Source organism: Camelina sativa, chromosome 5 (assembly GCF_030686135.1).
Source record: "Camelina sativa cultivar CO46 ecotype springtype chromosome 5, ASM3068613v1".
Lineage (NCBI taxonomy): Eukaryota > Viridiplantae > Streptophyta > Magnoliopsida > Brassicales > Brassicaceae > Camelina > Camelina sativa.
In genome coordinates, this window is record NC_141884.1 from 22,604,646 (window position 1) to 22,720,260 (window position 115,615).

At 36.3% G+C, this 115,615-nt stretch overlaps 11 protein-coding genes, 2 long non-coding RNA genes, 1 other non-coding gene and 5 pseudogenes across 31 annotated transcripts; 6 read left to right on the forward strand and 13 right to left on the reverse strand.

Annotated features, from left to right (window-relative positions):
* Positions 1 to 4,804: 4,804 nt before the first annotated feature.
* LOC104731739 (putative disease resistance protein At1g59620) lies at positions 4,805 to 9,052 on the reverse strand. 5 transcript variants are annotated; one of them, XM_087450583.1, is made up of 5 exons: positions 8,776 to 9,052; positions 8,526 to 8,648; positions 6,594 to 7,488; positions 6,310 to 6,459; positions 4,805 to 6,217 (listed from the first exon to the last, which is right to left on the reverse strand). In XM_087450583.1, the coding sequence occupies exons 3-5, from the start codon at positions 7,474 to 7,476 to the stop codon at positions 5,040 to 5,042; spliced, it is 2,211 nt and encodes a 736-aa protein (XP_087306709.1). In that variant the 5' UTR covers positions 7,477 to 7,488; positions 8,526 to 8,648; positions 8,776 to 9,052; the 3' UTR covers positions 4,805 to 5,039. The 5 variants fall into 5 exon arrangements, with proteins under 5 accessions (XP_087306709.1, XP_087306712.1, XP_087306708.1 ...); XM_087450586.1 differs by having other exon boundaries at positions 8,505 to 8,648; positions 8,776 to 8,890; XM_087450582.1 differs by having other exon boundaries at positions 8,755 to 8,890.
* An 11,522-nt stretch (positions 9,053 to 20,574) lies between these two features.
* Positions 20,575 to 22,098, reverse strand: LOC104789384 (putative disease resistance protein At1g59620 pseudogene; annotated as a pseudogene).
* Positions 22,099 to 24,408: 2,310 nt separating this feature from the next.
* Positions 24,409 to 32,440, reverse strand: LOC104787201 (dynamin-2B). The gene is made up of 22 exons (XM_010512732.3): positions 31,984 to 32,440; positions 31,466 to 31,516; positions 31,229 to 31,349; positions 31,008 to 31,100; positions 30,625 to 30,686; positions 30,355 to 30,472; positions 29,872 to 30,208; positions 29,015 to 29,162; positions 28,691 to 28,792; positions 28,481 to 28,600; positions 28,100 to 28,183; positions 27,889 to 28,016; positions 27,441 to 27,525; positions 27,158 to 27,314; positions 26,747 to 26,823; positions 26,502 to 26,558; positions 26,049 to 26,193; positions 25,819 to 25,958; positions 25,426 to 25,539; positions 25,259 to 25,326; positions 24,993 to 25,165; positions 24,409 to 24,875 (listed from the first exon to the last, which is right to left on the reverse strand). The coding sequence occupies exons 1-22, from the start codon at positions 32,122 to 32,124 to the stop codon at positions 24,637 to 24,639; spliced, it is 2,760 nt and encodes a 919-aa protein (XP_010511034.2). The 5' UTR covers positions 32,125 to 32,440; the 3' UTR covers positions 24,409 to 24,636.
* Positions 32,441 to 36,673: 4,233 nt separating this feature from the next.
* LOC147944200 (uncharacterized) lies at positions 36,674 to 37,952 on the reverse strand. Its single transcript, XM_087512497.1, has 2 exons — positions 36,812 to 37,952; positions 36,674 to 36,738 (listed from the first exon to the last, which is right to left on the reverse strand). The coding sequence occupies exons 1-2, from the start codon at positions 37,950 to 37,952 to the stop codon at positions 36,674 to 36,676; spliced, it is 1,206 nt and encodes a 401-aa protein (XP_087368623.1).
* Positions 37,953 to 38,067: 115 nt separating this feature from the next.
* On the reverse strand, positions 38,068 to 40,713 carry LOC147944201 (uncharacterized). The gene is made up of 2 exons (XM_087512171.1): positions 38,647 to 40,713; positions 38,068 to 38,436 (listed from the first exon to the last, which is right to left on the reverse strand). The coding sequence occupies exons 1-2, from the start codon at positions 40,667 to 40,669 to the stop codon at positions 38,309 to 38,311; spliced, it is 2,151 nt and encodes a 716-aa protein (XP_087368297.1). The 5' UTR covers positions 40,670 to 40,713; the 3' UTR covers positions 38,068 to 38,308.
* A 2,617-nt stretch (positions 40,714 to 43,330) lies between these two features.
* On the forward strand, positions 43,331 to 45,732 carry LOC104787202 (uncharacterized). Of its 2 annotated transcripts, none has more exons than XR_015557389.1 (5): positions 43,331 to 44,019; positions 44,100 to 44,241; positions 44,671 to 44,798; positions 45,212 to 45,364; positions 45,469 to 45,732. XR_015557389.1 is itself a non-coding variant. In XM_010512733.3 (5 exons), the coding sequence occupies exons 1-5, from the start codon at positions 43,506 to 43,508 to the stop codon at positions 45,472 to 45,474; spliced, it is 975 nt and encodes a 324-aa protein (XP_010511035.1). In that variant the 5' UTR covers positions 43,347 to 43,505; the 3' UTR covers positions 45,475 to 45,732. The 2 variants fall into 2 exon arrangements, 1 of the variants encoding a protein (XP_010511035.1); XM_010512733.3 differs by having other exon boundaries at positions 43,347 to 44,019; positions 44,639 to 44,798.
* A 1,754-nt stretch (positions 45,733 to 47,486) lies between these two features.
* LOC104787203 (uncharacterized) lies at positions 47,487 to 48,702 on the reverse strand. The gene has a single exon (XM_010512734.3). The coding sequence runs from the start codon at positions 48,471 to 48,473 to the stop codon at positions 47,817 to 47,819; it is 657 nt and encodes a 218-aa protein (XP_010511036.1). The 5' UTR covers positions 48,474 to 48,702; the 3' UTR covers positions 47,487 to 47,816.
* A 347-nt stretch (positions 48,703 to 49,049) lies between these two features.
* Positions 49,050 to 50,665, forward strand: LOC104787204 (uncharacterized). Its single transcript, XR_767811.3, has 3 exons — positions 49,050 to 49,982; positions 50,090 to 50,221; positions 50,333 to 50,665. It is a non-coding gene; the product is annotated as an uncharacterized LOC104787204 (long non-coding RNA).
* Positions 50,666 to 52,978: 2,313 nt separating this feature from the next.
* LOC104787205 (mitogen-activated protein kinase 2) lies at positions 52,979 to 55,077 on the reverse strand. Its single transcript, XM_010512736.3, has 3 exons — positions 54,854 to 55,077; positions 54,072 to 54,502; positions 52,979 to 53,990 (listed from the first exon to the last, which is right to left on the reverse strand). Exons 2-3 carry the CDS (start codon positions 54,492 to 54,494, stop codon positions 53,283 to 53,285), a joined length of 1,131 nt encoding a protein of 376 aa, XP_010511038.1. The 5' UTR covers positions 54,495 to 54,502; positions 54,854 to 55,077; the 3' UTR covers positions 52,979 to 53,282.
* Positions 55,078 to 55,158: 81 nt separating this feature from the next.
* Positions 55,159 to 55,240, forward strand: TRNAS-AGA (transfer RNA serine (anticodon AGA)). The gene has a single exon. It is a non-coding gene; the product is annotated as a tRNA-Ser (tRNA).
* Positions 55,241 to 55,622: 382 nt separating this feature from the next.
* LOC104787206 (E3 ubiquitin-protein ligase SPL1-like) lies at positions 55,623 to 57,844 on the reverse strand. Of its 2 annotated transcripts, XM_087452767.1 has the most exons (11): positions 57,649 to 57,844; positions 57,517 to 57,560; positions 57,318 to 57,439; positions 57,141 to 57,236; positions 56,900 to 57,040; positions 56,752 to 56,817; positions 56,541 to 56,653; positions 56,321 to 56,458; positions 56,160 to 56,239; positions 55,966 to 56,074; positions 55,623 to 55,865 (listed from the first exon to the last, which is right to left on the reverse strand). In XM_087452767.1, the coding sequence occupies exons 1-11, from the start codon at positions 57,720 to 57,722 to the stop codon at positions 55,763 to 55,765; spliced, it is 1,086 nt and encodes a 361-aa protein (XP_087308893.1). In that variant the 5' UTR covers positions 57,723 to 57,844; the 3' UTR covers positions 55,623 to 55,762. The 2 variants fall into 2 exon arrangements, with proteins under 2 accessions (XP_087308893.1, XP_087308894.1); XM_087452768.1 differs by lacking the exon at positions 56,160 to 56,239 and having other exon boundaries at positions 55,966 to 56,034.
* Positions 57,845 to 61,129: 3,285 nt separating this feature from the next.
* LOC104789387 (E3 ubiquitin-protein ligase SPL1-like) lies at positions 61,130 to 62,902 on the reverse strand (annotated as a pseudogene).
* A 1,040-nt stretch (positions 62,903 to 63,942) lies between these two features.
* On the forward strand, positions 63,943 to 66,149 carry LOC147944202 (uncharacterized; annotated as a pseudogene).
* Positions 66,150 to 66,725: 576 nt separating this feature from the next.
* LOC147944203 (uncharacterized) lies at positions 66,726 to 69,637 on the reverse strand (annotated as a pseudogene).
* Positions 69,638 to 73,716: 4,079 nt separating this feature from the next.
* LOC104787207 (putative plant UBX domain-containing protein 15) lies at positions 73,717 to 74,852 on the forward strand (annotated as a pseudogene).
* Positions 74,853 to 75,036: 184 nt separating this feature from the next.
* On the reverse strand, positions 75,037 to 80,600 carry LOC104787208 (kinesin-like protein KIN-7N). 2 transcript variants are annotated; one of them, XM_010512739.2, is made up of 18 exons: positions 80,289 to 80,600; positions 80,072 to 80,161; positions 79,840 to 79,958; positions 79,631 to 79,744; positions 79,461 to 79,542; positions 79,299 to 79,366; positions 79,171 to 79,230; positions 78,920 to 79,062; positions 78,740 to 78,842; positions 78,556 to 78,636; positions 78,297 to 78,365; positions 78,168 to 78,227; positions 77,920 to 78,072; positions 77,334 to 77,648; positions 76,857 to 76,940; positions 76,473 to 76,631; positions 76,094 to 76,342; positions 75,037 to 75,585 (listed from the first exon to the last, which is right to left on the reverse strand). In XM_010512739.2, the coding sequence occupies exons 1-18, from the start codon at positions 80,437 to 80,439 to the stop codon at positions 75,184 to 75,186; spliced, it is 2,502 nt and encodes an 833-aa protein (XP_010511041.1). In that variant the 5' UTR covers positions 80,440 to 80,600; the 3' UTR covers positions 75,037 to 75,183. The 2 variants fall into 2 exon arrangements, with proteins under 2 accessions (XP_010511041.1, XP_087306714.1); XM_087450588.1 differs by having other exon boundaries at positions 78,926 to 79,062; positions 80,289 to 80,524.
* A 7,182-nt stretch (positions 80,601 to 87,782) lies between these two features.
* LOC104787209 (basic leucine zipper 4-like) lies at positions 87,783 to 88,517 on the reverse strand. The gene has a single exon (XM_019245506.2). The coding sequence runs from the start codon at positions 88,435 to 88,437 to the stop codon at positions 87,991 to 87,993; it is 447 nt and encodes a 148-aa protein (XP_019101051.1). The 5' UTR covers positions 88,438 to 88,517; the 3' UTR covers positions 87,783 to 87,990.
* Positions 88,518 to 91,164: 2,647 nt separating this feature from the next.
* Positions 91,165 to 96,265, reverse strand: LOC104787210 (uncharacterized). 10 transcript variants are annotated; one of them, XM_010512741.3, is made up of 12 exons: positions 95,913 to 96,265; positions 95,451 to 95,640; positions 95,280 to 95,354; positions 94,832 to 94,941; positions 94,470 to 94,530; positions 94,076 to 94,135; positions 93,922 to 93,996; positions 93,306 to 93,440; positions 92,746 to 92,800; positions 92,008 to 92,130; positions 91,478 to 91,704; positions 91,165 to 91,370 (listed from the first exon to the last, which is right to left on the reverse strand). In XM_010512741.3, exons 1-12 carry the CDS (start codon positions 95,942 to 95,944, stop codon positions 91,344 to 91,346), a joined length of 1,170 nt encoding a protein of 389 aa, XP_010511043.2. In that variant the 5' UTR covers positions 95,945 to 96,265; the 3' UTR covers positions 91,165 to 91,343. The 10 variants fall into 10 exon arrangements, with proteins under 10 accessions (XP_010511043.2, XP_010511047.1, XP_087306717.1 ...); XM_010512745.2 differs by having other exon boundaries at positions 91,478 to 91,599; positions 94,832 to 94,938; positions 95,913 to 96,257; XM_087450591.1 differs by having other exon boundaries at positions 91,478 to 91,689; positions 94,832 to 94,938; positions 95,913 to 96,257.
* Positions 96,266 to 98,923: 2,658 nt separating this feature from the next.
* On the forward strand, positions 98,924 to 100,801 carry LOC104787212 (uncharacterized). Of its 2 annotated transcripts, none has more exons than XR_767812.3 (3): positions 98,924 to 99,302; positions 100,025 to 100,139; positions 100,548 to 100,801. It is a non-coding gene; the product is annotated as an uncharacterized LOC104787212 (long non-coding RNA). The 2 variants fall into 2 exon arrangements; XR_015557390.1 differs by having other exon boundaries at positions 98,975 to 99,302; positions 100,393 to 100,801.
* The last annotated feature ends 14,814 nt before the right edge of the window (positions 100,802 to 115,615 follow it).

Consider the following 115,615-nt stretch of genomic DNA (forward strand, 5'->3'; position numbering starts at 1 on the left):
GCTCAAGGTTATTTGGGGTTATCTAAAGGATATTGGTGTTTCATAGTAGAACTAGGATTGGTGTTTATATATATATGTATGTCGAGTTATGACATAATATATAGAACCTTGAGAGAGTTTGAGAGATTGTGTGTTTGAGAGAGTCTTAGGTTTTGAGTTATTTTCCTAAGTCTATTAATAAAGAGAGCTATTCTTTGTTATTTCACACATTCTTCAATTACAAACTTTGTGATTCTATATTTGGTATCAGAGCGAGTTAAGAAGATTTTTAATCTTGTGAAAAAGAAAAGATGTCAGGAGACGGAAGTGCAGAGACTAAGGATAAACAGATTGCGGTCACAGGGGAAAAACCAAAAGAAGGAGGAGCATCGTCTTCAATTTCCTGTCCTATGTTTAACTCGACCAACTATATAGTTTGGGCAATTAAGATGGGGTATGTGCTTAAGGTTAACAAAGTCTGGGAGGTGATCGATTCTGAGTCAGCCGATGGTGCTAAAAACAACCTAGCTATAGCTTTGATCTTACAATCTATACCTGAAGCATTAATTCTACAAGTTGGAGGTTTGGGAACAGCAAAGAAAGTTTGGGATTTGATTCAAACTCGACATGTAGGAGCTGAGAGGGTCAAAGAGGCTCGGTTACAAACCCTTATGGCTGAATTTGACAGACTTAAGATGAAGGAAACAGAGAAGATCGATGACTTTGTAGAAAAACTTTCTGAAAGACTGCTTCCCTCGGAGACTCCATTGAAGAATCAAAATTGGTTAAGAAGTTTCTTAAAAGTCTTCCAAGAAGAAAGTTCATACATATGGTTGCTTCTCTTGAACAAGTATTAGATCTTAATACTGTAAGTTTCGAGGATGTTGTTGGTAGATTAAAAGCTTATGAAGAGCGAATAGCAGAAGAAGAAGATACTGAAGAGAATCAAAGCAAGCTAATGTATACTAATTTCGAGCCACAAAACCGAGATTACAATGGAGACTACAGAGGAAGGGGACGAGGTGGTAGAGGTTTCAGAGGACGAGGACGTGGCCGTAATAGTTGGAGGGATCCTTCTCAGGTAACTTGTTTTCGATGTGACAAAATTGGTCACTTTGCTGCACAATGCCCGGAAAGACTTCTCAAACTTGGTTTAGCAGAAACAAAACAGAGTGAAACCAAAGACACAGAAGAAGCGGATCATCTTATGCTACATGAGGTTGTTTATCTGAATGAGGAACGGTGTATACCAAGCAAGTTTGAAGCAAACACAGCTGGGAGTAGTGTGTGGTATCTCGACAATGGTGCTAGTAACCATATGACTGGAGATCAGAGATATTTTGACACACTTGACAGATCAATTACAGGAAAAGTGAGATTTGGAGATGACTCAAAAATTGATATCAGAGGAAAAGAGACAATAGCTTTTATTGACTCATATGAGAAGCCAAGGACAATGACAGAGGTATATTATATTCCTAACTTGAAGACTAATATTATAAGCTTAGGACAAGCTACAGAGGCTGGTTGTGAAGTAAGGCTAAAAGGAGGATATCTTACAATGAGTGATCAAGAAGGAAACCTACTGGTCCAAACAGAAAGGACCAAGAAACGTTTGTACAAAGTGAATATGGGATTAACTGATAGAGTTTGTCTGAATCTCACGGCTACAATGATTCGAGTAAATGGCATGCTAAAATGGGACATGTTAACCATGTCACTCTGTCACGAATGTTCATCAAAGAGCTTGTGTTAGGAGGACCAAAGAAAAATATTGACAAAGAAATTTGCGGATCTTGTCTACTCGGAAAACAAACAACACAAGTGTTTCCAAGCTCAGCTAACTTTCGAGCAACAAGGAGACTTGAACTTATTCACGGGGACCTCTGCGGTCCCATAACACCTCCTACGACTGCAGGCAACAGATATATACTTGTCCTCATTGATGATTTTTCACGCTATATGTGGACAACTCTACTAAAGGAAAAGAGCGAAGCACTACAGAAGTTTAGAAGGTTCAAGTCTATGGTCGAGATGGAAACAAAGGAAAAGATACTAACATTTAGAACTGACAGAGGAGGAGAATTCGTATCCTTTGAGTTTAATTCTTTCTGTGAAGAAGCTGGAATTTCTCGTCACTTAACAGCTCCGTATACGCCACAGCAGAACGGGGTAGTAGAGCGACGAAACAGAACTCTGATGGAGATGACTAGAAGCTTGCTGAAGCACATGAAACTGCCAAATTACTTATGGGGAGAAGCTGTAAGGCACTCTACCTATTTAATAACCAGAGTGTTGACACGATCACTTAAGGAGCAAACTCCATACGAGTGTTACAGAGGAAGAAAACCAGCTGTTGGACATATTAGGATCTTTGGTTGCATTGCATACGCTAAAACAGAGAAGGCTCATTTGAAGAAATTGGACGATAGAACTCGGGTTCTGGTTCATCTTGGTACAGAACCTGGCTCAAAGGCCTACCGTTTGCTTGATGCAGAAGCAAAACGGATCGTTGTGAGTCGTGATGTTGTATTTGACGAGACAAAAGGCTGGAACTGGGGTGAGTGTAAAGACAGCAACGGAGAAGATGGGAGTTTCGAACTTATATTTGATGGTATGAGTGGTCAAGACCAAGAGCAGAACACAATGAGCATGTCGACTGAGAATTCTTTGAACAAGAATAACTCTACGAGTAAGCAGGCTAATGAAGATGAGCAGCAAAGTGAATCATCAAACAGTGAGACAAGGGAAACAGGAGAATCGTCTACAGTAGTACCTGACGTTGCGGGTAAGAGACAAAGAAATAAGCCAAAATATTTAGATGACTATGTCTGCTACCAAATTGCGATGGAAGAGGGAGAGATGGCAGTGATATCACTGAACAATGAACCGAAGTCGTATAAGGAAGCTAGTGAGACCATAGATTGGAGGCGAGCTTGCGAGGAAGAAATAGAATCCATAGAGAAACTCAATACATGGGATCTTGTGGATTTACCTATAGGAGTAACACCAATTGGACTGAAATGGGTGTTTAAGATCAAAAGAAATTCAGATGGGAGCATCAATAAATATAAGGCTCGACTAGTAGCTAAGGGCTATGTTCAGAAGTATGGTGTTGATTTTGAGGAGGTGTTTGCACCAGTTGCAAGAATAGAGACAATAAGGCTTCTTGTCAGTCTCGCTGCTTCTTATGAATGGGAAGTCCATCATCTTGACGTCAAGACAGCCTTTCTCCATGGTGAACTCAAAGAGACTGTATATGTCAGTCAGCCAGAACGTTTTGTCAAGAATGGTGAGGAAAGAAAAGTCTACAGACTCAATAAAGCATTGTATGGATTAAGACAAGCACCTAGGGCATGGACAACAAATTGAATCAGATCCTTGTTGAGTTTGGCTTAGATAAATGCTCAAAGGAACCTTCGGTGTATAGGAAGAACTCAGGCCAAGATCTTTTAATCGTGGGAGTGTATGTTGACGACTTGTTTATTACGGGAACAAGTCTAGAGCTTATTAAAAGGTTTAAGGAGGAGATGTCTAGCATTTTTGAAATGAGCGATCTAGGCAGATTATCATACTATCTCGGGATCAAGATTGAGCAACATCAAGGAGGTATAACACTTAATCAAAGAAGCTATGCGTTAAAGATATTGGAGGAAGCAGGACTACAGAACTGCAACTCTGTTCATACACCGATGGAAACAGAGTTAACACTATCAAGAGCAGAGAACGAAAGGGAGATCGATGAAACAGTCTATCGAAAGCGAGTTGGATGTCTCAGATATCTACTTCATACTAGACCCGACCTCTCCTTTTGTGTTGGTATTTTGAGCAGATTTATGTCCAGTCCGCGAGAGTCTCATGGTGTGGCTTTAAAACAGTGTTTACATTACTTGAAAGGGACAGTTGGCTTGGGTCTATCTTATGGAAGATCGAGGGTGCCTAAGCTAATTGGTTACAGTGACAGTAGCCATAATGCTGATCCTATTGATAGTAGAAGCACATATGGTCACATCTTTTACTTCGGTGATAGTCCAATCTCGTGGTGTTCAAGGAAGCAAGATGTTGTTGCTATGTCATCGTGCGAAGCAGAATTTATGGCTGGTACAGAAGCTACTAAGCAAGCAATCTGGTTACAAGATTTGTTGGCTGAGATTACTGGGAGTTTGCTTGAAAGGGTTATCATTCGTATTGACAACGAATAAGCTATTGCCTTGACAAGAAACCCAGTTTTTCATGGAAAGAGCAAACATATTCATCGACGGTACCACTTTATAAGAGAATGCGTAGAGAACGGACAAGTAGAAGTGGAACATGTTGCAGGGACTGAACAGAAAGCATACATACTTACAAAGGCTTTGGGAAGAAACAAGTTCAAGAAAATGAGAGAGTTTATGGGAGTTAAAGATTTGACAACTTTGGAGTTCAAGCTTAAGGAGGAGTATGTTGGTTTAAGTTTGAAGTGAACTTAAGATAGAAAAACAGGGGATTCCTAATCGAGATATGATTAGTGAATAAGATAAGTCTCAAGGTTATTTGGTGTTATCTAAAGGATATTGGTGTTTCCTAGTAGAACTAGGATTGGTGTTTATATATATATGTATGTCGAGTTATGACATAACATATAGAACCTTGAGAGAGTTTGAGAGATTGTGTGTTTGAGAGAGTCTTAGGTTTTGAGTTATTTTCCTAAGTATATTCATAAAGAGAGCTATTTTTTGTTATTTCACACATTCTTCAAATACAAACTTTGTCATTCTATAAACTCATGGCCATCTAAAAGGCTTCCTTTGTAACAAGGAGGTCCTCCATCTTTAACCATGAATAGTGGAGTGAATATAATTTATGGTCATTGCAGGAAATAGTCACAAATTCAAAGCAGTTAGCAAAGTTATAAACTTACAAAGTTACATACAGAGATAAAGATTATAGAATTCAAGCCAAACAGAATAAAAGACAAACACAAAGAGAATTGTATACTAGTGCACGAATGACATGTCTCAGCTCTATGAATCAGCAAAGTACTAGAGTTATGATTGTAACCCAGTGAATATAATCATCTTTCAACACCCATCCATCTCTTTATCGTCGATCTTATAATATCCAAAGCATCTCAATTCACTTGGGATAGATGAATCTAGAGTTTCTCTAGTACACCCTTGGCCATCGTTATAAAGCACAAGATGCCGTAGCTTTGTCATTCTTTGAAGATCTTTCGCACTGCTATGCTTTGTTGAGAAATTCACCAACATCTCCATGTTGACTAGATTACCCATTTCCAACTTTGTCTTATCATGCATCGTCCGCGGAAGAGAAAGATATGCCAATCCTCGCATCTCATTCAGGATATTAGGGATGTAGGGCGAACTACGTGTCGTTAGGTTGAAATAGATCATCTGCTTCAGATTCCGCATAGAAGAAGGTAGATGAGTTAACTTTGCATCATATAAACTCAAATATCTCAAGTGGATGAGCTTTCCAATGCTAGAGGGTACTTCCTCTCCAAAATCAACTCTAGAGAGATCTAAAATCCTAATCAATTGTAGCCTCGTAAACCATAAACTTGATCCCGCATGAGAACCAGAAACCTGGTTCCAGATAAACAAGAGAGATCTAAGTTTTGGATTCACCAACTCTGCTTCTGGATCATATGTTTCATCAAGCCAGTGTACCGCCATCCTCCGAGATTTACAAGGAGATTGAGAGTTTGTAGTATCAACCACGTGTACAAAATTCTCTTCTTCAGCTTTACGTAGACAAACTTCTCTCATCATGTCATGCATGTGACATGTTTCGAATCCCAAGTAACTAACATCTCGTTTAACCATGTGTCTCTTGACCAGTTCTTCTACATATCCATCTCCGACCTCTTCAATGGTTGCTCCTTTGTAAACCATTGGTCTTGGTATTCCTTCTGCTGCCCAATAATAGGACAAATCCCAAACCCGTATTGGATGATCTTCTGGGAAATGGGCAAGGTAGAGAAAGCAGTGCTTCAAATAAATAGGCAGCTCTTCAAAGCTCAGATACAAAATATGATAAACAGAGCTGATATTTCTGTCATTGAAGCTAGTCTCTCCAATAATGTTGGATTTAATATTATGAGATATCCTTTTCCACTCACTTAATGTGTGTTGGGAAGCTAACAACCCTCCTAACACCTTAACAGCCAATGGTAATCCTCCACAATGATTTATCATTTGCCTACCCATCTCTTCGAATTCGACATCAACTTTAAACTCTACACAACATCAACATGAATTTGGGCTTTAAAAGCAAGACATGATGCAGAAATTAAAAGAGTCTTTTATATGCATTTCTTTAAAACTTTACCCATTGTTGTCTCTTTCCTAGGAAATGCTATCCTTCGAAAAAGTGTCCAACTTTCATCAGAGGTTAGGTATCCTGGTTTGAAAGTGACACACGTAGGATCTGCATGTATTCCAACGTTCACGTTGCGTGAAGTAAGTAGTACCTTCCATCCTGCATAATACATTTTAACATTTAAGCAAAACGAAATCATATCATTCGGGTATGCCTTGTCATGTTCTAAATTTTGATCTTAATCGAAGCCTTACGTACACATGTAGAATATAAGATGAAGCATAATATGTCACCTTTTTTGGGTGGAAACACAGGCTTTATTCTGTCCCAATCTTCTTCTCTCCACATGTCATCTAGGATGATCAAAGAAGTTCTAGTTTCCAACAATTGAAAGAGCTTTTCTTGGAGGTCTTCTTCATTCATATTTGTCTCTACATGCTTATCATGTTTTGAACTAAGCTGTTGCAAGATCGTTTGCCACACATATGTCCGTGTGAACTGTTGCGAAATACACACCCACGCAACGCCATCAAAATGGTTTTTAACCATTTCATGATTAAAAACTTGTCGAGCAAGTGTAGTTTTACCGATACCGCCCATCCCAGTTATAGAAACTACTTGAATGCTATCTTCCTTCACCAAATTGCCAACCAATTTATTAACATTCTCCTCCAACCCCACAAGCTCGTTTTCGTTATTGCTCGGAAATGTTTTTCGCATCTCCCTTTCTCTTTCTTGTAGAGGATTTGAATACTTGCTGCCATCGAAAATCATCTGTTGCACTCCAAAACTCTGCATATCACGAATCACCTTGGAGATTCTCTTACTTATACCTCCCATATCTAAAGCAATTTTCCTATGGTCCATTCTAATGCAAGAAAGTCCTCTCAAACATTTCTTCTTGATGCTATTTATTTTTACAAGCTCTTCCTTTAGAAGGAATGTTTCGATTATATCCTCTGTATCAAAAACAATTTCTTTGATCTCTTCAACACAATTTCTCACCAATGCACTTGCATGCTTCTTAGCATCTGCATCTTCCAAAAAGGATCTAAGCAAGTTTAGATCCCTTTTGAGTTCGTCGAATTGGTCATTAACTCCCTGAAGTCGTTCAGATTCTCGGACAAGGAGGTCCCAAACCTTCTGAACGCCGAAAGACAAAAGTGACTCAGCCATAATATAAGCGTCCTGCTTAACCATGAAATTAATAGTCAGTAATCACTAGAGAGTCTATAATTCGAATCATCCTTTTAAAATTACTGAATCAATATTATTATTGTGTGGAATCTTAATAAAAATGAAAAAAAAAAAAAAAAAACAAAGCCCATTCTTCCAACAGAACACAAAAGAACAACTATATTTTTACCCGCGGTACACCGCAGGACAATTTCTTTTGTAATTAAAAACAAAAATTTAAGTTGCATTTGTTTTTTACAATTAGAGTTAAAATTGTATAATTATATTTCAATTTTTAATTTTAGGATTTAACCCGCAGTATACTATGATAACTTGTTTTTTTACATAATCATAATTTAATCGAATTAATTAGATATGTACAGTATTTTAATATTGATAGAATGTATAATATTAAATTTTTGAGTATTACTGAATTCTTTTATATAGATTTTATGTTTTTTCCAGGTTTTCTATAATTAACAAAAAAAATTATGTTGGATAAAATATAAAATTATAATTTTTTTTATATAATAACATTGAGATATTTGTTATTCTATTTGCTTTAAGTATATAAAAATAATAATTTTCATTTAGAATTTGCTTTATAAAAAATAATAATATCCATTTAGAATTTTCTTTATAAAAAATTATAATTTTTATTTAGAATTCTATTTTCTTTAAGTTTATAAAAATTATAAAAATTATAATTTTTAATTAATAAATTTGAAATTGACTATGTAGAATATAAGATTGTTTATTTTTTTTTAAAAGAGATCTTTTAATTTTAAAGATATTTTAGGAATATATTGCTAAATATAAAAATTCTGTAAGTATAAACCAAAATTGGTTTAGGAAATAAAAATCAATATAGTTTTTAGGAAAATAATTGATTTTTCGATTTTTATATATTACGAAGATAATCGAAATTGATTTTCATATTTTACTTATTGTTTTTTATGCATTTTTTTAGAAATTAATTATGTAAATAAATTGAAATATATTTTAAAAATGTATATATAGATAATTACCTTTAAGGAAAGTAGTTTTACCTTTTCTTAAGATATGTTATTAGAGTTGACTCCAAGTCAACAGCTACCGACAACCTTTGGCGACAACACTAACCAGCAAGGCAGCAAACTTCCTATTTTATATTTCAGTTAATTTGGTCCAGCCTGGTAAAAAAATAAAAGACAGAAATCACTGTGCATTGTAGAAAAATTGACAGAAACAAGAAAACAAAGTGTTTATCCCTTTGAACAATTATGGTCATTGTATTACTTTAAGACAAGAGGGCCTCACACAAATCACGATGGAGCTGATCTCCAACGGGGTCTGCTTTTTTTAGTGATCTAAACTCCAAATTATAGTTGGATTTTGAGGCGAACTTGGGGAAAATGGATGCTCAATAATTCGTAGGAGAAGCTCCCAGAGATTGATCCTTTATACCCAATTTCGAATCTAGATGCACGATATTATGAAGGAAGGAGGGTATCATGATTATGCTAAGAGTTAACGAAGGAAAGTATTATTCTCATTAATTAGTAAAGGAAAGTATTTGCTCGTCATGTTTTGGATTAAGATTATGCTATTATGAAGGAAGGAGGGTATCAAGATTATGCTAAGCTTCTGCAAAATCGTCTGCCACACATATTTCCTTGTAAACTGTTTGTGATAATTGATATACACACCGCCCATCCCAGTTATAGAGCTCTTCTTTAATCAATTACCACAACAGTTTTTTAATCATGAGATGCAAGAAATCTTCTCATACGCTTCTTAATCCTCTGTGTCGAAAACAATTTCTTTGATCTCGTTCACACAGGTTTTCACACAAGTTTAAATCCCTTTTTAATTCATAGTGTTTCAGCCGTAAGTCTCCTGCGTAACAATGCAAGTGGTAGTTAATAACTTGAATATGATCCATCAGTTCATAATTCGGATCGTATTTTTTTTAAAAAATTACAGAATCAATATTTACTATTATGTGGAATACTTAATACACAGATCTTGGAAGATAGACATAAAGAAAACAATAAAATCTGTTGTAAAATCGGTGTAAGATGAACTTGAATAATGATTGAAACGTGCACATAAGCACTTTCCTTCAAGAGTATTTTGACTCTTCTTTCAAGCCTAGGGTTACAAGAAATCCCTTGTAGGATATGAACATCAAACCTTTCTCTCTTGTTTTAGGCTAAGATACAAAAGAACCAAATAGAGATTTGTGTTTTGTTTTTGCGTTTATCACCAAAATTTTTCTCAAACTTTGTTTATGTGAATCTGATTTTTCTTTCCCGGTTTCTCACTTTTTCTTACTCTGTTTTTATTGTGAGTAATAGAGTTTTATAATGGTCGATGGTTGTGACGAACGTTTGCAACCGTTCGTTGAATAAGTGTGACCATTCACTCAAGAGTTGCGTTGGTTAACAAAGTAATCGTTGATTAATTACACTTAAATCTCCAACATTTCTCCCCCATTTAACTGTACTCCTTGATTCACGACTTTAACAACACATAAACAAACTCATGCATAAATGTAAATATCGAAACAATTGAATTTACATCTTAGTAATATTACACAATTCAAATACCCGAGAATTAGGATGTCCAATGGATTGAATCCTTTCAACTCATTTGGGTACATGAAGATAATACACATACAAATTTCTACACTACTCTAATTGTTTATACTTGACACTATTATAAGCCATGTGTCCCTATCCATTCATGAGCATATTGGAAGCTAAGTCCAAGCTTCTTGATGTGGCTCCACTTCATATTCATATAGGTTGATCTTTTATTCTTGCACCTGCAAATGCAATTTTTCAAAAGATCTATTAAGAATAGAACTTCAACCTAATCCTTTATTGCAGGTTCAAGTACTTACTTTGGGATGATACAACAAGTGCTTCAATCTTTAACTGTAAGCTTTCCACATTGAATTCAGCCTCTAATGTTGTATAAGAGGGGAATTGGGTATCCCACAATTAAAAATGTCGAATGGACTTTAAATCCATCCCTCTAGCCGACTTGATCACCAAGTCTCTAGCTAACCCTCTAGTCAAGTGATCAGCTAGATTCTGCTCAAACCAAACAAACTGTATGGTAATTGCCCCATGAGTGATCAGCTCATGTATCATGCAATGTCTGACACCCATGTGTCGTGACTTACCATTATACACTTGGCTATAAGCTCTAGCCAAAGTGGCTTTACTATCACAATGTTGAAACAAGATATATTTGTGGTATGGATGATGAATGTAAGTGATGGTGAGATATGAAATGAATGGATGGCAGGGTGTTTCAATTCTCCTTATGCAGTTGCAGTATAAGAGGTGTCAATCCAATCTGAGAGTTTGTGAACAATCAAGATGTGTATATGAGCCTAAGTTAAGCCAAGTATGCAAAGGATGTTTGTCACTAACAATCCTACTGATAAAATGTAAAGAGCAGAAAGTAAAGCTACTAGAACTAGATGCTAAAATATAAATGGAACAGAATGATTATGACTAATATGAAGCTAGAACAGAAATAGAAACTATGCTAATGAACTAATGCAAGACAAGTAATGAACAGGACACTAAGAGAATGCAACAGAAATGCAACTAGAGTGAAACAAGAGATAAGACAGGACAACCACAAATCATAAACAAGAGTTCTGGGGATAAACTCGAGCAAGCACTCGATCGAGTGTAGATCAACAAAGCACTACACAAGCGAATGCAAGAAAAACAATAAACAAGGAAGGCCTTGAGGAGGGATTCATGGGCTGGACTAATGAATGAAGTCATCTAACTTGGTCAACAAATCTTAAACAAACTTTGAGCTAATCTCTAGACATATAATTCTAAGACAAGTTTAATCCACTCTCATGGCAAGAAACAATCAAACCTATGCATCTCTAGACTTGTTCTCACATAGTAAAGAATCTACACAAGCAGACATTAAGCAATATGTCTCATACCAAACAAGACCTCTAATCTCTTAGCAAGCCTAATGGTAAGCTCTAGATCTAGCCTTATCTATGCTTCTTAAACATTGGTGTAATGCTAAGATGCTTGAAATCAAACCCTACCCTCTCAGTTGTAGGATCAGCATTAAGGACGTCTAGCCTAGAAGAGATTCTACCACAATCAAGCTTGACCAAAGCAAACAAACCTCAAACACAGCCCAGCCTAACCCATCCTCAAGATCCTAAGCTACTACTCACAAGAACACATGATGAACATCAAAGTCATAAACCCAGAAAATACTGAAACTTGCATCAAATGAAAGATAAAACAAAGATCTATAATATTGGAGAAAGAATCAAACTCGAATTCTCAATATTCTGAAAGTTATGAAACCAACAATATTGAAGAATCTAGTGCTTTCTCTCTTAAAAGAAGTACAAGATCTAATAAAAATAAAAGTGCAAAAGGAATAATTCCCAAAAGGGTAAAAACTAGGTTTTTGACTATTCTAAAAAACTGGACTCTTGGTGGCTGCTGGGTACAAGGTCCTTAAATAGAAAAAGTAGTGGAAGCCCTAAAAATGCTAAAAGACAAAATAGCTAGGCGGCTCGGCCAACTCGACCCGGTGCTCGGTCGAGTGACCGGTCGAGTTGGCTTTTCTCGTGCAGCTTCCACTCGGTCGAGTCCCTCTCTGCACACGGGCGAGTGTCTGGTCAAGTGGGCGGTCGAGTGGGACTCTGGGCCTTGTTTCTTCAGCCTTAACTCTCTTGCTTTCTCCTCTTGATTGCTTCACTTCTCCTCAGCAATGCTTCCATGCTCCTTAAGCTCCAAAATCACCTGATTATGCATGAAAATATGCAAATGCAATGCAACTAAACTCTAATGCATGATTGGTCCTAAAGCTATGCAATAATGGTAAAAATGGATAGCAAAAGATGAAAAAGATGTGAATATACTAATGGAAAACAGGGTAAAATATATGAACATCAACACCTCCAAACTTAGTCTTTGCTTGCCCTCAAGCAAATAATCAAGACATAAGAAGGTAGGTGAGGTTTGAAAGTGGGATCTCAGCTCCTAAAGCTTGCATATAGACCATCTAGAATCAATGTCCAAGTTACTAGTACTATGATGCAAGTTGAATGAGCTGTACTTAAAGATTTTAGACAAGCATATCACAACCTTTACTGATTTGAGCCTTAGATATCCACATGCATTCAAATCAACCATTTCCTTTAACATTCATTAATCAAGAACATGAATCAATTCTATGCAATGCTTAAACTCATTTGGCTTGGAGATAAAGGTTTTGAGACAATGATGGTCTCTTTTTCAAGTGGGGCTTTTCACATTTCAAGGTTCTCTCATAAAAAATTGATTGAGCTTTAGAAGAATGCTAAAGGTAAGAACACTTAGACACATACAAGAACAAAACCTTGTCTACCCAAAGGTACCCAAAGTGTTTATCCTATCAATCTAAACCCAAATGATCCTAGTGCTACCCTTTAACTTCTTCTTTTCTCTTTCACCCTTTTCTCTCTTGGTTTTCAAGTCTTAGGAGAGGTTTCTTATTTGAACTTTCTAGTGGGATGGGGGATTCTTACTTATTTGCTATGGTTCTCTTTTCTTCTTGTTCTTAAGACATACAAGCATTTTGCTAGACTTCTCTTTTCTTTCTTTTCTTTTCTTTAACTAGAACCATCTTTAACAATTTTTACTTCGCATCCTTTCACTAGACCTTGCTTAAACACATTCTCCTCTTAAAGACTCTACCCTTTTTCTTTCTCTTTTTCCTCTTTTCTTTTCATAACAGCCAAGTCCCAAACCCAACAAGTGAACCACCTAGTCCTATCTAGTTTGAAAAATGCAAACTAGAACTACACAAGGCTTTACTCTTGTCAGTTCAAACCTAACACTTTCTACCAAGCTCAATCCCAAAAATAGGCCTCACACACACAAGAAATAACATGGCTTGAAAGAAGGGTTGGTTAAGGGGTAGGGAAACTGATTTTAATGGTTTAATCAGCTACTTGGATCAACAAGAGTGGTAAAAAAGAGAAAGATGATCCAAATATGTATTTGGTATCCATGAGTTTAAAGCAATGCACACATTGATAATTGTAAGTCAATATTAGGTTCTTATAAATAGGAAATGGCATCAAATCACAATATGCTTCAATTTAGACCAAATGCAATGCAGGAATTCAAGGCTTGGTTCAATCTTATGCTTCTAACTACTCAACTAGCATCAAAGTACTATTAACTTGGGTATTGATCCTAGTCTAGTGAATTAAGCAAGCTAACAAGGCAAAACTCATCATAGATCCCTAATGCAAATATTATACAGTCCTACATGAAACATGCTAAACAAGATCCTAATGTGCAATGCAAACTACATGAACACTCTTTTTTTATAAAGATTTTTGCAAAAAAAATTTCAAATTTTTAGGGTTTTTCTATGCCTTAGATGTTATGCAAATACTAACATGATGATGCTAAAAATTTGAAATAAGAACACAAAACACAATGTCAAATGCTATCTCAAACCCTCTCCCAAACTTAAATCACACAGTCCTCTGTGTGAAAGAAATTTGATTGAGGATTTAAGACCAAAAACAAAACACAATATGAAATGCAATGGTATTTACAAGTGAAGGTGATAGTGGTACCTCAAGGGTTGTTGAATATGTCCACATCCTCTTGCATGCTGTCAAATGTGTAGGTGGGGGCTTGTTGGTGACTTTGGGAAGGTGATTGGGGCAGCTCCACGATGGCAATCCACCAGGAATCGGTCGAGTACGTGCTCGAGTGGGGGGGGTCGAGCTGGACTGCGAGTCCATTTTTCCAAGTCCAATTCTCTCCAAACCTATCTACACTCTCATTAAACAGCCTGCCCAACACAAACAGAAAACAAAAATATCAAAACTACAAGGAAAATAAAGCATATGTACAATGATACCTTAGGGACTTCCTCCCTAGTGAGCTTGTTTAAAGTCACTAAGCTTGACTTTGATGCCTTTTCAGGCTTGGTTTAGAGACCAAGGAGGTGATGAAATCCCCCTGGTTCTACTTGATAACCTTGGTTTTGTTCCTTGATCACTACCTCCTTAACATTTGAACTTTGTTTCTTTTTAAACTTGAGTCTTGGTCTTGCCTTCTTCAAAGACCTTTTGTTGAGCTGAACTTGAAGATCCTTCACTAAACCAGCTAACACTTGAACTGAAACCTTTAGCTCTTGGACAGTCTTGGCTTGGGTTAAACCTTTAATACTAGGGTTCTCTCCATCCTCAAAAACTTCACAACTAGCTTTTTCCTCTACCACAAAGTGCTGACCTTCAATAGTAGGGTGATGTGTTGAATTCTTGATGTCAAACTTCATAGTGAAGTCTTTAGCAAGGTGGAGCTTGATGGTTCCCATCTTAACATCAATTACAGCCCCAGCTGTGGCTAAGAATGGTCTCCCAAAGACGAGAGGATCTTCTGGCTCTTGGTCCGTGTTCATGATCACAAAATCAGTTGGTATTCTAGCCTTCCCTATCTTGACTGGAAAATCTTCAATTACTCCAAGCACATCCCTCTTGGATCCATCTGCTAGGCCAATATAGAGATTGCAAGGCTTAAAATGTTCATATCCCAACTTCTCAGCCACTGATTATGGCATTAAGCTCACTGAAGCTCTTAGGTCACATAGACATTTGTCGAAGTGCATGTAGCTGATGGAGCAAGGTAGGTTGAATGAGCCTGGATCCTTAAGCTTTGTTGGGATAATAGCTTTCCCAATCTTTTTTAAATCTTTCATGTCTTGATCATGAGCTTTCTGCTTGGATAATTCAAGAAGCATGTCCTTGAGGAAAGGTTGATTAGCATACTTTTCCAAGGGAGGTCCTCTCTCTTCCTCTTTCTTCTCAATAACAACCTCTTGTAGTATGGCCATCACTTCTCTCTTCTCAATGACAACCTCTTCCTTCAAAGCCATCACTTCCTCTTGTTGCAAAGCCATCTCTTCCCTTTTCTCAATTATCTCTCTGAGTTCTTTCAGCTTTTGTGCCTTGAAACGCCCTGGAAATGGTAGAGGCAGTTTGTAAGCAGGAGAGATGTATCTAGCAGGCTTAACAGCTTCAGTGTCTTCAACTCGATCGGCCACTCGATTTGGCACTCGGTCGAGTGTTGGCTCGAGCACCTGGTCGAGTGCTTTGACGGATTCAGTATGCTGTGCACAATCTTCACGCTGGGCTTCAATAAATAACAAATCCTCCCCACCTTGAACCCCACTGACCTCAGTGACAGCTTCTTCAAAGAGATTAATAGCTTTAGCTGTAAACTCCCTTGGGGTTTGAATAGCTTCTTCAGGAAGTTGGTTTGGCTTAGGAGCTGAAAGAGAAGCAATGGAGCTCTCCATGTACTTGACCTTAGAGTTTAGGTCACTAGAATAGGAATTCAACGTTTGGTTCAGCTCATCAAACTGCTTTGCTACCTCAATCTGCCCAGTTGCTTGCCCAAGTAAAAGTTGCTGCATCATAGCTCTTAAGTCAGGTTCTTGGGCTTGTGAGGTCTGAAACCCTAGAGGGTGACACCATTGAGCCTGGAATCCTGGTTGTTGGTGCATGGGTACATAATGGAACATACTGCTTTGAAACATGTTTACTGACTCGAACTGACACTCGGTCGAGCACTAGCTCGAGTGGGTGGTCGAGTCGACTGGGAAGAGAGGTCTATTTGTATCCGGCTTCTGGCTCGATCAAGTGCTCGATCACGCACTCGGTCGAGTAGTGGTCAAGTTGATGGTCGAGCTGGTACCTGAAACTCAATCACAGACAAGCAGTAGAAGAAACAAGATCAGTAGCGAACAAGGGGATAAAAGAACTTAATCTTAGACTTCTATTGATCCTAATTGTCACAAAACACACTCAAATGGGCAACGGCGCCAAATTGAAACAAGATATATTTGTGGTATGGATGATGTATCTAAGTGATGGTGAAATATGAAATGAATGGATGGCATGGTGTTTCAATTACCCTTATGCAGTTGCAGTATAAGAGGTGTCAATCCAATCTGAAAGTTTGTGAACAATCAAGATGTGTATATGAGCCTAAGTTAAGCCAAGTATGCAAAGGATGTTTGTCACTAACAATCCTACTGATGAAATGTAAAGAGCAGAAAGTAAAGCTACTAGAACTAGATGCTAAAATATAAATGGAACAGAATGATTATGACTAATATGAAGCTAGAACAGAAATAGAAACTATGCTAATGAACTAATGCAAGACAAGTAATGAACATGACACTAAGAGAATGCAACACAAATGCAACTAGAATGAAACAAGAGATAAGACAGGACAACCACAAATCATAAACAAGAGTTCTGGGGATGAACTCGAGCAAGCACTCGATCGAGTGTAGATTGAGTGCAGGGTCAAGCTGGGCAAATCCGTGAAACAGAGCAATGCAAGAAAAACAGAGCAATACACAAGCGAATCAAACAACGATCAAACAGCAGGATTAAGACTTAGAAATCAATAAACAAGGAAGGCCTTGAGGAAGGATTCATGGGCTGGACTAATGAATGAGGTCATCTAACTTGGTCAACAAATCTTAAACAAACTTTGAGCTAATCTCTAGACATATAATTCTAAGACAAGTTTAATCCACTCTCATGGCAAGAAACAATCAAACCTATGCATCTCTAGACTTGTTCTCACATAGTAAAGAATCTACACAAGCAGGCATTAAGCAATATGTCTCATACCAAACAAGACCTCTAATCTCTAAGCAAGCCTAATGGTAAGCTCTAGATCTAGCCTTATCTATACTTCTTAAACATTGGTGTGATGCTAAGATGCTTGAAATCAAACCCTACCCTCTCAGTTATAGGATCAGCATTAAGGACATCTAGCCTAGAAGAGATTCTACCATAATCAAGCTTGACCAAAGCAAACAAACCTCAAACACAGCCCAGCCTAACCCATCCTCAAGATCCTAAGCTACTACTCACAAGAACACATGATGAACATCAAAGTCATAAACCCAGAAAATACTGAAACTTGCATCAAATGAAAGATAAAACAAAGATCTATAATATTGGAGAAAGAATCAAACTCGAATTCTAAATATTCTGAAAGTTATGAAACCAACAATATTGAAGAATCTAGTGCTTTCTCTCTTAAAAGAAGTACAAGATCTAATAAAAATAAAAGTGCAAAAGGAATAATTCCCAAAAGGGTAAAAACTAGGTTTTTGACTATTCTAAAAAGCTGGACTCTTGGTGGCTGCTAGGTACAAGGTCCTTAAATAGAAAAAGTAGTGGAAGCCCTAAAAATGCTAAAAGACAAAATAGATAGGCGGCTCGGCCCAACTCGACCCGGTGCTCGGCCGAGTGACCGGTTGAGTTGGCTTCTCTCGTGCAGCTTCCACTCGGTCGAGTCCCTCTCTGCACACGGGCGAGTGTCTGGTCGAGTGGGCGGTCGAGTGGGACTCTGGGCCTTGTTTCTTCAGCCTTAACTCTCTTGCTTTCTCCTCTTGATTGCTTCACTTCTCCTCAGCAATGCTTCCATGCTCCTTAAGCTCCAAAATCACCTGATTATGCATGAAAAGATGCAAAAGCAATGCAACTAAACTCTAATGCATGATTGGTCCTAACGCTATGCAATAATGGTAAAAATGGATAGTAAAAGATGAAAAAGATGTGAATATACTAAGGGAAAACAGGATAAAATATATGAACATCAAATGTATACAAATTGGTGATACCGGTCTCGGCCACAATGGAATCTTATAGACTAAATTTCTTATCCATTATGCCCCTTTGCTGGCAGCCGCTAATGCTATAAACTCTGATTCCATAGTCGAACTTGTAATACAAGTTTGTTTCCTAGAATCCCAAGAAATGGCACCTCCTCCAAGCAAGAACACCCAACTACTTGTAGAAGAGTGACTTTCTACGTTGGAGTTCCAAATTGCTTTAGAATATCCTTCTAAAACCGAATGAAATCCTACATAGGACAAACCATAACTTATGGTTATGTTAAAGTACTTAAGCACTCGTCTTATAGCTTGCCAATGGTGAGTACTAGGATTACTAGTATATCTAGTCAACTTTCCTACCGGATAAGCTATATCTGGTCTTGTACTTGTCTTAGCATACATTAAGCAGCCAATTAGTTATGAGTATTCGAGTTGTGAAATCGCTTTTCCCGTATTAGGCATAAGCTTTACACTCGCATCTATGGGAGTTCTCACAGGAGAACATTTCTCATAATTGAACCTTTTAAGCACCTTTTCAATGTAATGAGATTGAGATAAACATAGACCTTTGTTCTCACGCTTGATCAAATTCCAAGAATCACATCCGCCTCCTCCATGTCTTTCATGGCAAAATTTGATGACAAAAACATTTTAGCAAGTTCTACTTGTCTTAAGTTTGTACCAAAGATCAACATGTCATCAACATATAGGCAAATGATTACTCCATTACCGGAATCATCAAATTTGCGATATAAGCACTTCTCCGCTTGATCCAACTAATCCATTTGATAAAATAGCCTCATCAAGTCTTTGATGCCACTATTTAGGTGCTTGCTTCAGCCCATACAATGACTTTATTAACTTACACACATTTTGCTCATTCTCGGGCATAACAAACCCTTCAGGTTGCTTCATATAGACTTTTTCTTCCAAAACACTGTTCAAGAATGCTGTTTTAACATCCATTTGGTGGATCACAAGATCATTAATAGCAGCCAAAACAATAAATAATCTCATAGAAGATATTCTAGCAACAGGAGCATAGGTATCAAAATAATTGATACCTTCCTTTTGTCTAAAGCCTTGGATAATCAATCTAGCTTTAAACTTGTCAATTGTTCCATCGACTTTCATCTTTGTTTTAAAGATCCACTTGCAGCCTAAAGGCTTGCAACCAGGTGGGAGATCTGTTAAGATCCATTTATTATTCTCTATGATGGAGTCTATCTCATCGTTTACCGCTTCTTTCCAAAACGCAACGTCTTGAGACTTCATAGCCTCATCAAATGTTCTAGAGTCCTCATCAATATGATAACAATATGAATATTGAAATTCAACCTCATCTCTTGACCCCTCAACTAAATAAAGCTGAAAATCGGGACCAAAAGATTTTTCAATTCTTTCTCGCTTGCTCTTGGGGAGTATATGTGACGCGTTTGAAGGAATGAGTGTGTCAACTCCTTCTATTGTTCCACTTGAACTAGGAACCAGATCCATTATGAGAGTTGACTCCAAGTCAATTCAATACTATCCAACAACCAGCTGTAGTGAAGATGATGTGTGGATCATTTATCCAAAAAGTCTTCTTTAATTTTACTAAAGTTTCTTAAAAATGACATAATTCCAAATTACCAATTTGGTGTTATGATTTTTGTTTTTAATGCTAACTAAGATAGGAAGAGGAGTTTCACCTGATACTCTGTTCTTGATGAGAGTTCGTCCCTTCATCACAAATTAAATTAATTGAACAAACGTAATACGTTAAAATATTTTAGTAATCTTCTCCTCCTTCCAATCTCTCCTCAAATTTTGTCGGAAGTGAGAAGATTATAAGGTTCTTCTAGACAAAACCTGTAAAACAGAGTCTGCTTTGAGGTTTAGTGGAGTATTCACTTTGTGATTCTACTCTCAGATTCTGAGTTGAGATACAAAACTACATAACTTCACCTATACGTTCAATATCCATGGACTGTTTCTGGTCTTTCTTTTTTTTTTTCACTCCGCAATAGACATAACTCTATGGAATGTTATGAGTTTTGGGTATGGATGTTGTAACATTATAAGATAAACACTGGTTTTATATACAAACAACATCAACCCAAAAAAAAAAGCACACACACAGAAAACAGGGCAATAATATTTTTCCTGGGTACATGTAACCAGTAATTGCTCAGAGCATCAATACTCAGATACTTACAAGATTAATCGCAGCCCATCAGGAAGCTTCTGTACTTGTGGACAATATTGAATTCTCAGAGTATGAAGCAGTGGCATGGAGCTCCTTCTACTATCCACTCTTCCCACTCTCGTAGTCCTGCAATTATCGGAAACTCACCGCCTGAACAAACCATTCCCATCCCACAGTAAGATTGAGACCATAAAACAAACCTCCTTCCACTAAAGCAATTTCTCTGGAATCGGCATTGGACCCTCCACCAAACGATGTTCAGGTGGGAAGGGAAGTGGTTTTTTTCATGTAACATGGTGTGAATATAACAGAAGGAACGTGTTGGATTTTGTGATAATCTTCTCCTCCTTCAGACAATCTCTCCTTCCATTCTTGTTCCATTTCTATTTCCTTTAAAGAATATATGAATCGCATCCCATCAGGAAGCGTCTTCAAGTTACGACAAGCAATACGCAGAGAATGAAGAAGGGGCATGGAGCCTTCTTCTACTAACCACTCTTCCCATTCTTTTAGTCCAAATAATACTAGCTTGTGCAGTTGAGGAAACCCACCGCTCGAGCAAACCATTCTCTTCCCACAATAAGAATTAAATGATAAAAAGACGTCATATAAGTGAAGCAGCTTCTCTAGAATTGGCATCGGATCCTCCTCCGAACGACAACCAGTTAGAGTTATGGTTAGTAAGGTGAGACGGGAGATTTAACCTTGGCATATATATGGACGAGTTCAGCTGTTTGAGATTACAGCAATCCAAAACAAACCCTTCTTTATCATTCGAGTAACCACTTACTGTAAGAGATTCCAAGTGTCTAAACTTACTTAAAGATGAAGAGAGAGCTTCCGTTGTACACCCCTTGCTGTCAACAAAGACGGAGAGAGTCTCGAGATTTTTCATTCGGAGAAGATCCCTAACACTGCAATGCTTTATTGAGAAGTTTTGCAACGTCTCCAGGTTGACTAGATTACCCAATTCTACCACTACCTTATCATTAATTTCCTCTGGTAAAAAGAGGTATACGAGTTCTCGCGTATCTTTCATGAAATTGGGAGGCATGTAGATTGAATATTTCTCTTGAACACATAGGTTTAAATAGACCAGCAGCTTTAGGTTCTGAATAGAAGAAGGTAGATGAGTTACATATGCCTGAGATAAACTCAAATATCTCAAGTGGATGAGCTTCCCAATGCTAGAGGGTAACTTCCCTCCTTCAAACTCTGCATGAGAGAGATCTAAAACCCTCATCAACTGTATCCTGGAAAAGAATAAATCTGATGCCATCCACATTACCATTCCACGTAACTGCTTCTTGAGAAACAAGAGTGATCTAAGTTTTGGATTCTCCCCCTCCAGATGATATGTTCCATCATGCCGATGTACAGTGAGTCTACGTGATTTACAAGGAAACTTAGCGTTTGCAGTTATTTTCCTGTCAACAATTTGTAAGAAATTCTCTTCTTCAGCTTTAAGCAGACAAACTTCTCTCATCATGTCATGTAAGTGACATGTTTCAAATCTTGACGTCAACTTGTCCCTTACAGAAATAACCATGTTTCTCTTCACCAATTCTTCTATGTATCCATCTGCAACATTTCGAATACTCGCTCCATCATAATACCTCGGCTTTTGTATTCCTTCTGCAGCCATAAATAGGACAATTTCCTAACAGATATTGTAAAATATTCTGGGAAATGGGCAAGGTAGAGGAAGCATTGCTTCAAATATATAGGCAGCTCTTCAAAGCTCATATACAAAATCTGATAAACCGAACTCATATTTCTGTCATTTTAAGGTCGTCGCTCCAACGATGAGAGATCTAATATTCTCATAAACCCTTTTCCACTCACTTAATGTGTGTTGGGAAGCTAACAAGCCACCTAACACTTTGACAGCCAATGGTAGTCCTCCACAGTGTTTGATCATCTTCTTACCCATCTCTTCTCTTTCTAGATCAACTTCAAATTGAGAAATGGCCGCCTCACGTCGACGGATTCAGACATGTCAGCTCCTCCAAATGATCACAAGTGAGCTTGACGTTTGCAGCGTCAGCCATAATCGAAACACCGATGGCGTTTCGAAAAGTTGTCGGGGCAAATTGAAAAATGGCCGCCTCACGTCGAGCTAAGTACGTCATTAAAAAGGAAGGGAGAGGAAAAGTAAGCCCACACTCGGTAAAATACTTTTCCGAAAGACATATGAACCCTGGAGGGGCGTCCCAGGGACGTTGACCTGGAGTCGGGATCAAGATGTCAAGTTCGACGGTCAACTTCCCGATACGAACCGCTGCAGTGGCAGCATCTTTTTTCAGCGTCGATTTACGCATATGAGAGAAAATATTCGCGGTCGGCAAAGGGACGTCACTCGTGTCAGAAGAAGATGGGTCGTCGGTTAATGGCTCGTCAATCAGAGAAGGGATCCTACAGGGAAGTCCCGATGAGCTGGAAACGGCCGTTTCAGAAAAAAGACGATGCTGGATCTCTTCATACCGAGCGGCGTCAGAACCAGCCGTCGACAAGTCGGAAGAACTCCGAGAACGAGCCATACGACGAGCAGACCTAACAGAACCGTTGGATTCAGAAGAAGTGGCTCGTCGAAGATGACTCTCGGCGGAAGGATCGGAAGACATGGATCGAGAAGGATTTATAACGAAATGTGCGAAAAACGCTAACAAACAAAATAAACGACGAGATAAAAAGAGGGGAGAATACCTGAACGATGAGAAGCACCAGAACTTGACAAAGTGATAATGAGAGAAGAGGGGTGGTATTTATAGGAGAGGAAAGAAGGATCTAGAAACGCACGCGCTCAATGACGATATAACTTCCGGACTTCACGCGCGCCAAAGCGCCGCACACGGTGATTCGACCCCAACCATCGTGACCTGTTGTCTCACGCGCGACCTTTAGTTTTCTCAATCCTTGTCCGAAGATTCATCGTTTCGACAATCAAAGAAGCGACCCTTCATCTTCTCACGAGCGTTCTTCACCTAAAGACTACGAACTAAAGGCGAAGGGGGGGGACTACTGTTGGGGGTAGATTCCCACCCCAAACAAGAGGCCTGGCCCAGAAAAAGCCCATGATAAACCTTCAAAGGAAGGAGGGGTAATACTGTCTTTTAAATAGACGAACCGAGACGATTCCCTATAAATACAGGCGTACGGCCTTCAGAAGAGGGGATCGCGGAAAAAGGCAAGAGAATTCGTGCAACAAGTACAAGAGCCCTAGATCATCCAAGCAAGAGTCAACGGCTTCAGAGTCAACAGCTTAGGAATCGACGAGTTAACAGCTCGTCTATTATTCTCATCTGTTCGTGTAACTCGTTTAAGTCGTGTCGTAACCCGTCTTTTGTGTCTCGGCACCGATTAAATAGAAGAGAACTTCGACCTCCTTTTACCGAACTAAACATACTAATTGTGACCGATTTGGACATCAACATTCTCTACGACGCTCAACGTTCTTCCGATGAAGATCATACTAGGGTTTCAGAGAACACGACCATCACCCATCAGAAGAAGGCGGAGGTTGAAGTGTTGAACCACCACTATCACTTACTCTTATGACCAACACTTGCCAAACGCCAAGCACAGATAAGTTCTATGTTACGAGACCCAACGTTTTATGTGTGGAACCACTTCACTTTGTGGGATGTGATTTCAAGCCATCAATATTATTTAGGGTTAACCAACGGTAATCATATTATTACCATTTTCTTGATGACCAATTGACCACTGTACTGAAGCATTTGTTTTTTTGCAAAGAGTTTTACTTCTTACAGAAGAATACGATTTAATCCTCTTCCACAGTGGAATGATAAACTTGATAATGGTAGTCGATTTCGTTTAGAATATGAAAATAGTTTATTCGTTTAGTCATTTCAATTTGTGGTTGGGTGGGCGATTAAGTGTTTTAATGGATAGACACTCTATGGAGAGCGATACATAAGCTTGTTCTAAATGGAAACATTTTTCACTTTCATTTTCCCAAGATTTTAGATGCTACTAAAACAAAAGTAACATCTTCTTTAATAAAAAAAAGAAAAAAAAAAAGCATATGACCAATATGAAGACCAAACTCATATATGTGTCTCTAACAAATATCTATCTACAAACACACGCCAGTACATCATCATCATATTATCATTCTGTTATTTTTTGCTTTAACTAGTGAAGGAAATAAGAAAAATAGTCCCCGAAACGGGGACCAATCCACAAGGGCAAAAAAAGAATGAACTGTGTTTTATGGTTCCTTCAATAACAATACTGGAAAATCAAACAGGTTTCTAATACCTGTAAGATGATCCAGACTGTGGCGGTGCTGGTGGGAGCCTGTTTGGCGTGGTGCGACGGGAGCTGCCACCAGATCCAGAAGAATCCTCACCGTTCTGTGCTGGATCACTGTAACGACGGCTATGGCCGCCAGATCCATATCTTTTCAATGAGTCAGGTCCACTAGCAGCTGCGTTAAACGCATTCATCCAGTCCTCTCCTGAAGCCCCGCCATTGGTTCTCGGGCTGCTTTCTGCAAAAAAAAAAAAGAACAAATAAAGACGACCACAAAAACGAATCAATTCCATGCATCTTCTGTTACATATTAGCACAATAATGAAATGGTAGATGAGTGTGTGTATATGTATACCCGTGCCACTATTGTCAGACCAGCTTGAAGCAGCAGCTGCTCTGTTATCGTGAATGCTAAGCTGTCTTGTGAGCTTTGAAAGAAGAGAGGACTGCTTCTGGTAACGGTCTCTTCGTCTTTTGACATTCTGATCCTCTTGAATCAATGATTCAATCCTCTCATTACCAATTGCGCTGCAGATCAACGGAAAGGAAAGGAGGGACAAATAAGCACCACACCACAGTATTGAGTATACAGTTATACATTGAGAAAGGATGTGAAGAAACCTGATTGAACTGTAAAGCTGATTCAGCATGTCTTCCTTTGATTTCTCTACTTGACAAAGAACAACAGCCTGTTGTATGTAGCCACGGTTTTATTAATATGATCAAGTATTAAAGAACGAGATGGACATGTAAAATTAAAGATTCACAAGAAAAACTGAATAGTCCACCTTTGGAACATTGGCAGCTAGACTGTTGAGAACAGCTTCAACGTAACCACGTACTTCTTGGGACATCCACCGCAATTCCTCTTCCGGGTCAACCGGTTTCCTAACCATCTTATCCTGAAAAGCGAAAGAAAATCAGACAACAAAAGAAAACAAATTTATCGCCACTCTAAGAAACACACTGTCTTACATGCCCAAACAAAGCTATCTTCAACGTTTAGGTATTACAAAATCTTAACCCATCAAGTACGACACAAAGATATCAGTTTTTATGGCAAACACTTTATCATCAAGCTATAGATTAAGATCAGCTAACACATATTTTACGAAAATTCAATTTCTAAAAGAATGGGGGAAAATCATGGGATAAGCATATAGTTTCCTCGTGTGACTTACAAGTGAGCCTTCTGAAAGACTTTGTCTCATGGAAGCGCCAGCCACTTGGCCTCCTCGGGCCTGGATAACCTTTTGCAGCTTATTAATCCATTCATTCTTATCAACCATGCTCTCAGCCTTGAGAATCAGCGCATTGTGAGCTGCAACATATAAGGGCTTCTGAGGATTTGCTCATATAAAGGAGCATAAAGAGGGTCAAGCCGTTAATTTTTGATTATCGCTTGACATACCTTTAAGTACAGTCTTATATGGAACCCGGCAGGTTATCTTAAATACAAGGCCTGGTCCTTTTGAATCAGGTCCATTTGATTTCTTATCTTTGGAGCTCTTTGATTTTTCTCCTTCATCATCAGAAATTTCTTCGATACTGCATTCCTGAGCAGTTTAACAGAGTTTTATGAGACATTTGAATAGTGTACCTAAATAAAACTGGAAAAGGCTAAATATTATTCATGGAACACGGAGCATCCAAATTTTCTCATCAGAAGTAAATGGTAATAAATCGTTTTGCTGTGTAGACTTCACAATTGAAAGTAATCATCAGCCTGCTCAAAGGACCAGGTGGAAGACTCAAAGGACCAGGTCGAAGAGCAACATAAATATGAAAGCCTATCATCACTCTCTTAATTGCAGTTACATCTTTAACGACCAACAAAAAAGTAAGTTTTTCAAGAGAATGATACCTCCAAAGTTACAGTGCCGCGGAAGTTTCGTTCTTCTTGCTTTTTCGTATAACCAAGCTGGAGAAAGGTAAATGCAATGGTAGATCACATCAATAACAATTATAAAAAGATCTTGAAAAAGAAAACAAAATTGTAAGGGAAAGTATAGTGCTAGCATTACAGTTACAATATAAGTGCACAGAGCTTTCTCTTTTAATATATGGATATGGATGAACTCCTGAAGAATATTTGTGATAAACACTAACCTTTCCAGTTTTTTCATTCAGAACAAACCATCGCCTACCCCATCCATTTGTCTTTGCACTTTTCTTCATTAAGTACCCTGCACCAGAGAGTACAATGTAATGTTGAAGACCTTGAAAGTTGGTTTTTATAACAAACTAACACAACGAAAACCCATCCTACACCATAGTAAAGGCTCAAGTGGCAGACAAGAAAAGGAGATTACAAAATTGGACAAGAAAAGCTTCGTCGATGGTTTGATATCAATAAATAATATAATGAAAAGCTGATCCTACACCAGTTCAATGCTTAAATGACAGAAAGGAAATAGAAAAGAAGAGGAAATCACGCAATTGAACTGTTAGAATATCAGATAATCCTAAAAACAGAAAAAAGCATGCAATTTATGGAAAATGGATAGTAGCAAAAAGAACCTGCTGTTATCTCCCCCTCAGGTCCAGCAGTCTTCAGACCAGACACCTCCGGAGTCTCTTTATCTTTATCTTTATCTTTATCTTGCGGCATTAATTTGTCTCTTAATGATTTTAAGCTACCACCAGTTGATGGGCCATCAGGCTGAGGACTAGTTGCCTAAATTACGAGCAGAAACAAGAATTGTTACATTATGTACTTTTCATAAATCCAGATTGAATCTGAGATAAAAGCACTATCTAGTTTTGCTCGTAAATCCAGATTGAATCTGAGATAAAAGCATACCCTGTTTAAGAGCGACTGCTCTGCATCTTGTCCCTTTTTAGAGGAACGACCTTTTAGCTCATCCTCACGACGTTGCCTTTCCATTCTGATAAAGACAGTAAACCGTACAGAAAAAAAAGCGAAACGAATAGTGAGATATGCATCACAAAAGAACTTGTAACATGTGTATTGTATATATCATGACCTGTGCGACAAATGCTGCAGTTACGGAACTATTTAAAAGGGTCAAATTTGTGACTCTAATGAAAGCATTTTAAAACATAAATGTTCATTTCACAGGCAAACATAAAAAATTAGCTGGACACTCACAAAAGTAGATCCATTTAAATATGTCTAAAACTGTTATACATCAAAAGACAGGGAAATTAAGACAATGATCTTATAATTTTGAGTATGATAACGCCACTCGAAATGACAGCCAGAAGGCAAAGAGGGCAGCTGATGTTACCTTCTTTGTACGAGGCGGATGAAGTGCTGAGGAGGTACAAATGCACGCTCCATATCAACTAGTGCAACTACCATCTTCTTAGCTTCACTCTTGAATCCATCAAGTGCGGCACTTGCTATAGCTACAACCTGGTTAACGGTAAATTAAGAAAAGGAACAGCTATTACGAAAATGAATAATGCTACTGAATGAGCAGTGAAAAACATTATTACCTCTCTCTTAAAAGGAGGATATCTTCCAAGACCAGGTGTGGCATTCGCGGAAGCTGAAACTATGTCAACAAGCACTCGGTGAACCTAATAAAAAGTTCAGACCATATTAGATCAGTAATAAATGAGACAGTAAGGCACCAGGTTGGAATAACTTCAGAATAGAAATGGACCGAGACAATATTTATAATAAGGTTGAGTAGGACTTTAATAAGACTAGATCATGAGAATTTAAATATCATCGTGACATGTGTTGAACAGACAATGTGTGAAAAGCCATAGCCAATGTTTCACTATATACTAAATTTCTGAATTCTAATCCTAAGCAGCTAAAATAAGAGGGAGCCAACAACAGATAAGCTGTAAACACTAACATGGACACACCTCATCAACACATAGTCGTGCTGGGTCTTTAGCCAACTCAAGAACAGTCTTTATTAACGATCTCAACCCTTTTTCTGGAGATATAAGATAAGGTTGATAACCATCTGCCTCTAACACGATCTGAAACATTTAGCAAATCAATCTGTCACAATCCAGTCTAAGACTTTTACTTGTTCATAAAATTGGGGTCAAGAATATTTAAAAACCCACCCTTTTGACATTGTTCAAGTCAAAATGTCTATCCAATGGAAGCTGCTTGATACGGTTGGGGAAATTGCCTTCAAAACTTGCAACAACTTTCCAACCACTTCCCTGAAACAAATTTTTGTTAGAGAACAAAATTCATCGAAGTCCACATGAAAGGCACAACGACAAGGCATGCAATTCAAAAACTTTTCCAGTGAAACATATGACATACATCCAAAATGATATAAGATAATCTTCATAAACTTCTTAACTGTCTACATTAAAACAGCACCACACGTCCCATTACAACTAGAAAATGAAAAGGAAAGTCTGGTGGAAAATACTCACTTCACCACCAGCCAAGTGAAGAAGAAACTTGTCCTCAAACTCTCGACAAAGCTCCAAAGCTATTGCCCTTGTGCCTTCAGCACTGCTAACCAGTTGTTCACCAAGCCTTGCTAATTCGTCCTGCACTATTTGAGACTTACCCTGGAGTCTGTGCATGGAAGAAAGGAATTAGTTCAGGATTTTCATAAGAACCACAATCATTTCCCTGAATAATCATCCAGAAAACTAAACAAAAGACAACCATCACATTTTGGGAGAGAAAGGAAACATATAAGCTAAACAGAGGATGAGCATTGACCAAAGACCACGCAAGCAAGAGTTCGTATTTTCAGAACTTGGTAATGATGGAGGATAAATCTGGCACCTATCCATTTTCAGATTACAATTTCCTCTTGTGCAACTTTCGTTTAGCTTTCTCTTCCTTTGAAGATTTTGCCATTTGGTTTATTTCAATTTGTTAAACACTGTTCCTTTCCCTTGCAAATTCAACATAAAGGTAAATTTCTTGACTGTAAGGTAGATTTTCATCTATTAAATCCGTTAAAGATATTAAAGTTTTCCTTTTCCCAAACTAAGCATTTACCTGGTCCCAATATATGCTGCTTAAGAAAAAACACAAAGACAAAGCTTTTTAAAATATCTCATGAAAAATGCGCTAATGATGATGGAAGCTGGAAAGTCTAGCTAACTAAGCCTAAAGAATGACTTCGAAAGAAACAAAACAAATTGGCTTTCATGGAGCAAATTATAAGTCTTCCCTAAAGTACCAGTACCTAGAAGTAGGCAGGCAAACAAACAATCAAATTTTCATTTGCAATTATGACATATAAAAGCAAACATATGGAGAAAGGAAATACCCAGTTAAGATATTTGGAAGCCTTAGCTTCATTCTGCTACGAATCTGGCTAGCAAGAGTATCCACCAGGGCAATTCTGCCAAGTTTGCTTTGAGGAGCACCAGTCAAAATAGATTTAAGACTTTCACTCTCAGCACGCCAAGCAGTTTCCAAAGAGTTCTCACTGCCTCCAGACTGTGCTGATGCAATTGAGACAGATTGGCCAATAAGTGCAACCCATGGAATATCAGTTGTTTTCGGAGGTCCTTGATTTGAAAGGAGAGCCTGAACTGCTGCAAGGGATTTTGGGTTCTCTGCTGCCTGATCAATTTTGCTGATAATTCCTACTGTCCGAGTACCTATAAATAGGGAGTGATGTCACTTTTTACTGTTATAGTATACGTAAAATTCAGATCCAATGAGTTAATCCAAATATAGTAAGGTCACCATAGTAGTTGGGAAGTATAATGAAGGGTCTATATAACGAAAGTGTCTATATACTCACTCTCTGGATCATACTCCTTTGCGGTCTTCAGGGCTCGAGATGACGAAATTTCGGATGCCTGGCTAGCAGGCACAACAACCAGTAATATGGCATCGTTGTGCTGTGCATGTTCACCAATCTTGAAAAGAGAGGAAATAGACAAATTACAAAATGATAATGAATCGATGTTGCCCTACAGCCAGAATGCTGGATAAAAAAGTGTTGAAAATCTCCATAGTTGACAGATGGACTGGGGGGATGAAAAATGTATCAAGGAGTTCCTAATCTTACCATAGAATCGTCTACAATTCGCTGGTCCAGTCCAGGCAAATCAATCAATTTCAGGGGTGGAGCTGCAGTTAAAAGGGCACAAATATGTTATGATGATTGCAGAAAGCAGTAAGGAAACAAATGATATGTGTTTATTCATGTTCCAAGGAGGATAATTATGTTGGAGCTTCATTCAAATATATAATCCAATTACCACACCTTAGCATCAGATTCTAACAAAAAGAAGATGAAGCACTGTTGTGCATTAGACTCAGTGGTAAAAACTTATTACAGCTGATCTGTTCACTGATGTAGGGGACATTCCCCGACTTAGGCTTTGATAATATGGATGTTCCAATAAATAGGATTCACAGTTATGATTGTGCAAGTAAGAAAGGGCTTACCTGTGCTGGTACGAAGTTTTAGGTATATTTCATCACGACCCCTTCCTGAGGCGCCTTTGCTAAGCCTATCTTGTAGAGAATGTCTTAGGGCACCTATAACACACACATTCAAAACAACCGGAATATTTAGTCAAACATTAATCTAATGCATTGTATCTTACACGCAGAAATAACTTCACAAATCATTGCTAAACTGCATATGTGCATATGGGGAGCCTTACTTGCAGAAACTTGTTGATTTTTATTGTCAATTTGTAAGATTATTGCCTTGCTGCTCAGTGATTCTTCCCTACTCAAGTCAATGATTATAGGAGCCCGCGTAGCACCATTCTCACCCGTCGGCTATCCATAGTAATTGTAGCAGATAGGCAATACAGAAAGTGGTTTGGTTACTTTAAGAGAATGTATCAGCCAGTAGTGATATACACAAATTGCCGCACACTCAATACACAACTTACCAGAACTGGATGCCCAATTAAGCTATTCAGAACTGCAGACTTTCCAGCTCCCTGATCCACCAAGAAAAGTGAAATAACTTCAGTCTAAGCATAAGAAATGTTCTTTTCCAAGCCTTACAAGTTACAATCACAAGCACAGAGCAATCTATTCTTCTGTCTTCCAAGAGACAAGTACAACAACGATCTAATAAGAAGAACACATACACTTTCTAAAATAGATTTCTCATAGTTTCGAATACCAAACACATCAACCTTCTCTCCTAAAGCAATACCTCCCAGGTTTAATCTCATAGAATCAAACAATCCCTTATAGAGAGAAACACAACAAATCAAGCTACGAACAAAGAACACATCCTACCAAACTCCTAGGTTACGGGAACAATCATACAAACCTCATCGAGATCCGCAAGATCCACGATATGGCAACCAAAATCCACACTCGATCACAGCATAAAACTAACACACAAACACCAAATACAACCACATCGAAGAAACAGGTAAAGCGAGAGGAAACCCACCACATTCCCTAGGGCAACGACGTTGAGATTAGTAGCCGGCCGTCTAGAAGAAGAGGTCTCATCGGGATCTTCGTCAGCGAGCAGCGACGCCGCTTGTCTCATCGAATCCGAAAGCTGAGACAACTCATCGATCGCCTCCATCGTCGTAACTTCCACAGCGAATCGAGGTAGAATAGAGTACGAGATCTGGACGAAGAAAGGAAACAGCTAAATCCGACGAGAACCAATATCGGTAGCCAGGTGCGGTAGATTTTTCCGGTGATGGGGTTACCGGAATTTCGAATTCGGTGGCGACGGTGCTAAGCTAGGATTTGTTTTTTTCTTTTGTGTGTTTGTGTGTCTTCGTCGGGGAGAGAAAGGGCGAAGACGGGTCATATAACTTAACACATAAGCACGTAAGCATTTAACAAAATTTTCAAATTACATAAATGTTGAAAATTATTAAGTGGTTTTTTCTTTTTTTTCATAAATATTGAAAAATAGCATAAATGTTGGAATTTTTTTTTTCTTTTTGATAATCCTATCGTCATTACAAATGTGAAAGCGTAATACATAAACAAATGTGGATGCGTAATATACATAAATTAACACATTCTTTTTTGGTATCATCAAAAACATTCTCATCGGCTAAATCTGTTCAAGTTAAAATAAAGTAAGTGAATCTGTGAACGTGGTACAAGAATTTGTATCATCGAATGAGGCTTTGCGTATATCTTTTCAAATGAACCAATGGTCAACACCACTTAGTAATCCTGATGTGGGAGGCTGTACCATTTAGAATGTACCACCAAATTTTGGTATTGGGCTAATTGTTTGTGCATAAATTTGTGTATTCGCATTCATTTTGTAGTTTTTATATATGTTAAAGACAGTTGAAGAGAAAACGAGCATCAGAAAAAAAAAAATTGAAAGATCTTTTTCGAAAACGATTAAGAATAATTTTTATATATATTTAATTACTCACAGCATGATATATATATATATATATATATATAAGTTAGAATAATGTAAAGAAACACCCACAAAATATATATATATATATATATGTATATATATGTATATATATATTAAGATAACTCGCGAATATGTAATACGGAAAAACACTTACCGCATAGTTAAAAGTGGGTATAAAAATGTCATTATCACATGCATCTAATGTTTTTTTTTGTCAATCATTGGATCACAACTGGCCGGCCCATTAGCCAAATTCCTACATTCGTAGGAAGCGGGACTCGATCCCTGGTGTGATGGTGTACTAAGGTCACTTCACACATGCATCTAATGTTTATGTACAAAATATATCATCTCAATATTCAGTTAAACCGTATACAAGTGCAAGCTTCTATGATGTACATTAGGGTTCACTTGTGTAGCTAATGGTTCATCTCATCTAGTCATCTAGAGACCTAGCAAATGCAATGTTTCGCTAAAATGTACTTAATTATTTCTAAGATAGAGGAGCACAAACCACCAAACCACACAATAGGATGCAATGCTTCAATTCAAGCATGCCAAAACTAAGAATATAGGATAAGAAAATTCATTTTCTTATGTCCTTAGAACTTCGTGAAACGTTCAACGTTGAATTCAGTAATCTGTAACATTCATTATCAGTTGCAGTTGCAATTTGGCATTTAGTAGTCTTATCGGAAAGACACCAGTCACACACCACCGTCGTTACCCAATGGTGTCTTTCAATTTTTCAAACGTTGTAATATCACTCCATAACTTCTTCTGGTTTGTCGCGACGAGTTGCTAGGTTGAAGTAATCAAACTCTCACCAGTGGAAGGTCTCATGGTTTAAGATTAAAATAATACTATTATTATTTTTTCACGAGACAAATAAAAAATGTGTCTTCAAAATAATTTTGTGTTTTTTTTTGTAACTTTTAAATGCAAACAGTTCTTTTAAAAAAATGGGAGAAAAACTAGATTTAACCAAATTAAGAGGTTAATTACTAAAGTAACTCATAAAATGTGAGAGTTAGATGAGTTATTTTTTTGTCTAAAATACATTTTTTTGCTTTGTTAGAAAAAAAATAAAGTCAAATTTACCCTTCCAGATTTTTTTTAAAGAAAATCAAAATATTTTTAAAAGTCTACCGTTCTAGTTGTGACAAATTTATTTGTGTATGACAGATTTGTTTTTGCACAACCGAATTATTTTTGTGTGACAGACTTTTTATGACAGACTTATTTTAGACCACAAATTATTTTTTTTTATATTTTTTTTTTTTTTCAACCCAACATTAAAATAAATTAAAAAGTAACTCCAAGATTAGTCGCCCAATCTGGAGGAAGAACATTTACAAAGGAAGATACAGAAAGTAAAGATCTAGAAGAGTGAGCAAGACAGTCTGCTCGGACGTTTGACGTTCGGGGAATCTGCGTCAGAGTGAAGGAGGGAAAAGAAGATCTGAGTGAAAGGAAGTCCTCCAAAAAGTGCGAATAAGCTGGCCAGTCGTCCGGCTCCTGGACCATTGCCACCAGTTCAGCGCTGTCTGACTCAAAATGCTGACAATCAATCCCCATCGCCCGAAAAGACTCCATCGCCCATACCAGGGCATTAAGCTCCGAGTGAAGAGAAGATGGGCTACGATGAAGACTGCGAGCACCCACAAGTAGTGTCCTATCCTCCTTAGTCCCATACCACCAACCCAATCCCTCTAAAGGATCAGATCTTTTCCATGATCCATCAACCTGACACCGAACAGAAAACACCCTTTCCTCCGGAACCGGCTGGGGGGTTAAAAAGTTCCCCGAGAAGGACTTTGCCTCCTCCCACAAAAGTTTGTCGGTTGTCGCCTGATTAATAATATCAATTGGCTCCGCCTCAATTCCTTGGAAAACTTTTTTATTCCTATCTTTCCATATTGTCCACAATATCCAGGGTAACAAATATCCAATACCCGGACCCCCGGAACTCGACAATGCCCTAGAATATAATAAGTCTAAATTTGAATAAACTGATCCATAGGGAAAACCTATCGAAGAAAGATGCAACGGCGCTAGCTCCCAAACCAAACGAGAACGTTCACACACAAAAAGAGCATGATTAATAGATTCCTCCGCACAACCACACCGTTGACACATAACATCGCACCGTACACCCCTATGTGCGATCCGTTCCTTCACAGGAAGACAACCAGAGGCCACCTGCCAAAAGAAATGTTGAACCTTTGAGGGGACCTCAAGCTTCCAAGCTTGGGCGCGTAAAACATTGCACGTTGGCCCGATTACAGCTTCCTTTTGTAATCCTCGTGCAAGCCGATAACCAGTCCTCATGGAATACTTACCGGACTTAGTATAATGCCAAATCAATCTATCCGGACGAGAAGTCTTACTAATCGCCAAACTCTGTATAAGCGATATATCCGCTGGATCCATATACTCCTGTAAGATTGGCAAATGCCAATCCATCGTTAAGGGATTAATTAAATGGTTTACCATCAAATTAGGATGTAGAACTCTTCCTCTACCATTCACTGGTCTTGGCTGATCATCGGGTATCCAAGGATCCCTCCATACCGAAATGTCACTCCCCGAGCCTACTAACCACCGTGCCCCACGTTCCACTAGTCCCTTGACTAAAAAGATACTCCTCCACGCAAAGGAAGGAGAATAAGGTTTACTTGCCCGTAGAGGATGTTTTCCCCGGAAATATCTGCCACGCATCACCCGAGCCATTAAAGAATGCGGATAATGAATCAACCTCCAATACTGCTTAGCCAACATTGCATCATTGAATTCTTCCAAAGCACGAAAGCCCAAGCCCCCATCACTTTTGTCCTCACACATTTTATCCCACGCTACCCAATGCAGGCCTCTAGCCTTATCATTAGACTTCCACCAGAAATTCGAAATAGCACCTGTAAGTTTGGTTGTCAATGCCTGTGGCAATTTAAAGCACGACATAACATGGGTTGGCAGAGCTAACGCCACCGACTTGATCATAATTTCTTTACCCCCCTTCGATAAGGTCTTCGCCGACCAACCGTTAACTCTCTCCTCCAGACGATCATTAACATAACTAAAAACGGTAGTCCTCGAGCCCTGAAGGTTCTCAGGTATTCCCAAATAAGAACCCATACCCCCTTCACTAGAGATTCCAATAACTGTTTTAATCCGGGATCTTACATCCGGTGGAACTTTCTTACCAAACATGATAGAAGATTTCCCTAAATTAACCTCTTGCCCCGATGCCTTTCCGTACTTACCTATAATATCCATTACCACTCTACACTCGGACTCATCTGCCTTACAAAAGAAAAGACTATCATCAGCAAACAATAAATGCGAGATCGACGGACTATCTCGAGCAATCGATATGCCGGTAATTTTCTTCTCACGTTCAGCCTTTTTAATATTTGCGATTAGGACCTCCGTACAGAGAATAAACAAATAGGGAGAAAGAGGATCACCCTGACGTAATCCCCGCTTCGGTAAAATGGAACCCCGAGGTTGACCATTTAAGAGAATTTGATATACACCGAAGACACACACCATATAACCCAAGTAATCCACCGTCTATCAAATCCTAATTTAATCAAAACCGCTTCCAGAAAATCCCATTCAACACGGTCGTACGCTTTACTCATATCCGTTTTGAATGCCAGAAAATCGGATTTACATCGTTGATTAGTATTTAACCCATGGAACATTTCCTCGGCAACTAAAATATTATCCGTAATCAATCGCCCTGCAACAAAAGCCGATTGCGTCTCTGAAACCAATGATGGTAAAAACCGCTTAAGCCTAAAACATAACACTTTTGAAATGATCTTATAACTCACGTTACAAAGACTAATCGGCCGAAACTCTGACATACGTTGCGGCCGATCCACCTTTGGAATGAGACAAATATTAGTCTCATTAAGACGAGGGTCAAAACTGCCCGTTCGGAAAAAATCTCTAACCAAGGCCACCAAATCCCCCTTTAAAGAAGGCCAGAAACGTTGGAAAAATAAGGCCGTCATTCCATCAGGCCCTGGAGACTTCTCTGGGTGCATAGCAAATAATGCCTTCCGAACCTCCGACTCCGTAATTTCCCTAGTTAAACTTCGGTTAATACTATCTGTAATAATAGGTGTAATTTCCTGAAGTATTTCCGAAATACCACTCACATCCGATTTGTCAAAAAGCTCCTCAAAATATTTGGAGGCAATCCTCTCCATTCCCAAGGCTGTATCGTCCCATACATCGTCCGGACCAAATAGACCAACAATCTTATTCCGTACCCTCCTCTGCTTGGTCGATGCATGAAAAAATTTTGTATTTTTGTCACCGACACGTAGCCAAAATTTCCTACTTTTCTGTTGCCAGTAAATTTCCTCATCCCTATATGCCTCTTTTAGTTTTCTCTCTACGTCCCGGATTTCTTCCTGAGAAATCGAATCATCCATTTTAGCCTCCTGTAATGCTGATTTAAGTGAAGATATCAGAGAAGGACCAGACGTCACATTATTTTTTCTCCACCACGAAATCGAATTTCTGCAATTCCTAACCTTATCCACGAAGGCCGGAACCCGAAAATTATTCGTGCGTGCCCACCCTGATTCTACCGCACCTAGTAAACCATCCTTCCCCAGCCAACGTTTATCAAAACGAAATTGCCGATTCCGTCTTGTGACAGTTCTAAGACAAGTTGCCAAAATGGGACAATGATCGGAACCAACCATCTCCAAATAATCTACTTTGGAATTGGGAAAAAAATTATGCCAATCCTCATTCCCTAGTGCGCGGTCTAAACGCCACCGAACCACCTGATTATTACAGCGATTACCCCGCCATGACAATTGTTCCCCATAACACGGGAATTCCAGCATACCACAATGATTAATCATTGAATTAAAAGGGACAAAAGAGAACACTGGGCGAATAGCCCCACCTCGTTTCTCATGATTACCAACTAATTTATTAAAGTCCCCAATCATAAACCAAGGATCAATCCGGAAGGAACCAATATCCATTAACTTCTCCCATACCTTTATGCGATTTTGCGGGACAGGATCCCCATAGACAAAAGACAAAAATACTAAATGTTGACCAAAACACGCTTGTGCATCAATTATACGATCACTCTCATATAAAATAGATAATTTTATTTCATCCTTGAAAAATAGAGCTAACCCACCCCTAGAACCAAGGGGGTCAACTGTATACAAATTATTATAGCCAAACTTCTTTTGAAATCTTTGTAAATAAGAAAAACATTTTTTATTTTCTGATAAAAATAAAATATCAGGCTTATGCTGCTTCCACAAATCTCCCAAATATCCTTTTGTCAGATCCACCCCAATGCCCTGACAGTTCCAACTCAAAATCTTCACGTTCGAGCCGGCGGTTTCGGGAGAGCCCCCATCCCTTTCTTACTTGGACGACCCCCATCCGAAGGTTTGCCATCCACTTTATCAATACCCGATTTCCCCAGCTGCTTCTGTTTATGTCCATCACCTGCAGGTTTAGACAAGACTTTAGCAAGTAAGCGTTTCCCAGGAGAAGCCAATACCACAGGAGCTACTCTAGTACTACCCGCATTCTTTCTACCATGTGACCTAACCATCCTCCCCTTTTGAGCACTTGTATCACCAAACGTAAGAACTGCCAAAGCACTATTAACAACCCCCACAGCTAATTCCATTGGATCAGAAATAAGAACTTTACCTTGTGAATCACCTCCAGACTCAACCTGAACATCGGACCCTTGAGCACCATGAATGTCAGCTCCGTGACTAGGATGTAACTCATCTCTCTGAACTGGGAGATCGACCTCCTTTTGAACAGCGTTGTGAGCACTCTTATCAGTAACCCCAAACTCACCATCCTCCAGAAGGTCATCATTTTCAACCTCAAAGTCCATATCATTAGTCACCCCAGCATCTCCCTTAGGATCACCTCCCTCCTGATCCCTAGTCTCTTGCAAAACTTGGCTGCCGGAAACCCCCAAATTGGCATCAAGACTCAGAGAAGCTTGCTTCACGGCTGAAATTTGTTTCACTTTAAATAAAGGTTTGGGCCAAGTAGGCCCAGAACCCTTTCTGTTTAAATGAAAACCAGAGCCCTTACCCGATGACTCTCCACTTCCCTTTTGGAACCCACGGCGAAAACCATCATCACTAACAACCTCACCAAGGCTTCTCCTTTGACCCCAAGCCAACCCCTGTGAACGCTCATACTGTCTCTGACCTTGAAGACCACTACCACCAACAAATTGCTGCGGAAAGTACCCTTGATCACCATGATCTGCAGACTGAAAGTCCAAAGCTCGCTTTGCGTGTTTTCTAGGTTTTTCCCACCCTCCAGCGTTGTTATGTGGTTCCTGTTTGACGCCATGGAGATGCCTTTGACCGCCCCTATGCTCCACTTTCTCAGCAGGTCCTTGACCTGATTCAACCTTGAGTAACGCGGGGCAGACTTTTGCGTCATGCGTAAGACGAGAGCAATGTCCACAAACGCCCGTTATCTTTTCATACTCAAGGGACACCACGACTTCATCACCGGTAGCAAAAGGAACCACCATATTGAAAATCACGGGATTAAACCCATTAACTGCAACACAGATGCTCCCTGTCTCCTCATCAATCTCCTGGATCTTCCCAAGCTTCTTACCAATAGCTTCTAATGTAGCCACCTCCCACAAATGCATAGGAATTCCTGATACCTTAACCCAGAAATTTATCACCGAAGGGTAAGAGGATGATATGATTGGCTCCCAACGCACAAGAGACACCATCCAGCTATCAAAGTGATATGGACCATTCTGGAGAACAGACAAGAGATCTTCTTCATCCTCAAAATTAAACTGGAAGACGCCTTGACCAAGGTCTGCTCCCACAACCTTCTCCTCTAGTTTCCAGATTTTGGGGAAGTTAGCAATTAGGGACTCCATATTCTGACAGGCGGGATTCATTAACCTCCCAATAAGCGTCATGGAGAACTGCTGAATTCTATGGGCCAGGACTGAGCTAGAAATCGTCACAGTTTCCGTACGGACCATAGACGATTTACCCTTGTTGAGTGCAAGTTGAGCCATGTTTCGCCACAAAAAGAGAACCTGAGAACCTCCCTCGATTGAACCACAAAAAGATTTGACTGAGAATAATCGCTCAAGAGACAACAGAAAGGACGACCAAAGAAGCGTAATGACTGAGCAAAAACCACACCCACACCTAAATACCGTAGCAAATCGAATCAAATAAATCCCCATAACTAACCGTATCAAAGCCAATCGAAATCTCAATCCTGAGATACTGAACAGATTCGGAGATACTCCAGTCCACCATATGCCATAACTTTCGTTGGCAATCCAAACGCAATCAATTCTCCAGCCGCTAATCATCAGAGAATAGAAAGAAGACCACCAGATAATCTTATTCATAAAACCCCGATACGATATCACAGACTCTAATACCAACGCAACCCAAATCAGACCCGAATTCCAGATCGAAATCAAATCTTCAGATCCGAGACTTTCTATAACCCCATATCGAGAGAATATACCCAACCAAACCAAATCTTCAAAATCCGATCGTGTCGAATCTCCGTGGATCAACCTGAGATCCGAAAACGATACATCATTTGCATTAAGAGTCGGATTCAGACTTCCGGTCTGACTCCCCTGACCCTCACCAACCAGAGAACGAGAAAGACCCTCTTTCCGTCTCCCAAACCCACCGGATCCAAGCATTCAAAAAACCAATCCAGTCGCCATCGAAATCGCCGTCAGAGACCACAAATTTTTTAACTATAGTTATGACAGATTTATAATTGATAACAGATTTATTTTTCACGGCAGATTTATTTATGAAGACACAACAAACTTTCAAAATATATGACAGATTTGATATAATTTCTGGAAGATTTATTAACCATAGTTATTTCAGATTTATTTTCTTGATTAAAAATCTATCGTAGACAGATTTTTTTACAGAAAAATAATTACTAGGTTGACCTTTAATGATAACATATTTGTTTTAAGTTACGACAGATTTTTAATTTAAACAAAAATCTGTCGTTTGATAACAGATTTATAACGTTTATAAAAAATTGTTAAAATGACCTCTGTGAATATCATATGTTATAGTAGATTTGTTTATGTTATGACAGTTTTTCTGTTTGCTTCAAAAAATCTAGTGTTTGATAACAGATTTATTAAATGTAAAATGTAAATATAGTGACAACAGATTTTTGAAAAAAAAAAAGTGACAACAGATTTGTTTTAAATTAAAAAATTTTCAGTCATATTTTTATTATTTAGATTTTTTTATAAATCATATTAAGAATGGTATTTTTAAACTCATATATTTAAAGCATATTTTATATATTAAAAAATCATATTTTTATATATTATATTATATTTTCATAAATATTATTTTAATATTTTATATACATTCTTTTAGTTATAATTCAATACATATATTTAACTTATTTAAACTATATAATCTTAAATTTCATATTTTTAAATCATATCTTTATACATAATGTTTTGTAAACAATTTTTTGAAAATTATTTTTATACATTATATTTTAAATCATAATTTATTTTTATACATATACATTATTTTTTTCATTAATCGTATTTTTAAATCAAAATATTTAATACTGTTATTTTTTCATTTTTCGTTTTTCTAAAAAAAAAAAAAAAAATTCTCGGTTTTTAGTCTTTTTACCTAAAATTGGTATTTTATTAGATAGGGTGGAGTATTAATCTAGCAATTAATTGCCAAATAGGTGTCAAACTGATATATTTTCACTAAAAAAATTGTGATCTATACGTCTATTTGTTATCAAAAAATCCATGTGATGATAGATTTTTAAAACTTTTGTATCAATTCGGCTAAGCGCTAAGCATGCTAATCGATATCAATACAATAAAACTATAATGTGTTGCTTTCCTCTTCTGACACATCAGCCTTAATATTGAAGCTGGTGTTGACACCTCAGAAAAAATTAACAGCCTATCAAATTAAAACAATTAATACATGTCAGCAGTCTAGGAAAGTTGGGCTTAATGTGTTTTGGTTATGAGAAGTGTTAATGGGCCGCAAGATTAGTCAAAGCCCAAATAAAGAAATGTGTTGTGTTAGAGTGTTAATGGGCCGCAAGATTGGTCAAAACCCAAATAATAGCTTCTATTTTGTTGTTTAGCACATATGCAAATTTTGGAATAAGATTTACGGTTCATCAAATAAAATTATAGCTATGGAAAAAGTTTTCTAAAGATATGGTAACTAAAAGAGTTGTTGGGCATAATCTGGATCATGTCAAAGTAATTTGCTGAATCACCATAAATTTCTTCAACAAAGAATACAATTTTGAAGTAAAAGTAAAATTTTCCGGAGAGGTAGGATGTTTTCTTTGGACAACATAATCATTTTTGTTATTACATATTTTGTCTTTAAATTTATTTGGTTATTTATATAATCATTTTTCCAGTTATTACGTTATCAATATGATTTTTACGTAAAGAAAATCATTTTTTTTTCAAAAATCTCTATACAAAACAAATAACTCAAACCAACATAAATATATATGTATTTATATTATAAGGGAAAATTAAGCTAAAAATTTATTTAAATCTTTATAATGATAAATATATATTAATTCAGTTATTTACAACATTATATATATATATATATATTTTATAAGGGAAATTAAGCTAAAAAATTATTTAAATCTTTATAATGATAATTATATATTAATTCAGTTATTTACAATATTAACTATTAAAATAAAAGTAAAAATAAGTAATTTGTGACGGAACTTAGTTGAGTGATATTTTAGTTTTCTTTATGGATCAGACTTAAAGCATTGTTTAGAATAATAAAATAAGACTTTTGTTGTTTTCTTAAAGTAAAATAAATTTTCCCAAAAAGAAGATACAAGAAAGAAAATTCATAATCTTGTGTTTTTTTGCTAAGAAGATGTCATTCAAGTGGTTACCTTATAAATATTAAAATGTATAAAATATACAATAAAATTTAAGCAAAATCAGAATACTAAATTCTAATTTTTACAAGACTTTTAAATGTTCAATCTTATTTATCTTAAAATATAATTAATTATTAAAAATAGTCCGCATACCAACAAATTCCAAACAAATTAAGAAAAACTTACAAACAATATATTGTACAATAAAACACAACAAAATAGTAACAAAAAAAAAGAGAAAAAATAATCTTGCGGCGTAGCGCGAGTACTATCCTAGTTAAATTTTAAAATCCTAATTCTTAAACACACGAATTGAATCAAAAAAAAAAAAAAAAAAAAAAAAAAAAAAAAAAACTAAAAATCGGTGGTAAGCGAAAAAGACTAATTAAAAATAAATGAAGATTCTTAATATTTTTGGACAGTTTATTCAATTTCTTCCGAAAATGTTGGAAAACCAAGAGAACCGGAAATAACCAGTTTGGAATTCGGATTCAGCATTGTTTTCAGTATCTCTTTCTATTATACCCAAAGCCGCCGCGCCGAGACACTTTGAGAGCCAATCGCGATTTGAATTTTGCATCGACGGCGAAAAAATGCGATCGTTAGAAGACTTATCACCGATAGAAACCCTAAATATTGAAGAGAACGGCCTCGTTCTCGTCTCACGCGTTAAGCTCTGTCTCACAATCCACCCAGTTGTCCCTTCCGTATCTAAACCCATCGACGAATGGCAACTCAAGCGATCCTTGATAGATTACCTCAAAAGCTCCGTCGTACCGTCGGTGACAGTTGCGGAGGAAGATATCGTGGTACGCCGTCACAAGGACTTGAAGAAACGCAAGCGTGAGGAGCCAGTAGCTCATGGATCGTTGTTTATCCGCGATTTAGGGTTTCTTGATGGGAAGAAGAGGAAGAAAGAGATTGATGGAGAGAGAGATGTGAAGGAATTGGAGAGGAAGTTTCTTGACTGGAGGAAGAGTTTGGTGGAGAAGATGAATGGTATTGAGCTTAATTTGGAAGGAGTTAAGTATAAGCTTAGTGTGGTGCTTCCGATTTCAGATGATTTCGAGAGGTTGAAGAAGGATTGGGAGGAGTTTTACGCTTTTGGTAATTTGGGTTTATCAAATTTAGAGCTTGATTTGTATGATTTTTCTTTTGGATATTTTGATGTGATTGTGCTTTTGTAGGGCATCAAAGGGAGGCAAGGAGAGAGGCTGATACGATAGTACTCAGAGGTGTGCCATCAAGATGGTTTGCTGAGCCAAGAGTATCATCAAAGCCTTCTATGTTGGTTACACATACAATCTTCTCTAGCTTTGGGAAAATTAGGTACAGATTCTTTCATCTTTCGTGTCCAATTTGATTCTGTTTGGCTCAATGTGACACTGTTGAAGTTAAGATTAATGAATTTGCTTCAAGAATGTGACACTGTGGGAGTTAAGGTTGCTAAGTTCATTGGTTTTGTGCTGCTTTGGATAGATTTCATGCATCTGCATTTAATTATAGTCTACAGTATTTGTCCATGTAGTTCAAAAGAATTGGCATTTTGTATGGAAATCTTACCTGACGACTAGTTACAATCATTGTATTGAACTTGATGTACCAAGTGTGCTCACAGTTGTCTATTCTTCGGATCATTATTCTGTTTACCAATGAATCTGATGTTAATGTAATTCGGATAATTTATATAAATCCATGTTCAGCTGCATTAACTCATCCTCTATAGGAATCTTAATGTTGCTGAGGACGATGATCTAGGTAAGGACGGAGATGAAGACAGTGGAGACCTTGTATCAGGTCTACATTGTAAGATTGTGGTTCAGTTCGAGAAGTACAATGACTTTGTGAATGCCATGAAGGCTTTCTGTGGTCGCTCAATGGAAAAGGTATCATCTATATTGCAAAGTAGCATTTTAGGTTTCACTAGACAAATATTTTGGGAAATTTGGAGCTGTTGACGAGCTTTTATCATTCCCTAAAATGATTTTGTTGGAGACTTCGACTGAATCCTGCACTAAATTGTATGAAAAAGTTTGGTTCTGCTTGTGCTAGTGTGGTTTTGTGGGTTCTTGCTACTGTATCCGAAACTAAATAGTGTGATGTAACCACATCTAAATGCTTTACCGACTCTGTAACGTCTGTATATACCTCATTCAATACTTTCTGTTTGATAGTCGATAGATTAAATTTTATGTGATTGTTTATGCAGAAAGAATTAAGCAACTGATATTTTTGTCAGTATTTCTCTTGTAGGAATTTGAACATAGCTGATATATTCCGGTTTTTGTCATTTGAGCAGGAAGGTACTCGGCTAAAGGCAGACTATGAACTAACATGGGACAAGGTTGGATTCTTCCGGGACTTGAGGAGGGCGTTGGATCACAGAGATGGCGGACACAAAAACGAGTCGTTCGGATACAATCAGGATGATTTACGCCGGAAAAGATTCAGGGTAATTTATGATTGTGATCATATAACTAAAATGCTGAATCTAAATGCTGAATCTAGATAAAAGATGAGATTCTGATATTTTAAATTAAATCTGGTTGTTTGCAGGAGTAAGACACTGAGATGAGATCTAGAGAAACATGGGAGATGTTGTAGTGCTGCTCTCTGTCGTCTAGGTCTATGACAGGTGGATTTGTATTTTAAGATGATGTTTTGAAGTTTCTAAGTTCAGATCTGATTTTTGTTCTTATGCCAAAATACATGCACACCGGACTGGACTTGACTAGAATTTAATTCGGAAAAATATTCCCTTTGAAAAGTTGTGGGAAGAAACTTTGGCATGTCAATCAAATTGGGCTAAGTTCTGTCCAACCTGAGTTGTTGTGTCTATATTTTTATAGTCCGACTCGAACGGTCCAAAATTGGTTTGAGATATGTTCTATTTGATTTGGAAAATACCAATTACGCATCTACTTCTGAGACAGAAATGAACTTGTGTGAACAAAATAATTTATTTAGTGCCAATTAATTGTTATATTTTATGTTAGGAGAATATCAAGAAGTTATTTTGGAATGGTTCTAAAGATGGTTGGTGCTGTAACTCTTATCACCACGTCAGTTTCTCTTTGGTTATGAATTTTAACAAGCGTCAAAATGGACTTCAAGGTTCAAGCTCAAGGGAAAATATTTTGATATCAAACAGCCGATAAAGTTGTTCACCATCCATTCGGGTCATATTGTCTTCAATGTTTTGATTCATGGTTTAGTACTATTCTTCCAATCTAGTTACAACCTTTTATATAGAAGCTGATATAACCAAAAATGTAAATGTATTTCAATAAATGAATAGATATGGACTTCTCTTCATAAATTCTAGAAGCACGACCTTATCTATCACCAATGAATCACACATTTCCAAAGTGAAATCCAATATACTAATAAGACTAAAATAAAGTCTTTTGAAGCGGACAAAATTATGATTATCCATAAACGACTTTAAATCTCAAAACTCCTTGAGAAGACCGTTGTTACCTACATAAAACTTCCATCGAGGTCAATTGATATCTAGAATCCCTGAGACTGACACACTCACACACTGTCTAAACTTAATGTATAATGTCATCCACCATCTATCTTTTTATGATCGATGGTACGTGATTAATGGAGATCAAAAGACAGACCGTGGATCACGTGTTCCATAGATGTGTCAAGGAAACTAAATTGAATTATAAGAAAACAGCTAACGAATTTATTATTTTTAGAAAAAATGACAAATGTATTTGCATCACACTATCTTTCTTCATTTTTTTTAAAGAATATTGTTGATGATAAGATGAAACTTGCAAGTTATGATTATTTAGTCATAATCACTCTTTATCACGATGACTACTCTAGTGATTAATTAGTGATTAATACTAATCTCGTTGATGTGTTAGTACGTATATTATTGATTTTACTTCTACGTTATTTTTTCCAATAACATACGTACTACTAACACATCAACTAAATATTTTAAAAAGCTAATTCAAATTATATTTTCGTTTATTAATTAAATTATGCCACCATATTCTTCATTAATTCTTGTTAATAATAAGTTGACATGCATGTGAAGTTTTGGTTCTTCTACATAATCATCACTTCTTTTTTGGTTCTCCTATCAAATCTTATCTCTCTAGCTTTAAAAATAAAAATAAACTATGGTTTGCATTAAAAAAAAAAAAGGGGGTTTATCTATAAACATATCTGTCATTGTTTCAATTCAATAAGATACATAAATAAATAAATTGCTGATGACTTTTGATCAATGTACTTATATATATGCCACTTTCTATCGTTATTCTTTTAAGTTTCTTGATTGGTGTGTTATGGATTGTATTATCTATCGTTGGCGTACATGTCACATATTAGTCTACCAGGTCTAAGGTAAAGTAAAACGGGTACAATGTATATGAACATTGTCATGTAAATTCTGGCATATGAGAACTAGTTCATTCACGGTCTATTTGGTTTTATCAAATCGTTTGGTTCAAGAACATGACGATCTATATATGACCAATGGATAACCCAATCCACAACATACCAATTAAGAAACACAAAACAAAACATAGAAAAAGATCCCCAAAAAGTAAAAAGCAAAAAAGTTGGGATTTTTGTATTATCAGTTTAAGTATGCTTGAGTAGATAATATGTAACACATCTTGCAATTGCATATTTACATCTATAAACATCAGAAAACCTAAAGGAAGCAAATAAATAAAGATACACATGTTTCTGCTAATTCAGCTGTCTCTAAATTCAACAACTATGAACAAAACAGAGAATTAACAAAAGAGTAACCAAACCAAAAAAAACTTTTGACAAAGACAACAAAAAAAAAGAGAAAGAAAACTTCTTTTTGTTTTCTTTGCTCGGTCACGCGGTTTTTTTCACGAGCAGCCAAAAAAAAACTTGTTCTACTACTTGCGAGGAGAATGATCACGAACAGTTCTTGGATTAAACGATGCTCTGTTTTCAATACTCAGTTTCCTAGCGAAATCTTTCTTCTTCATCGCGTAAGACAGTGACGATGATGATGACCCGCTCTGTTCTTGAATCGTCGGAACCAAGTACCAAACGATACAAGTGCACATAATCGCCACAGATCTTCCAAAGAAAGCCAAGAAAACAAGAACCAAGATCACAGTCATAGGAAAGAAACGATCCGGTCTTGCGATCTTCTTAAGCTTCTCGTTTATAACACAGTTCTGTTTCGGTTTCTGCTCTGTTTCAGGCTCTGTGTTCTTCTTGATTTCCTCTGTTTTAACTTCGTTGACTTCTTCTGTTTTGACCTTATGATCAGGAGAAACAACATCTTTCTTCTTCTTATTGTTCTTCTTTTGAAGATAAGATGATCTGATCACGACGGGGACACATTCGCCAGAGCTCGTGAACACGAATCGAACAAGAGGTGGGCCGCCGGAGTCGAGCTTCTTCGAGTATATGCTTTGTCTCTTCTCGTCCAGCTCGGAGAGAAGCTCAGAGAACTTGTCGAGCCCACGATTTGAATAAGGGTTCTTGTTTGCTTTTCTTGATGCTTTTGGTGAAGAACATGGAGATCTAAATGGACTCACCATTTTGTTTACTTGGATCGATTTGATGATATTCTTTATGGTTTCTTTAAATCTTGAGGATTTGGTTTTTAAGAGACAAGAGAGACGACCTTGTTATTAATACTATAAGAGATTTGTATTAATATTTTATAAGATTTTTCACGCGACAATAATATTCTTTTTGTAACACGACACGATAATGGTTTTTTTAAATAGAGAAAAAGGATTTAAGAATTTGACCGGATCTGATGAAGCGTTGTAACTTGGTCAATCTTTTAGATCTCAGATTTTTATACTCTTTTAATATTTGGATGATTCATTATAATAAGAAGCTTCTACGAATATAAAGAACTAAAGAACATCATGGATCGCGTATGTGATAACGTTTGTGTTGGTCTTGTTGATTGACTTCCTTGGAGAAGAAGTTAAAAATAAGTCTTTTCGTTCATAGATTTCCACAAGTAATTTTATAATCAAAATTTTGTTGGAATTTTATGTATAGAGATATTGATGTTTTGACAACTAATTTGATGTGTGTATGGCAACTAATTTGATGTGTGTGTATGTTATATATATATTGGAACGGAGATTTATAGGTTTGTAAATCGAATTTAGCAATCAGAGATTCTGGTTAAGCAAGTTCTAATTTTCATAAAGCATTTGATACTAGTTTGTAAATTAATTTTCTTGTCTGTATAAGTGCTTTTTCAGAGTTTGGTAAATATAAACATTGTTTAAAGACGAGTTAGGTTAGAGCTTCTCCAACGGAGACTTTTAGATGAAACTTTGAGAAGCTCTTATGCCAAATGTAATTAAAATTAAATCAAAAATGGTAAATATAACAACAACCGCCTCTTATTTAGGAGGTTAAAGAGCCGCCTCTTAATAGCGACGTATCACTACATGGTTGGTTGGAACTTTTTTTTTTGTCCGATCTCATCTCTCTCACGATGGCAAGTTCTTCTGACTTTGCTCGAAGAGATCGGCCAAGTGAAGAAGAAGAAGAGAGAGATTCTGTGAAGAAAATATCGAAGCGATCTATTACGGTTCATTGGCTTGAGGATTCTTCGTTCTTGTTTCGATCATGTTTGTATTTTATAAGTCTGTGCAAAGTTTTGTTCTCCCTCTTTGTGATTAACTTCAGAAATCTCATTTGGTATACGTTTCCTTTTTGTTATCATTTCTGCTAATCACCTATGCTTGTGATTGTTGATTCTCTTTATATGAATTACTTCGCTTCAATAAAGGTATGTTAATATTTTCCTGGTGAAACCTGAAGCTTTACTGCTGCACTTGTTGATGGTGGTAACACGGTGTTAGTATTGTTGTCTGGATCTAACAAAAGTCCAAATTTGGTCTCTAATGGAAGTGGCATAAGTGAATCTTCTTCAGTCTCGGTAACTGGTTTCAGTTTTCTCAGTCTTTCCTTTGCTTTCTCAGCTGCTTGTAGAGCCTTTTCACTGCTTAAAGTTATCAGTTTCCATGGGTTTATGCTTACATGAAAACCTGGTTTCTTGTTGATCAGCGTGGAAGGTGAACGTTCATCTCCTTCAATCGTGTTTTTTTTTTTGTCTTTTCTGTTTTAGTTATGTGATCAATTTACCTTCCCCTTATCTGTTTATGCCTTTCTGATTTTGTAGTCTGCATATGTTCTATGGCTGCTGGATATGAATTTAGTATTATGCATAGGAGTTTGGATGTTATATAGTGGAGGTTCTGATTCGTTCTGCTTGCCTACACTCCCCTGTATCTGTACATCATAAGTTTGTGAGGTGGTTTTCTATGTTTGTTACTTCTAGTGTAGATTTCCGAGGAAGCATAAACAGACTTTTCATTAGGGAACTCATTGCCTAGTCTTATCTTTCTATTTTTCGTAAAAACAGATGAGAGTTCAGATGACACTCCTGGGGAGAATAAAGCAGCAATGGATTTCATAAAGTGGCTATTTGACAACACAATCGTTAAGGCCACAAAAGTGTTTGTGAAGATTACAAAGGTTAGGAGCGAGCTTTTCAATAGTTACAATGACGATGGTGTTAACAAGAAGGGGAAAGATGCCAAATTCAACAATTGACTCGAGGAAAAGCTGATGACCTCGGTCCTCCTCTCCATTGTGGTCGTACTGGTCTTCTGATTTCTAGAGTCTGTACTTGCAACATTTTTATTTTGAAATTGATATTTCTTCAAAAATAAAAACCCCAATAAGAGTTTTACCATTGGAGAGAATAGTTTTATTTAACCTTCTAAAAGTTCTTATTTTTAAAAAGTACACAGTTTAATCTTAAAAAAATTTAAGAGACTCAAAATAATAACTTACCAATGGAGATGCCCTTAGTCAACTTAGTTCGAAAGTTTGGAATTATTGTTCACATAATTTTCGGTGGATTTGATTAATTTTCTCGATTATGTAAGCACATGTGACAAATTACCTGTCTGTTTTGCTCGTTACTACGTGTTTTATATCATTAAAAATATTTTAGGCTGTCGCTCTGTGTTTAAGACTTAGATAATTATTATATGCATGCATATCAACTGATGATCCAGAAATCATTTCCAACTACATCAAATTTAAATTTACTAACTAATGTTGCTAAAAATATTAGAGTTGTCAACCACTTGTCAATAAAATGTGTGTGATGAAAGGATGTAACAGATTTATATTGTTTACAGTTCTACCAAATAATAGCCGAGTTATTTCTACTCCATCAAAATTTATTTTAATTTTTTGTATTTTGCGTATATAGGAGTATTACATTTGGAATGTTTATGTTTTTGAAAACATTTTTAATACCAATAAATTTGACTTGTCGGAAAAAAAAAATCATATCATTTAAGGAGGCATCATCCCCTTATATTAAAAGAGAAGATAGAAATTAAAATATAAGCAAGTGGTGTGTCTTGCGACAGCGTCTGGTGCCTCCAAAAGAGATTGAACATTGCATCTCTAGTTAGTTAAATTCTTGTCTCTGAGGGTGGGATTAGGATACATTAACTTTTGCAAAAAAAAAAAAATGATACATTAACCCAACTTTATACCCTTTTGAAAATATGTATAAATCCATATCTTCGTAGTGCAAAAAGAAAAATAAAAATCTAAAACTGATATTAAGGAGTACTTGGTTTTTAATAAAAAAAGGTAAAAGTAAAATAATAATAATTGAAAGTTAGTAATAAAATAGTATAATATATCTTTAGAAATTTATTCGTCTTTTTGTGAAACAAAATTAAACTTTTAAATTTACACTCTTTGTCAAGTAGGTATAATATTTATTAATTTTATATGCTTATTAGTGGATAACATATATAATGGATTAACTGTTTTTGTGTTTAGCAAAAAGATAAATAAATATATTATAGTATTTTATTATTTAATATGTATGAAATTATCTAGAATGACAAGTAATATAAATTGGAAAGAATAGTAGATAAGTATAACTATAGCTGTTTTCAGCTAAATTCTCTATTTTTTTTGGTAATTTGATTTTAGCAGTTGAAACAGTATACAATAAATTTCTCCAGCTAAATGTTGTATTACAAAGTGCATAAAGATAAAAAGAACAAAGTTATATTGAAAGTACGTTCATACCTGTTGACCATAGTATAAATTGTATAATAATTGAAGTAGAAAATATCATTTGTGACAATTCTTACAAAGCAGTTGCAAAAAAAAATTATCTATCACCTAAACTAGTGTGTCAAAATCATCACAACTTTCGATGAGTTTTGGATAAAGGTCTACAAGTAAACTGCTTAATCATCATCATAGTTTAATCAAACTATCGAATTGATGGAATAATATAGAATTGGCTCAATGACATCAAATACATAAATCAAAGAGATGATGATGATGATGTTAGCCTTTTCAAAAAAAAAAAAAAAAAAAGGATGATGATGAGGATTCATTGACTATCAATTAAAAAACTTGAATTGATCTTCTAGAATCATTATCTCTTTGGCTCTAGAATTTTTCACATCAATGGTCTCAATAATTAGTACACTCTTACATTTTTTTCCATTTATAAAAGTAAAAGATTCTTATTCACACACTGCTCATCATATATTTTTCCGAAGTATACATGTTAGTTACTAATTAGCCCTAATTAGTAGTATTACTGACATCTTTTAATTCTATCATTTAAGTTAAATTTAAGTGTGTGAATGTGCGATAGACAGTAAGTCTCCACAATATTTGATTAAACGATTTAATGGACATTGAGACATTTGATTAGGTATATAAACAAAAAAGACTACAACCTATGAATCCAATAGGAACGCAGCTTAAGGAGTAAGTTTGAATTCAAGAGTAGGTATGAAAGTCAAAAAAACATTGTTTAGAAATGTACAATACATTGGATTTGGAACATTCTATTGAAAACTCCAATATGCTATATGCAATTATTCATATGTTTTATTTAATAAATTAGTTATATATCTCAAATAGTGTAGGCAACTTCGTGTGTTAATATATCTTCAAAATCATATTCAACTCAATCAGCTATGATGTGAAGAACATTCGGAAAACTCTTATCAGCTATAAATATATTGACTTTATAGAAAGCACTAATAATAAGATCAGAGGTAAGAGTATGAAGTGTTAAGGACACACACACTTATAGTCTTATATACAAAACGTTACAGACACTTTAGCTTGTAACCAAAAACAAAACAAAGCTTCCATGGCACAAACATATCACATAATTATATAAGTCATTGTTCTTCTTTTCTTAGATACTATTATTAACAACATTTCAAGAAGCAAACATGAAAAAGATATAAAGAAAAGTAGTTGTAAGATATCTCTGTGAAAAATTACCTGTAAAACACTTGATCTCATCAAAACTCAGAGAGCTCACTGTGGTTCATCATTGCAGTTTCTGGATGATAATGAATCATTTCCTTCCACATTAACTCTCTAATCATCTCTGCTCCCAAATCCTCGTCTTCATCTACATCAAGATCAATAGGAACTTGAGCAGGAGGATTTGTACTAGGGTCATATAAAGGCGCCATGTAAGGATGTTGAAGTGCTTCTGTGACACTAATCCTTTTAGATGGGTCAAGAACGAGCATTTTCTGAAGCAGATCGATGGCTAGAACGTTCGCATTCGGGTAAAGCCGTGAGAATGATATCCCTGGTGAGTAAGGGAGTGATTCTATGTATCTTTTGGCTTTAGGGTTATCTATAAACTCGAGATCTTCCTCTCTCTGGCTCCCCAAAATGTTAATGATGAGTTTAATCTGGTTTAGACATTCTGTTCCAGGGAATATAGGTTTTCTCCCAAGAAGCTCGGCGAATATGCAACCAACTGACCAGACATCAATAGAAGTTCCGTAGTTGTCACAACAGAGGAGAAGCTCTGGTGCTCGGTACCATCTAGTCACAACATACTCAGTCATGAACTGACCTTTAGTGTTGCTCGTCCTCGCTAGCCCAAAATCACATATCTTTAAGTCGCAGTTTGCGTTCACAAGGAGGTTACCAGGTTTTAGATCCCGATGGAGAATGTTGGCTGAATGAATATACTTGAGCCCTCGAAGCAACTAAGCAAAAGAATGAAAAAAAACACAAGTAAATGCAAACGTCAAATGCAAACTAAACGTAAAAGCAAAGGGGAAACAAACCTGGAACAAGAAGTATTGGCAATGGTCATTACTTAACACTTGAGACGATTTGATAATCTGATGAAGATCAGTATCCATGAGCTCATAAACAAGATACACATCTTTAAAGCTTCTCTTATGATTAGCCATCATCACATCTTTAAGAGAAATCACATTCTCATGTCGAAGATGACGTAGAAGCTTAAGCTCCCTAAGTGTTCTCAACGCATCGATCCGATTCTCAAACACATTGTGGATCTTCTTGATCGCTACTCTCTCATTACTCTCTCTGTTAACAGAAGAGCAGACTACACCGTACGCGCCTCGGCCTATAGGTTTGATGGGCACGTATTTGGTATCGATCTCGAAAAGTGTTTGCCACATTGAGAAGTAATGTTTCCCTTGGTTCCTTATCCCATTTGGTGGATCAACCGGAGTCGCCATTCTCCCACCTTATTAACACAAAAATGGAAGAAAGATCGAAACTTTTTCGGAATTCGAACATCCAATAACCGATCTAACACGTTATATAAAAGTCCTAGAAATTTGAAAGTGTACTGAACACAAAATTTTAAAAACTGCTTCAACAAGTGACAATGAAAGATCAAATTTTTAATTTTTGATCTTATGGTTCTCTAAGCTTAAGTTTATGAAATTGATTTCTCAAATCACTAGAATGTAAATGTTTTAGATTTCATTAATCATTTAAAAGCTTTTGTTAAGAGAAAGGAACAATAAAAACTGAATCTTGATCCGATGATGAGATTGAGTTGGAATGATCTGAATTTGCAGAGAGAGCTTACCTGGTTGGGAGACGAATCAGATTCGTCGGTGAGACGATCTCCGGTGAGATTTGAGCGGAGGGGGAGAGAGGAAGTTGGAGAGATTTGGGCTGGTGAGAGTGAGAGATTTGGTCAACGCTCTGACCGTTGACTCTCTAGTTTCTCGTTCATTACCATTTAGAGGATTGATTGGTTAGTTTAGTTCCAGTTGTGTCTGGTTTGTTTCTCTTTTGTCTGTGTCATTCATTAATAAGTTTGGGCTTAATTAAGCCCAATTTGATTCCATTTAAAACAGTACTATAACTCGTTTAAATAAATTTGATCCAGTGGACGTGCCGGAGTGGTTATCGGGCATGACTAGAAATCATGTGGGCTTTGCCTGCGCAGGTTCGAATCCTGCCGTTCACGGATTTTAACCTCTTTTTTTTTTTTTTTAAATAGAAAAAAACAAGTGATGAATACATAACGGCATCATGCATAACTTCACGAACCATTTAGCTATTATATTATTATTTTTTCTTCAATACAAGCTTTGTTGTATGAGATTAGGTGATTAGGTCACTTTCTATTAGCTTTTGTCTCTTTCGTTCAATCATGATCTACAATGCAGAAATGATTCTAGTCTGAATTCAAGATATAAGGCTTTATATACAAGACTCATGTGATTGTTTGCTGGTAAATGGTTTTGGTAGATCGGAAGGGTTTAGTCCAATCTACTCCAAAGGTGATTAGATGATTAGGTCACATTTTATATTAGTTTTTGTCTCTTTCGTTCAATCTCGATCTACAATGCAGAAATGGTTCTAGTCTGAATTCAAAATACAAGGCTTTACATACAAGACTAATGAGATTGTTTGCTAGTAAATGGTTTTGGTAGATCGAAAGCGTTTAGTCCAATGTCCTCCAAAGGTGAGACCTTGGTTTTGTCTTTCAATGGCGGTAAATTTTCAGAACTTGTTCTATTCGTTCCCGGCAAAGAGGACATGTCCTCAGTTGCGAGGCGCATGTTATGCAGCAGCACATATGACCACACCTACAAGTACAAACCAAACAAAAAGAGGAATCAAAAGCTGCCATGTCTGAACAGTGAGAGAGTTTCAAAGAGTTTTTACAAGTAAAAGCAGTGCCCTTACTGAACAAAAGCGGTGTTATACTTCCGGTCCAGGCAAACCACACAAAGATCAGGTGTATCGCCATCTCTGCTTGTTCCACCTGAGCTATTCTCATGTTGCCTTATTAATCCTGATAAGAAATTCTTGTAAGCAGAGTAATTCCAAGAGTATGCAGAAAAAGGTATCACATGTTATTACAAACTCTAATGAGTTACCTGAGCTGTTCTCATGTTGCCTTATTAATCCTCTAGTTACAGGTTCGGCTCTCCTAGGAGTAGGAGCTGTATTAACAACTCTACAACAAATTGCTCAACACTTAAACTTGTGATGACTAATTATTTTCAATTTATGTGACTTTGGTTAAGCTGCGACATACCTATCCAGTGACAACTGCCGCTGCCGCCGCCTTCTCTCTCGAATATATTCAATTCTCTTTAGAGTATATTTAATCACAGGCTTTGTAAGAAGAATCACACCAAGAACAGTTAAACCAATGGAGGCATACTTGAACCTCCTGCCAAAAAATACACCTTTTAGACTTTTCAATCATAGTATTCGAAGAAAAAGAACAGGGCAAAACAGAGAAAAGAAACAACCTTGACCATTCTCCCAATTTAGAGAAGAGCTGATCGAGCGGTATAGAAGAGACGTAGAAAGGTCCTTGCTCAGGTTTTTGAATCCTGACATTCCCCATGCCATCCTTAACAGCCTGTTAACATGGCCGTAAGCAACACAACAAAACTGAGAGATGTAAAACGTATTTTGATATATAGGAGATTTATGACTTGTAAAGAATAAAAGACATACCTCACCAACAACTGTAAGCGGTGTACCAATTGGGACAATATGCTCAATGCGTCTTACCCCAAGTATCTGTAGACAATAATGGTGCCACAACATATTAGCATCGTCCAAACAAAAGCAAATCAATGAAAAGTGGAAGGAAAGGAAAGACCTGAAGGCCTTTAAGATAATCCAACATTCTTTGAACAAGCGATACCGGCTCTGACTTTTCGAATACATCACTTCCAACCGTCAACGCCAAGCCTATTTCACCTTGAGATACAGCTACATCCACACGACCTGTCTCATCGTCCTATCGAACAACCAATGACTTTAGTAAAACACTCTAATCCAAAGTCCACAACACAGAAGTTGGCTTATCAAACTCAAAATTCCAACTGACTATACAATACCAGATACCACGGGACTTCCTTAGTAATGGGCTGCATAAATGTACTATCTTGAACCCATGAAAACCTCCAATTACGACTCAAAACCTGTTGTTCTGCCTGAAGAATCATTGTTTTAAAACATACCATCTAAAAGCTTTTACAATATCTAATATACGATTCATCTAATTTCATACATACCGTTTTCTTGACAAAAACACCGAGTAGGTCGCTGTGGTCACACTTAATAGGTGTCTCAGAGCCAAGACTTCCTGATACTATGACCAAAGGTAACACCTTGCTCTCTTCTTCTACCAATTTTTCTGAAGAAAAAACGAAAGATTGATACTAAAAACATAATCAAAAACCCCTAAAATTGAATTGCAGAAACAATACATACCCAAATCCTTGAGGTGGTAAACCTTATTGATTGAATCGACAACTCTGTCTCGCACAAAAGAGGTAGAGAAGAACATTATCACCGAACAATGAAAAAAGAGAAAGTGATCGCAAAAAAAGAAAACCCCCTAACCTGCCAGTGCTCCGGCTGAGAAGATAAAGAGCGACGCCGCCTAAGCAACATGTAAACCCAGCCAAATGTAGCATCTTCTTCTTCCACCGGGGCACACTGATCCCTTTACGAAAATCACTATTTGTCGGCAGTTTACTTCATTCGTTCGTCGAGAAATTAGTAACCGATCAAAACTTTCAGGGAAGAGTGAAGTCGAGTGATGATGATGATGATCATCACATCAGTCGCCAAAATAGGGATTAATTGTTAATTAAGTCCAAAACCTTTTAAATATGACAAAACAAACCCAATTCATTTTGTTCTCTTCTGAATCTTTAAAAAAAAAAAAAACTAATTAATGCTGAAATTTATGGGTTGACCAATACTAATTTTATTTTTTCAATTGACCAATACTAATTTTATTTTTTCAACCAAACATTAATTAAAAGGAAATTTATTATCCAAATCGGACAGAAAAAAATTACAAATGAAATTTCTTATACAAAAGATCTCGCAGATCGAGCAAGAGAATCCGCTTTCAAGTTTGACGCATGAGGAATCCTAGATAGGGTAAAAGATGGGAAGAAAGCCTTGAACAAACTGAAGTCATCCAGGAGGCTAGAAAACGCTGGCTTGTCTTCAAGATTCTGCACCATCGCGAGCACCTCACACAATCTGTCTCAAAATTCTAGCAGGTCAAACTTTTAGAAAAGATACACTCCGTGACTCACAACAAAGCTTCAAACTCCGAATGAAGGGGGAAAGTACTCCAACGAAGACACTGATGTAACGCTGAGAACCAATACTAATTATTTTGTTCCCAAAAACACGATTTTGCATGAAGAAGTCATAATCCCTGTATTATAAATTTGGAAATACATTTAGTAGATTGAAAATACATTTGGTAAAATAACATTTTATTTGAATAAATATCAAAATTTGAAGTTAGTATTTATAATATTCAAAAAACATACTTAAAATAATATTCAGAATTTAAATATTTTAGATACTTTTAACTTGATACAAAATGTAATTTTTTACGGATTATGTTATGAAATGGGCTAGAGTTTACATAAATATAATTATATAGGTTTTTAAGGTTTGATCTACTAAAATACACAAAATATTTTTTTAGTATAATATTTAATGAGAGGTGTTAAGCCAATCCTAACTGATACCAAAAAAAGAAATACAATCCATCTAAAATTTTAGAATCTAAATATTAATTAAAACATATTAAAACAAACAGAGAAATACAACATATACATTTTTTAATAATTATAAAAAAACTGTCATGCGGTGTATCCTGGTTAAGATATAGTTGACAAAGTTAAAGTTTAACTTTGAGATTTATGAAGTAGCATTTTTTTGGGTTGAATTACTATAAGACTATGACCATGAATGTTTAGTAGATTTTGAAAGAGATTTTGGTTTTTGTTTTTCAAAACTTCACTTTCATACCAATTAATTGACAAAGTAAAAGTTAAACTTTTAGATTTATCGAAGTAGCATTTTTTTGGGGTGAATTACTATAAGACACATTGAATGTTTTGTAGATTTTGAAAGAGATTTTGGTTTTTGTTTTTCCAAATCTCATTTTCATACCAATCAAGATTTTAAAGTTTTATTGGAATCCCTAAAAATTAGGAAAACTATTTTATTATAGGCCATGAATGGTAATGGTTTATTATGTAAATCTTACAAATAGAATATTATATTAGCAAATGTACTTCCGTTTTAATAAGAAAATGATGTGGTATTTATTTAAATGATAAAGGTTTATTCTGTAAATCTTACAAATACAATGTTATATTAACAAATGTACTTCCGTTTTAATAAGAAAATGATGTGGTATTTATTTAAATGATAGAGGTTTATTATGTAAATCTTACAAATAGAATGTTATATTAACAAATGTACTTCCATTTTAATAAGGGATATATTAAATCCTATGGTTTGAATCGTATGATAACTTTAAATGAGTGGTTTTTAGTTTTTGGATTTTTTTTTTTGACTTTTTTAGTTCTTGATTTTTGATGTAGATTTTATTTTTTGCAAAATCTTGAATGGTAACTTGATTAATTTTTGGTTTTTATATATAGTTTTTGATAATCAAGTAAATTAGAATTTTAAAAAGTTGATTTTGTAAAATCAAAAGCTAAAAACTAATACAAATCAGATACTATTCAAGGCCATAATCTTCCATTAACGATAGTAGATTTCTAGTTCTCCCATAATTTAGAGAATCTAGTTTTTACTTTTTCTACGTTATTTTTTCTCAAAAACCAAAAATCAAGATTTTTGAAACAAAAACCTAATAGCAAAATCTAAAATCTAAAATCCAAATCAAAAACTGAATTAAAAAAAAACATTATCCATTCATGACCTATGTATATTAGTTTAGTGTTACAATACCCTATTTTTATCATCGTGCTCTGGCTGGTCTTCAAACTTATACAACAACCATGAAAGATTCAAGTACTTCAAGCTGATAGAAGTAACCAAAATTTGTTTGGAACCATTTGGAACACGTGGCCGAACAATGTACGTTTAATATAGAGTGATTTTTGTTTTTGATGGAAGTAAATTGTTAAGATTGTGACATTTGTTTTATTTTTATTGGTATATGAGTCCTTCGAATATGGTGTAACTAAAACAGTGATGAACGATGGATCATGTCTTAGTAATTTTGGCCAAAAAGTGTGGATAATATGAGTGTTTTAAGAATTTTATCTCATCTTTTCTATTTAAGATAAATTATTATATAACAAACAAATTTTTTCTTTTTATTATATAATTTTATATCAAAATTCATCATAATCTTTTTAATTTATAAATAGAACTTTGGTTTCATTTTCATTTAGACATTGGAAAAAATAGTAAGTAGTCTAACAACTTATAAAAGCTTTCATATGACTATTATTATGGTGTATAAAAGCTTGAAATTACTTGTACACTTTTTAAACCCTCTTTACCCTTGAAAGTGTGTTCATACAAAAACGAAATTACAAGTTATGCCATTAATTAGTGCGAAATGCCATATAATGTATGCAAAAAAATCAGAAAAAGAAAACTTTATCGGGGAAGTGTGACTAAGTCTACCGCTTTAGTTATCGGGATAGACACAAATGATATATGCCCGGTGGCGAAAGCAAAACTGATTTGCCGTGCAGACGATGACATTATGCGTTCGTTGTTTGCATTGATCAAAGAAACTGTGAGCTAGTAATTATTGAAGTCAGTAAGAAGAGAATTGTATTTGAGGTGAGGCGGGAAAACGTTCTTCAATATACGCTTGAAATTTCATATGGGATTACTAATTAGGTCGCTTTCTATTAGCTTTTGTCTCCTTCGTTCAACCATGATCTACAATGCAGAAATGGTTCTAGTCTGAATTCGGAATACAAGGCTTTATATACAAGACTAATGATTGTTTACTGGTAAATGGTTTTGGTAGATCGGAAGGTTTAGTACAAAGGATACCTCAGTTTTTTTTTTCCCTTCAATGGCAGTAAACTTTCAAAACTTGATCTACTCGTTCCCGGCAAAGAGGACAGGACCTCAGTTGCGAGGAGCATGTCATGCAGCAGCACACATGACCACACCTACAAGTCCAAACCAAACAAAAAGAGTAATCAAAAGCTGCCATGTCTGATCAATGAAAGTGTTTCAAGAGTTTTTACTAAGAAAAAGCAGTGCCCGGCCCTTACTTAACAAAAGCGGCATTATACTTCCGTTCAAGGCAGATCACACACAGATCAGGTGTATCGTCATATCTGTTTGTACTACCTGAGCTGTTCTCATGTTGCCTTATTAATCCTGGTAAGAGTAATTATTTTAAGCAGAGCAATTCCAAGAGCATGCTGAAAAAGGATTCACATGTTAATTACCACAAAGCATAAACGCTAATGGGTTGATACTACCTCTAGTTACTGGTTCGGCTGTCGTAGCAGCTGCATCAACAACTCTGCACAACAAATTGCTCAACACTTGACTTAAGAATGACTATTTATTTCCAATTTATATGAGGCTTTGGTTAAGTTGCAACATACCTATTGGTCGTATTCAGTAACAATTGTCGCCGCCTCCTTCTCTCTCGAACATCTTCAATTCTCTTTAGAGTATATTTAATCACAGGCTTATAAAGGAGAATCACACCAAGAATAGTGAAACCCATGGAGGCATACTTGAACCCCCTGCCAAAAAAGATAAATTTTTAGACTTTTTCAAACATAGTGTTCAAAGAAATTAATAAAAGGCAAAACTGAGAAAAGAAACAACCTTGAATATTCTCCCCATTTAGAGGGACCGAACGGTGTATAAGAGACGTAAAAAGGTCCTTGTTCAGGTTTTTGAATCCTGACATTAATTCCCCATGTCATCCTTAACAGCCTGTTAACATGGCCGTAAGAAACATAACAAACATGAGATGAGCGCTAACAGATAAGGACCCTAACTTCGACCGTCAACTTGAAAACTAGTAAATTAGTAATAGTATATATTACCTCACCAACAACTGTAAGCGGTGTACCGATAGGGACAACGCTCTCGATGTGTCTTACTCCAAGTTTCTGTACACAATCATGGTGCCACAACATATTAGCATTCTCCAAACACAAGTAAATGAAAAGTGGAAAAGGGGACTTCTTTAGTCATCGGCTGCATAAATGTAATATCTCGAACCCATGAAAACCTCCAATTACGTCTCAAAACCTGTTGTTCTGCCTAAAGAAGCGTTTTATTAAAAACTAAAAGTTAATAGATTATGTAAAGGCTTTTACAATCTCTAACATACGATCCATCCAGTTTCATACATACCGTTTTCTTGACAAAAACACTTAGTACGTCACTATGCTCACACTTAATAGGTAACACTTCCTGATACTATGACCAAAGGTAACACCTTGCTCTCCCCTTCTACCAAATTTTCTGATGAAGAAAAAACGAAAGAGATCACAAACATAACCAAAACCCATCAACCTAAAAGTCAAATACGGTACAACCGTACAATGCAATAATTCAATCATTTCTTAACGCTCAAGGAACATACATACCCAAATCCTTGAGGTGGTAAACTCTAGTGATTGATTTGACAACTCTGTCTCGCACGAAAGAGGATAAAAGAACATTATCACCGAACATAAGAAAAAAAGGTGATTGTAAATAGTAAAAGACAACCAAGAAAAAGGAAAAACCCTAACCTTCCTGTATTACAGCTGAGAAGATAAAAAGCTACGCCGCTTAAGCAACATGTAAACCCAGCCAAATGTATCATCTTCTTCTTCCACTGGATACACTGATTTTAAGCAGAAAGAAGAGTGATGAGAAGATCATCCGTCGCCAAAATAGGGATTTAATTGTTTGTTAACTAAGCCCTAAACCTTTTAAATAGAGCAAAATAAAAATAAAAACTCAAATCCTTTATTTTTTCTATGTAATAAAATAGTACTAATTAATGCAGAAATATTGTCAATTTTACCAATATCTAGATTTATTTAAGGGAAAATTGATTTAAAAGTACATTTTTTCTTCAATTTGTCCCATTATACTTTTTACGCTAAATTTGCCACTATGCCTAAATTACCCTTTAAAAAAATGAAACCAACTTTTAAGCAATTTTAAAATTTCAATCACCTAAAAACAAAGTCTAAAAATAAGAAAGAGGTTGCTATAATGTGTTTTTGATGAAAATTTGGTGTTTTAACATTGAAAAAAAATTATTCTGCAACATTTAGAATACATGTTCTACTAATTGTATATATTCTAAAGATATTAGATTATAAATTCTACATACTGTACATGTTCTAAAAAATGTAGATTACAAATTCTTCGCACTCTACTTGTTCTGAAAACTTTAGAATAAATATATCTTCCAAAACTTTTAGAAGTCGGATTTTGTATGCCTTCTACAGAAATTAGAATATCTATTCTACACATAACTCTATATTCTACAAATTTTAGAATTTGTTTTCTTAACTTTATACATATTCTACTGAAGTCAGAATATGAAATCTACATTTTATCATGTGTCCTGCGAAAATTAGAACACTAATTCTACACTTTCCTGTATGTTCTTCATAATTTAGAAAGTATATTTTACACTATGTTAGACAAGGAAACTGAATCCAAAATTTAAGGAAACAAAATATTTACGTAATCCCGAAATTATGCTAATCATATATATTCTTAAGATTACGTTCTAACATGTTTAGAAAACGTGTTCTGAAAACATTAAACATTTTTGTTTAATCGATTTTGTTCAAGGTTTTTCAACATTTTCCAACCTAAATTTCATTCAAGTGTTCATTTTGCAGTATGTTGCAAATCTATGTAACAAGTGTTGTATGGAGATGTATCGGCCAAAATGAATGGAGATTTATTGTTGATGAAGAAAAACGTGGGAGACTTCTTACTTTTCAAGCCAATTCTACTCTTGAAGAGCTAAAGATGATGGTTTTGGAAGACTATGAAATACAACAAAATATGGTTGATGTGGAATTTAGTTATTTACCCTTTGATCTCAGTGTTGATTCTCCTCCGGTTGTTATGATGAATGATCGCCAAGTGAAAAATTTTGTTGCTTATTGGAGAATGAAGAATAACATACGGTTGTGTGTGACGTTTAAAGCCACGGTGAATGATAGAAGCAATATTGATCTGAATAAGGAACCAAACGATTCAAGTGAGGGAGGCGTTGACGATCTTCTGCGTGAAAAGCTGCCAAAATTTGTGAGCAAAGCAAAATCGAATGATTCTAACTTCATAACTTCTAAGGACGCTGAAGTTGGTGCTAGATCTATGATGGTCGATTCTATGGTAAAGAAGGGACAATATTTCAAAAGCAAGGAAGCTTTACAGGCAAGTTTAGAAATTTTTGCGATGAAGTATAACTTCGATTATAGAGTTACTAAATCTAGTACAAGATTTTGGTGTATACGCTGTATTGATAATGTTTGCAAATGGCGTGTTCGTACTGAGTGCTTCGAAGGGTCTACGTGTTGGAAAATCAACAAGTATGTGGGTAGCCATACTTTTGCTCCTTCAAGGAAAACGAAATTTGGTAGAACACCTTCAGCAAGAATAATCAGGAATCTCATCAAACATAATTATGAAGGTGTCAAGGAGGGACCTAAACCCAATGACATCATTAATATTATGCGTAAGGAGAATGGATGTGAGCTAACTTATTCCCAAGCTTGGGAATCTCGTGAGTATACGAAGTAAGAGGAATCCCAGAGAAAAGTTTTGCTAAGATACCTAACTACTTGCACATGCTAAAAGAGGCGAATCCTGGTACGCATACAAATTATGATATTGATTGTGATGGTAGATTCAAGTATCTATTCATTTCATTTGGTCAATCAATAAGAGGGTTCTACAAGAAAATTCGGAAGGTCATTGTAGTTGACAGAACGTTTTTAAAGAACACGTACAAAGGAGTTCTACTAGTTGCTACAGCCGTAGATGATAACTCTAATTTGTATCCAATTGCATTTGGGATTGCTGATTCTGAGAATGATGCTTCATGGGAGTGGTTTATAATGCAGCTTAAGGTTGTTATTGCGGATGACAAATATTTAGCTTTTGTGTCAGATCGACATATATCTATTGGTAAAATGATTGGAAAAATCTACCCGTTGGCTAAAAATGGTATTTGCATCCACCACTTGATAGGTAATGTGGTTACAAATTATAAAGGAAGAGGTGTGGCTGGTCGTCTTGCAAAAGCGTCAAAAGCTTATAGAGTTGCTGAGTTTGATAAACATTTTGCGGAAATTTGCAATATCAGTCCGGCGATTGGAGGTTATCTACAGGAGGCTGATGTGAAAAAATGGGCTAGATGTCATTTTCCTGGATATAGATATGACATAAACACCAATAACCCTGCTGAATCAATAAATTCAGCTTTGAGATCACCGAGAGAGTATCCAATCATTCCTTTGTTAGATAGCATTAGATAAATGTTAACCCGCTGGTTTTATGAGCGTAGGGCATTAAGTGAGCAGCAGAACGACCCTTTAACCATTGACGTGGAGCAGAAGATTTCTAGAAGAATAGAGAAGGGTGAAAAGTTTAAAGCTTATCCTATTTCTCAATTCATATTACATATTAAAGGTAAAGGACTAGATTTTATTGTTGATTTGGAGAAGAGGACTTGTTCATGTGGAAAGTTCGACATAGGAAAGCTTCCTTGTAGACATGCCATAAAAGCATGTTTTAGTATTGGGAAAAGTCTGTACCCATACGCTGATGATGTGTTCACTACTGCTGCATGGAGATCATTGTACGAGGAAAACATTAATCCTATAGGTGTTCCTAAAGATGAATGGTGTGTTCCCGAAACTGTTGGTGATGTAAAAATTGTACCACCTGAGACAAGAAGAGGAGCTGGTAGAAGAAGAAAAAGAAGATATGAATCAGTGGAAGACAAGATAAGATCGTCACAAGGATCGAAGAGGCGTAAGTGTGGCCGTTGTGGTAAAGAAGGCCACAATAGATCGACATGTGAAAACATGATCTAATAATAGGTTTGTTCAGCAACTTTTACACATCATTTCAAATACATCATTTAATTTCTAGTTGTTTAACAATGAATATTTTATTTTTTTCATCTCAGGCTGGTCTTGTTAGCTTACATGGAGGTTTAGAAGCATGACATCCCAAATTTTCCAGAATTTATAATGTAGTCTTCTTCGTCATTATTTGGAGTTCACGTTATTGGATTTCTCGTTAATTCAATTTTCTTATGTTTTTTAATTTTGAATTGCTTATGTTTCAAATACATGTTATTGGATTTCTTATGTTTTTTAATCTTGAATTGCTTATGTTTCAAATACACGTTATTAGAATTCTTATATTTTTTACATATGTTTATGGTCAATGTTATTGGATTGTGTGAATTTTAGAAGCATGACAGCAAGTTATAGAAGACGTGTTTGAAATATTTGTGTGTGCCTCGATGGTGTTGAAAAGCTAAATAAGATAACATAAGTAAAAAAGTTGAGCTAGAAGACGTGAATTACAACCAAATAAATAAAGAAATGATGATGCCAATAAGCACAAGATGAAACAATAATAATCGTAGCACAATTAAAAATTTAACTAAGGTCTACAAAATGAGGCGACACAGATGGAGGCTCATACTTCTCCATTCGCTCAATGAACACAGGATCATATGCTTCTTCCCACAAGTCAACTGCAATCTTCGTACGAGCTTCTTTAATGTTGTCATCATTTATCAAACTCATATCCAGATTATGCATATGACACTCTATGTATTTAAGTGCATACACTCCGCAATCACAGCATGACTTATTAAGATTTGGTGGCACTAAAGCATAAATGATAGAATATGGAGACACATGAAGATATTTACCATTGCTTTTGGTCTGAACTTCCTTCACAAGTCGAGGGATGAGGATTGCAAATGGATCCACATGACTTCTGTGGGTTAGACCAGAACAATCAAATACTTCAACAGTTCTTAGGCCAAAATTAATGCACACAGATATCCAGTGATTATTATTGATGTTCACAGGAGCGTAAACTCTGTCGAAGTCTAATGCCTATTTCTTCCCCGTCTTTCCATGAGAAGGCAAGTCACCGTTTGCATAACCCAAGATCATAGAATCCCACTTGTGGCCTTTTTTACCTTCTCTAAACTTCAAATATTCGTTTTTGATTTTCATGCTAAACGTACAATTCATGAAGCCAACACGATTTAACTTCAGTCGGCCTAAAGATGTATTCTCCCGAAATATATACATCATAGCATCCATTTCTTGAAAAATATTTCATTGCAAAATAAAAAAATTGCAATTAAAAAAAAATATAATAAAGTATTACATAGCGTTACTCCCTCCAAATATTGCAACGTACCGGATTATGAAGCCAAATGTTGCTTGTCATGACTCGCTTTAGTAATTCCTCGTTAATTAGACTTGGACCCAACTGAATCATTCTGCAAATACACAAAAGAAAACACTATGCATAAGCATCGAAAGAGCATAACACTGTAACAATTATAGTAAAATATAATTGAACAACTTACCCCCTTGTTCTATGCCACTCTGCAAAAGGATCGAATCGATCATCAGAAACGAACACCAAAACAGAATCCATGTCAAATTCACCCGCGTTTGTAGTATTCAATCTCCGTACGTCATCTTTGCACAATACATTTTGTGTAGGATCAAACCCAAGTACATCTGCTTTTTGAGATAGGTGTCCTACTGATTTCTGTAAAAATTATTGTGTATCCAAATTAAGATCTATTTCACTATGATGAGTGAAAAGATCATCAACTAAAACCGTTTCATCCTGTCCATACGAAAAGTTTAACAAAAATATTAACACTTATTATTACACCCACAAACATACATATCCGATTACATATTCTTTTAGAGTCTTAAAAAAAAACACAAACAAACATAACATAGAGATTTAAGTCTTACGTACCACAGATTTACTCTTTTTTTTCTGCTGGAATGGATGGTTGCTCAACCATGGCTTGAGTGCTTATTGTAATTCCAGCTGAAGTTATAGTATCCTTCAAGAGTGAGACATCCTTTTCTATTTTTTCCAATCGACTGTCAACCTTCTTCTCAAAACTCTTGAAACAAGTCTCAAACACACTAATAAAGGACTTCATTTGTTCATCTGTTGCAGCTCGATGTGTTGTTGATGCTCGCTCATAGAGCAGTTTCTTTTTCCTCCTCTCTGCACCATGATCAGGTTGTCTCTTCCTCTTGCAACCTGACTCTTCATCATTAGCAGCTTGCATACTCTCACCACTCTTTGTTGCACTAGACCCTTGATTTTCTTCACACACCTCACTGCCAACATCATCTTTTAATTGAATATGTTCACCCTCCACATCATCAACTTGTACAGTTCCCCAAATATGGTCTCCAAAATCATTTCCAGAACTGATCTTATCTTTTAAATTATCGACTTCACCATCGCTGGTTTCGTCACGCCATAAAAACTCAATGGAGTCAACAACGTCGGAATCGCCAGTAATAGATATGTATGGATAAACAATATCCTAAAAAAAAAGAAAAAAAAACAGGTAGAAGTTAAAGATTAAACAATGACATCAACTATTAACAAAAAAAACATGTGATAAGAGTTGGGTTGGCAAAGAAAGTACCTTCGGTCCAAATGTACTTTCTAGTTGGATGATATCATCATATGATACTTTGGCTGCGCCTTTCCAGTTAGAACATCGATGAGCTTCTCTAAATTCAGTGATAATCTTTTCTCCCAACAACTTTCCAATGTCTCGAATTGCCTCCATCACCCATATTTGAAATGCATATGAGAAACCATCTAATGCATAGCTATTGATCTTCTTCAAATCTTCTCTTTTTTCTATGATAGACTTAGCAAGACTTTTAAAAGCTTTAAGACCCCAAGGATAAGTCCTCACCTTATCAAGATCCATTACCATCTGGATGTATTTGAGTGGAATATACTTTTTCTCATCCTTAGCCATAACGAACCCAGCTATCACAAGAAGATACACCAATCGGATCCTATCTACCTCATTCCATTTGTGAATTACAGGTAAGTGCACATCAACCAATCTCTTAATGCTAATAGTCGGACCTTTTCTCTTCATCAATTAGCTCCAAAACCCACCATCATCTTTCCAATTCTCTAAATTACAACTAGAATCCGCAGTGCATTTGAGCCCAGTCACAGCATGAAACTCTTGCATTGAAAATCTGAGTGGCTTCCCTCCAAACACAAACCATATCTCTCTTTTTTTCTTTGTAACCAATTGCCTAGACATCATGCTGTGTATCAAACGTCCTGAATACCCTAAACCATTCTCGTAGAGTGCAAAGACATGTGAAAAGACTGGATCATTCTTCACCGTCTCATACTCTTTAGGTAATGCTTGTTTGACTTTGCCCAAGATAGAAATTCGACAGGAATTGTTAATCTTCTTCACTTGTGGCTCAAATCCATCTCTAAACAGGCGTTTAGGAAATTCTGTTTCCATAGCTACACAAAAAAAAATTAAGAAAATGATATTCATTAGTATGATGAACATGATCGATTAGCTATACTAACTGTAAGAAAAAACACAAATTTCAATCGATTAGCTATACTAACTATAAGAAAAAACACAAATTTCAATTGATTAGTTATACTAACTGTAAGAAAAAACACAAATTTCAATCGATTAGCTATACTAACATAAGAAAAGACACAAATTTCAATCAATTAGCTATAAAATGTAGACAATAAAATGAAATAAGAGGGAACATGGGGAAGAGGAAACCAGTCACCTTACTTTCTGAATGGCTCCAGCTCTGCTCTTTGCCAAAAAGATCAGATGCAATCTTCTGACTAAGCTTCAGGATTTCATCAGAGACTTGGATCGCCTGAACAACATAACTGGTGAATGACTAAGTTCAAGGGTATATAACCATTGACCTACATAAGGAATCATCTTGGACCTCAAGAATGCTAACTAGTATTAGACAATTAATTCAGGGCATACCACATAATCTGAGTAAAACATAGAAACCAAAAAAGCAACTTGACTAAAACTACGCATGAAAAGTAAGTAATTAACCTTAAGTGCTGTTCTGGAGTTGGAGAAAAACTTGGCCAAGAATGCTTTCTTGCAACCATCCCAGGTGGTGATTGATCCCTTGGGAAGGTTTTTCTCCCATTGATGAGCCTTGTCTCCCAGGGAGAAAGGGAAAAGGCGCAACTTGTAACCATCCTCACTCACGCCGTTGATCTTGGTGAGACCATAAAGACGGTCGAACTTGTCCAAGTGGTCGAGTGGATCCTCCATAGGCAACCCGTGAAACTTGTTTCCTTGGATCATGGTGATCAGACCACTTTTTATCTCGAAGTTGTTGTTCGGCACGGCGGGAGGGACAATTCCAGCACGTTGAGTGTGAGTGTTCGGTGCATCCCCAACACCAATGTTTCGCGGTCCCTGATGTGGTTCATTCTGGTGTTCCATAGTGACTTGTACGGGATGATCGGTGGGTTGACGAGCTTGTCATGGGCGTTGCAACCGATTGATTTCGTCGATCACAGGAAGGAGATTCTGATGCCCTCTTGATCTGGTGTGCATGCAAGGTTGCAATCAACAGGTACCTGAGATGCAAAACAAACAAGCAGAAAACCAAAGCAAGTCAGTACTCAGAATGATAAGTGTAACGAAACTTAATCTTGCAAAACATAAAATCTTAAATGTAGCAAAACGAATCCCAAACGGCAACGGCGCCAAATTGATACTAGGATTTTTGTGTGTCTATCCTAGCAGGTTCAATTAACCTTAAGTGTTGTAGTATTTAAGGTGTCAATCCAAATGGGATGTTGCTAGCACTCAAGATGCGATCAAGCAATCACAAGTCAAGCCAATTCAAGAAGAGTGTTTGTCTAACTATCCTAGAATGGTCAAAATGCAAAACGAAAATGAGTTACAGAACCATAAACGCAAATGTATGACAAGTACCGAACAAGAATAAGTAATACCGAAAATGATTCTAAGCATGAACAAACGAAACAGTTCCAAGAATGTAATAAAAATCAGAAAGAAAGAAGTCCTAAGGATGGGTTAATTGATGTCGGTGGAGTATCCTAGTCTACAGAATGTTTAACATACCACAAGCAAACTATCCCTAAACAATGAACATCACAACTTAGCTAATCCAATCTCTTGGCAAAAGCTACTCAGACTCAAACACTTCCATACCTAGCTCTCGCTAGAGAAACGTGGTCGAGCAGGCATGACAAACAAGTTCATTCACATCAACAAACATCCTAGACAACTAATCTCTTAGGCTAGGAACGTAAGTCTCTGGCACTAGTTAGTCAAACATTTCATCAAACACCTTTTGGGTGTGGAAATGTCTCGAACCTAGTTGTAATTGATCAGAGAGAAACTAGTAATTCTAACTCTAGTCCAGAAGGGAATCATACAAATCAAGCTTAAACACCCTACATCCTAAGATCCTCCACCTAATCTATCCCATCCTCAAGAACTAACGCACTACTCAGATCCGGAAATCATCATCAACAATACAAACTCAGAAAATATTGAAACAAGCATTCTTAGATAGGTAAAAATGAGAAGAACAACTTTGTAGAAGAAATCCAATGCAAAAACTCAATAAAATCAAAGCTATCTGGATTACAAGATCGGAATACGTTTTTGGTGGCTAGGTCAACCTTAGAAAACAAAACGAGATAAAAACTAAGATGATGTCGCAAAGACTTAAAAATGTATTTATCGTAAAGACATGACAGCGCGACTCGTACGGTACGACAGCGCGACTCGAACGGCACGACAGCGCGACTCGAACGACACGACTCGAACGGCACGACAATGCGACTCGAGCTGGATGTATACGCTTCCACTAAAACGATGATAACTTTTGAACCACAGCTCCGATTGGCTTGAAATAAACGGTATTGGAAAGATGACTCAATTCTCTACAACTTTTGTGAAGACGTCGAAAGCTGAATCCCCCGACCGGTGGCTCGAAGGACGACTCGAATGGCGACTCGATCGACGGTCAAGGTGTTGCTCGAGTGGGTGACGACTCGATCAACGGTCAAGGTGTTGCTCGAGTGGGTGACTTGAATGACGTCGAACAGCGACTCGAACGGCGATGCTGAGCGATATGTTCCCAACGTCTCCTAGATACCTGAAATACTCCAAAATGCACAATGTATGCAAGGATGATGCAAGAACTACCTAGACATGCAAAGTGTATAGAAAAGACTAGAAAATGTTGCAAAACAATCAGTTTTCCTAGCTAAATGCATGATAAACATATGCTAAAAGGAGACAAAATATAGACATATCAGCATACCACATAATCTGAGTAAAACATAGAAACCAAAAAAGCAACTTGACTAAAACTACGCATGAAAAGTAAGTAATTACCTCTCTAAGTTGAAGCAGTTGTTCTCGGGTGAACCTCAAAAGCTCACGACCTTCAAACCGTGTGTCTCCTCTCTATAAAACATATACAAGAGTCATTAAACTTCAACCTCAGAATTCAAAGCGACAGATGAAAAAAAAGGATTAGATTTTGAACGAGTGAGCTCAAAACAATAAAATGTATTCAAACTATAAAAATCCAAACTTTATCCATAAACCAATTCAATACCACAAGAACAAATCCAACCATCTCAAAATTTATAGCTCAACTAACTCAAAAGAACGTGGTAACATTAAAAAATTAACAGACAACAAAAGAAAAACAGATGATTTCAATTGATTAGTTATACTAACTATAAGAAAAAACACAAATTTCAATCGATACATTATCAAATTTGGGGAAAAAAATTTGTCCCACAACAATCAAACACATATAGAAAGTATATTGACTATATTGAAACAAATTTCAACCGATACATTATCAAATTTGGGGAAAAAATCAAATTTGGGGGAAAAAAACACAACCACAACAATCCAAACAAACAATTGCATGCATCGATTGAGAGAGAGAGAGAGAGAGAAGTCGATTGGAAATAGATTTGGGGAAAAGTTTTGAAATAAATTTGGGGAAACTCCGCCACACTCATTATCGTAAACGACGAAAGCACCGTTTAGCTTAATTAAACTTCGATCTTCGATCGGAATCCGGTGAATGAAGATGGTTTTGATGTAGATTTTTATTGTATTTGAATCAGTAAATTGATTTGGCACTTAACTGAAAAGACCTAAGAACGGAAATGAAGATCTCAGTTTGGAATTTTCACCGCAAGCTTCGTCGGAGCTTTGAGATCTAAAATTTAATAGTTTTATTTGAAAGAAAATGAATTTTTTTATTTAAATTAAATAATAATCTCAATATATAAATTCTAGTTTTGGAAAATTTGAAGATGTGTATGCTCATGTTAGAAGAAAAACTTAAAAGAGTGCTATTATAGGATATTTCTTTTTTTTTTTCCTTGAATCAAATTGGAGTGGAAAAAGGAAATAAAAACAATAAAGTTCTCTAATAAATAAAATACTGTAAATAAGCAAAAGACGTACCAAAAAAAACATTAAACTCATACTACAATTGTGTCACTCTATCTCTTTGAAGTTTGAACGACACAATGGAGATTGACCGACAGAGAAGACTGGTCTCGTCTTTCCTCGAGATCGCTACACTACAGACGACCAAACCGTGGAGGTTGCTACATGGTGTCTAATGGCAACACATTGGGATCTTAATAAAGCCATCAATCTCTTATTTCTCATCAACCCAAGAAACCAAACATTGACAGTTGGAACCTCCCGAACCCGATTCTAGTTTGTCTTCCTTGTACCGTCCTCCTCAGAATCTGCTTGTCAATGGTTCGTTTCATGACGCGAAAACAACTTCCTTTAGAGAAGATCTATGGTTTCTCGTTCACCCCCAATCCAAAACTAAGGTTTCTTGTGATACACTTAACCGAGATTTATGGTCGGACGAGGACGTTTCTAATGCCATAGAGTTTAAGTTCGTCTTATGGCAAGTCTATGATCATACCTCTGAAGGAAAAAGTCTCTAGTTTCTAAAAGATCCACTCTGATCTTCCTACGGTGCTCCTCATCGATCCCATTACTGTCCAGAAGATGCGTTCATGGAATGGGGAGACTGAAGCTCAGAGTTGTCTCAAGGATTTGACGATGTACATTGATGTTAGTCCTCACGAACAAATTGCTTTTACGGCAAGGAACATACGCATAATATCAGAAAAGTGCCCTGATGAAGACATGGTTACTTTTTCGGACGATGATCTTGACGATTTTGATGAGTCAGCAGATGAAAAGACTTTAATCTCATACAATACGGAGGTGAATGTTTCGTCTGATAGCATCATGGTTCCTTCTTGCGGGAAAGAATTTGATGAGATAAATGATAATGACTGTATCCGAACATGAAGAGGAAACGTGTTTGTCAAGCGATCTGTTTGAGTTTCCGGTTTTGACAGAAGAGCCTAAGGGAGACTGTGATCGAAGCGTTGTCTGCAGTATCTGTGTTCGATTACCAGATGGGAGAAGAAAGCAGAGAAATTTTCTCAAGATTGAACTGATTCAGCTTCTCTGGTCTTTCTGTTATTCTCACATGGAGGAACCGGAGAACAAAAAGGCGTTCAAGTTGGTGTAGACGATTCCTGGTGCTCCTAAGACTCTGGATTATAAAGCTAAAGCCACGTTTGATCAATCTGGGATCGTTAACTCGATCATCTCAGTTACTTGGGAGTGAAGATTATATTTCGACATGGTGTTATGAAGAAACACTTATATTATTTTTGTTAATTCTAACATTTGTGTCGTCGTTAACTGGAATGTCAAGTCAAATACACAATTCTCACAACGCAGATCACTCTTCCGCTTTACTTTCACTAGTATTTTGTTCATATGGGAAATGCGATTAAAAAGACCTGACATGCTGAAGAAGTTATACTCTGGTTTACATTGACGAATCATTAGATATCGTTTTCACATAAGTGCATAAATCATTAACTTTGGTACATAAATCATTAGCTATCGTTCTCAATGGATCACATAATTTCAAATTGTTTGCTTCAATCGGATTACGGATTTCGAGTGGTTAGTTTCTGCATTTTGGATTTGATTTCACTGTGAAAAGACACAAAAGATTTGTGCCTGGTAGCGAAAGCAGTGCTGATTTGCTTAATCTCTTCCTCCATCTCTTTCCTCCGCTTCACTTCCACATTGAGATCTCTTAAAACATTCTCCTTATCGCTTGCAGTCACTCTCAGTCTCTGAGTTGATTGAGAGAGTTTTCTATCTAAAGACTCCTTTTCTTCCTTCAGCAACTGTACCTCTTTTAACAGCTTCTCATGACTTTCTATTGAAGCTTCTAGAAGCTGTTTATCCAAACACAACTCTTTCTCCACCTTGTTATATCTTTTCTTGATGACAATGAGCTCAGACTTCAGTTTCTCCTCCTCCAAAGCAACTGTTTCTTGTCCCTTTAAAACCACATTCAAAACCTGTCTTAGAGAAAAAGGAAATAGTAGCCTGACCACAACATCTAACTAACCAAACATGAATCAGTTCCTGCATATCTGGCAACATTGTATAAGAAAGAATGTGTTTTAAATGGGCACTCAATCTTGCATGTCTGGTTGGACTATTAACTTCTTAAATGACAATAGTATACTGTAAAGGGTGAGGACTTAGATTGATGGGGATTTTTATGCCGAAGACAAAGGAAAAGGAAAAACTTATTAGTTATGATATGAATTCAACGCTTTAGCTTTAGTATTATGCAACACAATATTCTTGCAATTTAATTGTAGATTACCAGGAAAAAAAAATGTAAAAAGAACGCCATTTATTATATTTATTTTCCGTTCAACATATGCAGATGTGTCACTGGACTAAACTCCTAAATAGAGAGACAAAGTACCCAAGCAAAACTATTGAAAAGATAAGTAAAATAGATCCATATCTTGACGATTGTGACAAGGAAGCTACCTTGTTGTGGGAGTTCAGGAATTCATCTTTTGCTTGTGCGTCTGACAGCAACGACGTGGTTGTGTTCTTTAGACTCACACGAAGTGTTTCCCATTGGTCAGATAAAGGATGATCGATGCTACTGCCCGTTTTCTGACCATCCATTATCATTGAGAATTGTGTATCTAGAGTTGACAGAAGGCTTGTTGTGATTTCAGTTGTACCAAAGAGCAGCTTTACTGTTGGAGATTCCTTGTCAGCGATTAAGCTCTAACAAATTGCAAGAGAAAACACTTGTGAACTCAAATGTATATTGATATCTCAAAATTAAATTCAAAGTTAAAGTAAAATGTATATTGATATCTCAAAATTAAATTCAAAGTTAAAGTAAGCTGTTCACCTGCATTGTGACTATAACATCCTTGTAGACATCCTTGCAATTAGCAAATGACTTAGATAACTTATTTGGAATTTCCTTGATGGGAAGAGTTTCCTGTTTGAGCTCAGTCATCTCTTCCATCAGTTTGTTGTTCAGAAGTACTTGTTCGTTGAATTTTACCTGAGAGTACATAATTGATGCATAAATAACCATTATAGCCCACAGTCAGTTGACATCCAGCATATCAAATGCAGTTTCAAATATAAGAACTAAAAAGCAAATTTAGCTGCAAAAAAAAATGATTTATTTTCTCTTAATTCCAGGAAATCTTGATAACTAGTTCAATCTTGATGAATCGAAAGAGCATCTTCATTTGAACAACCAACAAAACCAATAAAGACTAACCTGAAGACCCTCCTTCTCATTGTTCAGCAACTCAATCTGACTTTTGAGATCTTCCACCTCTTTGTAGTTTTCAAGCGAGCACTCCTATATGAAAATTAACGAAGAATTATGGCCACCTTCGGCACATCTTTTAGCTGCTAAAATCCTCACCAAACTATTGTTGAAAACCATACAAGTAGCATAAAATTGGATAATCTCTAGGTATTCTTCATTCATATGAAGTTTCAAAAATCAGTAATTCTCAAGATACATGAGCCTGTGATCAGCCAGTTTCTGATAAAACAGAGCATTTGAATGCAAGAGGGTGTGAAAAGGAAAACAAATAAAGAGACTACCCATAAGAAAAAGCAATAAAGAGTTGATTTGATTATATATGCATCTAGAGTCTCTTATCAATGTGATTCTGTGAGCTTTCATGCATAAAGTTAATCTTCATTATTGGTAGATAATGGGAGTGAAGTAAATGTATCTACTCACCGTGGTTGCTGTAGTTAATGGAGTGGGTTGACATTTAACCGCAGGTGTGAATTGACATTTAATTGCAGGTGTAAACTGGAGTTTATCAAGGTCTGCAACAAAACCCTTGTTTAGTTTCATCCAAGTGTCTTCATCGGCCACATCCCCCAGGGAATTAACCATCGGACTAAAATCAGATAGTCCTGAATAATTATTTGACCGAGAAACCACAAAGGAACGGGAAGCGGATTTAAAGCACGGAGTCCCAAGAACATCACTGCTATCATTGATATTATTGCATTGCCCATCTGGAGTCTTTCTTAAACTGATAAAGTCCTGCATAAAGATGTTACGTTAACAAAATTTTACATAACCATGAACTTGAGTCCACCACTTTAGATTAAGAGTAGTAATAACTAGTCTAACAAAATCAAAGAGATGTTACAAGTTTGCTATCTTTGATTAATTCCACAACATATTATCACTCAAATTTGATGCCTAATTTTCTTTTTGAAGTTATCACGCAGAAGTAATCTACTTAAGTCTTATATCTTATAAAAATCTAGGAACAGCAGGATATCGCCTAAGCCAATGAATGCATCCGTACCTCTGACTGGTTCCTCTTGAAGTTTGAATTAGTGACAAGATTGTTTAGGTTCTCAATTTTCATTTGTTGGTCCTTGATGCATTGTTCCTGCTCCTTCTGCTTCCTTCTCTCTTCTTCCAGTTGTGTTTTTAGCCTTTCACATTCTAACTCATACTGGAAATCAAACAAAAGGGTAGCTGTTCTGTATAATTTGTCCACTCGGTATTGTATTCAATGCATAAACTAAAAAAAAAAGCGCAAAAAACTACCTTAAGCATCTGATTGCTTAGCTTTAAGATCTCTTGCTCCAACACTTCGGCATGAGATCCCTACAAACATTACCAATGTTGGTATCATCCCCTTTGTAAGATATAATTGAAATAAAACTATGACTATACCTGAAGCTTCATTCGTAGCTCTTCTATCTCTGATTTTTGGCGCTTCAATAAAGCGGCATCAGTCAAGATCTGAAGCATTGAAACACTTTCTGATTATATTCCGATTAAGAGGAAACAAACCAGCCAATATGAAACATGTAGCCGATGATCCTTTTTGAAGGGAAGAAATAACATAGAGCAGTAAGATATGAAAAAGAGAGTAACAAATATCTCCAAAGAACCAACAGAAGATTAAATGCTTTGAAATTCAAATGTAGACCTCATTCACTTGAGCACAGTTGGTGATGCGCTTGGCTCTGCTTGCAAATTGGAGAGTTCCTTTTGATTCCTCAATATGATGCTACACGATTCATCATGATTAGTCAACTAGCTAATCTTGCGCTTTGGATGAGTAATCAAGGCCAAGGAAATCCAAAACATGACCAATAAGTAACTTATTTTACCTCTTCTGGTGCGATAGTGCATATAATGCAGGTCTTTGCATTACCACCAAGTGCAGGCTGAAGAATCCGAGTCAGCTTACTATCTCGGTACGGAATATGTGCCCTATTATTACGAATGTAAAAAATGAGCTGAGGTGAGCTTTATTGTTGGTAAGTTTAAAATAAAGGGTAAGAAAGTACCTTAACTTTGCACTGTCACTTAGTTTATTGATGACATTACCAAGAATCATTAAGCTCTTATTAATGTACTTCCCTTCCGTCAAGCGTACACCACCAGCACCAGTTTTAGCAATTCGCTCAGATCCAGCCAAGTCAACCAAATTCTAGTTCCATGAAAAGATCACCCATGAGAAAATAAACAGCTTTGACATAATGTAACTTTCATAAGAAAGTTTTGAAAGATGTTAACTTTACTGAAACTTTTCACTCACCAAGACTGAGACACGGATAGCATCTGAAGAATTATTATCTTTTCCCCTGCTCTCAATCACCTATCACACAGAGAGATTTTATCAGATTAAATATTGAAAAGTGTCAAAGGATAGCTTCCGAACCATACCATTCTGAAGATGGTGTGAGACCTGCTACTGTGAACATTCATATTTGTCTCGCCAAAGTGCCTATTAACTGTTAATTGAAGACGACCATGTCAATACACACATTTGTCACAATCAAAATGCAGGAAAAAAAGAACTTTGTAGTATAGATATAGGTCAAAAACCTTCTCCAGAATCTATAAGCTTTAGAATCTGTTCAGCGTCACTAACAATTTCTTCCTTAAGACCAGCAACAAATACTCCACGCTGCATATCAAAAGAAGCAAGTGGGTTTAACTACTCTTAGAACAAACTAATGGAGAAGAAATCACTTTTGTAAATGATCCAACCAAACCTCCAAATGTTCATGAATTTGCAGTCTCTGATTCTCAACAGCTAAAAGATCATTAATTTCTTCATTGTAAATCTCCATGTACGAAACCCGGATGAGAAACTCACGATCAGATATCTAAAACACGAAGAAACATGACACACACAAATCAAAAAGCTGTCCTCTTTTTCTTACTTCACAGATCAATTGAATAATTCTGAGCACAACTATACCATGTGTATTCTTTCAAACACATCTCTGACAGATCTTCGAATAATTCCTGGATCAGTTTCAGAACCCGTCATTGTAAACGTCTTCCCACTACTAGTTTGCCCATAAGCAAATGCAGTACCTAACAAAATCACAGTAACTCCATACATCAAAAAACTATTGAATAAAAAAACAAAATTAAACTCACGAACTCGCTCAAGTTTCAAAATTTCGATTTGGATCAGATTAGATTACCATTAAAACCCTCAACGGCGGCATGAATGATATCCTTGGTAAGAAGTTCGTAGACGCTAGCATTCGTAGAACTTTCGTCGAACACATGATCTGCACAATAGATAAACGAAACACCACCACGATTTATAAAAAGGAAGACACTTTCGATTTCACACAGATCCATTGAAATAGAAAAACCCAGAGTCGATTGAGAATAAAGGACAGGAGAAGGATTTACCGAAAGCGTAAGAAGCAGTTGTGATTGGAGTGTCGAGTGACTTGTGAAGAGAGATCCGATTATCTTCAACTTTCCAGAGTGAAGATCCAGTTTCCGGCGATAGTTCCGGCGCCGGTGGTCTCACCCTGACTGCTACACAGATCTTTTCCATATTTGAAAGTGCCGTTTGAATTTGAAAATTTCAAGAGGGTTGAATAAAGAGAGAGAGAGAGATCAGAGAGTCCCTAACGAGAGCCCCTTTAAAACCATTTTCGATGTAACTTAAATTACAATAATACCCTTCTCGTTTCTTTGGTATTCACTAATTCAGTCAATTTGAGAGATACCGGGTTTAATACTATTATACCGAATATCAAACCAAAAAACCAAAACCAAAACCAAATCAAAATTGGTAAACCGAAATCATTATATTTTTTTTGGGGGAAAATTCCCAAAAAAAACCAACTATTTAATATCTGCCAGAAAAAAACATGAACTTTTTTTGTTGTCAGAAAAATACGCAGACTATTTTTTAGTTGATAAAAAATACACGAACTATTTATTTTTTCCAGTTTCTCCTCGTCTCCGTTTCGACCGTTAACAGTATTGTAACGGTATTACTATTTTTGAAAAAAATTCTAGAAAAAAACACAAACTATTTCTTTGTTGCCAGAAAATACATGAACATCTTTTTCTTTGCCTGAAAAATACATAATTTTCCATTTCTTATTTTTCTATTAACAATGTTAGAGATCATAACTTATAACCTTCTCTGCTCTCTTGAACTTCATTCAAATTTTCATTACTATTTAGAATAACAAAAATAAGAACAAATATACACAATTAGATTAATCAATTTCTAAATTTCTCAATTAGTGTTGTTTTTGGATTTATACTGACTTTACAAATTTTGAAACTTCATCAATATTTCTCTAAAATTTTATGAGATCTCCACCTTTGTAGACTTTTGTATACATTTTAAAAAATATGCATCTCTTTAGTTTAGTACCTTTTATGATGCTTATAGCCAGTGTAAATCATCAAATGGGCTGGTGTACGCAAACTTGATCGAGATCATAGATTATAGCCATTTTGTGGGACATCAACTCTTGTAACCTAACAAGATTCACCATTTATTTATGCAAAAACAATACTAATTGAGAAATTTAGAAATCGATTAATCTAATTGTGTATTTTTGTTTTTGAATTTAGTTATCATAAATAGTAGTGAAAACTTGTATGAAGTTCAAGAGAGCAGAGAAAGTTATGAGCTATGATCTCTAACATTGATGGAAAAATAAGAAATGAAAAAATATGTATTTTTGAGGCAAAGAAAAAAAAGTTCATGTATTTTTTTTTTTTTTTTTGTCAACCATTGGGCCACAACTGACCGGCCCATTAGCCAAATTCCTACATTCGTAGGAGCCGGGACTCGATCCCGGGTGTGATGGTGCCTTCTACAAATGGACTTACCTCCTGCCACTGCACTAAGGTCACTTCACAAAGTTCATGTATTTTTCTGGCAACAAATAAATAGTTTGTGTTTTTTTCTGGGATTTGTTTCAAAAATAGTAACGCCGTTACATTACTATTTTTGGGATTTGTTTCAAAAATAGTTCGTGTATTTTTTATCAACTTAAAAATAGTCTGCGTATTTTTTGGCAACGAAAAAAATTCATGTTTTTTTCTGACAAATATTAAATAGTTGGTGTTTTTTTGGGGAATTTTCCCTTTTTTTTGGTCGGAACTGAAGTCTTTTATAACTCCCTCTGTTCCAATATAGATATAAGATCTTTTAGATTTTTTTATTTTTTCATTTTATAAGATTTTTCCAAGTTTATATAAAATTTTCTATTTATTTAATAATTTTTGACTATTTAAATTCTGTAATGTTTTTTTCTATTGGTTGAATTTAGTTAAATAATAAAATATTTAGATCTTGGATGGCTGCAGATTTTGAATTAGTTTTTGGTTTTTGATTTTGCAAAAACTAGTTTATTAACCATTTGTGATTCTAAAGAACTAGTTTTTCTAAAAAAATAGAAAAATCGTGATTTTGCTTATTTGTTCATAGAATCCAAAAACCAAGTTTTGTGGGTTTCTAAAAAAAATTACGTCACATTAAAAAAAATCCAAAACAATAACTAAAAAATTAAATTTATCATTCAAGATTTTGCAAAAACTAAAATCTACACAAGAATTTAAAACTAAAATAACTATTAAAAACCAAAAATTAAAAACTAAAAACCAATGAAAAACTGCAAAACATTCATGGCCTTATTGTTTCTTAATTTTTGTGCTTTTAGACCAAAAATCTTATAATTTGGAACAGAGAGAGTACTAATATTTTTGAAATACATTTTAAGAAATAAATCCTCATTTTCAAAAGAATTACAACATACACCATTGCTATATCCATTTCCAAACAACTCAATAATTTAACTATACTATCCATATGGATATAACCAAACACAATTTTGTTTTAAAAGATTTATAAAATTTAAAATATCCATTTAGTGTTCCACAATTAATAATATAGATATTTATAAGATTTGTTTTATTTGAAATTATCATTTTTATCATCTTTGTTTTTTTTTTTGTGTGTCAACCATTGGGCCACAACTGGCCGGCCCATTAGCCAGATTCCTACATTCGTAGGAGCCAGAACTCGATTCCGGGTGTGATGGTGCCTTCTACAAATGGATTTACCTCCTGCTATTGCACTAAGGTCACTTCACTATCATCTTTGTTTTTTCAGTTTCCTTCATCATAAAATACATAGAGGCAATAAAAATCTAATTTTTTTGCAGCATATGTTGTGATTCGGATTTTTTAAATTGATATATATATATATATATATATACATATATATTACTCAACTGATGAAAGAAAATATGTGTTTAACGTCTCATATAGCCTAAAATGTTTAGACAATGATTCAAACTCATATTATAAATAAGACCAAACTGAATCCGGAGTTAATAGGAAACTTAACTGAATAAGCATCCAAATTAAAAAAAAATGTATCGGTTTAGTTAAGTTTTTAGTCTAACCGTTAAATTATATATGATATAATATTATTAAAAAAATATAATGTTAAAATATTATGAATATTCAATCTTATAAAAGTTTAAAATATTAAAAGATGGTGTTATATGGTGTGACTGATTTGGATAGACATTAATAAATTTAAAATATCATATAACACAAATATAATTTAACATACATATTTAAAATATTCTGCAATATACTGTAGATTAAGTCTTAGTAAGTTAGTCCATAATGAACACAAATATAATTTATTAATGTCTATCCAAAAATTAGATATTTGGAAAAAAAATATTCTGCAATATGCTGTAGATTAAATCTTAGTAAGTTAGTCCATAATGAACACAAATAATTTAACATACATATTTTAATTATGTTAATGGGCATCAAGAAAAAATAAATGAATAGTTTTGTCTTTTTAGTTCAGAGAAATAGAGAGAACTAATTAGAAAATTAAGCAATGCTACTTGTAAAATTGTATGACCTATGCCCATATGTATTTTACAAATTATCACAAATAAAAGTTAGTATGTTATAATAAGTAATACCTCTATTTTACAAGGGGCATTCTCAAAAATGCCCCTTTTTCCATATCTCTTTTTAAAAATACCCTTTCATGTTGACCATTTTTAAAACTACCCCTCTTTATATACAAAATGACTAAATTACCCTTTTTGAGTGACAGCAAGAATGTACAGTCATCAAAATCGAAAATATTTTCCCGCCAAAAAAATTTCCCGCCAAAATTTTTTTTCCCGCCAAAATCGAAAATTTTTCCCAAAAAATTTATTTTTTCCCGCCAAAAAAAAAAAAATTCCCGCCAAAATCGAAAAATTTTCCCGCCAAAAATATTGAAATTTATACCTTTTAAAAACCTTGTAAATGCTTTTAAAAGCATTTACAAGGTTTTTAAAAGGTTTTTAAACACATTGTAAACGCTTTTAAAAACTTTGTAAATGCTTTTAAAAAGCTTGTAAATGCTTTAAAAGGTTTTTAAACACCTTGTAAACGCTTTTAAAAACTTTTTAAAAGCATTTAAAAGGTGTTTAAAAACTCTTTTAAAAGTTTTATAAAAACTTTTACAAGGTTTTTAAAAACATTGTAAAAGGGTTTAGAAGGTGTTTAAAAATCTTTTAAAAATCCTTTTAAAAACCATTTAAAAACCTTTTAAAAACCTTTTAAAACCTTTTAAAAACCTTTTAAAAATCTTGTAAAAGCGTTTACAAGTTGTTTAAAAAACCTTTTAAAACTCTTTAAAAAATCTTGTAAAAGCCTTTACAAGGTGTTTATAAGGCTTTTATAAGGTAGAAACCTTATAAAACCTTTTAAAAACCTTGTAAATTTTTTTTGGCGGGAAAAATTTTGGCGGGAAAATTTTTTTTTTCGAAATTTTTTATCAAAAGTTTTTTGACAAAAAAATTTTTGGCGGGAAAATTTTTTTGAAAAATTTTTGGCGGGAAAATATGTCGGAAATTTTTTGGCGGGAAAATTTTGTTTTTCTTTTTATTGAATAAAATAATTTTCATCTAAGGGTAAAATGGTCATTAAAAATTAAAAGATGGCATAAATAAAAATGGCCAGAAAAGAGGGTATTTTTGAAAAGGGGTATATCAAAAGGGGCATTTTTAACAAATTCTCTATTTTACAAACTATCTTGTGCTTTCTTCTCATTTGTAATTATTGGCCTGTTGAATTCGTTAATGAGGTCAGGTCAGTCTTTAAGTCACAACCTTAATTTTTGTTTTGTCCCAAATTAAACCTAAGTGGTTGAAGGTCAGATTTTTAACCGCCTTGTCATAGAACCACCACAGATCTGACAGCATTAGCAGATCAAAAGTTAACTTTTTCACCCAAACAAAAATGTCAACAGTTCACATAAAAAACAGTCCGATATATACTTATATAATATATGAAAACATCTGTTGATTTTGGTTTTATAATAAAGAAAGTAGTTTAGGGCCCTTTAATTTCCAATTTTTTTTTCTTTATTTGCCAAAGATATAACTAAAAGCCGTTTTGGTTTATGACTTTCGATTTTCTTTTAGTTTTATGGATTGATTCGGTTGGTTCAAATAGTTGAAATCAATTTTCCAACTTCATAATACATTTTCAAATTATGAGGTTGATATATGAAATGATATGTAGTACATTGTAGTTGGAATTTTGTTTTCTTTTTTAACAGAAGCTTAATAGTAAGCAGTAAATTTTTAATAAAACTTTGACAAGAGTAATAATATGTGAGCTACTATCTGCAAAGCGGATCTTCTTGTACGCTATGCGCGCACTTCTCCGCAAAGTGTTCTGTATGTAAACAAGTTCCCTACGCATTGGCTCGTTTGAGCTAATCTATTGTTGTCAAAAAAAAAAAAAAAAAAAAAGAGCTACTATCTGACTGAATATAGCAAAAAAAAAATTAATCAAGTAGAAAAGTAGTTTTGATAATTATACATCAATACTGTTTTAAGTTAGATATTTATAACACGTCTATAACATACACTGAAAATGTTTAACTGTTTCACATTAAAAGTGGTAAACCATTTTATCACCTTTGTTGGAAAATTATTTTTTTTTCTGAAAATTTAGTATGTGAAGAAATCTTATAAGTTGAAATAATAAAACTTTTTACGAATGTTATTGAACTTCTGCATACATGCGGGAAGCTTCGAATATTATCGATGTTCTAATTACTATACCCACATTGCCAAAGAGATATATATATATATATATATATATAATAACTTCTAATAGACTTATGTGAAGTAGAGATATTTATGGGTTATTTAAATGTTTAAAAAGGATGATTTTTTTCAGCGCGATGAACAATTAATGAACCGTCAAAACCCAATCACCCATGTATGTAAAATATCTAAGACAACTTAAAAAAGAGAAATTGTATGTTTCTTTTTTATATGTGAAAGAAATTTTTATCTTTATACAGCCGACATCTTAAATATCTAGAAAATATACTTGTTTAGGGTTATGTAGAAGTTCTGCGAAGATATGTCGGCCGAATAAAAGGGACAAGAAATAGATTTGAGTTCAATTGAATAGAGCTTTATATGATATCCACCGAGAAGATCCCATCACATGACACATCTCTCTTTTTCCTCTTCCAGACACAGTGACACTACCTTATTTTCTATGTTCTTTAACGTTGGTAGCTCCTGTACAACTCTTGGGAATGATTCAACTTGATATTTTCGATGAAGTTTCCTTATATAGATAATTTATTTTATTTGAATGTCTCCTTTAATTATTGTTTTCTTACCTACGGACACTGTATTGGGTTTATACTTCTGTTCTATGTTCTAACTTCTAAATCGCCAAACGTTCACGTGTTTCATAAGATATTACGCTAATATCTCAACAAATAGCATGCAAAAAAATTCACTTATTTACAACCGTTTCTTTTTACTTATTTACAACTTTGTAACTTTTACAAATAAAAATCCACCATATATATATATATATATATGTGTATATATGGGGTCATATAACAATTCATGACCCTTTAGTATGTCTGTTTCGAAGTCGTGCACACCGTGCATGCATGCATATATCTCTTTTATGAACAGTGTATGATGATCATGTGTACATAATTAGCCACACAAATAAAGCTCCACGTTTTCCTTTGTGTGATTTGGTTTAAGATCTTTCTTCTAACCCCGGCCCGACATATAATACACACTACCAAAAAGTATTTATTATATTCTGACGGAACACAGTTTTTAAAAAAAAAAAATAATAATTATTATTACCAAACTAGCTCATAATTATTTCAAGATACTTGGTACTCTGTTTCACAAAGAGTGTCATTCTGACATATTTTACACAAATTAAGAAAAGTTTGAATTATACATATTTACCCCTATTTAATAAGTGATTAATGATCTAAATTCAATGAAATAGCTTTAGGTTTAGGGATAAAAAAGAAAATTTAGCATTAGAACACTTATTGAAAATGTAAAATGACATTCTTTGTGAAACAAAAATTTTTCTCCAGAATGACACTCTTTGTGAAATAGAGGGAGTATTATTTATATTGCTTTATAACGATGACTTTAAGAATTGATAGTTAATAGATCTCAAAATGTATATTTAATTAGTATATGACTCTTAAAACATTGTACACAACATTTTCATCGAGCTACGGAGCTAACAAGTTTCAAGTTTCGACCCAATTTTTTTTTATCCAAGTTTCAATTTAGGGAAGAATTTGTAACTGAGAGTTATGGTCAAAGAAATGAGAAACCACGTGTCTTCTTATAAACCTTTGATTTTTATGCCCATTGTTTACTCCACGTTTCATGTTCGGACCGGACGCTTGAGCGTACAAGGTATATAAAAGCAAACAAGACAGCTGCTAAAATAAGTTTGATGTTTGGCTACTGCCTACTTCGTTCACTACACTATTCCTTGCCGGATAGTCCGATGTCCTCTTTACATAAGCAATAGTTCACTGCACACGAAGAGAATTATGGTTGTGTTTTATGTAGAGGGAAACAAGTTTGACAAATATTATATCCATACAGATGACACATAATATTTACATATACTGATATACACATGCATCTTTGAACCAAAATGTGAGAATTCTTAATTAAAATCGTATTGACCTTTACAAAAATGCCCAAAAAGTTACTTGGCATCGTTTCTGTTTTATTATATGCCAAACTTAAATCTCGAGCTCTGTGATGTAAGTTACTCTCGTTGAGACTGGCGATTGAATGGCCACTAAAAACCGGTACAAGTCTAGAAGCCTCATTTCAAGGCAAACCGTTTCGGTTTTCAAGCTGTTATTTTCATTTGATATGTCATTACCACAACTAACCACATTAGCTAACCGGTTTTTCAGCTCCTGATTCCTTAGGTTCAGCCGCTTCACCTCTTCGGTTAATTCTTCAAAACGTTTCTTCTTCTTCAACCTCGATCTCTTTGCCGATTCCCGGTTCGATAACGTCCGCCTTCTCTTCTTCTCATCAACCGGTACCAACTCGCTTGTACCGCTTGGATTATCCGACTCGTCTGATTGAAGAAACGCCAATATTTCTGTGAGTTCATCTCCGGTTATCATAGCATCATCAAAGCAGATATGAACCGGCTCAAAATTGGTAGAAAACATTGCTATAAAATAGAAGAGAAAATCCGGATTAGTATTGACCGGTTTATTGGTGTATAAGCTAAGCAAGCAGCCGCTGAATAAAAGCGAGAGGGAAGGGGAAGGACTCAAATGAAACATGCATGTCTATTTATAGAGAGAAATGTGGAAGAACATGTGGGACTCATATAGTCATATAGTGGTTATTCTTGTCCAATTAAAAAGTGCCAAGTATATTAAAATGTCACAATCAGAGTCAATCTAAGAGATTAATTGGAATGTTTGTCCATTAGTGCTTTGGATAACATTATTACTATATTATTTTAACTTTTGTTTTTTAATCCTTTTATACCTTTTGTTTGGATACTGCTTTTTTTTTTACCTTTTATCACTTTCGTAGCACTACTTTTTAACTACAGAGATTGTGTATTAGTTTCACATTGTCACTGTAAGATTAGTGTGTGTGTGTGTGTGTCATTTTTTGGTGTGTGTGTGTGTGTGTGATGGAGTGATTTCAATTAACAAAGCCCTGGGTGTTTAAGGATGTCACCATGTTTTAAATATCAGTAAGAAAACTATATATAAAAGATAAAATACTATAGAGGGTCAAAAATATATGAAAAACTTGTGAGGTATAACAAAATTATAGTTATTCTGTAACATTTCTTCAGATCATAATTAAGTTTTAAATGATAAAGATTTGTAGCATATAGTTTGTGTTGTCGTTGTGTCACTATCCTGACCGATCTTCAGCACAAACATATTACATATGAACCTTGGTTTTGAGGACTCAAAATATTTTCTTACTTATCAGACCAAATTTGAAATTTGTGTAAAGATTTCTTGGTATACTGATGAATTAGTGGTGTGTTACTGTGTTAGATATACTAAGTAGGTTCAAACCAAGAAAATGCATCATTTTTATTGACTTTTTATGAATGTGATAAAAAGAGGCCACACACTTTTATTAACTTAACTCTTTTCGAGTCCTTTGATTGCTAGCTAGAAACGACTCTGGATTCAAGCTCGCATATTACACGTTGTTGATAGAAAAATCAAATAAAAATCCTATACCTAAAGACGAAAGATTTGGAGTTTCTCTATGCATGGATCGTGTGGGGGAGAAAATGGTGTGTGGGTCTTAGCGAGAAGAAGAAGATGGGGGGTTTAGCTTAATGGCGAAGAATCTAACAAAAAGCATATTACGTCTTAATTTATTTTTTTAAGTGTTTGGATTTTTTCTTATCTTTTTTGTAAGATAAAGTAAACAATACAAGTGAAGCTACAGCTGCATTCTCTTTAAAGTGTATCTATCATTTTGAATCAAGATAATTCTTTAAAATAAAATTGGGTAAATATCTTGGTTTTTTTGTATATTCTTACATTTTCTGAGCGAAAAATTTATCTGTGAAAATATATAATACTGTGATATATTGGAATATTTTGTCAATAGGGTTTAAATGTTTAGTAATCAATCTTGCCTAGTTACAGTAAAATCTCTATGGATTATGATTTTTATAAATTTTTTGAGTTGTTAATTTAATAACATACTAATTGATCTGAAAAACTAATTTGGAATCGAAGATATATATTATTTTTTCGAATTATTAATTTATAGAGGTTATATACTAAAGAGTTTTTTGTTTAATTTTTTTTTTTAAATCAAAAATTTATATAGTCGGCGGTATCTTGTTTTTTTTTTGCCTACAATAAAGAACATACTATTCTTATATTTGACCTTCGTAATCACGTTTCAAAAAAATCCAAAGTCCACTGTTTGCGACTTTGTGGCTTTTGTTAGTGGACTCAAACATGCATTCACATTTTCACAACCTCTGTAACCGACTCTAGATTAACCTAATTCTTTTTGTTATAAAAATGGAAACATTAGTTTAACCTCAGACACAAAGTTTTGTCATCTAATTAGGAAATGTCTAACAACCAGTTTATATTTTTTCACAATTCTTTATTGTTGTTATAAAGGTGGGAGCATTAGTTTAACCTCAAACAGAGTTTTTGTCATCTAATTAAGAGATGTCTACCACCAGGAGTTGGATTCATGTGCTTCTTCCCTATTTGCCTCCCCTTAATTTTTGTTTATTCTTTAGAATTCCACATTCTCAAGTAAAGTCCAACAAAAGTTGGCAAAAAGCTGTTTTATTTCACATGTATTATACTCATAAGTCTATCTCTAACCATATGTTATAAGTATGTATCTTATACGGATGGGTGTAATAACCAAATCAAATTGCACCAAAGTTCTTCAATCCGAACCCAATCAAACCAAAGTTTTATAAAAACCCAAACAATATACTTTAAAGAAAAAAATTCTTTCTGAACCAAACCAATTTGGCCAAAGTTCGATAAAGTTAGTTAAAAATTAACTTCTGAAAATAATAGAAAATACAAAATAAGGATTATATCAGTTATTGTGATGTTTTTTAATCCAAAATCAGACCGAGTCGGGACATAAATTATAACCTAAACAGTATAAAAATCCAACTGTTAATATAATTATTTCTCGACCGAGCCAAACTCGAACCGAAATTTATCCAACCGACTGGTCCGAACCGAAGTGATAAAAGTTCAGTTCTACTTGACTTGGGGTACACATTTTCTGAAACCCAAATCTAAACCAAAAAGAAAAAAGCAAAAAAAAAAGCGGAATGCCCGCAGAAATGGTTATATCTTACACGGAGATGGAACGAGGCATAAGTCTTGAGGCTACACTAGAATCTATAGAGTTGATGATTGCAAATTCACAACTTTACTTTCATTTTTATTGCTAGAGGTAAAAACAGTGGTTGAGGTAAACCACATAGTCATGTAACAGCACAAAAGGAATATTCAATCGACGAAGAAACAACGCCAAACAACCCCGATAGACGAAACACACAAGTTCTATTTCCTACGCTTCATTCCAGATTGTTCTACTCCATGTTCACTGGTGGAGATGCCTGAACAAACACAATAAGCGTGACCGATCAGCAAAACGGATGATACATATCGAAAAGATCCATCAGTTTTCAATTGTTGATGACCGGTGTGGCTAAAGAGAAATCACCTTGAATAAAAGATCATGAGCAATAGTCTCCCATGGCAATGAGATGGACATTAAGCAGCATTTAAGAGGGAACATCTCGTCTTCATCGTAAGAGGCGGTAGCAGCTGCTATTGCATGTTTAGCTGCGACAGATGCAACAGATGCTGCTTTACGGAAAATGGAGCCAAGATCGATGCTCTTCTTTGAAGACATTGGTGAAACAGGACCTACAACTACTTGGCTCTGATCTGAGAAAACCAATTCTATACAATCATCTCTTAAAGCATACTACGTTCTTCAATATACATTTCAGCAAATCTCCTACTCAACGTTTTCCTGTCTACTCGCTTAAGACAATGGGGGAACAATAAACAGTTCTAAAGCATTTATTAACCGGTGTTAGTTTTAGATAGGGCATTGAAGTTTTTCTACTTTTTACGTTCCATGCATTATTAATGACTGCCTAAAACTAGAGAATATAGGAGAACCTAACATGGAGACAAAGAGCTCAGATTATGTGCAGCCATACAAGAATAAGAAAGTAGCAGTACCTATAACCCCAGAAACAGCTACTTCAACTTCTCCACGTCCTCCTGGACCTCTCATATAAAGTCGGTCTGCTTTTCCTGTGTTATGACCCAGTGATAGAAGGCTTCCGAACCGATTCCTTCCCCCTATAATAAAGGATAAAGATAACAGAAAAATTAAGGAAAAATTGTGAAAATATCAATTGGCTCAAACCGACAATAGCTATATATCTTATATAGTCAAGGCAACAACAAGCAATAGCTTCCAATGAGTTGTTTAGCACTTAATATCTACAGAATTTCGCGTCTAGAAAAGTTAATTGTGTAGTCCAGCGATCTTGAGGCTGGCTACTGTTTCATATCACACACCTACTTGACCTCTAAATTAACCATATTACTTCCAAAATTCCCGATTATGCTTTTGGCTCAGCAATCGGTTCCACCAATGAGCAAAGCATATTAACATAAGGACTGACAGGTTCCATGACATCAAAAACCATTAAAGCGTTCTGTGAGGCGAGCTCGAGAAGAAGTTTCATACATCAAGAACCTTCAATATATCCTTTGCATTAGATGTCTTGGGAACATATAAAAGACAGAGGTCAACAATGATAGTCCTAAGGACCAACGCAAATAACCAGTGAAACAGAGTATCAGGCCCATAACTATAAACTTTGCTAGAAAACTGAATTAGATTCTATGGATGCATAAAACGTTACAAAAAAAAAAAAAAAAAGAAAAGAAAAGAAACTGTATAGTGACCTTCATAGGCTTCTCGAACCATTTGATAGCTGACAAACCCAGAAAACAGAGTAACCTGCAACCAAAAGCAGATTAACCTGCAACCATGTCAATTCTTTTTTCTCATCAACAAATTCTCATTTACAAACCAAATGTGCTTAAATCTTATACATCTTTCTAAGAATCACAAATCACACTTAGTTAATTCATTTAAGCATCATCCCTTGTAAGCATCAGTGAAACTACCAGCAGTTTACTTTATATGACGATGTAACATATCTTTTCACAGCATTAAATATTACCAATAACCTTCTCGCAAAAAACAGCTGATCTTCAACAAATAATTTAGATCCGTAAATAACCTAATGGACAGAGAATTCATTCAAAGTTATGCTAGCAAAGAGATCAATACCTTTAGTTTTTTTTTCTCCTACTTAAAAGAAGGGTTAACGTTACCAGTTTCTAATCAAGACAACGTATTAAAGAATCTCATCAAAACTCATAGAAAGAGCAAAAGAAAATTTGGTAGATGACTGGCAACTGCTGATAAATATTGAAACAAAGATAGGAAACAACTAGACCTTAGGATCTTTCACACTTCTGGGTTCAGTATTAGTACTAGATTCACTGGAATCTTTAACATTTTCACTTGGAAATGCTGCCCCATCATGAGAATTAAGAAGTACGCAATAGCAATGATCTTTTTCATTCAGAACCTGCAAATATCAATGACAAAGTCAATGAACAAGAGTGGAAAAAAACTATTGGCAACTATCCATGCATGAACCTAATCATACGACTTAAGTTCTGAACCATAACACCAAACTCCTCTGTGCCTTAGAAAAACTAAAGAAGAAGACTGGCTAATCCTCTGAAGAAGATAATCAAAAAGCAGGCAGTAAACTCAAACAAGGAGTTAAAGCAGCAAAAAAGGTAGTTGAAATGTTATTATCTGAATAATGTACCAAAAACCAAATAATGTATCACTAAGAATCCATGTATCTTCAACCAGTGGCAACGGAGAGTTCATGCAGATTTCCTCAACCAAAAACGATTCTTCCAGAGCCGATTTCATTACGAACAAAATGTCAATTGTTCTTAGAATCAATTCATGTCTAGAGTTTCTTTGAACAAAAGGACTACGTAATATAATACTTAGAAGGACAATATAAAGAAAGGGAGAAGAAAATATGTTACCACAGCATCAAAGGTTGAGTCAAAATCATCTACAGCAAAACAAATTTCTGGGTAGGCAGGTGTTGTTTCCACTTCCTAGGCACACAACAATGGAAACATCAAACACAAATTCCAAAAGGACAAACACTGCTACGAGGAAAGCGACTATACTTGCCTTCTTTGAGTCCAGATGAAAATTAACGCGACTAGGTGATGCATATACAGTTTTTACAACCTGCAGAATATGAATGTCAGATCAGAGAATATGATCATCATTGGCTTACAGAATAGGAAACCAACTTGATGCTCAGAAAGAAATATCCAATTTATGTTTGGTCCAACACTTCTGTGGAATATCCTCTCCTTATGAAAAACGAAACTGAACTCATATGCCGTTTCCTTACCCTTGGCTTAATAGGTTCATTGATACAAACAAAGCTGGACTGATATATCTTGAACCGTAGAGTACATAACTACTTTTTGGTTTCAGTTTCTTTTTCATATGAAAATATTAAAGAAGAACTGAAAAGTCAAGAGCAATATTATCCAAAACTCTTAGGATCTCTAACCTTGTATATAGGAGAGAGTTTTGTGTCTTTACTTCCTTGGTACGTCTTAAGGGCTTCATTGCTAAAACCACAAGCAGGTTAAAGACAAAAAACATATGATAAGTAGAATGTAGACCACAGAACAGGTCACAAAAATAATCACTGAAACGAAGAAGACGGTATCTAAGATTCCAACCAAATAAATAGAGACTGAAGTAATGCCTTATGCAATAAGATGTGTTTGAACCAAACACAGGAAAGCAGGATAGAAATATTAGCAAAGGAAGCAATAACAGAATACAAACTGTTAATTAATGTAGACTAGACTGACTTGAAATTAGTACAAGATGCTGCTAATCACAATCTGAAAGTACAGCGGTTACCTGCAAATCGCCACCGTAACAGTAAATGATGTGTGGGCAATCATATTCAAATAAAATGACTTCCTCCAATCAACTTCAGCCAGACTTTCACCAAGAAGCTCATCCAACTGCTTCAAAAAGGAGAAGAAATCCATTACCATGTGTTTATAGACAACAGGTACAATCATACAAGGTGCAACTCCACAAACAAATTGATACTTTGAAGCGTCAAGGGGTCTAACTCCCAGATAAATAGATATGATAGATCATGAAAAGCGTTGACAAATAACAATCGCTTAGAAACATACATGTAGTACTGTCGCTTTCTCACCCGAATAAAGAAGAAGAAAAATGATCCCCCAGAAGTAAATTAATTGTTCCATTAGATCCGTTACAAATTCTTCTTGACAATTGCCAGAACGAAACCTCATGTGATAAGACATGACCAGAGATAACTGTATTTTTTTACCTTAGGTGCCCACCTGCGCACAAAGTAAGGAGCTGGTGCATCGTCATTTTCAGTCAAACCATATGACTTACAGCTCTGGAAAAAGTAACAAAACACTCAACTTTGTTACCAACCAGGAGAATTTGATGTCCTAAGTTTTCGGTTCAGAGAAAAGGTGCAAGCTTTACATACCAATTTCCTCACAAAAAATAGAAGATCATCGTCTTGTCGCCTCCTTGACTCCATACAACGAATGAAGTACACATCAAACACACCATGCCAGAAATTAGAGTCCATTTCTACGTCAGACGCATCTTGCTCATCAAGAGACGTATTTCCTAACGACTTCGAGTGCTTCTTCACCATACTAAGAATCTCATGCCTGAGAAACATAAAATCAAACAACAAAATCAACTTAAAGCCACACATACCCCAGATTCTCGATTACAACTCAAAATCAAATCAAACTGACATCTATTTTAGTATCCGAATAAGCAATTTCATGGTGGATTTACAAAGTCAATCACTTCAATTTGAGCAATACTGACTAATAATTGTTCAGTTTACACCGAAACTACTATGGAACTAAGCACAATCACGCATAGAAACACAAAAGAATCTGAAATTGTGTCATCTGGACTTGTTTTTTTTTACCTAGAAGGAGTCGCTTCTCCATCGTTGAGCATTTTTTTTTCTACCCTCCGATGATTCTGCTAAATTCTTCGGGAAACGTTGCGACGATCTCGTGATCGAATAGGGTTTTTTTTCTGGTCTCTGAGACTGGTTCGCTTCTAATTTTTGCTGAAATCGATGCGCGAGAGATGAGAGAGAAGGGGACATAAAACGCCGATCTGATTTGGTTTTGAGTTGGCAAAAGCTTGGCTTGTTGCGTCAATCGGAGCGGGGGAAACCTCAATAACTACCGATTTGCTACAGTGAAATTTACATTATCATCCAATTTTTTTTTTTATACATTGCGTTACACAGTCGCTGCCATTTAAAAAAAAAAGCAATTAACCCACTTTCTTTTTAATGCTTAACTAGGACCGGACCCGCGCTGCAGCGTGGATAGAATAATATTCACACATATATTAATTCATAACGGACTGGTATATGTTATATTTTTATTTTACGGTCAGTAGATTATATATTTTTGTAATGAGTTTGGACATTGAATAAAATAATAGAAGGAAAAAAAGAGAATGAATGATAATATACTGAGTTTTGATACAATAAAAAAGAAAGATAAAATTTTAACATTATCATGAATTTGGATAAAATAAACAATGAATAAAATTATTTTCATTTTTAAAAATATATACATGAAAATATTGTGTAAGTAATTAAGTTTGAGATTTTTTTTAAAAAAATGATTAATATAAACATAAAACAGTTTTGAACTAAATTTTCTACATGTTCTGACCCGTTACAAAATTACATACATGTTTTGACACGAATAAAAATTCTTCGTCCCATAATTGTTCATTTTAAAATAATTACCCTTTCGACAATGTTTATCATAAGAGATTGGGAAAGGGGTTTAGGTGGGATATATGTAGTTTAGTTTGAATATTTATTTTTATTAAAATATAGAAAATTATCCACCCAAAAAATGTTTCAGAAAATCTACCAATTATGGTTAGTTTTTAATTAAAAATTAGAAATTTTATAGGAATTTCTGTTAAGGATCTAACCGAATTAAACATACTTAAAATATGTATGAGTAATTTGACTTTTTGCCCTTTTTTTTTGTTTCATGGTTAGAAAACACTTATTTAAATAGCATTTCATGTTGTCAAAAAAAAAAGCATTTCGTGTAATAATTTCTAGTCTTTACTATCAAATGCTTCCTAGTTTATTGTAAAGTTTCTTTTAAACGCTGACTACATATAAAATCATGTCTTGATTTTTCTGTTAAAGTTATTAGGCTGTCTGTTACCTCAACAATTTAGTTTAGTGGGCTCTTTAGACCATTAGTTGCTTTTCCAAATTTTTTTTAATAAAAACTAATAAAAAAATACAAACACGAGAGAGAAAGAGAAGAAACTTTGCTGAAGTTACTCGGTAAAAAAACGTTTCTCATTATTTTTGGACACATGTCAGTTTCTTATGACTACGGTGAACACGTTTTCTCTGCTGGTGATGCTATTAATATTGTCTTATAAGTTATAAATAATCTTAATAGGCTAAGTTAGGCCTATTTGTAAAATTATTCAATTTAACATTAAATTAAACGATTCTTTTTTAACTCTACTAGATTTTGAACCCACGCTACGCATGAGTTTATTTGATATATTTTGGTGAAAATTGATATATTTTGGTGAAAATTGATATATTTTAGTGAAAAATATAAATGATTGATGACAGTTATGAAATTTTATTTTATAGAAAATTTTAAATTACTATTAAGGCCAAACTTTTATTTCCGAGACACCAAAATTTTTAAAAATATAAAAAACAGTTGTGCTAAAAAATCAAATTTGATCAAAAGAATCATAGATTTAACTGGACGTCTAGGAGAGATGGATCGGACATTCGAACTGGTGACCTTGCATATACTAAACCATTTCTTTTTTTGGCCAGACAAACGAAACACTTTTTGAATCATGAATTAATCTTGTTTTCTCATATTTAATTGACAGCCACTGTCTATGTTTTCATGTTTTTTTTTTCCATTGTTATCTTACTTTTCATATTCTTTCTCGTCATTTTTATTGTCAAATTTTCATGATACTTGTCATTATTACTTTTACCGTCCGATTCTTCGTTATACTCTTCTTCTTCTTCTTCTTCCTCTTCCTCATCTGCTTTCTCACATTCTTCCACTTAATAACTTGTTAACCCATCAAACTCCAAGACCAAAATCATTGCCTATTTTCTCATAAAATAGCCACCACATGGATCAGCATAGCCACCACATGCACTCAATTATTAATATTTTCGCCTGTATACTTACTCGGTTTTATGTATTGACATTTCTTGAATCAAAATCTTAATGCTATAAAATTGCAAATTACTTGCAGAGAAAGTAATATGAACACATATATAGCTAATAAAAAGTGTGTTCGTCGTCGATCATTTTTCTTTAAACCTCAAAAATTAACTCAAACAACATCAAATCAATAGTCTTGCGATGTTAATCCTTCAAGTTTGCTGCTCATTCGTAGTAGGAAGCATATTAGTCTTATTTATAGTGGTTCTCAGCCATTGTCTAAAAATTTTATAGCCAATGTGGGACGTTGTATATACACTTATTTATAAGTTTTTTAATATTAAAATTTTACATAATTTCAAAAATATTAAATATTAAGATATCTGATTTCGATTGGTCGTTTAAAAAATTTTAAAATAGAAAATCCTATAAATTTTAAAAATGTTAATCAGTAACATGTCGAATCCCAATAGGTTGTTTAAAATCCTATGTGGACGTTGTAAGGAGCTTATAGCTCCAACTTTATTAGTATAGATAATTATAATATTTTAAACTTTTAAAATTTTTTAAATTTGGACGCCCGGTAAATCAAGCTTTCTGCTCATTCATAGTTGAAAGCATATTAGTCTTATTTATAATGGTTCTCAGCCATTATCTAAGGCCATCTTTATGGGCACAACAGTTGGGCTTTTCTTAGCCTAATAAATTGATAAATTTATTCAACAGTGTTCTTAGAACACATTTTTTTGTTCTTAAATTAGAACAGTTTTTAGAAGAGTTCTTTGTCTACGTGGCATTACAGGAATTGTTGAGATTGAGAGAGAGACTTAAAAAAAATTTAGAAGAGAAGAAGAATGGATTCACGAACCAAGGCGAAGAAAGAAGAATGGATTCACGAAGGCCAATTTATAAATCTGATTTCTCACGTCTTCTCCCTTTTCCTTAATTCCGGAGTTCTTTATTTTTATTTTTGACTCGCAATCTCACAACGAACAAAGCTCGAAGAAGAACGGATTCACGAACCAAGGGGAAGACGGTGATGGAAGTTGGTAGCAATGGCGTTGCCGTCATCACACTCATCAATCCTCTTGTCAATTCTCTCTCTTTCGACGGTACTCCTCTCTGATTTCATCAGATTTCTAGGTCAATTTCGTTGTTTGATTGTTGTTAATGGACAGGGGACTAGTATGTTAACACTCTCTTGTTTGTTATCTTTCGTGATTTTGCTTTTCATGGTTCTTCAGTTTTATACAATGTTCTTGTGACTCTGTTGGCAATTGGTTCTTGGTGAAGCTTTCTCCCAACTTGATTGATTCTTGGTTCGCAGTTAGTTTTTGGTCTGCAGTTTAGCTTTCTCACACTGGCATATATTCTGTGGTAGGTTAGTTGTGCAGAATTGCTTATGGTTAGGACTTGTTTTACTCGCTTGGCATTTCTTGTTTGGTGAGAAAATGGGTGTTTATCATAGTCTAGAAGGAAACGGGTGTTTATCGGTTGATATCATCATGTATTGGTATTTGTAGATACTGTGTAAGCTTTAAGCATTTAGGAACTTCATATTCTTGATGGGGGAACTTAACACTTGTTTGTCTAGTTGGTTGATATGATAAAGTATTGGTTCTTATTTTTCTCAGCTGTCCGCATGAGTCATGTCGAATAGCATTTGCTTGGTTTGGTTTACGGTAGAGTTGAAAGAGATTAGCTGCTTTCAGTATGGATTAGATGTGAATTTCTGCTGCTTTTTTTTTATGTTCATCTGTTTCAATAAGTAGTTCATGAGGAAATTCTCTTTTTTGATTCAGTGGTAGCTCTGTGTGGATTGTGAATTGTGCAGATATGCAAACCGAGATAGGCTAAGCCCCGAGCACGAGAGAATGAATGTTGAGATGCTGCTACCTTATCACCCTGAGTTTGAGAAGAAGATCAGATGTGGGATAGACTATATCATGGTATGTAATCCTGCTTTCGAGATTTGAAACGACATGAGCTTTTTACTAAGTGGACATATTGCTTCTAATGGTTATCCTGAAAATTGATCTGACATTGTTTTGTTTTGGACAACTTTGGCATGTTTTCATTGTTGTTTCAGCGCAGACTGCATTTCTTTGTTTTGTTTTACACATTTTTCATGATGGAAACAAGTCATTTATGTTAAATTCATTTAGACCAACCTGATCGAAAGCTTTTTACATGTCTTTGTAGTTAGTATGATCAGCATACATTTTCGTGCTTCAAAGATCGAGATGAATTGTGGAGCGATATATTAACTTCCTTACAGACTTATTTTACCTGCAAACCAGTACGTCGATATGCACATCAACTAATATTATCTCGATTACTTTGATTTGTGGTTGCAGGTTGGGCATCACCCAGATTTTGAGAGCTCTCGATGTATCTTCATAGTGCGAAGAGATGGATTGTTTGTTTGGTTTTTAAAAAAAAAAATTATTTACAATGTTTTGTTGTTTCATAGAAATTTGGTATTGTATTTTGAATTTTAGTAAAAGTTTTATAAGTTTGAAATTTAAATGTTCTTTTATAAGTTTTTATAATTGTAATATGTTTAAGAATATTATATTATTAAATTATGATCTTAAACATGTTCTCCCAATAACTAACTTTTTAACAAAAGATCTTAACTACTGATCTTTCATTATTTTCCTAATATATTTAGTCTAAGAACACCAAAAAAAGTTGTCCCTTTAAAGATGCCCTAAAAAATTTCTAGCCGATGTGGGGCGTTGTACATTCACTTATTTATAAATATTTTGATATAGAAATTTTACATAATTTCAAAAATGTTAAATATTGAGATGTCTGATCCCGATTGGTTATTAAAAAAAAATCTGAATATACAAAATCCTGGAAATTTTTAAAAATGTTAATTAATAACATATACAATCCCTATTAGTTGTTTTAAATTCCATGTGGACAGCTTTAGTAGCTTATAGCTTCTAGTTTTATTTTGTATAGATTCAACAAATAATCGAGAAACCCAAGTTCTAACCAAACTTTTCCATTCTTCATCACTTCCCTTCGATTCTATTCTTCGATTCATGTCAACACAAACAGGTCTTCGTATCAATTATTTCCAAAACTGGTTGATGTGATCGCAGGACGCGACCTCAGCCAAGAAGACCAAGACACGCCGGACGCGACCGAGACGCCTGACCAAGACGCATCGGACGCGACCAGGGTAACCTCTTCAGACGCGGCCACGGCTCCAACGATCCTTCCCGGAGCCACCACACGTTCCAAGAGCTCAGCAAAGGCGGCCAAACAGCGGCTCAACCTATTTGTCCGAACCTACGTCCAACACCAGCCACCCCACGAAGACTCCGAAGGCTCAGTCCGCTTAGTCTTCACTCTTACCCAAGAGTGAAGACGGTCAAGTCGTTAAGCGAGGAAGTGTACTCTTTTTCCTCACTCCGGGTTTGTCCCAATGGGTTTACCGGAGGAGGTTTTAACGAGGCATGGAGCTAAACGCAAAACGCCTAAAGGCTAAGTTGCTTCACGCGCAAGGCCAAGGCGGTTATCTCTCTTTCCCTCTTATTTTTGGTTTAATTTCGAACTTGAGAATATTCTCTTTTGATCCTATGTTTGTGAACGTTGGAGAGTGTTTGTGGCTAAGCGTGTTAGTCAAAAGGAGGCGATGTGTTCTCTTTGTAAAGGGGACACGTCAAAAGGACAATGTGCGGATCAAGATGAATCCGCGTGTCCTTAAGCTCCTATCTAGACCTAGCTATTTAAACTCTCCTTAAGCCCTTGTTCCTCCTTAGACTTGTATGAAAATAAAACTTTTCCTCAAGAGAGATTCTTGAAACTTGTCTCACTCTTCTCTTTCTTCAATCCGGGATTGAACCTTGAGAAAACCTTAACAAGCCGCGAACCGAGTTCGCCCTTGTTAGCGACCGTATCAAGAGGAGAGCCAAACCTCTTGTGTCGTCAATCGATCCATCCGTATTTCCCCTCACCTCGTTTCCATCTGTCCTCTACTTAAGCTCGAGTCCTCTTTCATCTTTCTCGAGCCCCCTCGAACCACCTCAAATCATTCCCGCTATCGTTTCCTTCGAAGACGTCCACCCGCTCGTTCCGCATCCGTACTGTCCGATTGAACCGTTCGTGGCTTCCCGAAGTATCTCCCGAACGGCTCGTTTGAATTCCTTCAAACTCCGTTTCCCTCGTTTGATTCTCTCCTAGATCCGAAGCCCAGAACCTCGGCCGAGAAAAGCTTCACCGACTGAAAGTTGACCGAGAGCTCAAGCCGCGTCCGTACCGCGATCGTATCGTGACTGTGTCCCCGGGTCACATCAGCTTGGTATCAGAGCTTCAAAGCTCCTACGAGGTTGTTTCTTTCCAGAACTCTCTGTTCCTTTAAAGTTTCAATCTTTGAGTTTAAAGCTTGCATCTTTTAGCTCCATAGGACTCGCTTGTTCTTTTTGGTCTAATTTGGTGCATGCTTAGGATTGTCTTTCGTCCGCTTAGGTTGTTAGAATTCGCATTTGTTCTTCGTGTTCATATCTCTGTTCCTTTGTGTTCTTGCGAGCTCACTTTTAGATCCATAAAGCTAGTTTCGCGTTTAGTTTTTGTGTTTCCGGTCTTAGGCATAAAGCAATTCTTGTCGCGTAGCACTTTTACTTTTGCTTTTGCTTTATTTGTTTTAGTCATAAGATTGCATGTGTCATAGCTGTCCTCAATCATTGTTAGTGAAACGAATCTTTGTGTGGTCCTCTTGAGCGTGTGAGACTCACGTGTGGTATTCTTTTTGCGAGGTTTAAATTCAAACTTATACCGCGGAGCCACGCCACGTCACCAACAACCAGTCCGTACGATGGCCGAAGAAATTCCACCAGCGCCACCAGAGATTGGTGTCACCCTCGCCGCATTACGAACCGGCCTAGAGCAACTAGCTGATCGCCTCACGAGGATTGAACTTATGAATCCTCCTCGCGAAGATCCGTTACCCGCGAGGCGACCACGACGCGAGCCGGTGAGTGATCAGTCCGATGAGGACTTTGAACCGAGGCCTAGACGACGACACCGCTATGATGATCAAGACGACGAAGGTCCGAGACGTTATGAGCCGCACCACAAGATGGTCCCACCAACGTTCGCAGGCAAGTCAGATCCCGAGGTCTATCTTGAATGGGAAAGTCGCATGGACCACTTATATTCGTGCCATGCCTATCCGGAGCTACGAAAGGTCCAATATGCGGTGGCACAATTCACCGATCACGCCCTTACCTGGTGGGATCGACTGGAAGCTGAACAACGATGCAACCGCGACCGACCTATCACTGTTTGGGAGGTCTTGAAAGCAGAGATGCGAAGGCGCTACGTGCCTCCCTACTACCACCGCGAGCTCCAGAAGAAGTTTCGGCGACTAACGCAAGGCGCACGGAACGTGGAGAAGTATTACGAAGAATTTGAACACTTGCGCAACCGGTTGCAAGTCGATGACTCCGAAGAGTCACTCATGGCTCAGTTCTTGGACGGATTGCAAGAACGCATTGCACGCAAGGTCGACCGCCAACCCTATCAAACCTTTGAGGAGTTATTGCATCTCTCGGTGCAAATTGAGACTCAAATCAAGAAGAAGAGCGCCTCTGCGCCTCGTGGCCGAACTCAAGGAGCTACCAATTGGACTCCTAACGCGTCGCCATCAAACCGATTGCCGGAAAAACCAAAGGCGACCAGCGCGGACTCGAGATTCAAACCTAGGGAGCCGGCCACCAATGAGCGCCAAGATCCGCGACGCAACACCACCGACGTCCGGAGCCGCGACATTGTATGTTTCAAGTGTCAAGGGAGAGGCCATTACGCTCGTGATTGTCCGAACGCACGGACGATGATACTGACTGAGGCTGGCGAGATCGAGTCCGACGATGAGGCCACTGAAGAAATGGTGCGAGGAGAAACCGAGCTGGAAGAAGCTGTTGCGGAACCCGAGGTCGGAGAACTGCTCATGATACGCCGCATCCTGAACGCTGGTGTAGCCACGGATGACGCCAACCAACGTGACAACATTTTCCACACGAGATGCACTGTAAGTGGTCACGTTTGTGGCTTGATCATAGATGGAGGTTCTCGCACTAATGTGGCAAGTTCCAGTCTTGTCAAGAAACTTTCTCTTGAAACCACAAACCACCCTCGCCCTTATCGCTTGAGATGGTTAAATGATAAGACCGTGATCCAAGTAAAGGAACAAGTCATGGTCCCATTCAGTATCGGTCCGTATAAGGATCAAGTCCTTTGTGATGTGGTGCCTATGCAAGCTAGCCACCTCTTATTGGGGCACCCATGGCAGTTTGATAAGCGCACCACACACTGCGGCCATACTAACCAATACTTTTTCGTTCATGACAACAAACGTATTTGCTTGAAACCCTTGAGCCCCACGCAAGTACATGAAATGCAAGACAAGTTGTCTAAAGACTCGAACGATAAAAAGAATTTCCTGATTCAATATGGTGATGTTAGAAAGTCCCTTAAGGACTCAGCCCAAGTGATTTTGATGTTGTTTCGAGATGCATTGCTTTCAGGTCTTGATGGTTCACTAGAGGCCTTACCGGAGGTCATACGCGGCGTCCTCAAGCGATTCGCCGATGTGTTCCCGAAGAACTCCCCGAAGGCCTACCACCGATCAGAGGCATCAAACATCAGATCGATCTAGTTCCAGGAGCGCAGCTTCCCAACCGGCCAGCCTACCGTGTCAACCCCGAAGAGGCGAAGGAGCTTGAGCGACAAGTCAAAGAGCTCATGGCGCAAGGTTACGTCCGAGAGAGTTTGAGTCCGTGTGCTGTACCAGTGCTACTAGTCCTGAAGAAAGACGGATCATGGAGGATGTGCGTTGACTGCCGAGCCGTCAACAACATCACTATCAAATACCGCCACCCCATCCCACGCCTCGATGACATGCTAGACGAGCTTAGCGGCGCCAGTGTCTTCTCAAAGATCGATCTGAAGAGCGGCTACCATCAAGTTCGGATGAAAGAGGGTGACGAGTGGAAAACGGCCTTCAAGACAAAACAGGGTTTGTACGAATGGCTGGTAATGCCATTCGGTCTTTCTAACGCCCCCTCTACCTTTATGCGTCTTATGAACCATGTTTTGAGATCGTTTATCAATAAATTCGTAGTGGTTTATTTTGATGATATATTGGTATATAGCTCTAGTTTGACTGATCATGTAAAACACCTAGAGGCTGTCTTGTTTACCCTCCGCGAAGAGCAACTCTACGCAAACTTGAAAAAGTGCATGTTTGCTGCTGATGAATTGGTCTTTTTAGGCTTTGTTGTGAGTTCGCAGGGCCTCAAGGTCAAGGGAGAGAAGATACGCGCAATAGAGGAGTGGCCCACACCAACGAGCATCACTCAAGTCCGGTCGTTCCACGGCCTAGCCAGCTTTTACCGGAGGTTTGTGCGAGATTTCAGTACGATCGCCGCGCCTCTCACCTCCGTGATCAAGAAGAACAGCGAGTTTCGATGGGGAGAGGAACAAGACAAGGCGTTCACCGAGCTCAAGAAACGCCTCACGCAAGCACCCTTGCTTACATTGCCCGACTTCAACAAAATTTTTGAGGTTGAGTGCGATGCGTCGGGAGTTGGAGTCGGAGCTGTCCTGACTCAAGGAGGCAAACCGGTGGCGTACTTTAGTGAGAAGCTTAGTGGAGCTACGCTTAATTACCCTACGTATGACAAGGAGTTATACGCCCTCGTTCGTGCCATGGAGGTTTGGCAACATTATCTATTGGCGAGAGAGTTTGTGATTCACACTGATCACGAAACTCTCAAGCACCTCCGCGGCCAGACCAACCTCAAGAGAGGTCATGCGAAATGGTTGGAGTTCATTGAGTCGTTTCCATACGTCATTAAGTACAAGAAGGGCAAGGAGAACGTAGTCGCCGACGCCTTGTCGAGACGGCATGCACTAATCACCACAATGGACGCGCGCGTATTGGGTTTTGAAAGCATCAAAGATGCTTATGCTGGAGATGCTGAGTTTGGAGATTGCTTCCAGAACCATGGGAAAGGAATCTACACCGAGTTCTACATTCACGAGGGTTTCCTGTTCAGAGGTCGAAGGCTGTGTATACCAAATGGTTCTATCCGGGAGTTGCTAGTTCGTGAAGCCCATAGTGGAGGTTTAGCGGGTCATTTTGGCATCACCAAGACCTTGGCCGTGCTCAAGGAGCATTTTTACTGGCCAAAGATGCGAAGTATGGTAGAGAAGCACGTCGGCCGTTGCATAGTTTGTCGCACCTCCAAGTCGACAACTAACCCGCATGGCCTCTACATGCCTTTGCCCGTGTCCACCGCACCATGGATCGATCTCTCCATGGATTTCATCCTCGGCCTACCCTTCTTGGCGCATAAAGATAGTATCATGGTGGTTGTTGATAGGTTCTCGAAGATGGCTCACTTCATTCCATGCAATAAGAACAATGATGCTGTGCAATTGGCGAACTTGTTCTTTAGTCAGGTCGTAAGGCTTCATGGCGTTCCGCGCACCATCATATCCGATCGGGATCCCAAGTTTCTTGGTCACTTCTGGCGAACTATTTGGCGCAAGCTCGGGACGAAGTTACTGTACTCCACCGCGGCTCACCCTCAGACCGACGGCCAAACGGAGGTCGTCAACAGATCAAGGTCGCCAGCAACAAAGGCTCCTGGCTCGAGTGCATTCCGATCATCGAGTTTGCATACAACCAAGCGGTGCATTCAGCTACGAAAAGGTCGCCATTCGAGGTCGCATACGGATTCAAGCCTTTGACGCCCCTGGATCTCCTCCCTATACCACCGAATGAAGCCGAGAATCAAGACGGAGTCGCACGAGCAGAAATGGTCAAGGCTTTGCACGAGGAGGTCCGAGCCAACATAGAGCGAAGGAACGAGCAGTATGCACGCTTTCTCAACCGAGGACGTAAACCGATACTGTTCAAGCCTGGTGATTGGATCTGGTTACACTTAAGGCCGGAGAGGTTCCAGCAGAAACGCAAGGACAAGCTCAGCCCGCGAGGAGATGGCCCATTCCGAGTCATCAAGAAGATCAACGATAACGCCTACCGACTTGAGCTGCCAGGTGAGTTTGGTACATCCACCTCATTCAATGTCACTGACCTCGTTCCGTTTGATGTAGGTGAAGACGAAGATGTTTTGGGGACAAAACCTTTTCAAGGGGGAGGGAATGATGTGATCGCAGGACGCGACCTCAGCCAAGAAGACCAAGACACGCCGGACGCGACCGAGACGCCTGACCAAGACGCATCGGACGCGACCAGGGCAACCTCTTCAGACGCGGCCAAGGCTCCAACGATCCTTCCCGGAGCCACCACACGTTCCAAGAGCTCAGCAAAGGCGGCCAAACAGCGGCTCAACCTATTTGTCCAAACCTACGTCCAACACCAGCCACCCCACGAAGACTCCGAAGGCTCAGTCCGCTTAGTCTTCACTCTTACCCAAGAGTGAAGACGGTCAAGTCGTTAAACGAGGAAGTGTACTCTTTTTCCTCACTCCGGGTTTGTCCCAATGGGTTTACCGGAGGAGGTTTTAACGAGGCATGGAGCTAAACGCAAAACGCCTAAAGGCTAAGTTGCTTCACGCGCAAGGCCAAGGCGGTTATCTCTCTTTCCCTCTTATTTTTGGTTTAATTTCAAACTTGAGAATATTCTCTTTTGATCCTATGTTTGTGAACGTTGGAGAGTGTTTGTGGCTAAGCGTGTTAGTCAAAAGGAGGCGATGTGTTCTCTTTGTAAAGGGACACGTCAAAAGGACGATGTGCGGATCAAGATGAATCCGCGTGTCCTTAAGCTTCTATCTAGACCTAGCTATTTAAACTCTCCTTAAGCCCTTGTTCCTCCTTAGACTTGTATGAAAATAAAACTTTTCCTCAAGAGAGATTCTTGAAACTTGTCTCACTCTTCTCTTTCTTCAATCCGGGATTGAACCTTGAGAAAACCCTAACAAGCCGCGAACCGGGTTCGCCCTTGTTAGCGACCGTATCAAGAGGAGAGCCAAACCTCTTGTGTCGTCAATCGATCCATCCGTATTTCCCCTCACCTCGTTTCCATCTGTCCCCTACTTAAGCTCGAGTCCTCTTTCATCTTTCTCGAGCCCCCTCGAACCACCTCAAATCATTCCCGCTATCGTTTCCTTCGAAGACGTCCACCCGCTCGTTCCGCATCCGTACTGTCCGATTGAACCGTTCGTGGCTTCCCGAAGTATCTCCCGAACGGCTCATTTGAATTCCTTCAAACTCCGTTTCCCTCGTTTGATTCTCTCCTAGATCCGAAGCCCAGAACCTCGGCCGAGAAAAGCTTCACCGACTGAAAGTTGACCGAGAGCTCAAGCCGCGTCCGTACCGTGATCGTATCGTGACCGTGTCCCCGGGTCACATCACTGGTGATCTTCTTTTCCTATTTTGAAGAAAGCATAACCTACCACAAAATTGAAATCGGGAAAACGATGCTGCAGTCAAAGGGTTTATAACTTTATATAGAGATTGGTAATTATTAATTCAGCAAAATCACTTTGGCTTTACTGAATTCAAAGAGTTATGAACCAACTGCATGTATTTTGGTAAGTTATTTTGATTTTTAAGTTAATTTTTGCAAAGTGTTATTTGGTATTTTTCAAATTGATTGTCATGCTCTCAGATGGTTATTTTGTTTCCGAAAGTAGTTGATCGTTTTCGTTTTCAAACAGTGTATCTGTGTATGTAGTCAATTAATTTGTTTTCACCTTTTTATAAATTAAGGGTGATTAGGAAACTTTGTACATTGAAGCAAAAAAAAAAGGTATTGAGGATGAAAAGATAATGAGTAAGATTTTTGGTACAAGATTATTACTTATACAACTGTATTGATTAGAAAAATCATAATCACTTTTACCCGTTGAGTTTTTCGTGTCATAAAGCACAATAAATTCTTATATTTGTACCATTCAGGATATTCTATGTCATTGACATGTCCAAAAAGAAGAAGATGAGAATTTATCAATTTCTAACTATAATTTATGCATAAAATAAAATGATGTTATAATCTAATATAAAAAATGCATATAAACGTACATATAAACATACACATATAAACATATAAACTTATAAACTAACAAAAACGAATATGATACATAAAAAACTACTAACATAAGCTTATGGTGTATTGCTTTCAAGATTTTTTCTGGTGTGTTGCTTATGTTATTGGACGAATGGCAGCCATTTATAAAGCTTAAAAAAATTTAAAAAAAGAAAAAAGAAAAAAAAAGAATGGCAGCTACTTATAAAGCTTAATCGAGAAATGAAGCAAAGAAAATGTGGGAGGTATAATGAATTCAACCTAGATGACTAACGTGTATTTATAGGGAGACGTATAATTGTTACTCGATTATGGTAGATTTTAGGATATATTCTCCTAATTTTTTAAATATTACCATATTTAATTCGATTAAATCTTGGAAAGAAATATTTTTGGGCTTTGTTAATTTAGGATAGTAATTAATGAGATTTACGATATCTAAATCAATTAGGTGACTAAAAATTAGGTACAATTTGAAAGAAAATATCTTTGTAACTAAATGATATTTCTATAATTCAAAATTGCGTAGTAAATGTTATAATTGTACTTCTATAATTTAAAATACCAAAATTATAGTTTTCAAAATTGAAGAGTTGTCGACTAACGTAATACTAATTGTTTGTTAGTTTCTTATGTAGCCCATTAAAGAGTATGAAACCTATTTAAAGCCTACCTTTTGTCAAGTATATCTGATTAGCGAATTTCGGGTTTGTTTTGAAATAAACCAGATTCAACACACACTAAAGTCATTTTTGATATTTTCGCAGATGTTTCTAGCTAATGACGTCGGGGGCATTTTTGTCCGAAATGTAAGTTGTACTTCTCTTTAACTAATATAGAGATATTCATAATTCCAAAACTATCTTTCATTTTTTTCCTTTTCCTTTTAAACGAAAATATTAAATTTTGATAAATAAAAAACCAAAATATGAAATGGATTTACGAAATTCATAAAATCGAAAGCATATTTACCACAAATATTATATGTATAGAAATATTTAAACCCATTAGTTTTTGACCTAAATTATTTTAAGTATTGATGAAAGGAAAAGAAAACCTAAATCATTTTTGTCCATTTTTGTTAATGAGATTGTCATATTAATCCAACGAGAATTCCGGAAACATTGCTGGTTTTTTCACCATCTCTCTCGCCATTCGGAATGAGATCTCTTTCCCTCTCGAGTTTTCCTTTTTTTTATCTACTGCCCCTACGAAATAAAAAGGGAAAGAACAAAGAAAAAAAAATTGAGGACAAAGAGGTAATCTGATTGAGTATAAACACGCGGACCTAAAGTGTTTGGAAATAATCTTATTCGGATCTTTAATATTCTACATACATGTCCAAACAAGTAAGTTCTCGCAAACTTATGAGTAAAATTTAATGTAAAAAGATTATTTGAAAATACCAACCATATAATATTCGTTAGTCATCTAAACTCCAACAAATTAGGGATACTAAACAATACCGTTTTAGACGAGTTACCATTCATCACAAAACGTCGCCATAGTAATGAATTGCCATATCTGTTCCTCAATTATTTTGCACGAAACACGGCGAATCCAATCATCGTTGCTTCAATAGAAGATACCATTCAAATGTTTTTGCTATAATCATCACCACATTCAATCATTTCCATATCGTAATTTGATTTGCTAAAAATATGCGAATGAAAACAATATTGATTTTAAAAACTTACCATTCCTAATATCACTCTTAACAAAAACTGTTACTATTTTTGTTAACAATCAATATCTACCATATCTCTTCAAACAAATTATAAAATGAAAACACAAACTGAAAATCTGGAATTGATTTCCCGAATATTCTATCATTACCACAATCGCAACAACTCATAACCAAGATTTCTATATAAACAAGAGAATACGCCATACACATAAAACACACATCAAACGTAGAAAGATTAGAAAATCACCTTAGTAGAAGATATGGTTGTCAATGATGGTTTCACTCATCTTTCTTACCTTAAGGCCTTCAAAACAACATGGAAAATAAGAGTCAAGATACTGCATACGTGGAAGCAGTATACCACATACATTGGAGAGACTCTAGAGATGATTTTGGCTGATATGGCGGTAAGTTTATTATTTTTACAAAAACTATTATAATGTTTGGCTGGACTCTATTTGCCTAGACCATGTTTTTCACATGGTCAGCTCTATGTTGCAGTGTCAAGAGTGACTTCTAAAATGGAACTGAAGATTGTGGATAAAGACGGAAACCCTCAGAAGGAAACTATGAATGTTGTATTCAAAGAAGTGTTTCAGAAATTGAAATAACTCGCTTAGTAAGTGTTCATCAAGGTAAGAGTATTTCTTTAGTGTTTTTTGTATTTAAATATTTTAAGGCTTTACATTTCTAAGTATTTTTGAATATATAACCTATTAACACTTCTGATATTTGAAAAGGATTATTGCAATGGATGAAAAGACTGTCGAAGATGGTGTAGAGGAGTATGGTTTCTGTTACAGAGAAATGTTTTTTTTGAAGGAATGTTATTGAAAGTATTATTTTACGGACAGATGATTTATCTTTATTGTTAAGATTATGCTGTAATAAGTTAGTGTGGTTTTTTCTGTTTGAAGTATACCTACTGTATCTACCGTGGGTTTATTTCAAATTGTTTTCCATGCTATTAAAAACTTTTGTTGTCTAGAAAAAATCAAAAATACTTTGCAAATACTTTTGAAAAAATCTTAAGTTAAATTATTTTCTTTACTTATTCTTTGTTAATCATAAACAATCAAAAATTTTAGACAAGATTTAAACGCCAAAAAATTGAGATGAATATGGAACTTGAAAAACTTACAAGTATCAAGTGATGATGTATTCTTTACTCGACTGCCAGTTTGTAAGTGTAGTCATCATACTCTTAAAACAGAATCAGCCTAAAAAAAAATCGTATTGGTGTTTTGTAAACTTAAAAGCAAGTAATTGTTTAAATTTAACATTGATTTCAATACTTATCTTTTGTTTAATCGTAGTCCTCAACTGTTTCATATCCTGACAAGGTCAATAATACATAGATTTAAAATGAAGAATTGACAAGTACACACTATAATTTCATAAGATTTTTATAACAGAATATGAAGCAAACTAATTTCTAAAGGATCAAAAAGTCTCATACCGGATTTACATTGGAAAAATTCCACGATAAGGCTATATTCAAACAAAAGACATCAATTAGTTTACAAATCTTATAACAAATTAAACTTTTGATTTAAATAGAGAAATAGATCAATACATTTACTTACCAGTTCAATCGATTTCCAAGAACATCCAAAAGCAATGATTGTAACGGTGGATCTGAGTTTGTCTTAGGGAAATCGTTTGACTTGATTGATGAAATATTAAGAACACTGTTTGGAAAGCCACTTTCCTAGAACCAAAAAAAGAAATTTAAAACTTCTTAAACAACAAAATCCAGGTTTAAAACAATCTGTAAAAATACAAATCCAACACCAAAAATCTATTTAAAACGATTGATTTTTTTTGTCAAACAACTTCCATTCAAACTTAAATCCTCACTGAGGAGAGTTCATACAGAGGAGAAATTAAAGGATTACAAAGCATAAAAAGGTTACAAAGCTTATAAAGATATTGGTTCCATGAGTTATCCAAGGGGGTGCAAGCAATGCTTGAAGAATCTGTTGGGACCATGGTGGAGTCGCACATAAAGATACACTTCGCAACTTCCTCGATCAGCATATGATCAATATTGGCTCTTGCAATATGTGCAGGGGAGCGTTTACAAATTTGGTACTCAGGGGGGGGGGGGTGGGGGAAGGGGTTCTCGCCAACAGAAGAAAGATCAAACTTATTTGTTCCAAAGTTGTTACATTTTCTGGCTCAATTCTCTGCACAATGGCTGGGGCACAAGCTGGTACTCGTAGAAGATATATGCAATGCTGGAACAAACCAGGTAGGTCCTCCCTCACATGAAGCCATCGGCCATGGAAGTTAAGGAATCCCACACAAGGTATGTAGTCAGTATTACAATGCCAAAATAAAGCAAAACCGAGTTTACATCTTAGGAGTGGTTGATAGAGATTAAAAGGTGGGATAGGTCTATGATTGCACCTAGGAAAAAGAAAGCAAAGCTGTAGCAAAACAGGTGGGTCCTCCCTCTCATGAAGCTCAAAGCCATGGAGGTTAAGGAATCCCACACAAAGCCTGCAGTTAGCTTTGCCCTGGATCATTAAGATAGGTACTAGGTTAGGATCAAGGGGTAAGTCGTGAAGGTAAATCTGGGGGTTATTGGTGAGCTTTTGATACAAACGGTCCAACTGATCTTGACAAAGGTAATTATCTAACCAACCTAAGTAGGCTTTTACATATCTACTAAGGCTGCAAGCTGCAATAGAGACATGAAAAGCTAGTAGGATTGGATTGAGTAGGGTCGAAGAAGCTTCAACATCAGGCATGTATCATACTCTATCCGAGACACTCTATCTACCAGGATTCGTACATGAGAATTGAGTTCACACCTGGATCGATAGGACTGCGGTGGGTTGGGTACGGAGCTGCATTGGAGGCGAGAATCAGAATGACTCTGTCCAGTAGCAGGGTTGGAGAATTGCACTTTGGTCTGGTTTGTGAAGGCAGTCTTCATCGGACAAGGCGGCGGATTGGAGCATAGTAGATCCGGTACACAAACTAGCAAGACCAGATATGCATAAGGGAGATAAAGGTTCGCCAGGGTTGAAACTATAACCGTCAATATCATGCTCAGTTCCGGCGGCAGCACAGAGCTCGCTTCCAAACGGAGCCAAGTAGAACACTTGGTGGGTGGATAAGAAGAATCCAAGGAGGGAGATGTTAATGTTGCCTTCAAGGGGAGCCGGCAATAGATACGGAAGGCAAGACAAACAGGGCGACCAAAAGTCTCAGATTTTTCAAAGAAAGGCTGGGTTTTCGAGAGAATCACCTCACCGAGAAGACCCACCGTTTGAGCATAGAAGGGGGAGAGAGGCTGAAGCTGAAGCATGGTCGGATTAGCTTGAGAACTCGATGAACCTCCGATAAGTTTGAAATCAGTCCAGTAACATAGATGGTAGCAGAGAGGGAGACGACGATGAAGGAGAAGTGGCCCAGCGGCGCCGATCTGGCTCGACGCCGCCGGGAGGAGGAACCTCGTTGGTTGTGCCAGAGAGAAGCGGCTAGGGCAAACAGGGTTTCTCTTTGTAGTCAAATTAAGTTTTTTTAAAAACGATTGATAAAATCTAAGGTTCCAAGGCAAACAACAAATTCAATTGTTAAACGAAATTGAAAAGACTATTCCAACTGTTAACTTACCCGTTCAAAGAATCAATTCTCTAACCACGAAAAGATATTGATTAAGTATCTGGATTTAAGGAAAAAGAGAGTATCGATTTAGATTCAGCTGCAATCGTATTTGTTCCGTTCTGAAATTTAGGCCTGGGCATTTTAACCAAATCCAAAACCCGAATCCGACCCGAAATGGGCAGTTCGGTTCAGAGTCGGGTGGTATTAAATACCCGATCGGATTTAGTTTTCTTGAAATTCGGATATCCGATCGGGTTTGGGTATTACCCGATAACTGAAGTAGATCCGAATCAACCCGAAATAAACACAAAAATGCATCTAAGTGGGTTTGAATCCAGTACTTTAGACATTAATTGATGTATCATAAACCATTTTGCCACCTTGATTATTTTGTCATAATATAAAAACATTAAGTATTTTTATATGTATTCTAAAATTGACTTATTTTTTCTTTCTCAATCAACAAAATTCAGAATTGTATTTTTTTCAATACCCAGATCAATTTTACTAGAAACATGACAAGCAAATCTACAAAAGAAAACAAAAAAAAGTGATACTTTGTGGGGTTTGAGGAGTGAGTGAGGTTGGAAGATAAATATGAATCATATAATATAATTTGCTATAGATATTGTTAGATTTAGTAGAGAATTTGAAGGATTTGATTCTTGAAGTGGTGGCCATGAATAAACAAAACTAGGGTTTCTGGCTGAAAAAAAGAGAGATGAAGAAGAAGGAGACAAGAAGAGAGAGGTAAAAGTAAATTTTTTTTTTTTTCACGAGAAAAGAAGAAAGATATATATATATTTTTTAATGAATTCGGGTAACCCGAAATTACCCGAACCCGAAGCCAAATTACCCGAACCCGACCCGATATTATAAAATACCCGATCGGATTTTATATCTCTACATCCGAAAATCCAAAAACCCGAACATCCGAACCCGAATCCGATCGGACCCGAATGCCCAGGGCTAGTGAAATTGAGTCGAAGAAGAGAACCAATTTTTTTGTCCTTTCGTTTCATTTCTGTTATTTTTTTTATATTTTTATT

Excerpts from the sequence above, each read along its gene's own strand:
- LOC104731739 (XM_087450583.1), bottom strand. The coding sequence starts at position 7,476 with ATGGCTGAGTCACTTTTGTCTTTCGGCGTTCAGAAGGTTTGGGACCTC. Across the intron at positions 6,460-6,593 it reads TGTGTTTCCACCCAAAAAAG|GATGGAAGGTACTACTTACT; the intron begins GTGACATATTAT and ends TGTATTATGCAG. Across the intron at positions 6,218-6,309 it reads TAGGAAAGAGACAACAATGG|AGTTTAAAGTTGATGTCGAA; the intron begins GTAAAGTTTTAA and ends GATGTTGTGTAG.
- LOC104787201 (XM_010512732.3), bottom strand. The coding sequence starts at position 32,124 with ATGGAGGCGATCGATGAGTTGTCTCAGCTTTCGGATTCGATGAGACAA. Across the intron at positions 30,209-30,354 it reads AAAGGAGTATGATCCAGAGA|GTACTCGGACAGTAGGAATT; the intron begins GTGAGTATATAG and ends CCCTATTTATAG. Across the intron at positions 28,184-28,480 it reads CACGACTATGTGTTGATGAG|GTTCACCGAGTGCTTGTTGA; the intron begins GTGTGTCCATGT and ends ACTTTTTATTAG.
- LOC147944200 (XM_087512497.1), bottom strand. The coding sequence starts at position 37,952 with ATGGATATTGGTTCCTTCCGGATTGATCCTTGGTTTATGATTGGGGAC. Across the intron at positions 36,739-36,811 it reads AAAGGTGGATCGGCCGCAAC|GCTTAAGCGGTTTTTACCAT; the intron begins GTATGTCAGAGT and ends GTTATGTTTTAG.
- LOC147944201 (XM_087512171.1), bottom strand. The coding sequence starts at position 40,669 with ATGCTTGGATCCGGTGGGTTTGGGAGACGGAAAGAGGGTCTTTCTCGT. Across the intron at positions 38,437-38,646 it reads GTCTGGAGGTGATTCACAAG|GTGATGGACATAAACAGAAG; the intron begins GTAAAGTTCTTA and ends CTAAACCTGCAG.
- LOC104787202 (XM_010512733.3), top strand. The coding sequence starts at position 43,506 with ATGCGATCGTTAGAAGACTTATCACCGATAGAAACCCTAAATATTGAA. Across the intron at positions 44,020-44,099 it reads GGAGGAGTTTTACGCTTTTG|GGCATCAAAGGGAGGCAAGG; the intron begins GTAATTTGGGTT and ends GTGCTTTTGTAG. Across the intron at positions 44,242-44,638 it reads TCTAGCTTTGGGAAAATTAG|GAATCTTAATGTTGCTGAGG; the intron begins GTACAGATTCTT and ends CATCCTCTATAG.
- LOC104787203 (XM_010512734.3), bottom strand. The coding sequence starts at position 48,473 with ATGGTGAGTCCATTTAGATCTCCATGTTCTTCACCAAAAGCATCAAGA.
- LOC104787205 (XM_010512736.3), bottom strand. The coding sequence starts at position 54,494 with ATGGCGACTCCGGTTGATCCACCAAATGGGATAAGGAACCAAGGGAAA. Across the intron at positions 53,991-54,071 it reads GCCAATACTTCTTGTTCCAG|TTGCTTCGAGGGCTCAAGTA; the intron begins GTTTGTTTCCCC and ends TCTTTTGCTTAG.
- LOC104787206 (XM_087452767.1), bottom strand. The coding sequence starts at position 57,722 with ATGCTACATTTGGCTGGGTTTACATGTTGCTTAGGCGGCGTCGCTCTT. Across the intron at positions 57,237-57,317 it reads GTGTTTTTGTCAAGAAAACG|GCAGAACAACAGGTTTTGAG; the intron begins GTATGTATGAAA and ends ATGATTCTTCAG. Across the intron at positions 57,041-57,140 it reads AGGAAGTCCCGTGGTATCTG|GACGATGAGACAGGTCGTGT; the intron begins GTATTGTATAGT and ends GTTGTTCGATAG.
- LOC104787208 (XM_010512739.2), bottom strand. The coding sequence starts at position 80,439 with ATGGAAAAGATCTGTGTAGCAGTCAGGGTGAGACCACCGGCGCCGGAA. Across the intron at positions 79,959-80,071 it reads CGCCGTTGAGGGTTTTAATG|GTACTGCATTTGCTTATGGG; the intron begins GTAATCTAATCT and ends TGATTTTGTTAG. Across the intron at positions 78,073-78,167 it reads TAAGCAATCAGATGCTTAAG|TATGAGTTAGAATGTGAAAG; the intron begins GTAGTTTTTTGC and ends TTTGATTTCCAG.
- LOC104787209 (XM_019245506.2), bottom strand. The coding sequence starts at position 88,437 with ATGTTTTCTACCAATTTTGAGCCGGTTCATATCTGCTTTGATGATGCT.
- LOC104787210 (XM_010512741.3), bottom strand. The coding sequence starts at position 95,944 with ATGCTCAACGATGGAGAAGCGACTCCTTCTAG. Across the intron at positions 93,997-94,075 it reads TTCATCTGGACTCAAAGAAG|GAAGTGGAAACAACACCTGC; the intron begins GCAAGTATAGTC and ends TTGTGTGCCTAG. Across the intron at positions 92,131-92,745 it reads GGTTCGAGAAGCCTATGAAG|GGGGAAGGAATCGGTTCGGA; the intron begins GTCACTATACAG and ends CCTTTATTATAG.